We start from the raw sequence: 113,227 nt of genomic DNA, 5'->3' as shown, positions 1-113,227 counted from the left end.
GGATTCGGCTAATGTTACAATTAAAACGGCCTCCCCTCAAGGTCGGGCCGTGTGTTTGTGGTCGGTTTGTTGGGTTGTGGACTTTGTGTGTGTGTCTAAAGAGGCCTGGGGCAAGACTGGATGATAAAGACCAGCCTGGCAGTCCTGTCGCAACCCTTAGACAGACGGAGCGCGGCGCTAATTAGATGACCTGTTAGCATCCACACCCACAGCTGCGCTCCCACTGGCCAGACACCCACTTTGGAGAGTCAGACAGAAAATAGACACCTTGTGCACAAATAGCAGAAAGTAACTCATTGTTGTGGCTTGATGGACTGTACATAAAAAAAAATAATAATAATAAATAAATAAAAAAAATAATAAAAGAGCAGCATCTGGTTAGAAAACTATGTGGGCGCCTTGGGCATAATCTGCATCTTGGAAATTTACACTTATAATTTTAACAGCTATTTTTAAAACCCATGCCTTTGTTAGGATCGCAAGTTTCCATCCAGGCGCTTTTAGTGAGCTGCCAGATTGTACGCACACATCCAGGGTCTTCTCAGAGGATTTTCCACACAGACTTGAGAAATCCCTCATCTTGTACTTGATTCAAGGTCCACTGCAGGTTATGACAGTTGATGGCGGATATCTCCGGTGGCTCGAGCCAGTGCAGTAAAGTAGACAAAAACAAGGACTTCCCGGATGGTGTCAGGTGCCAGCGCCGGGGGCAAGTGAAGCATTTGTGCCCCCCCGAACTCTCGCTTTCTCTTCCTAGCTGGTTATAAGAAATCTATATGAGCCTTTATAGATATGTGGATAATAACAGGAATTCCTGAATATGTATTTTGGATTTAATTGCAGTTTTAAATTGCGACCCCCCCCCCCCACACACACACACACACACACACACACAAAAGAAATTACATCAGTTTTGTTTTGGTTCAAAGTGTTTATCCATTTTTTCAAACGGACTAAATCTTTCCGAACTTCATGGTCACTTCTAGCGCATGCATGAAACCAGGCGGAGGGAGTTTGCGCTTGTATTTGAACAGGGGTCGAGGGTCACATCTTGTGAAGATCTGCAAAGAGCTGGGTGAAGGTTGTGTTTTTGAATGAGGATGCGAGACTGAGAAGCTTCACTCAAACACTTTTTACAGTGCTCATGACACACCTATTCAGAGACTTTTTTTTTTTTTGCTCAAACAGACAAAATGACATGTTATCAGTAACACACTGGGGAGGAGGGGGGAGATTCTCCTTTTTAGAAGAAAATGAAAGTCCTTAAATGGGCTATCAAGCTACTGCTCTCTAATAGACTTTTCCCAAACAATCCTTTTTTTCCTGCTTCGATCAATAGCATTTGATTGTGAACTATATTCACCTCATTAAAATGCATTTTACTGTGACTAAAACGTCTTTTGGGCGGCTCTTTATAGGCTAAACTTTCTGCGAGTCAATAAATGGCTGGACAACCTCCAATCTACCAGAAATAATCTTCCACTTCAATAGTGAAAGCTTCTTAATAAGCTTAAATTTGTTTCAGTTCATTTCGGTTCACTTGTTGTTAACTCTCAATAATATTGTAACCAAAAGAGCTGAAATGAACATTAGACTTTCTTTTCCTATAGATTTATATTTGGAATTTGGTTTTGTGCTATATTCGTTCTCGGTGGAGTCCCCCACTGCGCAGCACTTCCCCCATATACAGGATGTGGAGTGTTTTCATCTCCTTGATGTTCCGCACACTCCAGCAATGTGAGGAAAAAAAGGCAGGCACGGAAGCAAAGACTTGCTTTGGGCCGTATAAATGACCTAGTTACCAATTTTGATTCATTTTCATTGGCTGCATCAAAGAGGGCCTTATTTTGATTGACTTGACTGGCGAGACAAGAAGAAAGTGAAAGTCGCCGCTCGGGCACATGGTTTGCTATTCGGCGCCATCTCCTTCCATGTAATGCGAATGTTATAGGTGTTAACCACAGCCGGTGGAACTATTGATGAATTGGAAAGGCACTTTGGCCAGCTTTCTTTGACCATAAAGTGGTTGATCAGAATTCCGCCGCGGCTACTTCCGAGAGTTTCTCGCTGGGCTCGGAGGAGAGGTGATGGAGCACGGCGTAGGGAGGAAGCCGAGGAGGAGGAGGAGGCGCTGTCGAGATAGTTGGCGGGGGGCGGAGATGTGACGCACGTGGGCTAAAGAACAGATGGGCGGGATGATGGAGTGTGGGAGAAAAGTCTGGCAGAAGATGGTAGAAAGAAGCCAGTGGGGAATGAGAGGCCAGAATCTCAATCCATCAATAAATGCTAGATTTGGGTATTGATAATCACGGTGCTGTCATTTTGACTCCTCCCCTTGCATTATCTGGATTAAGGTCAATGAGGTCATAGTGGCTCTCTGAATGCAGGCAGTTTGAGTCAGTCTCCCCACCAGTAGGGGGAGCTGCTCCATACCGGCTCTTTGCACCGCTCGCTCAAGTGAGGCGAGACAGACGTCTGCAATCTGCCAACGCCTCGGGTAAAAAAAAAAAAAAAAAAAAAAAAGTCTGTCCTTCACAAATAAGCTTTTTTTTTTTCCTATCCCTGAGTGGCAAGCCTCTCCTCACACTGCAAATTAATTTCAAATGGCTACAAGTATGTCTGGCTCCATCATAAGTCGATGCGCTGTGACCCGCATTACTCGTCCTCTCACGAGGAGGGCCACGTTTCAAGGTGTACTGAGCACGTTTGCTTTTCGAGAGCCGCCGCCACCGCCGCCGTGTACTGGAGCGGCACCAATCGGCACAGCAGGATCTCCTTTCTCCCCAGTAGGCAGGAAAATGTTATCGGGAAACACAATGCTGCTTATGCGGGTCAGCGTCCGTCCAGGTGCCTTGCCTTTTTCACAGAGAATATTCTTCTCTGTAGCGCTACGATCAAAAGAGGCGGGGCTTTGTTGTTTTAACCCCTGGCGCTTTAAGAGCATGGGCCTCGGCAAAGCAGATGGTACCTGTTGCGTACTGGGAGCAGTCGGTCAGTGTTATGGGTCCCACCTGCGGTTTTAATTACAGCGCATGTCAAAGCGGAAGGGTAACCCCCCCCCCCCCCCCCCCCCCCCCCCCCGTACCTTTTTTGGGGAGGGGCTGGTGGTTGTGTTGCGATCCACACGGGGGAAGGTTTGTTAAGACACCCTGCTCAATTACTTGTGCTCCAGCTGTCTTCTTTTCAAAGCGGCCATCTATATTCCGCTCACACGATGTTGAGGTTTTTCTTTCCTCCCTCTCGCCGGTGTTATTTGTGCACATCAGTGTTTCTGCGCTGCAAGGTGCTGCAGCTCCTCTGCATGAATGAACAGAAAACAAGAAGCGGAGGGGGGGCTACTAATGCTGGCCTCTGCTGGATGGCACCCTACACTGGGATCCCCCAGGGGAGGGGAGGAGGGTTGACCCCCACCTAAAAACACCCCCTCCATCATCCTCTCATCTTCTAGTCTTCACTTGACATTTCGAAGCCTTCTGTCATCTAAGACCGAATTTTGTTGTACAACTAAGGGTGTCTTCACACTTGGTCCCTTTCAGCCCTCTAAACGAACTCAGATCGATGACTCAGCATTTTTTGTGCATATGTGAACACGCCAACCGTACTCAGACCCCTTTAAAACGAACCGTACTGAGGTGGTCTCAGTACGGTTCGCTAAAAAGTCAACGGTACGGTTCACCTAATCTGTGCATTGTGAAAACAAAGCGCACTGGGTTCACTTCGCCTTTTTGCACTGTATTTTAACCTCCTTGGCTTGCCGTAGATTGGTCACGTGACTGCAAGCGCAAAAACAAAATTGTAGAGAACAGAGAATCCAAAGTATGGCAGCAGCAAGTCGTGGTCGTGACCGTGGTTCTGATAGTAAACGTAGAGAAGCATGTGCCGTTCAAAGTTCTGCCACGGCACCTGGACGCGGCATAGTTTGGGGAGAAGACGAAACGGAATGTCTTTTGGAAATTTGGAACGACGACAGCATTAAATCACAACTATCTACGACCCACAGTAATGCAAAAGTATTTCAAGAATTTTCTGAGAGAATGAAAGCAGCCGGTTTTGATAGAACTTCTATACAATGCAGTGAAAGTGAAAAAACTAAAGTATTTAGCTACTCGAGATATAATGCGAAGAAGTAGGGAGTCAGGGGATATCATAAACTACCCAGAATGCAGTGCAGTGGGAGTGTGAGAGCTCTAGAGCAGTGTTTCCCAACCTTTTTTGAACGAATCGTTCACTCACGAGCCAACACTAACAGCAACACACACATAAATTGAGTACATGAAATCTCAAAATTCTCCGATTTGCCACGCATGCACGATTAGCCTTGTGGAAACTGACCTGTGGTTTGGTAATCCTGTTTACAATTCGCTCGGTATTTAATGTTGGACAATTTCCCACGGAACATCTGTCACGTGACACCGGTGTGCCGCGGCACACTGGTTGGGAAACACTGCTCTAGAGGACCTAGTGCAGGTGTGGGCAAACTTTTTGACTTGCGGGCCGAATTGGGTTCTAAATTTTGACCGGGGGGCCGAACCAGTGTTTGTGTGAAGTAATATAAACGACCTGTAAAGGTCATTGCATAAAAGGTTTTGGCCTTTAGTAGGTAGTAAAGCATAGATATTCAAAAAAAGTTTTTTGAAAACAAATGCATTTATTAACAGCATTAAAAAAAAAACCATCCCTAAAAAACTGCTATCAGTGATTCTCATAAAATACTAAAATAAAACTGTATCCGAAAGCTCGGCGCGCAAATTACAAGAATGCTGTCGTCACAGCCCACGCTTTAAATTCGGCACTGATACAAATAGAGCGCGAGTGCGGCATTTCTGTACTACTGAGTACGTACACGCACTTGTGAGTGTGCATCGAGCTTTCTGACACGGCTTCCGGTAGTAAATGCGCAGGCGAGTGGTTCCCCGTCTATTGGGGAAACACAGTCATTGCAGGCAAAATGACCGAAAAAAAAAAGTTTAATAATACAATTTATTTAGGGTTGGCGGACCGGATTAAACGGTCCCGTGGGCCGGATGTGGCCCGCGGGCCGTAGTTTGCCCATACCTGACCTAGTGTGAACAGAAAGAGGACTGAGGCCCCATCAAGGCTGAACTGAACCAGAAAGAGAACTCGGTCCTCTTTGAAATACACTCACAATGTGAACACAAAAAGAACTGAGTTTGTTTCCTCTTGGTCCACTTTTTGGTCCACTTAAAGAGGCCTGACTTTGGTTCTTGGGTCCAGGTGTGAAAACACCCTTAGTTGTAAAATGACAATAAAGGGCATTCTATTCGATTCGATTTGATTCTATTCGAGTCTATTCTAAGACACCCCGCCGAGTGGAGCGTAGTAGCCACTTTTCTTAAAGACGCTCGCTACACACCGCCGCAACATTAGCCGCTCCAACTTTCGGCTCTTTTCCTCCTGAGTATATCCTAAGCATCCTTCATTATTTTGACCCGACCTCTCTGTCGGTAGAATGATGTTTATTTCTCACTAATGTATTCAGCCAAGATTCTTAGGGAGGTGATTTATTAATTTTTTTCTTGTGTGTTGTTTTTAATCCCGCTTCCTCTCTCTCATTCAGTGTCGAGCATGTGTGCGGAGCTGCGTGTCAGATCTGTGGGATGCCTGGAGGCTGCTCCCAAGAGAGGCACGGTGCGCTCATCCAACACAAACAGGGTCACAAAACAACGAGTCAGCCACTTGTGCTGAGTTCACTTCAAATTAGCCCCCCCCCCCCAAAAAAAAACACTTAGAAAAAGTGTGCGGCTGTCAATAAAAATAATCTTACGATGAACAAAATGTTTTTACAGTCGCGGTGTCTCGTCCAGTTCACACTTGTTTCAGTCATCACTGCGAACAGGCAACGTAAAAAAAAAAATTAAAAAAAAATCAGGACGTCTGAAGCATGACAAAAAGCTGCGATCAGCAGAATTCACAGTCTAATTAATATTCCAGAAGTAATTTCCGAGAATAGGAATCAGGTAGCAGGAAGCAGGCACAGCAGGTGCCCCCATTAGCGTAGCTTGCTGCTGCTGATGTGAAATATACGGCAACACGAAGCTACCTCTAAAGGTCATGTCAACTCTGTATTTAATATAAAATAAAATTCAAGAACACCACGCCACAGCGCCATCTCCTGTATCTGCCGCTAAATGACCTTTAATAACCATTCAAATACACAAAATGTTTTAATAGAGCAGCAGAAAGTTTTTGCCAAAACTTTTCTCCATCACGTAGTCACACCTGGGTGGCCGGCAGCACAGCGCGCAAGGCAAAGGAGGAGAATCTCCCACTAGTTTCCGTCATTGGTATGCCGAAGCACGGCTCACTTCCAGACATGGGGGCCGAAGCGAGGATTCCGCCAAACGCATACGAGGAGCATGTTCTTTTTTTTTTCCAAGCCGGGAGTTAATACAAGGAGTTCCAAGAGGATGGCGCTGGTGCTGAGGCCTTTTCAGGCCCAACAAGATGTCACATGCAAAGAATGTGTGACATCCTTCCTTCCTTCCTCCCACCACTAGCTTCTGTTACCACCGCTGAGCTGACATCAGACCACAGTCAGGATGTGACTGTCAATACTCAGCTTCACGTTCCTGTGTGAGCTGCATCACACTTGCAGTAATCAGCGGCCATAGAGCTAAAAAAAAATCCCTCCAACGGAGCATTAAAAGTTAAAGTTTACAATGGAAGGGAGTGTGTGATGGTGAATCCACAAGTAACACTTCTTAAGATAATACAAAAAAAAAAAAGAAAGGCTGTGAATCCCGCCGTGAACTTGCATCCAGTGGACTGACTTCAAAGATAAATATTTTCAAACTAACCAAAGGGGGTCAGAAGGAGATCAGTGAATATCCCAATTTACACATTGATGGCTTGATTTCTATTTAGTAACAATTTTAAGGTGCGAGAGTCGTTCCACAATTTCTGCGTCACCGAGTGCTTTTTAAATTTGCAGCCAGCTCTTGTGATTCAAAACAATTATTATAAACAGAACGTGTCAAGCATAGCAATTAGCTTTTTACTCGACTTTGTATTGTGTCATTGTATTATTTGTTCTCTACGCATTGTTTTATGGAAATCCGCCTTTTTATGGCGCAGCACCAAAAACACTTACCGAGGTAACTAAATAATATAGTTGCTTACCCAATTAAGAACTGGCATTAAGAGATTTGATGTCATGCCTTTGAAATGAAAGAAAACATTTTAAGGATTGGCATGGGGAAACGTCCGATAGTTTTGGTTCCAATTTTCCTGTTCACAAAAAAAACGCCACGATCTGCATTGTACAAATGGCCGAGCCGTCCGCTGTGTTACATTTTGCCAGTCCTTGCAAACTGGTTTCTGTCTGGTTTAAGAGAATTCTAAACAAATATTCTCTCTTCTGAGGGCTTAACCGTGGCGCCGCCTCAAACAGACTGTCAGAAGCTCACAGTGAGCGAGCGAGCGACTCGGGGGCTCCCAAATCTGGAGCGAGACGCAAGATTCTGCCGAGCGATGGCGGGGGGGGGGGGGGGGGGGGGGGGGTTAGTGCGGGGGGCTTCTGACGCCGGATCAAAGATGAGTGGGAGGTCAAAGTGTACAGCTGGGAGTTGGGAGGCACATTAGAGAAAAGCCGCATGTCAGTCACAAAGCCCGTCGATAGAGGCGGCTTGTCGAGATCTCTCTCCGGAACCGAGACTTATTCATTTACATATGCTCACCATGTCAGTGTCGACTCATTTGGCATTGTGCAACGGTTGTAATTTCGCACTCAGTGAGGGAGAAGAGTTTCTTCCTTTTTTTTTTTTTTTTTTTCTGTAGCTTCGGTGTCAGTCCGGCAAGCCAACAAATTAGCCCTCCAGGATGAGATGAGGAATCTTTCATATTACTGATAATAGTGACAAATGAGAGTGGCTGATAGGCGCCACTTTTTTTTTTTTTCTGAGTGAGGCTATTAGAATGTGACACACAGCCACGCTCATTCAAATCATCAACTCGTCTTTTTTTTTTTTTTTTTTTTTGCACTTACCTTAGCAGTGAATGATAAAATGAAAATAAATAAATTTGTCCTGTCACCACCACGGCGCCGCCACCACTTGTGTCATGCTAGCTGCTAATTTGCCGTCAAGCGTCAAGACGTGCTTGTCTTTCGTTCTTTCCATCAAAACATGCAAGACTTTATGAGTCCTTGTAAAAACAATTTTTTGTGTCCTCATTAATATATCTGCAGGGTCACGCCCTTCTTACTGATCATCATAGTTTTTACAACATGATAAACATTGCTAACTGTTAGCACTGTTTATGTAGCCGCGAGTGCATAATGAGCCCTCAATAGAGCTGCTTTCTTTTATTTATTTATTTATTTATTTCCTTCCTGACTTTTACCCGTGAATTGAGTTCAACGTTTTCCAACTAATGATTTGTTTGGAATGCTTGGTGAAGCCCCGACGGATCATCCCTCTGGCACGGCTTTGTCATTACTTTCAATTAGGCCCCGACTTGGGGGCATTTTGTGTAGTTAACAAAGAAATATGCAATACCGGTTGAATATTCTATTCTATTATTGGCTTGCATTAAAATACCTCCTCCTGTATCTCCTCCAGTTGAATTTTTACATAAATATGATAATACAAAAGCTTTGCATAACATTACATTACAAACGCCGGCGTCATGTGAAATGTCAACACGACGCGGAAAATACGGCTCTCCATAAAGGATTATTACGTGGAGTTCAAATATTACAAGGTGTAAAACAAGTGTGTGGAAAATAGAATTGCTAAAACCTGAGGGAGAGACGCGTTATTGTGATGCTGTTAAAATGACTGACAGAGCCCAGCGGATCCGTTGCGGAGGACATATCGCCCTCCTTGAGAAAATGTGTCATTTAGAGGCAAATATGTTTAATAATAACAACCCTTGGCTAGTTTATTTGAAGATTTGAAGAGAAATGTAAAATCTCAAGTTGACTTCCGTCACGGTAGTGCTCAAAGAATGATGCCAGTCTCACCCCCTCCCCTCCCTCCAAAAAAAACACATTTATCTGGTATACTACCCTAATGAGACCCTCTCCCCCGTTGCCATGGTAACTGTCACAAAAGTGTCAAGTTTCCACTGTTTCGGAAAAGAGAACAGCGTCATGTATCCGTGAAACATTTTCAAACGGGCATACGGTTACTCTCTGAGGTGATTTGATTTCGTTGTTTTTGGTGGCTTCACACACTTTTTTTTGCATTCACCATCAAAACACACACACACGCACGGCCTGTCATTGTCGAAGAGTGCAGACGCATCGACTGATAAATAAATGTAAGCAAATAAACTGCAGAGTGAGACTTGTTAACGTTGTGGTTGACTTTCAACTGTGATTCTTTTCACTTACGCAGCAGAATGACACTATTAAATGATTCACTTTGGAAGAGACAACACAGAGCGTGTCGTCTTTTTAAAAGCCAGCAAAAACAAAAAACCTTTTGTTAGTGCGGCAAAATTCGAAGTAACAGTGTTGGATGATTATTTTTCTCCGACTTCTTTCCAGGTAACTCTGCTTTCTAATCAGGCGTAAAATAACACTTTTTCATGATCTGGCACACCTCTGACTCACAAAACATGTGATGGAAAAAAGAAAAAAAAGAGATTACTGTGCCAACCTTGAGTGACATTGTACCTTAACACCGCTCAAAACAGGGTTGTTATACATATGTCAGCACAGTGGACACATGTTGATGCAGATGCACACTTCCCAAAGATGTGTTGCTGCCGAAAACATCGTGGACAAGGAAGGGGGGGGGGAGGGGGGCATACCTGCACGCTGCATTTATTTATGAAACAAGACAGGGACAAGCACAATGAGCGGGGGATCGCACCAACGTGGTGAGGGAATACAAACGTGGAGTGAGCGGCATATCCTGCCTAGCAAATAATGACCTGTTTATTGCTACAGCCGATCCCTGCACGTTAAACAACGTTGCACTGAAGACGGGGGGTGATGTTCAATTGTAGATGCGCAAAATAAAACCATCTGGCTCCAGATACAATTTTTAAGGATAAGTACAATTTACCAAAACATTTTTTTAATGAGATCCTATCTATTTATTTATTTATTTATTTATTTATTTATTTATTTATTTATTTATTTATTTATTTATTTCAACAGTTCTGCGATGTCATTTTCAGTTGACAGCAAGCGGTTACGCAAAATAGCCGGTGCCTGACATGGATCAAAATGGTGGATTTTTAAGCTTAATGCATAGTCCTTACTTGAAACATAATCTTTTCAGATTAGTTCTATGGATTTTTCAGACTTTTCACAATCCACAAACGTGTCAAGTCTGGCTCACTGCCTCTTGGGACATTAAAGGCATTTTTACGCAAAGAGTGGCCCCCTTAAGTGCCCCTGATGACCCCCACGGGTCACAGCAATCCACCAGGGCCACCGCGCGTTTAATTGAAAAGACAAGGTTTACCATCGACAACAACCCCCCCCCCCCCCCCCCCCACACACACACACACACACAGCAACGCTCTGTCCTCCATTTCAATGAGCCGCATCTCATCTGCGGTGCGAAAGGAGAGTGATGGAATTTCAAGTGGCAAGCATAATTACGGCGTGCTCGTCCCTCTGACAGAAAATCAGTAGCCCGCTCCTTCAGGTGGGACCAGCTGAGCCGACCGGAGCTGATTAGAGGCCATCGGGGGACGGAATACACTTTTAACAACATTGACGCTCATTATTAGCATAACCGCTGTCGGCCATTTACGTTTGCTGTCGGCTGGCGTTCGGTGGAAACACCTTTGAAAATATGGTTACATTATTTTCAGTCAAGCACAAGTTTTAGTGTAGGAGACAATTTCAAACAGTTCCCAGGTGTCAGTTCTATTTTCTGGTGGAGTTGACTTAACTTTACATTGCTTTAAAATGTTAAAAATTACAGTAAGTCTTTTGTTTATCTGCTTTATGTACTGATAAAACTCTGGCAATGCTGAAAACAAGAGCCCATCGCCCATCTTTTGTCATTTTTGTACCCAAACACAAACAAAAGGCCATCTCCAAACAAAGCCACTAATTAGTTACTCTTTTTCGAGCCCGTCACCCCACAGGGAGACGACGCAGAAGGCCTTGGATGCTCAAGACAAACACACACATGGTGCCGCCATTGTTTCTTTTAAACACACCGCACAAGGACAAACAGTGAGTTCTGTCCGCATCACTGACGAGCGTCAAGGCGATCGCTCGCTAGCTAACCCTTGACTCAAACTGGGACAAAGCACGTTACATACAAGTGCCATGATTGCTAATTACTCACCCAGAAGTGTCGACTGTTGAGCTTTGTAATTATAATAATAAAAAATTATAAAAATTATAAAAATTAATTAGATGAAAAAAATGCATCCCTTATTGTTAGCACGTAGCTTAAATGCTGAAGGCGCGCGGTTGCTAGGAACCACAAGCGGAAATGTCAGGCAACGCAGCAAGTGATGGGATTTGACAGATGGCATGAAAGCGTCATTAGAGCTGCACCTGCTGCAGATGAAGTTTGCTCTTTCGCGCTGAGGGAAACCCGCTGAGGGACACGCAGGAATTAAGTGACCCGTAACCCGGGCCTGACTTCCACACATGTTAAAAAATGACATTGAATTTGATGCCACTATTGTCCTTGCAGCTCTAACTTCATCCAGCTTGCAAAACACAAATTTCTTGCTACGGCCATGTATTCTTTTTTAGCATCCCCCCGTTAAGTCGTTACCGATCTCTCCGTCAAACTTGCAAGCCACGCTATATATTAGCTGTATTAAAAGCCGAGGGCAATTAAAATCACGCCAAAGCTGTTACTGGAAGTAAACAGTACATTATGCTACTTTAAGAAGCCCAAACCTCGTTAAACTAATATATTCCGGGACGGTGTTTCAATTAACATTTGATGTTTTATAGTATAATTTCTTTTATGGTATCTTCTGCAACTTTAGAGTTTTGCATCAAATCGTTTCACGCCCGACGACAAGCGCGGCTCACTGTTCAACGTGAATCTATTATAGTGTTCACCTTGAGGTTGTCGTTAAGTTTGATGGCACATCTGTAAGGATATAAAACACACCGATAACGAGAACGTTTTAGCGTGTCACCGCGGCCCCCTATGGCACGGACACTACTCACTCTGGGACAAAACGAGACGCGGGACAAAAACTTTAGTGTAGTTTGAGCAAAGGTTAAGGACAAAACAAAGCTAAGTCAGATAATTTTGATTTTTTTTTTTTTAATGAAACCTCCAAATATTCATCCAGTGTCCTTTCATATGTGCTAACTCATACGTCCCTGCAGCGTGGTCATGTGACTTGATGATATTCAGTTTAAAAATCCAATATCAATTTCATATAAAAAGTGATTATCCCCCCAACCCCCGAACCCCCCCCCCCCCCCCCCCCCCCCCGCCTAAGCGAAGTCACTTTTAGTCTCCATGTGAGCATTTATTACTGTCCTAATGTCGTTGTCACCCCAAGCTAGACCGTCTCATCTCAAACAAGAGGTGACAATTGAGCTTTAAAACGACGACAGGCGACATAGCGAGTTTTGAGAGATTAACAATGTGTCGCCGAGTGAGGAGGGGAGGGGCGAGCAATTTTTACTTTCCCACATTTCAGGAGCTTGTGAGTGACTGAAGATGTATTGATTGAAAATACAAATTCAGTATTTTATTTTTAATCTATAACATGAGATTAAGTATTTAATCCAAGCACTGAATAAAATATTCAAATTTGGCTTCATGAAATTGTGACTAAAAATGACAAAGCCTCCGGTCAAGGCAGTACTAGTCGATCGCAGCGCGGATGTGATTTAGCCTCGCCATAATCATTTTATCACCGCAGCCGATTTTGTAGTAACGAGGGGCTACATCACGGCTAGCATGTCGTCTTCCACGCGCAATAAGCCGGAAGTGTTGAACAGCCATGCGTGGCCTCTTTCAATTCACATGAAGGATGACTCGTCCCTCCGCCCCGCAAAAGAGCAAGAAAGAAAATTGCAACAAATATTTTTCGATTATATTTCAAAGAAAATCGAAGAAGTGCCACAACCTTGTTCAGCTCTGACGCAGCCAAAGGTTGAGTCATTTCTAATCAAACTCATTCTCAGCATCCCATCTTCATCCTTTTGTGCGTGTTTGTTTTCACTGTCTTTATCTCAAGACGCCAGCTTTCCAAATGGGAAAAAAACGAGGAGGGGTGGGGGGGCTTCATCTGCGAGATGGAGGCAAATATCAAGGGAAGGTAAAATAGAGTGAAAGTGTTTCACTGTGACTCTATTAAAAAAAGGGGAAGGAAAAAAAACTTCATCCATCACATTTCCCCGTTGAGGCCCTCAATGAATTTTGCTGAATGATGTTGGGAGCCGATTTGCCCCCACCCCACCCATCCTCCCGCTGTCAAAATAACCATAATAAGAGGGGCGGGATCTGTAAGCCATCAAATCCTCCGCAGCGCATTGATAGCCCTTACACATCGATAAATTGGTCAGCGCATATTTGCGGATATGTCACCGTGGCAACGCAATTTACATCAGTGACACCGACTAAGTGGGAACAGCATCGGGGACGAGATTTTCTTACTATTAGGTGGCGACGGAATTGAATTAGTGTCAACAGGAGAAAGCAATGAACATTTTGTTTACAAACAAAGCAGAGACGAGGAAAACCCCACCATCTGGGAATCCGGCCTAAATTACCGTTGAATATTATCTTCTTCCGTTATGATTACAGCCCAAAAATGATGCTGGGTTGTTTTTGGTGGATTTTTTTGTTTAGTTTTTTTTCTGTGTCCCTTCAGCCATTGTTAGAGAATCTCATCATTATTTGCGGCAACCCGATTGCCTCTATTCCCGCCGGCAAGGGCAGACGCAGATGAAATGCAAGATTATCTACAGTTTATCATTGGTGAGGGATTTTTTTTTTCAACCATTCAGACAATAAATGTATTGAAGCCAAAAAAAAGTTTAAAAAAAGTCATTCAATGCACACAAAAAATTCACCAAAAATATATTTGAATCTTTTATAGCTCTGAATCATATTCTCGTTCCCTCTACCATCTTTTTTTTTAACTTATTAGCATGATGTTTCAGGTTCAATGCCGCCTCACACTTCTCCCTCTGAAACCCGAGCAAGAAAAAGTGCCCCGTGAAGAAAAGCCTACCAAAAAAAAAAAAAAAAAATCTAAAAAGGTAGCGAACAAGTCAAAGGCTAATGAATACAAAAATGACAAATTAATGGTAGCAGCACTTTGTGGGCCATATTCTCCCGTGATCTTAAAACAGAAAAAATCCGAGCGCATTCGCTCATCCATTTAGGCATCTGGGTGGCGAAACCCTAAAATGGAGCCTGTTGCACATAACGTTTAAAAATAAATTTTATTTTAATTGGCCGATGTATTCAAACTCCACAACATAAATTAAGTCTTTTGGGGATTTTTAAACACTTAATAATTCAGAGGGCGCGGCAGTAGCATGTTCTGCTTTTCCTCCCATCGTCCATGTGGCCTCCTATTAAATACTAATATCTATTGAAACAAGCCTTTTCTCCCCCTGCACAACGTGCATTCGGCCGGCGTGTTTGTCTTTATGTTATAACCGATGACACCTTCCCTCCACGGACTGGAGGGATGCTATAGCGTAATGAGACCATTAACTTATGTTATCCATGTCAAAGATGCTCTCTGGTTCTCCGCCAGGAGAAAAATTAGAAGGCCCGGTGAATATCTAGCACATTTCATCTAATTGGCGTCACTTCTCCCCCTCCATTAGGGCGTTTTAATCGCCTGATCTGTCTCAATGTGGCTCGGAGGCGTTTAGGGTCAGCGGTCAGGCCTGAGTACTTTGGCTCCGATAAACAGCTTCAAGTTTGAATTTACAACTTAAATCCAAAGCTTGACTTTAGTAGTTGGATGTCTGTCTGTAAAAACTGGATTTGGTGTGTTGTCTACTTGTGAGGGCGGCTCTGTGGCACACTGGGTAGCACGTCCGCCTCACAGTTAGGAGGGTGCGGGTTCGATTCCACCTCCGGCCCTCCCTGTGCGGAGTTTGCATGTTCTCCCCGAGCCCGCGTGGGTTTTCTCCGGGCACTCCGGTTTCCTCCCACATCCCAAAAACATGCTTGGTAGGCCGATTGATCACTCCAAATTGTCCCTAGGTGTGAGTGCGAGTGCGAGTGCGAATGGTTGTTTGTCTCTGTGTGCCCTGCGATTGGCTGGCAACCGGTTCAGGGTGTCCCCCGCCTACTGCCCGATGACGGCTGGGATAGGCTCCAGCACGCCCGCGACCCCCGTGGGGACTAAGCAGAAAATGGATGGATGGATGGATGGATGTCTACTTGTGTTAACCATCATCAGTGGGTCATGCCCATCACAGATTATCCAAGATCAACATTGTCTGGCGCCTAAGCAATCAAACAAATGCCTTCTCTATCGTCTTGATAATTCACTGAGAGAAGAAGAAATATCAGAGTAGTCCCATCGAATAAACAAAAGATATACATATTTCATGGCATGCATAATTGATAGTTTTTGCTCGCAGGGTGTCCTTTGCAGTTTGCGCTGAGCACTGGAGATGTAAAAATAGTACATAAAGTGGGTAAAGTCATTAAAGCAGTGTTAAGGGAGTAGTGAGGAGACTCCGTCCAGTTGCGGTGTTAGGGGATAGTTGATCAGCGATTACATGCACAGAAACTTTATTTGTTTTCAATAACATTATGAAGTCATTCACTGCCAGCTAGCACTTGACGTCTTTATCCGTCAATGGTAGTGAATGAGTCATATGAGTCAAACTCACCAGAATAAATGTTTGAATGCAATAAGTGCTTTTGGAAGATTTTGCGTCAGGATTTTCATGGGACAGTGACAGCATGTTTTTTCTTTCATCGTCACACTTCATCACACACATCGTCACCAATTACACAGAGAGCATACATCACAAGCACCACGGGGCCATCTGCGGAACAAACTGACAAATGTTTCCCTCCTTTCTCATAAGGACATACGTCGCACACAGCTTGCGATGAATACCTCTTTGCCGACACCCTTATTTGTCACGCAGGTATTTATCCCCGCAGTGTCATGCTCCGTATTAGCAAGGCTGACAAGCCTGGCAGCCATTACCGCCATGGCCTTCCTCCTGCACAATTTGGATGCCTACCCCCTTCCTGTCGTGGCCCCTTTTGCGGTGCATGAAAAGACACCAAAAGCCTTGATTGACATTCATAAATGCCAAGAAGCAAGAAAGTGAATTTGTTGTTTCAAAATTCACTCCCAACTGCCGAAAAAATAAGTGCCGGTCACGACCTTGCCCCGACATGTATGGGTGGTGGTGATGCGATTCCCTCACGGTTACTCCATCCATCTCTTTTTTTCCAATCCGCCATTTTGTAAATACGACCAAGGGTCGAGGATGCAAAGCTCGTTATGTCATCACGTGGGCCGGCCGTTTTCAGTACAATACCCACTATGTCCGTGACCTCCTCGCCCACAAACAATCAGAAGTATTGCGACACCTGGTCAGTACATCATACATACTGTAATTTTTTTTTTTATAGAATATTCTAAATTTTTTAAATATTACTCAAATGAATCAGACATTGGAATTAAATCAGATTTTAGAATGATTTTTTGGTCTCCTACTCAGATAAAATTAATCAGTCAGTCGTCTTTATTTTGGTAGTTTTGTTCAATTTCAATTGCTGTATATGAGAGAAAGGTGACAGACGAGGAGCTAAAACTCGCACTCCAAAAGAACTTGGCCCTCTGAAGCTGAATCTGCTCGCACCGATAGTGAGTCACTTGTTGGTAATGAGGGCCCGGAATGAGAATCAATTATGAATGTTCCGTCAGGAGGCTCGGGGGCCATATCAAGGGAGCTAGGTAATGAGAAGTGGAACACAGAAAGAAAGCGCGGCCCTGCAGGCGATGATGTCTCCAGGCAACGTGTGATTGAGCGCTTTAAATACATTTGCATTCATTCACGTGGCGAGAAGGGCCATATTTTATTTAAGTCTCAAACAATACGTCTTTGATTGTTGGATAGATGAAACGCACAGCCTGACACAACTGAACCGCCGTTTGGTCCATCCGTGTGTGTGTGTGCGTGTCAAGTGAGCGGTGAGGGGACTAAGTGAGTTCGTTTTGACCGTACCGACCCCGGCAAATCATCACGTTCTATGTTTGACGCTGGCCACAGCTTCGTGTGCTGCAGCCCTCCATGATTGATTCTTGTTCGGGGCCATGCCTTTGGGCCTTATTAAATCAAAATGTAAACTCACCCTCAGAACAGATTGCAGGGAAAATGCCAGGAGTCACAAGCTCCCCACCACACACACGCACGCACGCACGCACGCACGCATGCACGCACGCATGCACCCTATGCTTCCCCCTGAAATTTGCTGTTAATCTCAATATAAAACAAATGCAATCACACCATATGTATTTAAAACAACCATAGTTTAGGCCAGGGGTCTCAAACTCCAGTCCTCGAGGGCCGCATTCCTACATGTTTTACAAGTTTCCCTCGTTAAACACACCTGATTCAAATGATCAGTTCATCCTCACGTTCTGCAGGAGCCTGATAATTGAATCAGGTGTGTTTAACGAGGGAAACTTGGAAAACATGTAGGAATGCGGCCTTCGAGGACTGGAGTTTGAGACCCCTGGTTTAGGCTTTTAGTCCTCTAGCTTAATGCTAATGCTAATTAGCGTCTTTTCCAGTGCTCTAATGCTTTATTGTTAATCTCACCAAAAAGCTAAAGAAAAAGTGAATCTGAATTAATTGAATGATTTGACTTAAAACTAAAAATGTCTGTGTGCTTTTAAATGTTGGGCAAATTCTGAACTGGAACCACAGAACGTTCTGATATGCCTTGTACGCAATTTACGTAATGCCTTCAACTGTTGGCGAACTTGGCGTGCATGATTAATGATGATTAATGGAAAGATCATATATTATATTTGCTGAGGAGGAACAATAATGTGTATCAGCGCACTCATTTCATAGCACCAACATGGATGAATAATCCAATTTGCCAACACATTGGAGCTAATTGCAGCATTCCTGCAGTATGACAGGCACGAAGCTGACACGAGCATATGTAACGAACGGACAGTACAGCCAAGTGCGGTGACGACACAGAGTTTATTGTCAAGGGGAAGGGGATCGATCGGTGGAGAGCTGGAGCGGTGTACGGGCGAAGCCGGGTTCGTCGGGCGTGGATGGCTGGATGGCGGACCAGGGACCGGAGTGATCGGCGGGACCTCTCACTGGCGAGAGCAGATCGCAGACAGGAGTGCTCTGAAGATGATAGCGGCTGACTGGGGAGTAGGTCGGACAAGACAAACAGGACAAGAATCGAGTCGGAATGAATCGGGGAGTCAAGCTTACTTGTACCAGTGCACACATGGACATCACGAGACAAGCTGATGGAAAGTGTTGCGCTAGCTGCGCTGATATAGCGCTCTCAATGAGCCCTTACCAGGTGGCGGTGATTTCGGTGATAAGTGGGCGTGGTCGAGTGGCCAGCAGCGCCTGCGCGTGACAGAACCCAAGGGACAGCTCCCGACGTCCCCAAGAGGAACCAACCCCCCACCAAACACCCGACGGGCGGGCAGAGGGATCAATACTCTGTAGATGCGGTGGACTCCACGGCGGGCGCCGAAGCAACAGGTGCAGAAGGCAAAAGCGCCAAGCCTGGGGAGCAAGGTCGCCTCGGGCCATCCCTTCCCTCTGACCGTCTCGGACGCCCTCGGCGAGGACCAGGCTGATCGGGATGCCGGCGGTGAAACTCCGTGACGAGCGAAGTGTCGAGAATCCAGCGGGCCGGCACCCAAGAGCGGTGCGTGTTGTCGTAACCCTCCCAGTCCACCAAGTACTGGAAGCCGCGGCCGCTCCGACGCAACCGGCGCAGAGAGCGCACGGTGTAGGCCGGTTCTCCCTCGATGAGCCCGGGTGGAGGCGGGACGGATGCTGAAGCCAAGGGACTTTCAAAGATAGGCTTCACACGCGAGACGTGAAAAGTAGGATGGACCTTCATGGAAATCGGAAGGCGCAGACAGACGTCGGATGGGCTGATTACCTTGCGAATCGGGAACGGGCCGACGAAGCGAGGCGCCAACTTGGGGACTCCGCTCGTAGCGGCAAATCCCGTGCCAAGAGCCACACTCGTTCACCCGCCTTGTACACCGGGGCTAGCATTCGGCACTTGTAACCTGGTGATCCTGAAAGGGGGATCCTTCTATGTGTGGTCCCTTCTCAAGGTTTCTCATTTTCCCCTGGCAGGTTTTTTTTGAGTTTTTCCTTGCCCTTTTGGGAGCGTAAGATCAGGGGATGCTTTGAGAATAATTGTAAATTTTGTGAAGTCCTTTGAGACTGTTTGTGATTTAGGGCTATAAAAATAAACTTGACTTGACTTGTTCGCCTGTTGTGTGTAGCCTGAAACTGAGCTCTTGCCCAGACCCGATGGCAGCGGCGGACACAGGCCAGGGCTGACGGACACGCCGCACTCCGCTCCTGGTGAGTGAATAAGGGCGGCTGGTATCCGAAGACGCAGTGGAACGGAGAAAGTCCTGTGGCCGAGCTGGGAAGAGTGTTGTGGGCGTACTCCACCCATGGCAGTTGCTTGGCCCACCCGCGCTGATCACTGGCGGTCATGCAGCGGAGAGCCTTGCCCAGCTCCTGGTTGAGTCGTTCCGCTTGTCCATTAGTCAGTGGGTGAAACCCCGAAGAAAGGCTCGCCGTGCACCCCATGAGCCGACAGAACTCCGCCCAGAACACGGCCGCGAATTGCGGACCGCAGTCTGAGACGATGACCAGCGGGATGCCATGATAACGGAAGATCTCGTGCAACAGGATTGATGCGGTCTGTTTTGCCGACGGAAGTTTGGGCAAGGGAATAAAACGAGCCATCTTACTGAAGCGGTCCACTACCGAAAGTACCGCCGTGTTCCCGTCCGAGGGTGGAAGCCCCGTGACGAAGTGAGTGGAGAGGTGGGACCAGGGCCACTGGGTAACGGGCAAGGGTTGGAGCAGCCCGGTTGGGGGACGATTAGAAGTCTTACTGCGGTTACAAATGGGACAGGCCCAGACATAATCGTGAACGTTCACACTCCAGGTGGGCCACCAGAAGCGCTGGGCCACCACGTACCTTGTGCGGGCAGCTCCAGGATGACAAGCAAGGCGGGAGTCGTGCGCCCACTGCAGGACTGATGACCGCAGATCCTTTGGGACAAACAGCCGATCCTCCGGACAGTTGCTGGGACCAGGTTGGTCACGTGAGGCCACCTCCACCTGGCGCTGGATCTCCCATGAGAGAGCCGCGACCCGAACTTAGCTCGGGAGGATAGTGGGAGCCGGGCCGTGCTCCTCCTCTCCTCCAGGAAACACACGAGAAAGGGCGTCTGCCTTCGCGTTGCGGGATGCCGGTCGTCTGTAAGAGAGCGAGAACTTGAAACGGCCCAAGAACAGGGCCCACCGAGCTTGTCTGGCATTTAGTCTCTTGGCTGATCTCAAATACTCCAGGTTACGGTGATCCATCCAAACAATGAACGGCAAGGTGGCGCCCTCTAGCCAATGTCTCCACTCCTCCAAAGCTTGACGGCGAGGATTTCCTGATTGCCGACATCGTAGTTGCGCTCTGCGGATTACAAGCAGCGAGAGAAGGCGCATGGATGGAGACGATTGTCCTGGCTGCTGCGCTGGGACAGCACCGCCCCGACGCCCACATTTTAGGCGTCCACCTCGACCACAAATTGTGTCTCAGGTTCGGGCACACGAAGGATCGGGGCGGACGTAAACCGCTTCTTTAACTCGTTGAATGATTGTTCCGCCTGTTCCGTCCATTTGTATGGAGAGGCGGGGCTGGTGAGGGCCATGAAAGGAGCAGCCACTGTACTGTAGCCACGAATGAAGCGGCGATAAAAGTTGGCGAAGCAAAAAATTGTTGCAGCTTTCTGCGGGTCTCAGGGATGGGCTAAGACGTGACTGCCCTCACTTTCTCGGGATCCATCTCGATGGACCCCGCTCGTATCACGTAGCCGAGGAACTTGACAGAGGCAACGTGAAACTCGCCTTTCTCCGCTTTCACGAACAGGGAGTTCTCGAGGAGACGGCGCAACACTGCCCTCACGTGACCGATGTATTCGGTGGGAGAGCGGGAGAAAATGAGGATATCGTCGAGGTACACAAAGACGAACTGATTTAGCATGTATCTCAGCACGTCATTGATGAGGGCCTGGAAGACGGCCGGGGCATTGGTGAGTCCGAAGGAGACCACCAAATACTCGTAGTGCCCGCTCGGGGTGTTGAATGCTGTCTTCCACTCGTCTCCTTCCCGGATGCGCACCAGGTGGTATGCATTACGGAGATCTAATTTAGTGAAGATGGTGGCGCCCTGGCTCTCAAAGGCCGACGAAAAGAGGGGCAGTGGATAACGGTTTTTAATAGTAACGTCATTGAGTACCCGGTAGTCTATGCACGGGCGGAGCGTGCTATCCTTTTTGTCCACGAAGAAAAATCCCGCTCCTGCAGGCAAGGAGGAGGGCCAGATGATCCTTGCCGCCAGAGAGTCCCGGATGTACTCGTCCATGGCCTTGCGCTCCGGAGCGGAAAGTGAGTATACGCGGCCCTTGGGTGGAGAGTTGCCGGGTAACAAGTCGATTGCACAATCGTAAGAGCGGTATGGAGGAAGCGCAGTTGCCTTGGTCTTGCAGAAGACACCTCCAAGTTCATGGTAGAGGGCCGGAACCTTGGAAAGTTCTGGCCTAGGACTGGGTGAGGACCCTCCAGGCGCGCTGATGGCTGCCTTCAGGCACTGATGGTGGCAGCGATCGCTCCACTGCCGCACAATCCCCACCTCCCAGTCCAGCACAGGGTTGTGCTGGCGCAGCCAGGGGTGCCCCAGAATGAGCCGCTGCCCTGGGAGTGGCAGAAGAAAAAAACGTTTCATGATGGTTACCAGAAATGAGTAACCCGACTGGTTCCGTGATGGACGTTACCTCGCCGATCAGCCGACCATCAATGGCAGTGGCAGGAATGGGAGGGCTCAGGGGCAGGAGTTTTACTCCCCATTGACGGGCAAGCCCGAGGTCCATCATATTGCCCTCCGCTCCGGAATCCACCAAGGCTGTCACGGGTACCCGCAGCAAACTGAATGCGAGCCCGCAACGTGAACGTGTTGGTACTGGGAGAATGGGTGCCGGTCGACCGCACACGGATCCCCCGACGCTGCGTGAGCCCTGGCCTTTTAACGGACGTCTGGCAGCTCGATGACCCTCCTTCCCACAAAACAGGCATGAGCCCTGCGTGAAGCGTCTAAGGCGTTCCTCCGCCGGAAGATGAGCCCTTCCCAGCTCCATCGGCTCGGTTGGTGGTGTGGTCGGTTGGCTCCTGCCCTGGGGAGGGGAAGTGGCGACGTGGTGTGCGCGGCGATCTCTGCTCACGTTCGCGCCACCGCGTTCGGATCCAGCGATCAACTCTGGCTGCGGGGTCCATCGCCTTCTCCAGGGCCCTGGGGCGATCGTACGCCACCATCCCGTCTTTCATATACTCGGAGAGGCCGTAGAGGAAGGTGCTTACCAGGGCCGCGGTGTTGCAATGGCTACTTCCAGCCAATGTTTGGAATTTGAGGGCATATTCGGCTACCGAGCGGCTTCCCTGGCGCAACGTCGCCAACTCCTCGGCTGCATCCTCGCCGGCAGAGCCCAAGTCAAACAGGCGGAGTAATTCCTCCACGAAGTCGTCAAAACTGTTACATGCCGGGGGCCCCCCTCCCGTACACGGCCAATCCCCACACTCGGGCCTCGCCCGTGAGGTGGCTCAACACGAACCCTACCTTGGCTGGTTCGGACGCAAAGGTAACTGGCTGGAGACCAAACATGATGCGGCAGTTGGTTACAAAAGCCGGGACGTACTTGGGATCGCCGCTGAACTTCTCAATGTTGCCAAGGCGGGGCTCCGGCACGTCCACGAGTCTCCTAGCCTCTGGGGTCGGCCGGGCCGTGTGCGTGGAACTGGGCATGGGCGGGGCCGGATGACGGGTTGCCTGCTGGGTTGCCAGCTCTTGGAGGGTGCCAAGTACCTGGGTCATCTCCCGCTGTTGCTGCTCGATCTGCCGCTGCTGTTGCTGCAGCTGTTGTTGCTGTTGTTGGCCCGTCTCGATGAGGGTCCGTAGATCGGCCGACAGGATGCTAACAGCTGTCTCTGCCTGCTCCAGTCAGGACAATGCGTCCGGGTCGCTCGCTGGGTGCATGGTGCTGGTCAGCTTGTACTGTAACGAATGGACAGTACAGCCAAGTGTGGTGACGACACAGAGTTTATTGTCAAGAGGAAGGAGATCGGTGGAGGGCTGGAGCGGTGTACGGGCGAAGCCGGGTTTGTCGGGCATGGATGGCTGGATGGCGGACCAGGGACCAGTGATCGGCGGGACCTCTCACTGGCGAGAGCAGATCGCAGACAGGAGTGCTCTGAAGAGGATAGCGGCTGATTGGGGAGCAGGTCGGACAAGACAAACAGGACAAGAATCGAGTCGGAATGAATCGGGGAGTCAAGCTTACTTGGACCAGTGCACATACGGACATCACGAGACAAGCTGACGGAGAGTGTTGCGCTGGCTGCGCTGATATAGTGCTCTCAATGAGCCCGTGCCAGGTGGCGGTGATTTCGGTGATAAGGGGGCGTGGTCGAGTGGCCAGTGGCGCCTGCGTGTGACAGAACCCCCCCTACCCAAGGGATGGCTCCCGACGTTCCCAAGAGGAACCAACCCCCCACCAAACACCCGACGGGTGGGCAGGGGGTATCAATCCTCTGTAGATGCGTCGGACTCCACAGCGTGCGCCGAAGCAACAGGTGCGGAAGGCAAAAGCGCCGAGCCTGGGCGCGTGACAGCATACACAAACATAAATAGAACTAAAAGAAGAAATACGACATTCCCAAGCTGATATATCTTTTTTAACCGAGACAAAGTATTAGGTTCGCTGCATTAAAAGTGTCCTGCTTGTTAGAGATTTGCTCACTCCAACTTATTTTGCAAGAACCACAAGAGACAAGGCAAGTTCTTTTAGACACCTGCAGGTGGAGAGTCCATTCGTCGCTGTCTGAACAGCGATTATCGAATGAAGTCTGAACTCTACTTCCTGCAAGGGCATATTTATTAGGAGGAACAGAGTGGGGGTGAGAGTGGGGGTCAGAGTAGACAAATGGCCGAAGCCCCTGGCTGATCAAAGCACAGCAGGGGGTCCTTCACGATGTTGTGTGAACTAAACAACTTTGATTGCTTCCTCTGCAGCTAGTCACTTTGTTCTACTACTTTTGTTAAGACAGGACAGGCGAGTTTAAGTATTGCAGGTTACATTCCAACATAATCATAGGATCAAGATAACCTGGAAAACCCTAACATCTCCCTCCTGTTTTATCATATGATTATGTCACCCCAAACAACAAAGACAAGTAAGAAAAAAACACATATATATGTATAATGAAGAAAGAAGAATAGGAAAAATAAAAACAACAAACAATGATAGCAACACTTTCCAGTGAAGATGAGGCATTACCTTAATACCCCAGATCAAACTTATTGTGTAAGCGAAAAACCTGCTGGCCAGATGTTATTAGCAGGAAAATTCTTACACGGTCCCTTTGCCTTAAGGCGACCAGAATGCTATCAATAAAAACAAAAAGAAAAACAAAGAAACAGTACATCAGCGTATCCATTACTTGCGAAGCATATTTGATGGTCAAATCATCAAGTTTCTGTAAAACATGCTCAACAGAACAGCACCTACGCAATCCACGTCTCATTATCATTATCACAACTGTCACGTCTAAGAAGTTGTATATGTGCCCGTGTTTTCGTCAGCTGATGATGTTCTAGTCTGTAGGTGAGGTCTGTCACACACACCGGCGCACACACTCGTGTCCAGTTGGCAGGCAGCATCGGACAACTCTCGTGACCACATAACCATGATCCGTACTGAACAGGCACGTGCACTCATAGGATGCAGGTGAGGCAGTGCCTCTGAACTTCTGGACGAAGTAGGTCCCGTCCGATGGTGCAGCCATGTTGGTAGTAGAGCCCTTACACCTTGAAAACGGCTCTCTCATCCTGGCACACAGCGGTGATGTCCAAAGCTCCCATCCAGTTTCCTCCTGGAGAGCAGTCGTCGTTAATGCATTTGTGGGTCCTGCAACCTTGGGTGCAACATGTGTAGTCAGCAAGACTTGGAATGGTCCCTCCCGTCGTGGCTGGCCCAGTTCCTTCCTTTGATGACCTCGATGTAGACCCAGTCTCCTGGATTGATGGGGTTGTCGACCTGTGAGGAGGAAAGATCAAGCGGCAGTAAATTTGTCTTTGACACAGTTTGAGCGTCCTGATCATATAATCTGCCAAGGACTGCTCTTCATCTGTTGTTTGCAACTCTCGTAGTCAATTGTAGTGCCCATTTAACTGGCAAATAGGAATGTTTGCGGGAAGAGTTTGAACACTTCCTAATGATTCCCTTTAACCAAAAACTATTTATGACAGGGGCGTTCCCATTTATTGCCTCCTGGTTTAAAAGAGATTGTCTTACCCATGCCTTCTTTCTCCTCACACGCTCGCATCCACACAGGGTGTGAACACACACACACACACACGCACACGCACCCACGCAGACAAAGAGATTCTAATCCATCTCTCATGCAGCTTCTCTTGATAGAATCTCCTATTGGTAACTGTATAGCAGACGTTTTAGCATATAATCCCATACTCTGCTCTCTCACTTCTACTTTTTCATGTCGGTGCAGTCGTAGGTGGCCCCTATTGCAGTCATTGTCTTGTTAACTGTCGCCTTGTGACTCCTATGCATGATTGTGTGAATGTCAAAAATTGAACGTACCTAACTTTCTGACCATCCAACCTCCACTGTGGTATAAAAAAACTTACTATTGTATTGAGTAGGTACATTGAGCAACCTAGCTTCCTCCTGACTGCCAAATGTCCTGTTCTAAAATTTATAGAACTCGACCTCTACGTCTTAAGCTTGATGAGCCAAAATATAAGATCTTGCTCTTGTTTCCTACCGTTTTAGCCTATTTGTTTTATCCAAATCCGTTCAATCTCTGATTATAATCTGTAGCCCTACGTATTTTTCAAATTTTTATTTATTTATTTATCAAATCTCCTCAGTTCTGTCAAACTCAGTGCACAATGAACCTCCCTTCCACTTTGAACCAAGCTTCACCAAATTTGGGAACGCCGTAGCAAGGAGTGCGATTTGGTTGTCAGACACTCCAAGTCCATATCTTTTTGCCGCACTTCACCCTATCAAGTTGGTGTTCTTTTGTTGTTGCTTCAGAGCGACCCCATCCATCACTCTTGAATGAGTCCATTGTTCAAATGAGTCAATTTTCATCATTGTGAGTTCCTCCGCTTTTCACTGTCTTTTCCGTCCCCGAGGATGTTGTATTTCCTCCGGAGTGTACTTGTCCTCCTCCAAGCACAACAGCAGTCTTTTCTTGTCCTTCGCCAAAGGTCAAAGGTGCTTCAGAGCCAGGCACCATTTTGTGGTTGTTCACGGCTGCAGGCGAAGTCTCGGATTGGGTTTCAGGGACTCTGACACTGAGAATGACAAGCTGGGACGTAAAAACTTGTAAGACTATTTCCAAATGTAGCTGCTTCCATCAATTTGCTGGTAATGTTTGTTTACCAAACTTCAAATTCTCCTAATAACAGCGGTCTCGTTTTTATATCGTAAATCCTGCAACTCATCCTATTTTTGAGCTACATTTTATCTATAGTTCCAATTTAATCAGACAGTATGTTGTCTTCTGTATCATTATTGAAGATCAACTCATCGAGGTCTGCTTTCCACATCAAGCCCTGATCTGTATGTCTTGACCTCTCACATGTTATTGTCATGCTTGCTCAAAAATGTGATTTAGAGTATGGTGCTGTGAATTCTCAATCTCCCCAATGAAATTGGATCCCACCTCGTAGTTCTTATCTTTCTCATGTTCCTGTTAGCCTGCAATTGTCCAAATCAAAAATGTTTTCTTTTAACTGTCTTTCTTTTGAACCTCTAAATCTCTCGTGTTGCTAAACTATCTACACCAGAACAAAAGATTTACCACAATATAACACCAAATGTATTCGAAAATTCATTGTCATAAAGTGTTGTATTATTACTATCTTCCACTATCTGTCCTAGTCCTACTCACTCCCCCCCTTCTGAGGCTTGGCAACGCCCATGCCTCACACCTTGACAAACTTTTTGGGAGAATGCGTTCTTTACTACATACGATTCCATCATTATTTAATTTGACTTTCTTTCCAAAACGCTTCTCAATTTCTCAGTTCACACATCTTCTACATGTGTTACTGGTTCTCCAGTTTTTTTTTTTTCTAGTTAATTATCAATCCAAAAGCTATGTGTTTCTTTCTAACATTCAACCTGCTCAAAATCACTCTTTCATCAAAGTCGCTCTACTAATTTTCTATAGTAGTCACCAACAACTTCAACCATTCAACCTGTAATTTCTTTTCATTCAGGCTATCATTCATCAATGTTCATTTGCATCTCACACGCAGTCTCCAAAAAGGAGTCTTTCTATCACATTGGTCCCAATTCATCCAAGCTCACCACACAACATTCATATATCATTTCCAACTCAGGTTTCCTGGTAGAACAATCCACCAATTCAAAAAAAAACTTAACTAAAACAAACAATTGGCAAATTAATCTGAATTTTTTTTTTCCTTTGTTTTTAAATTTGAAGAACTCAATCTCTCAGATTTAGCTTGCATTTAGAATTTTGTATAATCTTATAACACAACCAATCAATTATTCCTATTAAATGTAGCATTGCAAAATCTTAAATTCACAATTTAGCTTCTTCCAATTCTTGAAAGCATGTTCTGTCATTTTTTCTTCTTCGAATTTTTCATGTGGGCTCGACACTTAACATGCACTAGTGTGGATTAGTTTCTGCTCGCAAACAGATTTCTCTCTTTTTCCTCTCATTTTTATCTTTCAAAATCATTTCTGTTCTGCGGTGCAAATTGGATAGACCACAGTCTAGCAAAAAATTTTTTTTTATACTAAAACTTTAGCCAATGTTCATCATTTTAACATATACGCACACACATGCACAGCTCTCGCATGCAAAAGGTAGTTCCCAGCAACAATGATTCGTCACAGGCTGGCCATTTCCTGTGGTCGATCATGAGCTGGTCCCTCCCATGCACACGAGGACAGCACATTCTAATTTTATTTATTTATCTTCTAGAAGCAAGTTGCATTTCTTTACCACTTGATTTGCATATTTTAACTTCAGTGTAACACAATTTGAGCTCTAGTCATTTGTAATTTGGGCATACAAACAGCATTGTCATACTTCTTGGATGGACAGGACTTCTAATAATCTAAAAAAAATTCTAATAATCTGACAATGACATGTTTTGCTGTCATATGGGCATCTATTCTTTCTTTCTCTGTATGAGCATAAGCGGTCAAAGAGGAGGAAGCTTGTCATGCTAAACATTTGGCTTCTCCTCTGCTCTTTCCTCCACCCTTTGATTGATATTGTTTTGCAAAACGACACTCTCGTGTGAAGTGTCCTCGTCTCCCACAGTTCCAACAGTTGTCAGAATCTCGTGGGGGTTTTGAATTATATGGCGGCCTGCGACCTTGTTGGCCTCTACCTCTTCCTCTGCCTTGCTGGGACCTTTGGAAGAAGACTGTTGTATCTTCATCTAGTTCATCATCATCATTATCTAGATGAAAGCTTTCAACCACATTTTAGCACAATCCACTTCTTCCACATTTCAAATTTCCTTGTACTCCATACATTTTCTTCCACTTCAGCATGTATTGCATACAATTAAGAAATCTACTTGCCATGAACTTCTCGTTTTAAAGAAGAGCAGAGCAAGAGATTTACCGTTCTTATTTCCCATCTTAATTTTAGTAGCTTAAGGTTTTACAATTTTTTTTTAATTTTTTTTTTTTCTTTGAGGATCCTCAATGCAGGTTTAAATTGACCTTTCAACAAATCACTAGCCTGTATTATTGCCGTGGATCAATGCTAGAACTGCTTCTTAGTCAACTTATCCTACCAGTCACACCCAAGCTATCTCCCGTGCACCTCTATGTGTTACGCGTTTAACAACACAACACAATTTCAAGAACTTACTTGTCCCCTGGTTCGTTGCACTGCCGGGTCCCGTCAATCCACCTCTGTCAGACGAAGGCAGACCTAAGATGCTGGCCCAGCGAAGAATTTCCTTCCCAGGTCTTTCTTTACCAGGTCCGGCTAGTGGACGCTGGCCCGTCGACGGTGTACAGCGCGTCGTCCTCCGTCAGCCAGATGATGGGTATGAGGGTCCCGGGTTTCGGCACCAAAATGTTAGAGATTTGCTCACTCCAACTTATTTTGCAAGAACCACAAGAGACAAGGCAAGTTCTTTTAGACACCTGCAGGTGGAGAGTCCATTCGTCGCTGTCTGAACAGCGATTATCGAATGAAGTCTGAACTCTCCTTCCTGCAAGGGCATATTTATTAGGAGGAACAGAGTGGGGGTGAGAGTGGGGGTCAGAGTAGACAAATGGCCGAAGCCCCTGGCTGATCAAAGCACAGCAGGGGGTCCTTCACGATGTTGTGTGAACTAAACAACTTTGATTGCTTCCTCTGCAGCTAGTCACTTTGTTCTACTACTTTTGTTAAGACAGGACAGGCGAGTTTAAGTATTGCAGGTTACATTCCAACATAATCATAGGATCAAGATAACCTGGAAAACCCTAACACTGCTCATGCTAATTTATTCGCTTTTATACATACAGTAAATAAAACTGTGCTAGTTGCAGGAAAACTTCCGAAAAGTTATCTACTTCGGTCTTTAATTAGGCATCTTGTAATGAAGAAAAAAAAACAAACTTAGTCTTTTTTTTCCCCTCTCACTGTTATGTAGAGCACAAAGACATTTGGAACAAGGAGGCAGGTGGAACCGGCTTATGTCTCCTTGGTAGCACACTGAGATAAAAACAGGTGGCTGCCAAACACACACACACACACACGTACACACACTAAACACATTTGTGTGCACACAAACAGTGTCGATATTCCACCCCTTGTATTTGCCAATAATGAGCGAGATGCGTTTGCAGCTGAAAAAAAAGCATACACAAGTCTAAACTTAGCAGTGTTCCACATATACACGCACCGAGTCAGCGGAGGACCCCCCAGGTGAAATCCCAAAATATCGACGGCACGATTCTCCTCTTCACAAGCCTTCTCTATTCTTCCCCATGTCATGTAACTTTTGGAAACACAAAGAGGAAGAATGAAATGAAGTGTTCAGTCTGATATACTGCCTTCATCAGAAGAAATCATCGTCATCTTGACAGCACAAAGTCACCGGAGGAGTCCATTCAAAAAAAAAAAAGTTGATTTCTACCCTGAACTTGCTTGAGGGAGACAATCTTTACCTTACCCAAAAAAGGTCATTTACTTATTTTCTATCATTCATGCACAGACTTTTGTTTCCTCCTGTATAAATGTCATTCATCTCATTTCTCATCCTCTAATTTTTCCTTTTATTGAGATGATTTGAGGAGACATAAACATTTCCATGATCACATGAGTGTGAAAAGCTTGATAAGCAGGCAGAGCGATACAGTGAAAGGCTTGCAAAGTGTGACGGCAAAGAGGAGGGGAACAATAAGGGCGCAAACAAACGACAAACTGCTTTCATTAATTCCATTTGTTTTGTGTAAAAAAGTGTGACCTTTTAGCCGGCTTCCATTCTCTTGTCATTCTTACTCATTATGTAAGAAGAGCAAAGATCCAGGCTGACACTTGTCTCCTCAGGGGAGCAATTAAACAATAAATGAATCCTCTGAAACTTTGTAAACTTCTGTGACGAATAAAAAAATAAAACAAAAACCTCTAAAATGTTGACGGGGGAAAAATAACAGTTAAAAAATAAAGGTAGTAAGACTAGAGGACATTTCAAGAAGACATAAAAGAACCACATAAAAGCTGCCATTAGCTGTAATAGTCTGAACTTCCATTAAGGCAAATGCTGTATTTAGAATTTATTATCAATTCATTCAGGAATGATGCCAAATTGGCAAGTGAAGCTTTAATAAGACTGCTTGTATTTCACTGATTTATCCAACCAATCAAAAAGGGTGTTATTAGTTGCGTATAGTTATTTGAAGTTTAAGTTTCAACGTAAGCTAAATCCTAAAAATGTAGCATTTTTTTTTTACCCTTATTGCCAATTAAGTGACCCATGCGCTAATAAAAACGATGCTAGTTTTTATTTTAGCATTTGACTAAACATTGTTTTAATTTTTTATTACATAATTTTTATTACAAATAAAAGTGAACGTATTGTTATAATGCTGGCCAAATTCTAAACAAAACATAGTATTGACACTAGGGGGTGAAAGAAAAGGTTTTTAGTAAAAAAAACGTTTTTAGCATTTAGCTTACGACGACTTTTGAACGCCCCAAAATGTTTACTCCACATTGGCAGTTTCACGCTTCCGTATGAGTACTCAAAGCAAACTCAAGCACATTTTATTTTGTTTTTATTTTTTATTATTTATTTATTTTTATTTTATTTATTTTTGTTTTCGTTTGTTTTTTTAACAAAATAAGTTTGTAACAATAGATTTAATATGAGTTTTGGAACATTTTATTGATTATTTTCACCACCACCAAGCGCCCCTGCAATACAATCATAAAAGAGTATTGCCATAATCTGCCAGGTATGTCTTTAACTTGACAAACTGACAAAAACATAATAAATAAATAAATAAATAAATAATATTCACCTTTTACCATCTTTAATTAGTTCTTTATCACCACTGCCGGATGTGGACCACAGGCAGGCCTGACGAGTGCGTTAATAAGAAGGTGTCACGCGGCAAATCTGTGGGGTCTCTGTTGCACGCCTTATCTGCTCTCAGCGCTGTCATCAACACCAGATTGGGGGGAATAATGTCAGAGACAAGAACAAGTCCGGGAACTAAGCGGCACTATCCAAGCCTTCTATAAGGGTTAAGCAAATATTAGCCATGTGAGGTAGAGAATGCTGGTTCTTGTTTACAGCCTATTTGCGGGGATGTTTATTAGTGAGCATCCTGACAGCATATATGGATTCAAAGAACATCAGATTGACCCGACACGTTTTTAATTCGGCATTAACATCTCCCCCGATAGAGTCAAACGTGTTCGCTATTACGTGTCGGCTCTATTGATTTTGTTTTTTTTTCAGTTGTGCCTCGTAGGAAAATGAGGTTTCTCTCCTTTTGTCAGCTAATTATCGAGAACGAGATCTTTTCTCGATTAACGGAGCCGATGGTTGTCGCTTCTGACACATTGACGCGCATAAAACACCTGAGGTTAGGCGGAGCAAGTTAGATGGAGGGCAAAGGGACTCGAGCCTCCTTATTCGCTCTCGTAACATTTATTAAAGGCACCGTGTGGCAAAATAACATTCTCATATTTTTGTTCATCCACAATGTTCATGGTCTTGGTATTACACCTTCCAATTTCAACCCGAAAACAGTTAGCGCCTCCCAGAATGAAATATTAAACGCGCTGTGACATCTGAGGTCAGCGATACTTCAGGTTCATAACCGGCAAACAATACTTGGATACATCATGGAAAACATTACATGTCGACGAAGTTGTCTGGAGTCTCGTGATGGATGCTCACGGCTACGAGTAGAAGCGACAACAGGCTCATATCTTTTCAAGATGGCTATGATAAATCAGTAATGGAGCATATCTGATGTTAGTTTGCTTTTCGTCCCCTTTGACCCCTGCCCCGCCCCCAACCCCAAGAGGAAGAAAGTAATTGCCCTTTTTGTACATGCAGCGAGCGCCCTGGGACCAAATCACTACTTAATTATTTATAAACTTTCCTACTGCCCAAGTCCACTGACTTGTATATTGAATTTTATGATATTCTTTTTTACACTTGCAAAATATTACATGAGTATGACACCAATTATTGCCCTCAGAAAATACTTTGGACATTTTGACTTGCGTGGCGCAGAGAAATGTTTTACACTGTTGATTCCAAAGGGAGCTGAACTCAATATTGCTGAAGGTGTCAAGGTGATTGGACGGCGATGTAGTGAATATGTGCTTGGCGAGCCGCAAGTTAGTTGTAATTGATCCGCAATGCTGTCTCTTCTCGATTGGGACGTAATATTTCTGGCTCAGCCAGCGTGGCGCAAACACTTGATCAACTTGCCATTACACAGCCTTCTAACACTCACCCATAAATCATATTGGGGAGCAGTTTTTTTTCTCTTCTTTTCACTTTCAGTGCTATTCATTTTTTTTCTAAAATAAAAAGTGAATCCTCTCCTATTGTTATTCAAGTGCATCCTTTTGAAAGTAGGAAAACACGAGGTGGGCGTTTGCTGAATTGCTGCGCATAACTTATTCCGGAAAATGAAAAAAAATTCTGGGTATTGCGCACACATAAAAAGAGCTAAATCGATAAAATGGATAATAAATAGGTTTTTTTGTCTCCCGTACACAAGCAAGGCATCTCGGCTACACCTCGGCGTGGGAAAATGAATTATGTATTTTTCATTTACGTTCACCCTCGGCTCACAGTATTTTAAGGGCATTAAGAGACAGTGGGACGAACAGAAGCTCACAGGTTAAGAATTAGGCCGTTCCTGGAGGACTCTATATGAATGCACTGCATCTGTCTTGCCTGTCAGACACTTTTCTCCTTGTGGCACTAATCCAATCTCCATGAAAGGAGGAGAGATGAATTCAAATAAAAAGCAAATATTCTGCAGGGCCGAGGTAATGGGAGGAAAGAGGGTGGGGGTGCTGGGGGGGGGGGGGGGGGGGGCAACCATCCTCCCTCCCGAAATTGCTCTAATCAGGTTGTCATGTCTTCTCACGCCATTGAGTGATTGCCATTTATGAGCAAGTCCATCAGATAATAGTTAGCCTCCCTCGCCGATTATCAATCACAACAGTGGCACAAATGGAGAAGAATGTGTGTTTGCCCAATAAATACAGACGGGAAGATAAGGACACTAAGCCAGATGTTGTATTCTCAGGCTCGTTTTTGGAGTTTCCGAGCGAAGCCATCCATCCGCCAAGTGGCACGGGAACGCTCGCCTCAACTTGGCAGCAGACGAAAAGCAGGTGGTCAATGCACAAAAAAGGGAGGCGGCTCAGGCAAAACTTTTGTTCTGAACACAAATAAGCGTATTTTGGACCGCCGCCAAATTGTACACCATCAAAGATGTTCTCCTCCTGCTGATCGTCCATTTCTGATGCTTTCAGATAAGGCTGTCGGCCATGTTTGTTTTTTTTGTTCACTTTTGAGGGAAATGTTTTGCGGCCAGAACACAAAAGCTTCGAGTTGGCTATCTTTTCAAAATGCAGTATTTTCAACACATCTGTGGTGGAGGTAATAATCTTGCACAATAGGTGCTCTATTTCCCCCCCCGCCGTCATCGCTCACCTTATGTGCAGCCTTGGCAGAATTTCTCAACTGAATTATGTAGCAACCGGCTACAGCTTTGATGTGATAAATCTGCACCGCCGCTCAAGTGTACACAGACTCGAGGGTCCGCCGAGCAAAGCCCGTCAACGGCCTCGTGTATCTCCTCGTAAAAACGGACGCTATTGTTTTTTTGTTTTTTTTTAGCAATGCTTCACTCAAGAGTCAGGGGGCTTCACGATACGACGGCCATCCAAGAGTGGAGAAGAACGCTGACTCGTAGCATTTTCAGAAAATGGACAGCTGGGGGTCTGCTATTTAATAATAACTAATTACCTCCACCAGGGAGACAATCAAATCTCTTGTTATTTATTTAGTTATTTTACTGGTTCTTTTATCACAAACAAATTACTTAGGTTTCATTACTCTGATGTGACAGCCGAAACATGTCAGGAAATGAAACCTAAATAATTTGTTTGTGATAAAAGAACCAGTAAAATAATTGACAATTGAAAACAAGATGAACGTAGTACAACTATTACGAGGAAGTTATGGAGAAATCAACACTCTGATGAAGGCAGAAGTGATAGCCGAAACATGTCAGGTAATGAAACCTAAATAATTTGTTTTGTGATAAAAGAACCAGTAAAATAACCAACTCTTGAAACTCTTGTTATTATTGTGCAACAGCCATTTTTTTTTTTTTACCTTGCTCTCATATTGTGCAAATTTTTTTTGTTTGTTTGTTTTTTTTACACCCACGCACTCTGTTAATTAAATTAATAGTGGGGGTGCAAGGTGTTTGTGGATCAATAGTGTTGCAGGGTTCCTCACTCTGGGTGGACAGAGCTTCCCACTTATTTGGAATTGAATAAGGGCGGCAAGGGAGGGAGGTCAAGATGATGAAGAGTATCAATCATTCTGTCTCCTGTGTGGAGTTATTTGGGGGTCGACACAATGTGCAATAATGAAAGTTCACTTGCTCACCTCTGAGGGAGGTCGTGGGTGAATTTACTTCTCCAGCGGCAATACAATCAAGATCTCCGACGATACACGCGAGCCTTTCCCTGTTCCCTGTGGCGCATTCCCAAAGTCATTACCGAGCATTTAAGAGAGGGATCGCTGTGAGTTTTCTGCCCATCTAACCGATATCTGACATTGTATTCCCCCTTTTGTCTCCACATTATAAGTACTAAACACCCCGTATAATTTCTCTTCCTCTTTTATTCCATAACAGAGAGATCAGCGGACTTCTGATAACATTATTGTGGAGCTGCCCACTCGGCTGTCTCGTATTAGCGTGCGTGGTTGCGACGGAGGATTCGTAAAGTGAGATTGATTGAACCCAGCAGATGTGGAACTCTGCTATGTCACAGTCATTTATGCCGAGGCCGCCTCACAAGCTGTCAATCGAATGGATGGATGGATGGATGGATGGATGGATGGATGGATGGATGGATGGATGGATGGATGGATGGATGGATGGATGGATGGATGGATGGATGGATGGATGGATGGATGGATGGATGGATGGATGGATGGATGGATGGATGGGCACGGTGGAGTGTAGGAAGGCAGGTGTGAGGAAGCAGAGGGTGTCACCTCAAAGCTGTAGTCAAACTTATTTTTTTCATAGTTTGCTTCAAAGGGCCATTAAAATTGTCAACCCAAATTAACGTCTCATATTGTATGTATAGTATAGGCTACACAACAAACTGATGAATAACTAGTTTTGAAAACAGAGACTAATAAAAACCGTTCAAATATTTAAAAATGAAATATTGAAATCAAATCAAATATTTAAAAATAAAAATTATCTTAAAAAATGATATTTTTTAAAAGTGAAAACAATTTGAAATTTTGGAATTGACATGAATTCGATGCACAATTTTTCTTCGCGGGCCACCTACAATGATGTGGCGGGCCGTATCTGGCCCCCGAGCCTTGACTTTGACACCTGTGCTGTAGAAGAGGTTTTGGCGCCGTTGCATCCTTGAGCCTGCAGTGACGTAGATCTGGGGATAAATAATATATTATAAGGTGCGGGTGAAGGAGTGAGTGATGTCTTGATGCTACAAGTTGCCGTGGTTCATTTGTGCAGCGTACAGTATTTCACCCCTCCCCCCCAGAAAGACAGATTTCTGTCCTCTACACTCTCAAGAGGTAAAAAATATTAACAGGATGGTTAATACATGTACGTTTGATTTGCTTACTGATGGAGTTCACTTCACACAGCTAGCGCCAGTGATGTGCATTCCAGTTCTTTTAGGTAAACTGAATCTTTAGAATCAGTTCACTCAAAAGATTTTTTTAAACGATTCGTTCAATGGGGCGGCTCGGTGGCGCACTGGGTAGCACGTCCGCCTCACAGTTAGGAGGGTGCGGGTTCGATTCCACCTCCGGCCCTCCCTGTGTGGAGTTTGCATGTTCTCCCCGGGCCCGCGTGGGTTTTCTCCGGGTACTCCGGTTTCCTCCCACATTCCAAAAACATGCTTGGTAGGCCGATTGAAGACTCCAAATTGTCCCTAGGTGTGAGTGTGTGTGCGATTGGTTGTCTGTCTCTGTGTGCCCTGCGATTGGCTGGCAACCAGTTCAGGGTGTCCCCCGCCTACTGCCCGATGACGGCTGGGATAGGCTCCAGCACGCCCGCGACCCCCGTGGGGACTAAGCGGTTCAGAAAATGGATGGATGGATGGATTCATTCAATGAAAAAAAACCACCCACACACCCCTTTTTTTTAAATAACATCCAGTGGAAATAACCCATACACATCAAACAATACATCTACCCCCCCCCCCCCCCCCCCCCAATTATTATATATAATAATAATTCGCTCGGGTAATTAACACATTTCTTTCTATAATACAACACTTACACACTGATCCGTTGGACACCATCTCTCACCCGGTCGTGTCGTGAACGGGAAGTCGCATCACTGACTCGTTCGTGAACGGGAAATTACGTCACTGACTGTAAAGTCTCTCTTCCATCTAACGCTCGCTGGCGCTACTGGTTGGTCGTTCGCGAAGATTCACGAGTGAGTGACAGACAGCATTGCCGCTATGCCATTGCCAGCTGACACACTTTATGCCGACATTGATGTTTTAATTTTGTATTTGTTGGATTGTAGTTGATGGTGTTATTACATCGAATGTGTTTGTGTTTGAATAAAAGGTTGAAAAAAAAAAACTTTATGCTGACATTTGTTAATTTTGGGGACACAAACTCATATTACAACGTAAAACACACTACATATTGTCATATAAAGCAGTTAACCAAATGTCTGATTTTTATGTTTTGATTGGCGAATGTAAAAACAAGGAATAAAACACCAAACAAGTTATAACATAAATGTTTATTAAAATAATAATAATAATAATAATAATAATAATAATAATAATAATAATAATAATAATAATAATAAAAGTACATCTCAAACCAGCAATCTAATGTGAAACTGCGGTCGATATATTGAATAACAACATTAAGGCATATATATGCATACACGTTATTTAAAACCTACTATAAGTAAATCGTAAATCTACATTCTGGCTTACATACTTCACGCCAGGAGATGCAACATATTCACTGACTGATCCGTTGATGCACAGGAAGGCAGTTCACTCATTGTATCGTTCGCAAACGGGAAAGCCAGGATTCGTTCCCTCACTGATCCGTTCTCGAGGTGAACTGGAAATGCGAATCACCAACGAACGAATCTGTGAGTGAACGAATCACTCAGTGAGTGAATCACTCAGTGAGTGATTCACTCACTGAGTGATTCACTCAGTGAGTGATTCGTTCACTCACAGATTCGTTCGTTGGTGAACGAGAAATGCAATTCACGACTCGTTCGTGAACGGGAAGTTACGTCATTTTCTTCTTCGTTTTGTTTTACGGCGAGGTGGCACCAGCTTCAATGGGCATTACCGACACCTACTGGTTGAAGTCATATGGCGGCTGTGGCTCAGGCAGTAGAGTGGGTTGTTTAGTAACCGGAGGGTTGGCAGTTCGATCCCAGCTCTCTCACAGTCACATCTCGTTGTGTCTTTGGGCAAGACACTTCACACGCCTTGCCTCCAGGTCAGCATTGTAAATGAGAAAGTGTTCTCAAATGGCTTACCTGGTAAAACATTGAATTTAAAAAAACTAATAATAATAAACGAATCACTTTAGGAAGTGATTCGTTCATTCTCGTTCACTGAAAAGATTTGTTCTTTTGGAACAAATCGTTCACTCACTTGCCAACACTAGCCGAGCGCGAACACTAGACGGTGATGTAAGTGTCAAAATCAGTGAGTTGAAAATCAAGAGAGCTGAAAAAGCAGCTTATTTGTGAAATTTGAATAATCAAGCTGATAATTAAAACAGGCCTCTGTGGATCGTGTTGTACAATGATGATGATTTTGTTGATATGACATCCATGCACGACTGAGCCGAAAACTGACCTCTGTGGGACTCCTTTGGTGCAAATGACAATAGCATCACCGAAAATGTAATTTTTAGACAATTCATAGACGTTACTTGTTGTTTTGATATTATCCCTGTGATATTTTTATTAATTATATAAGGGATTAGTGGCCATCTAATGATTCCCTGTGCAAATCCTTTTAAGTAGAACCTGATAAGTCTTGCTGTCTGGCTCTGGGTGTTATCTTGGTGTTGCTGCTGTGTACATTCGGATGCTGTGTAGGTGGCAAAGGCAGGTGGCAAGAGTAAAAGGAGGTGAATAAAGCAAAAGTGAATTGGGAGGAGAGAAAGGTTTTTGGCAATGTGACAGTCGCAGTGACACCAGGAGGGAGGAGGACATGAAAAAAAAATCCAACGCAAAGGAAGCCAATGGGTGCTGGCTGGGTCTGTCAGCCATGCGATGTGTTACAGTGAATTATTTTTTATTTTTTTTAACACCAGAGCAGATTATAGTGAGGGCAATATTGTGTGTGGGGACCACTGGTGTCATGCGGGATCTCAGCTGGGTTTGACGTTAATTAGGTGAACTTTGCACCTCACTGAAGTGATATAAGATTCTTTGAAGGGAGAGTGAAGGTAAAAGAATGAACAGATGGGTGCCAGAATTTCAAACACTGGACTTGAGATGATGCATAGACAGCCAGGAAATGTTGTTTTTAAAAACAATTATGGACCTCGGGTTGAGCCATGAGGGACACCACAGTTCCGGCATCATTATCAGGTGATTTAAATTCATTTGCATTTACAAGAAACACACAATTGCAGCGTTGACTTGTGCTCGCTACACACGTAGCAACTGTTTGGTACTCTCGCTAGGCTCGGTAATTTGCTACTGCTTAGTCAGCACCGTCGCCCACAGTCTTTGCTGGAGCGTTACCTGCCTGCTGGCCTATAGGTGGTGACTGGTGAGGCACTAATATTCTAATCAGGTGTACAAATTCATGAGACAGTGATGTTGTTTTTCATTCGATTAAAAAATATGATCTACCGTATTTTTTAGACTATAAGGTTTTTTTCATAGTTTGAGTGGGGGCGTGATTTGTACTCAGGAGCGACTTATATGTGAAATTATTCACAGATTTTTACTTGATCATTAACACATTACTTACTAGTATAGTTGATCACTTCACATGTTATTTTTACTTTAAACCGCATGAGGGCGCACTATGGCTGTGGAATAATTGGAGCCTCACTGACAATAAGTTCTATTCATGGACTTCCAGAGTCAGGAGAATTAATGATTTGAAATGGTATCTGAAAACGGCCTTCAAAATAAAGCACCCTACCTCAAATCAAAGCACGGCTGAATAACATAAATAACATGGAGAATTCTTAACACATGGTGTAAATATCTTTTTAGAGCAGCTTTTATTATTATAACAATTTTAACAACAAGGTACAATTTTACATACTGTAAATATGTTTTTAGAACTGTTTTATTATTATAACGATTTTTCTATATCAAGTTATAACACTCTTAAATGTGTTTTTAGAACTCTTATTAATATAATTTTTTTTATAAAAATGTACAAGTGTATGTACTGCAATTGTGTGGGCACTCCCCGCCTTCTGCTGACGCGTGGGCAACATTTGTGCCATAATTCTGAAATTTAAAAGTTTTATTTTGAATCTTGTTTTCTTTTCATTTGAAAAAACAAATCTGTGATGTAGTGAAACCGTGATAAACGAACCGCGATGTAGCAAGGGATTACTGTAATTTGAACTGCAACTGACGCCTAGTCCGACGTCAGCGGCGTGGCACACACGCAGTGTTGCTTACATAAAGGACGAAGGATTCGATCGATGGATTTAATGACATGGAGTTACAGAGATAGTTTGATAAAATTATTATATTATATGGGCCTGTGGAATAATTTGAACTGCAACTGTTGACGAGTCCAACGTCAGTGGCGCGGTGCACACGCGGCGTTGTTTACATAAAGGACGAGGAATTCAATCGTTGGATTTAATGATTTGGAGTGACACAGATGGTTTGATAGTATTGTTGTTTGTATGATAGTTTTTTGGTATATACTTTATATATCAATATATGGGCCAGTGGAATAATTTGAACTGCAACTGACGACGAGCCCGACGTCTGCGGCGCGCCGCACACGCGGCGTTGTTTACAGAAAGGAGGATGAATTTGATCGATGGATTTAATGATTTGGAGTGACACAGATGGTTTGATAAACGTATTATTTATGTTATAGTTATTTGAATAACTGTTAATGTTACATCAGGCCTGTTCTCAGCTCCTCATTTGTGTTTATGTCACGTTAGCATACCGTATCATTTAGCCTGTTGTTGCTGGTTCATGTGTGTTCTTTGTGTTAGATTTTGTCAAATAAATTTCCCCCAAAATGCGACTTAAACTCCAGTGCGACTACTTTATTTTTTCCTATTTATTGTGCATTTTATGGCTGGTGCGACTTGTACTCCGGAGCGACTTTTAGTCCGAAAAATATGGTATATCATTTTTTTTTTTTTTACACAACCACTGGGTGAAGAAGGGGTATATTCCAATAGCCTATGAATGGCAGAGTAAGAGAAGTCGAGAAATATTTTTGCGATTTATGTATTGTGCCGTTTCTTTTCACTTCTCTCCAATGCTCCTTGAGTAAATGTCAGACAGTGTGTCAAATGGATATGGCAAGAAAAGGAGAGTGGTAGGCGCGCATGAAAAGACGTAAAGATGAAAAATGAATAGTTGTCAAGTAAAAGACGATGGGAGGGATCTGAGTTTATAAAGCACAAGTAGGAAAGCAGCACTACCAACACGGCAAACTGATACTGAAATAGCGGTAATTGAGCACAGTGTAAAACTACCTCCAGAGTTCTTTGTGTTTGACGAGGTTCTATTACCTTTGCTCTGTACATTTACATTTATAGTAGCTGTGTAGGCAGTGTGAGGCGATGGAAGACGATGCAGGGAATGGTGGCGTTCTAAGAAAGCGAGAGAGAGAGAGAGCAGCGTGATTCCAGGGCACGCCTAATGTGAGCGCTGGGGTCGATGACGAGGGCTCAGCTCACAGATGGGCCCAGCGGGAGGCAGAAAGAGCCTCAAAGGTAGAAGGCCCACTTACTGGGTAATCAGTGCGCAAAGGGGTGCAGGAGCTAAAGCAAGCAGGTGATAAGGAGAACTTGCTTTTACAAAATTCCAACCCCCTTTTCTGTCTCGTTCATATCCCTTTAGGGCAGCCTGATTCGGAAAATCCGTGTGAGGGTTTTAAACCGCGGAACCTACCGCCTACCCTTGACCACGTTATTCAGGATGTTCCTGGTGGATAATCCCATTGCCAACCGCCGGCCGTCCCTCTACGGCTGCCATCATTAAAATCACACCTGAAGGGATTCATGTTGTGGTGACACTACCATATCAAAATTTGGCTTGATTCAATCATGGCTACTCTTCATTTGTAGTCAAACAGTCTTTTTTTCTAATATAATATTATATATATATATATATATATATATATATATATATACTCAAAGAGGAAAAAACATCTCAGGTGGATTTGCTGTAAGAACAGTGACATCTGTCCATGTTTTTTTTATTTTTTTTTATTTTGTGGGAGACCCGAACAAAATCCTCCTGGCCAGGGCTGCATCTTTTCTACTGGTAATTGCAGAAGACAGCATAGGTAAGATCAACACAATGCCTTATACATGCAATGGCTCAAGTAAATAAATAGGAAAAAAAGAAAGCCAAGAGTGGAGAGCTTAGATGGTAGCTTTTATGGGTCAAGCTCTTTCTGATGCACTCATTGGGAAGAAAAACTGTGTCCTTGACTTCCTGCTTCTTCAGAGTCAGTCTGCATATTTTGAGTTTTTCCCTTCCATCTCCAAAAAATAAAAATGGTGTTTCATTTTCAACAGGGAATGGTTTAGAGTGTTAAACCCCAACCTGGCTTGAGCTTCCACTCTGTGGTGTTTAGCCAGACATGAATAATGTAGCGTGACATCACAGCAGCATGGTACGGTGGAACCAAAAATTAATTCAACAGGCGTTTTTTGATACATTTCCATTTCTTTGCTAGTGTGGCAAAAGAACATTGATCACTGGTGGAGCTGGGGGGGGCACAGAGGCACTGCCCGCCCCCCAGAATATGCAGATAATTTCATTTCAACATTTCCACCCATTTACCGAAGAAAACATGAATATTCATCAGCAGATATATAAAAATATGTTTGGGGTTTGTAAAAAAAAATATTTTAATGGATTTGGGAGCAAGGCAGAAAAATTGAATTTATGCCCATACTTGCCCCTCCACAAATAACAGCAAACCTAGAAAACACCTCTTCAGCATGATGGCAACAATCAAACGGCAGCGCCGCATGAGATACGAGGTGACAAAGCTAATTGAAAGCCAAAGACTCCACCGGTCCTCGGGGACTGTCACTTTTGCGCACGCTACGTGCCGAGTGTTGGGTATTTACGGAAAAGGAAAGTGGATCGGGCAAACGACACGGCGTGTCTCTCCAAGCGAGCTGGAGCCTGGCCTCCTGCAGCAGGAACAGCTTGGCGCTTCCCAAAGGAACGGACCTGACGACGGTCTGCAGCTGTGCTGAGAATTGTCAGCATTAAATATTCACATATTTAATCCGTTAAAACAGTGGCCCCAATGCTCTTGCGCACATGCTCGCTATCCTGATGAATCAGTTCTTTTTGAAGACAGCCCGAGCTGCACTGTGTGGATTTTAGCACTTGCTAGAACAAGCAATGACAATGTCATGAATTATTAGAAAGGATTCAAAATCCAGTCTGTGTAGATCTGCTTTTCATTTCTAATCTGTTTTTAGGAATTTGTCAGCTGGCTATTATTAGAACTCTAGAGGATTTAGCTCTTAGGTAACCAAATAATTCCTGAAGGCTTGACGACTAAACATAACATCTTTTATTGCTAATACCAGGAAAACAATATTACGACACATTCATTCTTTTGTGTGTAAAACAAAAAATTGCATACAATGACACGGAGATTTTAGAGGCAGCATCAATTAGCCGCGTGCAAAGCTTCGACCCGTCACACAGATATCTTAACACCTTTTATCATCGTACATCTCCGTGTGAAAGGTATCATGCGCCGCCGTTGTTGTTTCCTTTTTTTATCCGCAGAGGTAAAAATATGTCTCGGCACCACACACGCACGACTCCCCAGACAGCCATGTTGTTTACTGCTGGTTAACAAAGGGAAGGCAAGTCAAGACTGTGACACAGACTAATGTGAAGGGGTGGTGCCACAATAATACCACAGCAGGGAAGGAATTCTAAAGCAAAAGTCTGGAAAAAGAGGAGGCAAACAACAGAGACGCACGTGAGTGAGAGACGATAGACAGCCATTTAAGCTCTCCGTCAGTCTTTTTCCAAATTTAACAAAACGCAACAACCTGCCAGCTTCTTTGCTAACTTTATGCTAACGACAATAACACAGATCGATTTCATCATTGAGCTCAGGATATTTATATTGGCCACCAAACACTGTCAGACAAACTCACGAGAAGCGACATGACACATCCCACTCGACATTTCCTCACATCGCAGTGTTCTAATACCCTAAAAATAATCTTAAAACAGATTGAGGAGTCTGCTAAAGGATCAAAGTAGCACAAGTACTGCACCAGCTGGTGCGATGAAGAAGACTTTGGATGTCAATGCTAATCCCTCCGCAACTTCCACAGGTCAAAGGGCAATTTTTGGACTACTAATGGATGTCACGCTTAATAACAAGCTACATCAAAAAAAAAAAAAAAAAAGATTGGCTTTGTTGAGGAGACTGTAGTTAACACATTTGAGCATCAGGTGCCATTAGCGCTCGTCTTCATTGGCACTAGTTGCACATTCCCACTGAGACACGCTGAAAGGATTGAGATGATATTTATAATACATGCTTATCTCCAACCTGCTGGAGTGTATACTTTGGGCCTGGTTCTTCTCTCATCCGCTCCCGTAAGTGCTGCCATTCAGCACTGCACTTTCTGCTCAGGTTATTCATTTTAGAAGAAAAAGAAAAAAAGGGCCATGTGAAAGGCGCACAATGAACAATTTAAAAAGGCTTTTCGCAAACCAGGTTCGGATGGACAGTATATAATAAGAAACAATACAAAAGCAAAAAACATGTCCTGCGATTGGCTGGCAACCAATCCAGGTAGTGATTTCGTGTTACTATGTGTCAATATACTGAATATTTTGATCATGTTTTTTGTATCGGCACCATTTTTGGAACACATGGTGAGATGAGTCACCTGAAAGCGCACTCATTGTGGTGATATTTCTACCTGGAGAGGGGAGGAAAAAAAACACGTAAACATCTTTGGAATAAAAATAAATCAGCGCTGAGGATAAGAACACATTGTTTCAAGGATACAAGCAAGGAATTAAGCAGAGGCCGCCACACTGCTTCCGCTCTATTTAGATTCACGCAGCACAAGATAGCTATCAGCCTTGTGATTTAGGGAGGAATTATTTCTTTATTTAGCTTTCCTCCATCTATTTATTTCCACGCTTTTTTGAATACCTCCCACGTCTGCTTCACATTGCTCTCGTCTCCCCACTAGTTGAAGATCTAGGCGGCGGGGATGACAGTCTTTTACCTTCGTGTTTCATCCAATGCTGCTCTAATTGTGGTTTCAGAGACTCCCCAAGAGACTTTATATTAAAAAAAAATTTAAAAGTGCATACGTGTTTGTGTTTTTGGCATGAAAGTCGCAAGTCTGACTACTTTTCATAGCTCCTTTAAAAAAGAAAAACAATAATACAATAATAAATCCATGATGTTTTAACACTGTCCAGAAAGTGGAAATTAAAAACAGCAATCTGTTTGGCATTTGTGAAGGAAATAATGATGCCAGACGATCGTACCAGCATGTTAAATTAATTACAGGCGGTGTGTGTTGATTCATTAAAAAATTGAGGAGCGCGGGAATAGGATGAAAGGTTTTTGTTTGTGAAACACACGCATCAGAGGCTTGTTGGGTAAAATTGCTACGGGAACCTCTTCTGAGTCAACAAAGACGAGACTGCGTAAAAAGTATCCCCTGTGCTCTGGTGGCTACCTCACAATTGAAGCGTTTCAGAAAAGTGGATTATCTCCATTCAATTTAGCTGAAACTTTGTAACGTGCGAAACAACGTCACTTATAGGCCGTCGAGGGTATTACATTCGTTAGATATTCCCTGACGACGGAGCGGTTCAATGAATTGAATAGATATTTAATATTGTCGGTGTTTTATGGCAGAAGAAACCCAAAATGCTACTTCTGATTTTGTTGTGTGCATTATTAAACTCCTAAAAGCTTTGCCACTAAGTCTGTTTTAGTTTACTAGGTAAGTGGACCAAACATGAAGCACTTGATTGATCGTAACACTTCTAAAAGGAATTAGGAATGTGCAACATGATTATTTTTTTTTTCTGCTGACAAATTACATCCCACTCTGCCAAGACACCTTTGACCTCTCTCTGCTCTCATGTAACCAGGAAACACCAAATCGCCCTTTTCGGAAAAACTCAATTTCATCATCGTGGGTGCTTTTCCGGATGATTACTTTGACCTTTAACCATCTGTTGAGAAGGACAGACGGCTTTACCATTTTAACGTTACACATTTAAGCATAAATCAAGCATTAATTAATTAGTCACTTTTACAGTAGACAAACAACCATTCACTTTTTTTTATCCCACAGTCAACCTAATTGCACGCTTGAACTATTTCATTGTCAGAGGACCTGCCATTTTGTGAGATGAATAAATGAAGGAAACTATTCTTAATTCTTCACAAATCCCATCAGCAACTCCTAATGACAGCTGTGGAAATGTAACCGTCCTCCTCAAACGGAATTATTTCTCCAACACGCTCCCAGTCGTCATTACTATTGTATGGCCTGTGGCTATATTTACGCATGAAGACTACATTATTTACCAAATGGAAACAATTGGGTTGCATTAAACGCCGGCGAGTCAGCCACTAAAACCTGAATAAATACTATTGTGTGCTGAACTTGTATTTATAGAATAAGTTGTAACAAATGATTAGGACAGATTTAGGACAGGAATTCTTTTGATTTGTTATAGGTGGACGTTGGACAAAATACAAGAAGATCTCAAAGGCTAGGAGTGAAGGATTTCAAGAAGCGCCTATGGCTGCAGTGAACTCAAAGAAGAAAGGACAGGCTTGACAGATGGATCATGGACTCCACAAATGGCCGTCTGGAGACCACGTCAGTCAGATTAACTGATTCAAACAGTGAGGGGATCCACTTTGCCCCAAAGCACGCAGATCAGCCCTTTTATTTTGCTATTGGATTTTATGTATCGGATATTATGGATGCATGGCGAAACAGCTAAAATGTCAGTCAGGCGCTAAACACAATGATTTGTGCTTCCCTCCATATTTTTTTTTTTTTTTTAGCAGCAACACACACATTCATGCATTAGTTATCCTCAGGAAACAACCAAGCTCTAAATATTTATTTGTCTTGTGATCAGTCAGCAGCATAATTAGCATACATCTCAGCCATTGGATCAAATGCCACCACCCCTCAAGCTGCAACCAAGGGGATGAGATCCACGCGCCCCTGTCATATCAAGTGAACATGATGGATCCCCCTACTTCAGATGCGTAAAGAAAAATTACAACTCTGGATTAATTGTCTGGTAAATGTTATCTAATAAAAGGACAACTGGCAGTAAACAATAGGCAGCTGCCGCTCGGTGTAAGATAAAGAGCTTGTCTCTGCAGTTTGAATGTGGCAGATGTGAGATAAAGACAACAGTGTAGAAAATAAAATTACAAAATCACTATCACATTGAAAATATGTATTATGGAGGAAGAAGAAAATAGCTTCTACTAAACCATCCAATGTATGCTGTCGCTACTCACTCCTGACAGAGCGAGGAAGGAGAACGAGAGCTACTATCAGCGGGGTAGGAATCACAATTTCAAAGACTGGCTCGTCTTGTTCTGGTGTCTGATGTAAAGAGTCCATTGGTGGTTCAGCCACAAACTGCCACCTGCTCGCTACTTCATCTCACTTCAGCCTCATGAACCGGCCTTTCCCCCTCAGTATCTACACGGAGAAAAGGAGGCTGCTCTCCAAAATCAAAATGATCCCCTGTCCGTTTCCTGATGACCGCCACCTGTTCGACTGAAGTGAAGGATGGACGGACACACCACTGAGGCATGCTGCCGCATTGTCACTGTCACATTATTATTTTTAGACCCCAGCCCCGAAAGTCCACTTACACATTTTGGTGTGTTTCTTAATTGTGACTAAGTGAAAAAAAAAAAAAAAAGCATATTTTCAAGGATGTATATATATTATAATTAAACAGAGCCTAATATCTCATAATAGGCATCAATTTATTTTCACCCCCCAAATATTTAATATGATGAATTTTATGGGTTGGTATATTTACATCCATATTTCCCCAAGGTAATTTCTCTATCCTCGTTCAAGTATTCTTTGCCTGATGGTACTTTATCATGAAAATGAAAGAGGCTTTGATTGCATTCCAGGCTTTCTAGCGCGACTTTGCAAATTTACATCCAAACAAATTATTTGAGTTTAAGATCAAAATTGGATTATGTAAACCTGATGTCCTTCTAAATTACTGACCTTGCTCGACTCAAGAACTAACTTGACAGGTTAGCAATCACGTCAAACGGACCTTTTTATTTTTTTTTTTACAGATCTGATAACCTGTGGCTGCGACCATCTGGAACGGCCATTTTGGGGTAATTACACACGTGGCAATTGCTCTTACTCACCAGTCAATTATCTGGTCTGGCGCATATTTAAAGGGGGGATTCAGTGCCCCCTGCGGCCTCCCCTCCTCTAGCTCCGCCCCTGCTTAGCTGAGCTAAAATCTAGCCAATACATTAAGTTAGTTAAAACAGAAATAAACATATGCTCATATTAAAAGCAAGGTGCTACTATCATTGAAACTCCTAATGTCATTACATTTTTGGAGCTGTAAAGTGTGAACCATGTTTGAAATGAAACCATTACCTGTGTTGAGGGAAAAGCGCGTAGCCTACTATAAATTCGATGCACCCCATAGGGATACAATAATCTCCAAGATTCTGGGCTGTTCCAGTAGAGAGCTGATGCCGAAGAAGGCGGCCCCGTTGTCTAACAAGGCTAATTGGGCTTTAGAGGCTCCTAATGCATGACAAATAGAGAAGGAGAGCGTCTAAGCACTGCGTGTGTGAGCAGCTCAAGGATTAATAAAGCCACACCTTTCAAAGACATCTGTTGCCAGCAGGCAACGCTGCCTCCATCATTACGGGCCGAGCCCTCCCGTGTTTGCCTGGCGTGACCATTTAAAGCAATACGTATATATGTTTCCCGGCTAATTCAAGCTGTCGACATCATCCCGGTTTGGAGGTGAAAAATGGGCGCGCCACGCGGCGCACCAGATGGCGGAGTCGGATCATTAATCTCAGCCGGCAGACATGCGATGGATGGATTCCCTAGCGTGAACTGTTTCAAAAGTGAGAAGCATCCCCAGGGATGGGAATTTGCTCACAAATGACTCATTTTGTGTCTACTAATAGTTGTGAAACAAAAGTCATGTTTGTCTTTACCAAAGAATTGGAATTGAACTTGGCTGTACCATGACACGAAGACAACTTGAGAAACCCTCACCCGTGCTTTTGTTTTAAATTTGAAAATTAAAAACGCCAAGAAGGGTGTTTTCATGGAAGGGAGGGGCGACGGCATCTCTATATGACATACGACTACCAGTGCGCAATGAATAAATCATTGCAAGGCAGGCAGAGGGAGAGTAAACAGTTGTGTATCTTCACCTCAGATGCATAGAGAGCCCTGTCAGACACTGCAGTTAACAAAGGCTGCCGCCTCATCGCCATGCAGATGGTGTTCGCCGCCGCAGAAACCTGACATGATCTGGGGGGCGCTACCCCGTGAACCCCAGAGTTTGTTCAAGATGGCCTCCATTTTGTCTGCAGACAAAAAATGGGGTAGGAAAAAAGTACTGGAAACCAAAACAATCCTTTTTAGAATATATATATTTTTTATTTATAATTTATAATTGGCAGATACAAAAACTCTTACTGTATCCAAAATGTGCAATAAATCACTGCTGATTAACAAAAGAAATTACAAAAGTCTGTCTACTCTTCAAAGTTGACAACCAATGTAAACTGGTTTGAACTAGTAATCCTAGAGAGTGTTTACTAATGACTAGTGAACTACAGTTTTTAACAAATTGCAAATCGCCTGTGCTCTCCCAAGTACGTTGATATCGGCGCCCCCCCGTTATTAAATACAAGAAAGGCAATCATTTTCCGTAAGCAGCACAAAATGTGTAGAACACATGACAAAGTCTTGTACCAATATATTTGCGAAACAGGGGACGGCGTTAAAAAAAAATGTAAACAATTACCTTCATCAAACATCTGTGACACTTAACATAATCATACAAAATGTGTCATTTCTTAATCAACTACAAGTATTTGGGAGGGGGGGGCGGAGCAGCAACACTTCCCGCTCATCAATAAATTGTAAATCAAAAACAGAAACAAACACTGTATCAAGCGCATCTGTCATTCACATTTCAATAAAAAAAAAAAAATACATCCACAGTCATGATCAGCCTATCTGGACAGAATGTCGTTGCTTTCATGTTCCGCACATGACACCAAACTAAAAACAGAATCTAGTGAAGCAAACGCATACGGACGATTCTTGGCAGTTCTGTAACAAAAAAAAAAAATTTCCAAGTGCAAAAGAATTCTTCAATGTACCAGTTTGTTCTCTTAATTTTACTCCAAACGAGCACACATTCCTTTTCGTGTAGCATAATGCCCCCAAGATGGCAAAAATAAAACTACAAAACAACATCCCACTCGTGTTTGATAGAAAGCAAACATCCCCGGTGCGACTCCGACTTTTAACATGCAACACCATTACACCGAGGTCCTAATTTCTCCGACATTGAACGTTTCCAGCTACATAAAAACCAAGGCCGTATTATCGTCGAGCAATAACGTCAAAAGTCACATCATCAGAATTCCCTCTCTGGAAATCCGTCTCAAAGCACTTGCGTAATGAAGTCTGTGCTTTTCCCTTTTTCTGTATTTGAGCCGAGACATCACGTACAGATTCGGGGCAAGTGACGACAGGTCTGCTTTTAGGGTTCTAGAGGACAATTTATAAACCGCAGCAAGGTTTTATTGGGTTCATGTGACATCTTTTTTTTCGTTGAGGTCAACCGTTGAAGCCTTTGCGACATGCAAATAACCAAAGAGCAGCAACGTTCTTCACTCGAGTTGCTGTCTACTATTTCTGACACAAAAAAAATATTTTAAAAAAGGGACCTACTATGCTCAACTCGATTTTTAACAACCAAAATGGTCAAGAAAAGTAAGAATAGAAACACTAATTTAGCATACATGTAGTGGTGGGAAAATGAATCGGTTAATCGGCAACAAACCGATAAATCGCCTCGTATTTTAAGAATCTAGTAATCGTTTAAAGACATTAAGGATTGTCCAAATATTCTGATTCCTTTAATCACTAAATAATCCCAAATAAACACAAATAATTGGTAAATAAACAGTAATCGGGGGTGAAAGAAAATCAATACATTAATGCAAATAAAATTGTATCCGATTATTTGATGGAATATCGATTCTAAAAATATTCGAAGGTGATATCCCTTCATATTGTTACAAACATTGTATCTCAAATCATTAATAAGCATAATAGGCCCATCTTATTTGTAGAGCACAAGATTAACAAAATGCTGCACAACAAACGGCATAACATGAAAAAAAAAAAAAGATCCAGCATCATCAGTACCGTGAGACTTGCATAACATCGGATGGCTCTACATAGCCAGAGTTTCACTTCAAGCTCCATGCTCATGACCAAACTATTCCGAATGTCGCAATTTTGGGCAGCCGTAAATCGTGGCTACTAGCACGTCACGCATAAAATTTTATACATACAAAAATTATGATTTCATATTCACATGGCATTTGTTTTTTCAATTAATTGTCGAATCACTTGAGTCTAGTCTTGATTCGCTTTGTGCTTTCTCAGGTTCCACCAAACGTGTACTGTGATGAACTCAGCCTTAAGAGGATTTGCAGTTTTTTTTTGAAGGCCCAAAAATGGTCATTGTGAAGTTCATTTGATAGCAATGTACTGGTAGCCTTTCATTTAGAATTTGGGGTTTGATTGCGCAAGTGGGATAACTGCTTTGTGTGTGGTTGACCTCCAGCGCTCATCTGGATGGATTAGCGTAGACCTTGACTGAACATAAAAAGTGCAAAAGACTCCCGTGCGTGTGTTTGTGTGTGTGTGTGTGTGTCAGTAGTGCTTCTCCTGTAGATAATCTTTCATCTTGTTAGGTAAGGGCAGTTTCTGGATGAGGTCTATCCTGGTGTATTGTCGAATGACAAAGCGACAAAGGTACTGCAGGGAGCGCACTTGCATAAAGCGAGAAACGGGATTGGTGAGTCTGACCGGGTAGGTGGCAGAGCCCGGTAAGCGGGACCTGGAATAACAAAAAGCGCCATTCTCAGAGTCTTTGATGGAGTGCTCGATGAGGTCCACGATGGACGTGTGTCCTTCCACGTCGGGCTGCTCATAAAAGCTGAAGCGCCCGTTGGAGTGTTCGATACGGGTGTGGAGAGTTTTGCTCTGCGACCTGAAGCTCAGGCTAAGCAGGTACCTGTCGTCCGAGCTGTCTCGGACCAAAAAGGAGCCGTCGGCCAGGTTGACCAATTTCTCCTCCGCCTCCCAGCGTGTGATGGGGCCCCAGTACCAGCCCTGCCTAGCCAGCTTCTTCAGCTCCTCCGTCAGGCTGGTCACCACTATGGGCCCGCTGCTTTGGACCGAGTCGTAAACCCGACCCACTCCGGGAGCCGAATTGGGATCGAAGTTAAGGTGATGCCGGACTCGATCGGCGACCTGGCTGTCTGAGGAGCCAAAGCTGGAGAACGTCCTGGGAAAGCGAGCGTTGCTGCTCATGGGAGGCAGGAGAGGAGAGAGGGGAGGTGGGCCCTCGCCTCTGGAGCTTTGGAGCATGACGCCGGTGGAAGCCATCGGAAGACTATTCATGGAAGTGTCCATGAAGAGATCCGGAGGCAAGCCGCCAACCATTTGGTGCTCCTCCTGTCCCGGATCCATCAGCGGGGACCCGTTGTCCGCCTCTGCCGCCACCTCCATGGGAGGCGCGCTGTCCAGGCAGAAGGAGTGGGACCCTTCGGGGTACATTCCCTCATCTAAAGGCATCGTGTACTGAATGTAGTCTTGGGGCGTCAACCCCAGCACCACAGGCACGTCACTATCGTCAATATTGAAATGCAGCTCGCCGTTTTGCGGCCGCTGGAGGTTTTTGAAGGATTCGGGTTGGTCCTGAAAGAGCCCACTCATCTGAAAATCGCTGAATTCCTTTCGGATGCCGTTCAAGTTGGGGCTGGGGCCGGGAGAGTGGACCATGGCTTTCACTTTGACCTCCATCTTAATGCAAGCGTCATCTGAGTTGACCGGCCGCAGAGGCCAAGGCGAGGGGCTGTAGTGGTGACTCCGGAGCGACGCGGACCTTAGAGGTCGCTGGGCCTTAACCTCGTTGAAGCCGATGGGCGCCGAAGAGGAGGAGAAGGTGTCCTCGTCGTCCGTCGAGCCGATGGCGGAGGACCCCGCTTTGCTCTTCGCCTTTTGCTTGGCCGACAGCCTTCTCTTAAGCGATCCCATCAGGCCTTCGCTCTTTGACCGGCTCTTATTCTGCCCACCTTTGTCTTCCTCGCCACCCAGGTCGCACACGGAAAGGTCTTTGGTGTAGCAGCCTCCGAAAAGTGACTCGTCCTTGGAGAACTCTGCGGCCACTGGGGCCTGCTGGAGCATGACAAAGTCGCCGTCCTCTTTGCCCTTTATGCTCAGCGACTTCCGAATGGTCTTAAGGCTGATCTTCTTCATTCTGACTGGCCCTCCGCCAAGGTGGGGGGCATGAGATGACTCTCCTCGTATCCTGATGAAAGAACTAGCCACAGTATCCTCCCATCAGGTTGCACATAAGTCATGCATACAGCGGAGCCCACAAACTCTTCAAAAGGGGGTGGAGGGGTGGGGAGGAAACACAATGTTCTTAGAAACAATCATATCCATCTTTAATTACCTCATACATTCATCCATGTAGACGGATTAGTTTGGGCAGCTGGTGTAATATTTATTTTACAGATCATTTGCTGACTCAAGTTTTGGAAACTTCTGTGGCACTGCTGAAACGGGTTTATGACAGGGTGTGGATATTAATGACGGTTGTTTCCATTTATACTCTCTACAACAATGGCATTGAGTGCTGACATGTTTAAAGACTCAGATTTAAATATTTTGACTTGCATTAAGTAAAAGCTGCAAGTATTTAGCAATTCAACATTATCTAAATGCCCTCGCTTAAGTGATGAGTCAATCAACGATGCCACAAAATCACAGGTGTCAAACTCGAGGCCCGGGGGCCAGATACGGCCCGTCACATCATTTTATGTGGCCCGCGAAGACAAATTGTGCATCAAATTTGTGTGTCATTACTCGAATTGCAAATTGTCTTTACTTTTAAAAATATCTTTTTTTTAATATTTGACCAGTTTTTACTCGTCTGACTTGAAAATGAGTTATTTGTCAGTTTGTTTTGTAGCTTTTACTGTATATAATATGAGGTGCTCATACATTTATTTGGGTTGACAGTCACAATGGCCCTCGGAAAGAAGCTATGACTACAATGCGGCCCGCGAAAAAATGGGTTTGACACCCCTGCACTAGATTCACATGGCATAAGTAAGGTTAAAAACGCAGCAAATTGACATTAAGATACATTGATAGCATTTTTTGTGTGCATTCGTGGTGGTGAAAGATTAAATTAAAGCACACACATGCACCCACAAGATAAAAACAAACCCAAGATCGATTACTCACCATTATGCGCAGAGAAAATGTGACTCGACTTGATTGAATGGGTCAAGTTCCACATCCAGCACCTTTCATTTGATGCTGTGAAAAAAATAAAACTTGTTATCATATTTCAAACACTTTCCATGTTCGCTAGCATGTTATTACCATCGTAATAAATAACTTAGATTATTTAACCTGCTACTTGTCAGATCTTATTAAAGAAATAGAATCAAGGTTTTGTCCTAGCACGGCCTACACATTTAAAGGCATTCTTTAGCTTAGCCTCGAAAGTTAGCATTTTATAATGTCCCAGTGTAAAATAACAATATCTAACATTCGAAAAAGCTTCAATACGCACTCGATAACAGTTGACGATTGTTTCTTGAACATCGAGTGTCAATAGAACAGCTATAAACAGCCAGATATGTTACTACTACGAGCTATAGTGTTAGTTAGCAAATTCGCTCTTCACAGTGGAAATAAATCTTAACCGATCGCATTTTAAAATCATCCCCGTGTTGAATAAACCTTTATCTCGTCACTTGCGCTCAAGAGAACAACAAATAAATCCCGATTTTAAATAAAAGCTCGCTCTTCCACCTTTGTTAGCTACCTTGGCTAACGTTAGCATACGACCAACCTAAGCCAATCAGCTTGTTTCCTGAACGCTTGTTGTCGAAAACATACAAGATAACATTACCTTGCAGTTATTCTGCTTTCCAATCCGCAGCAAAAGATCAGCGTTTACATGTCCAGGGCTTGGTACATCTAAGGAAAAAAAGGTGCGATGATATAATCTGGAATACGACACAATAAAGTGATACCTTTCTTTCTGACTGACTAGGTTAGCACACTTGAGGAGCTCCCGGCCTCTTCCTTTGTTGCCTGTTAAGTTGAGTTAAGGCAGCTCGGCAAGCAGACTTGGATGGATGGATAGAGCGAGCACACAGTTTGACAAATAATTATTACATTCCACTTCTGAAATGAAAAAAAAAATGCAGACATTCCACTGTATTAAAAATACCGAGTCTTGAGTGACAAATTTAATTGCTGTATAACTGAACCAAAACAAATTTAATAGCCTGGCTGACTCATGCACTGTATAATATTGTGCACATTTTGACAAGTTATTATTATTATTATTCTCACTGTGCAATAGAAAATGTCTGTTTTTCCTACTTTAATTATATCTATAAGTATGACGATAGTATTGATAGGAAGATGGATGGATGATTTATATTTTATTTGTAATTTATAAAGTATGTAGAATGAGGACATGTATTTATGTTATTTTTTTATGCTGCATATCCTCTGTTATATGTAATAAAAACTAAAGGATCAATTATTGATACTATAGCTACTGTTAATCTGTAATCATTTCTGTTGGCAAAGGTTATTTGTGGTGTCATTTATCAACAGTTTAGTCAACGTTATACTTTTCTAATTTGAGTTTCGAGCTGGAAAAGTTTGGGGAAACGTATGTACCAAAGACTGCAAGTCATTTCTTGTTCAAACAAACGTTGACCACAGTGGTTTAGCGCAGATTACATCATGACAGGACAGTGTATCAGTGTAGCAAGCTGTCTGAGCAAAATAATTGCTCTAAAATATCCAATGTCGAAATATTCACTAATGAGTAAACTTTCTTATTGCGGTTTATGAGGCTTATCCAGTGTGGTGACTTGTGCTTACAGGTCTTTTTAATTTGTATTTTGAAGAAGATCAAATTGACTCTCCAAACTACAAGTTGATAGAGCAAACTAAATGTTGGTTGCCTAATTAGCGTCAGTATTGTTTTTAAAGGGGATGATATTTACCACTGCCAGACTAATTTGGTTTCTGCAGAACGTCACATTGTTGTTTTTCTTTTTTCACACTGTCAAGTGTATGGCAGTCCTTCCCCACCCTGCTTGAAGCTGCTATAGGCAGACAGGCCCTCTGCGAGCACTCTAATTACTGGGCCTTATTAGGCTTCATCAGGCTACCTTTTCTTGATATGCTGGCACACGAGGGAAAGTGGTGGTGGAGCAAAGCGGGAAGAAGGATGACAGCTGATGCACTGAGGACACCATAACACGAGTCTGTTTTTACAAGCCAAATTAGACCTGACAAACAAAGTTCACTCCACTTGATATCGGAAGGCAAACAGTAAAAATGAATGCAGGCACAATTTGACACATTACTGTACCTCGAAAAACAGAATTCAACGCAATGTAGCTTCTCAAGTTAAACACAATCTGTTGCGTGATGTTGATTGATATCCTCGTTGCTCTTTTTCAAAACAAATTTTCAACTTGCTGTAGTTTGACTCTTTTCACCAGCTGTCACGTTTTTTTCCCCTTAGAGGCTGCTCTTACCCTTGGCAATGTAGTGGAGGACAGTAACAGAAGAAATGTCAACACTGTGGGTCCGTGACAGGACCACTGGGACTCCTTTTCCACCAGGAAGGTCTGTGGAATGACAACACCTAAGCCTTATTTTATGTCAAATTCAACCATTCATTATTCATAATCAGCTGTTTTAATGTGACTGTATGCAGTCTAAAAAAATTTTGACAACAGATAATCTTTAATAATAAAAGAAAGTATCATGCATTTTGAATCCCCACTAAAAAATTCAAGTTGACCATCAAACTTAATACTGCTGAAACTGTTAATTATCACCATGCCAAATTCTAAAATACACACCTCATCATCATCAACATCATTAAAATAGGCCTAACGCGTCTGTAGCGTCTGTGGAGCAGCTTTTTCTCTCTCGAATTGGATCTCATTTGATCCTCCAGTTGTACCTAAAACCATACATCGAAAAGGAGGTCTGACAGGATCAAAACGTCTTTTTGTCCTACGCATATGAAGGCTTTGAACGCATCTCCGCTCGATACCGGAAGTGGAGTGGAGCTGGCGCGGATGTTGAAAACAAACCGAGATAGTTGGCTTTTATGTGACCCTAGCAGAAGCGATCGGCCCTCTAAACTGACACATTTGTCCCTAATCTGGTTTTGAATAACATTCAATTGAAACAAGTAGAAAAGCAGTGTCACCGGAATATGGAATTATCTGCCATTATCAAGAAAATAGGTAAGCCAAGTGTTAGCTGGAGAAAGGGTGCACAGTGGGCTGTTTTTTTCTGCAAAACTGAATGATCGTTGACTTCTATGCATTCTACCGAAATATATTTTCTCTTGATTCATAGCGGCTCTCATGTTAAATATTACGTCGCACTTGTCTGTGTACTTAAACGCTTTTGTTTAGCTAATCCAGCAAAGTTATCAAAGTCACTAAAACTCATCAATGCAGAACTTTTATCTGCTACTGAGATCAGAATTCTACTACGAGAGCTTGATGTTTCTTTTCAAATGGAACGTTTCCTTTCTGTGACCAACAGGCCACTCTTTGGTCGAGATACGAGTTCGAGCGTTGAAGAGCATCCTGTGTAAACTGAAGCACTCCCTGATTTCCATCCCTGACATTGTTCAAGAAAAGATGCTCTTTGTGTACCTCTTGGAATGGTTCAATCTCCCAGAGGTGCCCATGCAAGAGGAAGTTTTGGATTTACTCTTGACTTTATCCAAGGTAGATGAAATAAATTCACAACCTCTATGATGTCATTCCGTCATTATTTCTTTCATTATTTTGCCAATTATTTATTTAAGCATCCAAGTGCAGCCCAGATGCTGAGAGATGTCGAGGCGGAGGATTTCCTCTCCCAACTGTCTGCTAACGTGGAACCGAGACTTCGAGCTGTCATTGACGCAACCCTGGACCAGCTGTTTCAGCAACCTCAGCTAATCCCCTGTCGCAACGCCGTCGACACGCATGAACTCCTCAATACACCTCCAACAGGTGCTGCAAGCTGAGACAAATAGTTTAGGAAATCTTAAAATGAATAAAAATTGTTTCTCATTCATCTTCTATTTTTTTACAGTGCATGAGGATGTGAAATGCTTGGAATTTTCCGTGTTTCCGTGGCTGACATTGACGAACGCTGACAGACACATTCTATCTTCCAAAGAAAGGTAAGGAGAGGCTTGAGTTAAACATTTTGGATGGATGATTTGCCTTTTTTTTTTTTTTTTTAAATCATTTCTGTAAAAGTTCTTTAAGAAGCAGCAACCCCAATTTGGTGCGGACCACGTGTGAGCTATTATGTGACGTCATCATGCAGGACTTCCCTGCTGAGATCTTCCTGCAGAGGCCCAATATTGCAAAGGTGTGCATTCTTAAACTATAATTTTACATTTATTTTTAAAGCAGTACCCATACAAGTGAACTTTCATGTTCAAGTGTAATCATTGAAAGGACAGTTTATATACTAACTAACTAACTAACTAACTAACTAACTAACTAACTAACTAACTAACTAACTAACTAACTAACTAACTAACTAATTAACTAGCTAGCTAGCTAGCTAGCTAGCTAGCCAGCCAGCCAGCCAGCCAGCCAGCCAGCCAGCCAGCCAGCCAGCCAGCCAGCCAGCCAGCCAACCAACCAACCAACCAACCAACTAACTAACTAACTTTATTGGACTAAATTGCATCATCAATAATGTCTCATGTCGTTATTTATTGCCTTTCTCTGACAAAGTCTTTTCCCGTCTTCAGACTCTTCTGTCCCTTCTGAGGCCAGGGTCGGGTAAAGGTGAGACATGTTACCTCCACTTGCAGGCGTTCTCCTGCCTGAGGCAGCTTTGCGTGGGGCTAAGGCAGAGGCTGCGCTTTCATCGAGATCCGGGCTTCCACTCTGCCAAGCAAGGAGGTTCTGCCTGTGAGTTCACGTCACAGCGTCTTTTGCATAAATCCACTTCAAATCTACAAATTGAAAAAATATGCTGACTCAGCGTTCACTTCATCAAATTACAAAGTGCATTCAAATCGTTTCCTCTTTGTTTTGGTGATTTAGATACAGTGTCCCTGAACTCCTCCTACTCCCAAGCATCACAGGTTTTTTCCCCAGCAGCAGAGTGCTCTCCTCGGCCGTCTGTAGTCGGGGGAACGGCTCAGAGAGTCCGAGGTGATGGGCAAGATGGAGACGTGGGTTCCCCCAGGTATGCGTATTGATATTCAATTATGTTCTGGCTTTCATCATCTCCAAACATTGAGTGGCTCCTGTTTTTCTTTCCTATCTAGTAGCAGCTCAAACAGAAGTGCAGTGGCATCCCAGACAGCCAGACAGACACCTCCAGCAGATGTGGGCCGCTTGGCGCTGCCCGACCAAGGTCTGGAAGATGAGCCAGAGACGGTGTTGGAGCAGCTCACGTTAGCTCAGTTCACCGTTGCCACCCTGGAGCATGTCATACCGCTGCTGAAGACAGGTAAGTTCATTTGAGCTTAGCATTTCATTCCCATGTTCTACAAATGCTACCCTCCATCTTTTTGTATTCCTCAGATGCTTCACATGTGTTCTGTTGTGTTCTGGAGCTGCTGTTCGACACCGTCCTCCTGCTCGGGGACAGCGTTTCCGAACTGGTCTGGGATGATGGCAGCCTGATGGGGATGGAGCTGGCAAGTCAAAACAAAGCATGTGACAGCTTCCTATGCAGATGAATGAATGCGCCGTGTTAGAGATTTGCTCACTCCAACTTATTTTGCAAGAACCACACGGGAGACAAGTAAGTCCTTTTGGACACCTGCAGGTGGAGAGTCCATTCGTCGCTGTCTGAACAGCGATGATCGAATGAAGTCTGACTCAGGCCTCTTGCAGGAGCATTTTTATTGAGAGAAACAGAGTGGGGGTTGAGAGTGGGGGTCAGAGTAGACAAATGGCCGAAGCCCCTGGCTGATCAAAGCACAGCAGGGGGTCCTTCACGATGTTGTGTGAACAAAACAACTTTGATTGCTTCCTCTGCAGCTAGTCAATCAGTTCAAAAGATCTTAGCACTTTGTTCTACTACTTTTGTTAAGACAGGACAAGCGAGTTTAATTATTCCAGGTTACATTCCAACATAATCATAGGATCAAACTAACCTGAAAACCCTAACACGCCGTACTTGCATTGGGGAGGGGCCGAGCCGCTGCACTGAGTTTTGTCTCTGGGCGATTTGCCACAAATATGTAGGCATACGCTACTGGTATACATCAGGTAAAATGGGAGTTATCCCAAGTGTCAGCAAAAAACAAAACAAAAACAAAAAGCAAGAAAAGTCATATGCACGTTTTTTTTATTTTTTTTTGTACCTCAGAAGACATTTTCATACTCCATTTAACATTATACGCCTCTGCTATTGGGCTCATACTGTACACTTGTCAAGAAGGAGGGCCCGAGGGCTCTTTGATGTTTAATACATGCCATTCAACGTCTCATGGCCTGTTTTGTCATATTTATGTGAAGAGCAGTTTTGTGTGGCAGACCTTTTTTTTTTTTTTTTTATCCGATTGGAATGCGCTTGTCTGACTGCGTTAACCAGCCAAACAATAAACAAGACACTTACTGCCCTCTAGTGGTAGTAATCAATCACTATTGCTAACCGAACAAAGTGTCAGAGAATAGACTGTTCCAGTTTCTTCATTGTGAGATGGATTCAAGTGTATTTTGTCCAAAAATAACACTCAAATCCTCCCTCATATTCAATTTCCCCACGTCTGCTTTGAGCAAGTATTTCCCTTGGCCGTCAGCCGCTTTCTCTCTGTGTATTCTGTGTGAAGTCAACATTGATGTGATGGAACGACATTCTTGTCTCTCTGCATTATAGAAGGAGAAGCTGCAAACATGCATGGACCTACTCGCAGATGTTCTGAGTTACCATCAGGACTATAGCGGCAGTTCTAAAGTTCACCACACAGTTACATACACAGGCTCGGCAGTCTTTCTCATTAAATTCCTGCAGACCATACTCCCACTTGAAAAAGTATGTGTGCTCATCTTATCATGTAATTGATTTTTCGAATGATAATAAAACACTTTTTCTCACAGGCGGGCGGGAATGTTCCGGAGAATGCGGTAACAGCTATTTTTCATCTGTGCCTGGACAAGTCATTTGGGATGGCGCTCCCCATCATGCAAGAAACCGCAGCGGCCTACTTGGAGCAGTTAAACTCGGGCAGCCATGAGCTCTACGGGAGGGTGACCCGGGCCGCTTTGTGGATGGAATCCACTTGCGGCTTCCTCAAGAAGGTACAGGCCGAGGTATGATATGCATGTCACACACCTGAAATCAGTTCCTGTTAATAGACGTTAAATACCTTTATAATAGTAAAATACAGTAACAGTATGTACTCGTGTTGACGACTGGAAGGTGTTTGAAGCATAACACTGCCACCTAGTGGCTCAACTTGGAAACACAAATAAGATTAATAATAGATTATCCTTTTTATCCAGATTTGTTTTGTAGTATAAGTGAAGTCACTTTGGATTGACATTGTTTCTCCATTAAGGGAGAGAAGAACTGGCCGGAGCTCCTGGAAATGGCGGAGCAGGCGATAGAAGGCCTTCCCTTTCATCAACACGTGCCTGTCGTCAAGGAATGCGTTCAATTCTGTTCCTATTTGTGAGTTAAAGATTGTTATGTTAATGATCCCATGTGTTTCATGGCTTTATAGTCTTACTGTGGTTTGCCATCAGGTGGAAGTTTGATCAGTCCAGTCCACTCCTCCAGACGGAGAGTCAGAAGCTGCTCCTTAAGTTGCTGTCGCATCCATTGCAGCCTATCAGGATAGAAACGTACACGTGCGTGTTGAGTGTCGTCAAGGTCAGAGCGTGGTACTTGGTGTTTCAATGAGAGTTAACTTTTAGAGTGATTTGAAATTTTATATCTGTTTACCTACAGGAGTGCCTCGGCATCCACAATACGTCCCGACAAGAATCGGGACTCTGCAGCAGAGTCAACTTCCTCCTCCACCACAAGGTGTTGTATGAAATAAGCACCTTTGGCCTGCAGGATTCTGCAGAGAAGGTGAGAAAATATTTCTGGCTGTCTTTTAAAAGGGTTCAGTGGCTGGAGTCAGTTTTTCAAACTCGTTCACAATTTCACAGAAGCACAGGAAAATGATTTACCTTTCATAATTCTTTCGATTAATCGAATAATCTGCCAACAATTTATTTTGCGTTTTTTCTTCTAAATTTCAGTTTAAATTACATCGCAGGCGTTTTAATTCAAGACGCTCCATGCATTTTATTCGAAGGGCATGCGAGTCAACGATAGCTGCTATTAAATTGTGGGAGTGACCTTGAAGATGACTTAACTCTGTCGAATTATCTGCCATACCACCCCACTGTGTCCTCTTAAAATGTTAATTCCATCCATTTTAAGCATCCTGGGGCAAGGTCGTCGACGCAAACGGACTCTGGTCGGCCATCGTTTTTTAGCAATGTTAGTTTAGGTCCTGGTTGTGAGCAGAGCTAGCAATTAAACAAAAGGCCCACGTCGCTGTTATAGGCATCACGGGCCCAGTAAAGCTCTCCAACATTTTATTAAGGCCGTTAAAATGCCAGCGTCACGTCGCGTTAGACATTGTAAAAGTCTGTCACTTGCATTACCTGCTGTCTTTACCCACGGTGCTAAATGTCACTCGGCCACTTAACCTGTGATCTATAGGTGAATGTCGCCGCCAAGGATATCCTGCTATTCCTGCTCAAAGGACGATTGATGATGACAACATCAACCTGGGACAGATTTATAGCAGCGCTTTCCCGGGTCATCGCCATATTACAGGTTTTGTGCTCTTGGTGGAGAATTGCGTTTGTACTGCACAGCTCACGAAGCACTGTAATGCTCATGATTTATCATCTGATATTTATTAGGAGAGGGGAGGGGATGTTGGCTCATAATCAAAATATCTGTGATCAAAAGTGCAAATGTAGCATTTGTGGACCAACAAAGGCTGTTTATTGGGCTGCCAGAGAGTAATATTTAGTTATTGTCTCATTTACATAGTCCTGTTTTATTGTTTCTTTTTTGGGTGGTGGTCGAGCGCATGGGGGGGGGGGGAGGGGCGTCAAGCTTTTATTAATTGTTCCATTTCAGGCAGCAGAAAGCCTGAAAATCCCTCATAAATATGCATTCAGTTGTGACGAGGCTGTCGAGCATGATTTCATTTCACGGGGGCCATTCACAATTGTGCCCATCCTACCAACAAGTGACAAAATGAAAACCGCATGTAATCAAAGTGATGCATATTTTACTTGCTCTTGTGCTGCTTAGCGGGAATTCCCCATCGTTCATTGTCTGCCAAGACTGTTTGGAAATGTGTGTGTGTGTGTGTGTGTGTGTGTGTGTGTGTGTGTGTGTGTGTGTGTGTGTGTGTGTGTGTGTGTGTGTGTGTGTGTGTGTGTGCGTGCGTGCGTGCGTGCGTGCGTGCGTGCGTGCGTGCGTGCGTGCGTGCGTGCGTGCGTGCGTGCGTGCGTGCGTGCGTGCGTGCGTGCGTGCGTGCGTGCGTGCGTGCGTGCGTGCGTGCGTGTGTGTGTGATGCAGGGTTATGCCAGCACCGAGGAGCCACTGGGAAGCTGCATCCTGCTGCTAAGTGACACGTCGGGAGGAGACGGCTTTCTGAGCACGACCAAGTTAAAAGCAGCTCTCAGACTTCTTTTCACCAGACAGCCCACGTGAGTCAACATTTCAAATCACGTCTGCCCGTGTGTGTCCTGCCCGCAATGTGTTTGTGGTTACTAATGGTATGGTTCTTCTGTTCCTCAATTTAGATAAAATGATTAGTTGGCTCTCAGCATCTTTTTTTTTTTTTTTTTTTTAATTTGCTAAGCAGACAAGCTCTTGAGACTTTTTGCGACGGATATATTATCACAGTCTGTTGCCATCGGCTCATCAAGTAATCTAAATGCTTTGCGAGGTCTGTTTAAAACAGCTACTCGGTCCCAGTCTATGAATATTGATGAAAATGGAAATTCACAGCCGGCCAGTCGATGAGCTTGGGTAGATTTTGGAGCCCCGTAACAGATTTGTCGGCGCTGTTTGACGCTTTTGTTAGTGATTACGCCAGGAGTATTTTGCCATAATGAAGATCCAAAGCCTTTTCCTTGACAACACTAAAGTTGATTTATACGCTCGTGCTGAGAGAAGATGATTATTTTCTTGGGTGGGCTTTTTTCAATTAAGTGTTTTTTTGTTTTTTTTTGTCAACAGAGTGAGAATAGCAGCGGTTCCGCACATCCTGGCCCATCTAACCGGAGCAGACAATGCGAAAATAAGCAGGCCGCAGCTGGACCGGGTGGTGACCTCCTCACTTCCCGATCTCTATTGCATCCTATACCCGCTGGATGTCACGCTTGACACCAGCCACAAGTCTGTACTGAAGGTATAAATAGACATGGACATTTTAGTTTTGTACTCACAAATCCAACTGTTTCAGCATGTTTACAATGAGACGTTTGCTAATAAGGTGGAGGCGGTGGAGAAGCTCTTCCACATGCTGTCTTCCGACACTCTCGATGTGGCTCTGAGAAGATCTGCAGCCGAGCAGCTGTCCGTGGTTCTGCAGGGTGATAAAAAAAACTCTTCAGAAATTCTCATCAACTCTTTTAGTTTACATCGGCGTTTCCTCCCTCATGTCGGAGCGCTGACAAACCGGAGGAGTCATTTATGTTTCTCCGGGAAAAACCGCTGACTGCTAACTTTTACTTCTCTGCTTTCTAAATTGATTTCACAACACACTTTGTCCCGTTCTCATCACGGCGTTAAAGTTTTCGAATGGACCGCAACACCGCTCTGACTTTCCGCAATTTCTTTGAACTGATGTTTGTTTTATTGTATGAAATCTTAAAGCCCTGACAAATGAACCATCTATTTGTGAAAAGCCCTTTTAAGTATGCGTAGCCAGTCGTGCTCTCAAATATTAGCATGGCATTGCCAACTGACTGTTATGTCAAGCCCCGCCCACAAACGACTCAATAACCAAATTTCCACCTTCTCCGTAGCGACAACAATGCATCCGGTCCTGAAGAAGCTCGGAATAACTGACAGAGTTATTTCTTTCCTCACTGACAGTGTCAACGGTAATAAGGTAAAGCCAAACCCGCTCTAACAAAACAATAAAGCATCACTCCAGTGATTCAAGACATGGAAATAGACATGGAAATAGCCCTGGTTGTTCATTTTGTAAATATTTGTTGTCCTTCTGTGCAGAGCTTGGACTGCATACTGGAGCCTTGCATATCTATCCTGAGGAAACTGGCGTACGCTGATCCAGCTTTGCGGAACAGCCTGGCGCAACACAACCTGCTGCTCATCACTCTGCTCCGAGGTGCGTTGATTTAAAAAAAAAAAAAAAAGACATCTCAACGTTTGAACACACAGCACATAGAAAATTGGTTTGCATGCTCTGTGTTGTGCATAGCATCTCTAATCATGAAGGCAAACAAAAACAACGGGGGCGAGGCTGCCGTTCTAATGAGTTTGCTGCTCTTTGATGAAATAAGCAGCATGGCAATATGGTGAGTTTGATTTCTCACTGTCATATGCAGAATGTTGGCTATACGTGTCACGTTTTTTTCTGTTTGTTTTTTGCTGGGGGCTTATTAGGTCGGACAAATCAGCCACCGATGGCCCTCTCCCGACATTCTCTCTCCCGGTGTCAGTAGTTCGCAGGTAAACTTTAAATGGCTGTATTAATTTGATCGCTGTCTCACTCAACTTTCTGTTTTAAGATACAAGATGCCTTTCCAGGCCGTGATCCATCACGGCGTCAGCCCATATCGTTGCGTCCTGATGCCCACCTCAGATCTTCTGCCCTTAGCGCCTGCCTGTCAAACCTTGCAGTTAGCGTGGAATGTCGCATGGCACTGCAGCGTCGACAACCTGCTTGAGGAATTCCACGGCTTGACCGGCAACGCTGAGTAATTCGCTTTGCTGTTTCTGTCATCATACTGACTTTACTAATCTATTTAATTTAATATGTAGATCCTTTCTTGAAAAAAAAATAAAATAAAAAAATTTAAGCTGCTACACCGAGAAGTTGAAGTTCTCTGGCGCCCCCTCGAGGTGCCTCTTAGTTTTACAATCACACATTGTTCATTCCTCAGATTCCATGGTGACCTGAAGCTTTCAGAGGCCCAGGTGGCGTGTCTGCGGGCAACCCACCTCCCCCGCGCCCTTCAGGACTGCATTCAGGCCGTGGTCACGGCGGCGGGACACAATTCGGTGATCGCCGCCCTCTCCAGGCTCAACATCTACTTGTTGATCGAAAGAATGGCCGTCCCTTATGCGGCCAGCTACAGGTGTAGAGAAACACTACAGTCGCTCAGCTGGCAGGCCGCCGTCACCAGGTACAAACGCACATCGCAACCAAGTCAAGACAATCTCTTAAATGTCATCAACTGTCAGCCACGTTGCTCTTTCTCCCCCGCAGGTTTCTCCAGGTGCGTCCGGCGTCTGTGGAAGACGAGAGGCTGCTGGCATACGTTGTTGCATTTCTGAACGCATACTTCAAAGATGCGCGCGTGCGCTGCACCGACCCCGAGGACAAGGACCTGCGCTGGATGTTGGAGCTGCTTCTCAATGAGGTAGACAGCATCTACAATAGATTTGATTTTTTTAGAAAAGCCCAGTTAAGAAGCACTATGCACATATCTGTTAACCTCTTCACCCCTCTAGGAAAGCGTTTCCCTCCTTAATTTGCTGCCTGGTGCGGAGCCTGGCACCCCAGATCAAGACTCAGAAGAACCAGAGGACGTGAAGAACTACGTTAGCCAGAAATTACAGCGAGAGCTCACCGGTCTCTTTAAAAACGTGCTCAGCCAGCTGACGTGCACGTCAGACAGGTAAGACAAGGTTGAGGCCATCCATCACATTGAGGCATTTTCCATTGCCTGTCCTCTCTGCGGTTGCAGGCTATGTTTGGCACGAGCCGGTCCGTTCAAGAGCCAGCTGGCACTCGGCTTGCTTCAGAGCTTGCGGCTGTCTGATGCCCCACACTACTATGGCCTCCCCAACCTGGAGAGAAGTCTGCAGGGTATCGTCAGCCTGACAGCCCAGTCTGGCTGGAGTTTGCACTGCCTTGACTTTTTGCCCGCCACCCTCTGCGCCAAGTTTCTCAGCGGCTTGCTCGAGGTCTGCGCCTCTAACATGATTTCATATATTTATCATCGAGCTCAGTTCACAGAGCTGAATGTCTAAGGATCAGCGTGCTTTACAAGGAATTTTATTTAATTAATCACAAAGCATGTGAATACGTCATGTACCTTTTTGTGCATGTTCCTCGTGGCTCTGAAGGGCCCTAAAGCTCCGCCGGCTACCTGAGCTATTCGCCCTTCATCTGCTCTCCCATTCTGATGGCACATCAAAACAGCTTAATTAGTCTCGGCTGTATTAAACCTGATGAGCATATGTTAGCTTCCAACTGAGTGTGTTCTTTCTTGTATCATGTCACATTGGGGCTCACCTTAGGACCTCTCTCTTTTCTTCACAGGTGATCTCGTCTTTTTACGTGAAGTGGGGTGGCAACTCCATGTCATTCATGGGCAAAGGCGTGACCAAGAATGCCGTCGTCTGCTTGCTTCACTTGTCTCACGAGATGATCGCCGAGAGCGAGGACAAGGTGAGCTGCAACGTTTTATTTCTAATGTCTAGTTACCTTAAATATTTATGTGAAAAAGTTTTAAAAATAATCTTGAAGTTGACCTTGCGCTGTCTGTTATTGCCATTCTGCAAGCACCAGTCTGCACATTATTAAAACATTTACTTCAAGCAAGCCAATGTTTTCCTTATGTCTGGAGCAGGACATCATTTCCATGTGGTCTTTGGGGAATGAGAGCAGCGCCGAGGAACCAAACGACTCTCAAATGGGTTTGGCCTGGCTGGTTCCTCTCTGGGTGGACAGGGATCAGGAGGTACGGCTGTCCCGTGGCTCTCGTCACCTCGGAGGCATTTTATGAAAACATACAGGCAAGCCGGGGCTTTTTAGTATTCAGCTTGTTCACCATCGCTCCCAGCTCTGTCACAAAGTGATCATTTGTAGATTCTCGGCTTTCGGGGACAAGCTGAAAACCCCAAAAGAACATCACAAGAAGTTAGACTTTAAAGATAAAGGAGTGGGTGACAGCGACGTCACGTTACTCGTTACCAAAAATAAGCTCCCACACAACATGGGTTCAGTCTCGATGGGTTACCAACACATAAAGATTTTTTTCTGTGATTCCATCTAATTAGAATTTCTCTCGACATTTTTCCCGAAGGTGAGATTTGCCAGTTTGGGTTTAGGCGCCGCTCTGTCGTCGGTGGAGAGCGGGTGCCAGGCTCTGAGCACCAGCTGCCAGAACATCAGCGAAGGCCTGTGGGGCACCTTGCTCAACATCCTCCTTGATCAGCATGAGAGCAGCATGGTCCGCAGAGAGGTAGATGAATAACAAAAAAAAAAAAAAAAAAAAAAAAAAAAAAAAAAAACATTATTGTGAATGTTGGGCTGAAAAGTATAAACATGTACTAGCAGCACACGGCCGGCAGATAGCGCTGTTGTGGAGACATTCCAACTTCAAAGTAAGTTTTTTGTTTTCTCGCTGTGGTTGTGTGTCCAGGCTGCGTTTATCCTGCAGAACCTGCTAGTGATGCCCATGCCTGCCAATGTAGAAGAAGCCAAGTACTCCCACTGGCAGGTCAGCAGGTCTGCCAGCGTCCCTCCTCCCCTCCCCTCTCTTCTTTGTCCCCTCAAAGCTTTTTATTCTTAACTTCCATTTGGTGTCTTGTTGAGCCCCACAGGGTTCAGAGCAAGGGGGTAGTTGCTTGAATTGAAGCACAACCGGGTTCTCAGGCCCTCCAGCACTCTCACTCAAGTTCGAAGATCTATAGGAACAGCAAAAGCATCTTTTTGGGACACTTCTCTTAGAAGGAAACTAATAAATGAATAAAGCATGACCAGTGAAAACATTGAGAATTGATCTGACTCACAAATTCCAAAGTCCAGGGTTCAAATCACTTTGCATATTTCTCTCCATGCCCAAATAACATCCTGTGCTTATCTTTGTGTTTGTCACTCCGCCAGCATCCTTGCGTCCCCAATGAGGTGTCTGGTGTGTCTTTGGTGGGTCTTCCCGCGCTCCAGGCTCTGCTTTACCACTCTCAGTATTTCCAGCACGTCGCGCTGTCTGCCTCTGCCTGTTACAAAGGCAGGTACACTTTTCACCTCCAAAAACCTGTCGCTGGGCCCGCCAGTCAACTCGGGACACGGGACGGTGCTTCATTTGGTAGGTTTCGCTCACTCATGATGTCACATGTTAGACTTGGCACTTTTTCCACCCAGCTCCTTAAGAAAAAAAAAATAACTGAACAACTGTGCATTTAAAAGTTTAAAATATGCGTATGACTCTTTTGCGCATGTCCAGTTTCAGACGATTCTCTGCTGTTTTGGAGAAGTGCCGCGGCGGCAGCACAGGCTGCCAACTCCAGCAGACCTCCCAGCTCCTTGTCCACGTCCAGTACCTCGGTTGGCTTAATTATTTTTTTTAACCCACTGCCCACTGACACACAAATGAACATTGAAATTTAAATGTGTGTCTTTTATTCCAGGTAAGGGGTTCAGAGTCTGAGACCTCCGGTGCTGCGTCCCCCACCAGCTTCACGGCAGATGCTCCTGCTAACAGGCTAATGGCGCGAGGTAACCCACTCTTGAAATTCCTTAAAATGCTTTTACCAATTTTAACTCTTTCCCAATTTTTGCGGATCTATGACATCTCTTAGGCCAAAGTAACATCGACACAAGGGACTCTGTCGCTTTGCAAGACCTCCAACGGCGCCAGTCCTCGTCTATGCAGCCGGTCATCATGGTTACCCCTGACCTCCTGGCGGCCCACTGTGGACTGCTGACAAATTTACTGGCCATCATGCCAGATTATACCCTGATGGCGATTCGACAGAAGCGGCTCCTGCGCGTATTGGCGGGGTAAGAAGCTAAATTAATAATAAATTCAATTCTTTGAGCACATTTTAATGTATTTTCTCTTAGCTTGGTGGCTGTGGAGCCAATTGAGAAATGTCTGAGTGAAATGAAGGCACCCAACGTTCTTCCTGGAGAGAGAGAAGACATCAAGAGTCAGGTGACAGTCAAGAAATGTTTTTTTTTAACTCAAACTGTTTGGGGATTTAATTGTCTCTTATTCTTGTCTATGATCAGCTTGTTACGCTTCTTCACTTCCTGTCTGGCTTTTCCAAGCTGCTGCAATCGTGCGTCTCGCTCAGCCAAGACTTGATCAGCCAGTGGGACTTTGTGAAACAATTGTTGTCCAACCTCGCAGCAGCGCTCACCCTCAGTGCGGAAGGATTAGGTATGACCTTTTGGATCATCGCAAAAGTTATTATCAGTCCTTTTATTGGCGACATGTTTAAAACCCAGATGCGGACGCGCGGGACGCCGTCCTGTCGTGCTGGGCGGATGTGTTTACGCTCATGGCTACTCTGGTGAAGAGGGACAGTTTTACCGTGTATCCATCTGTTTCAGCCGCGTTGGGGAGACACTGGCGGATGTTCACAGGTATTGTTTGTGATATTGATGAATGAGGAATAGCAGGAATCATCAATCACGACCTCTACTTTTTATTCATCTCAGGAACGCTCTCAGTGTGTGTGCACGAGAAGTTTGTGGACTCTCACCTGCACGGAGCAGCTTTGCATTTTCTTTGCACGATTTTGGCGCAGGAGACTAAAAGGCGAGGAGTCGTCAGGCCTTTGAGTTCAGACCAAGGCGTCACTTTGGTTGACGTGCTTGGCGGTCCGTCAGCGGGCCAGCTTTGTGATGTGCTGCTGCAGGTGAGGACAGAGGTGTGCGGTCATCCTTGAAAAAAAAAATATCCACCTATCTTTGTGGGGTTCGTTTTTTTTTTATTTTATTTTTTTTAGAGCTTTGAAAGGAGGTGCCTTCATGATCCACTTAAAAAATTGACGGCCAAAGCTCTGATGGCTCTACTGGCCAGCAGCGTTGCTGCCCAGAACCACGCTGCTACAGGTAGCTTAACATTTTCACAAAAGCACACTATTTTATTAGCGCTATGTGAAATTCCTTCGTATGCGGCTGTGCTTGTGCTCCAGCTGGAATAATTGACAGCTGCGTGGATCAGATGAAACAGACTCACTCTCAGCTCAATCTGGAGTCACTCCGAGGCGACAAGACTTCCCACCGCAAAAAGGTGAGTCTGAGAATGTGACCACTGCAAATGCTTGCGTAATTTGACTTGTCTTTTTTTCTCATCAGGAAGAAGGCTACTTGAAGGAGCTTAAGCTGACTGTGGAGATCCTGCGGAGTGCTCTCTACTGCAACCGGGAATGCAAAGTGAGCCTCTGTGTCTTGCCTTTTAATTCCCCGCTGCTAATTGGTTTGAAATGGTTCATCTGAGTACCCAACGCTGTGCTTGTAAATGAGGCTCTCCCCCTCCCAAAATGTGGATGGAATGCCTTAACATCAATCTCAACTTCATGCTGGTTGTGGCTTTCACATCATTTTGTGGACTTTTGTCTTTTCCATTTGTGTAGGAGTTAGCCAGAGATACAAGCCTCACAGCAGTGTTGCATGCCCTTTGGCCTTGGCTCCTATTGGACAACTCCATCATGGAGGCGGTGCTGGAGCTCCTCTGTGTTTACACGGCCGACTGCCCCGCAGGTTTTTATATATCTCACTTGTTTTCTGTGCCTCGCTCCATGTTTATCCATTGTCCGCCGCTGTCACCGCCGAGCATTGTGTGTCCCGGTGCTCCACAATGGCCGCAGTGTGACGAGGAAAAGGCCGTCTAGCGACAGCAGCTTTCACGACACAGGGAGATGATTTTCAGAGCCTTGCCGTTTCTACCTTCAGTAATTAGTATTCTAGTTTAATTGGAAGTCTGAACGCCGAGAGGCTCGTAGCAAAAAAATGAGTTTTTCGAGGCGAGATTCACAGGGAAGAAACTGGGAAGTGTTACTTTGATAAATAGCTGGTGGTGGCTTTGATGCGCACGCGCCAAGCACACGGCTTTTCTGGCAGTGTTTGGTGTCTGGATTTCCATTTGATTGGCATGTGCTTTCTCAGCGGGGGCCGGCACTGTATAAGCACAGAGCTCAGAGGCGTCACGAAGCAATGAAGTCAGCCACTGGTATTTCCCTACGGGTAAAGCCAACAGCAGGTCGTATTGAGGCTGCGCACGCTTCGGCTTAATGTTACACCAGCCGCCCTCCGGCTATCATTTTGTCTCCAGAGACAAAAAGTGAATGTTTCATCTCAAGCCTTTCATCTAAGGCCCTTGTTTGCAGTCAGTTGGTTTTAATCTGTGCATACTTTGACACATTATTTTAGGCAAGCAATTTCAAAGATGAGAATCCATACCAGATGTGTGAAGGGGAAAAAAAAATCATCCTTGTTGCGTGGCTGCAAATTATTTATCTGACCACGGGAAATAGATTCATAATAAAGAAGATCTCCCTCGACTAGTGTTCAGAGTGCCCGAGGCTAACATTAGCATACATATGTTACTCTGCCAGAATTAACATCAAGACACCAATCAGCAGCATCATTCAACAAGTGTTTAAAAAATTATTTTAAGTTGCGCAATTTTTTTTTTCTCATGTTACTTTTGCAAAAAAAAACAAAAAAAACCTGTTGGAATTACAAGCACTATTACAAGCTCTCTAACGACGACAATCAGCTAACATGTATGACCTACATAATTGCCTCCAAACTCCCTGGCGTTATGTTTTTAATGAGCTTCACTCAGGGTCTTTGACTTCCCCGCAAAGGCTGAATAAATGTTTTGTCTTCTCTTGTTCTTTATTTATGACACACGTTCAGACACCGTGCAGCCATGGAAAGATGTTTTGTTGTGGATGAATGGATGAATTAATTAATTTCTCCCTTTATTTGAACTCCCTTCCTGAAAAGACTTTTTTTTTTTTTTTTTTAAATGTCCCAGCATGCAGTTCTGTGTGTAGCGGGGGGCTGCCAGGACCAAAAAGCACAACGAGTGGCTCGCTAATGCACTCCATCATGAGGTTGGCCTCGGGCATCGCCCCCGACAACAGCATTACCCAGAAGCTTGCCTTTTCCTTGCTGGCTAACTTGGTTATGTCCCGTGACTGCCGTGGCGTCTTGCAAAAGGTGAGCTTTGGTACCAATAGTGACAAAAATTCTCATCTCTCTGTGCTTCTAATTGAGTTTTCTCGCCCAGAACAACTTCCTGCAAGCCTTCACCTCAATGGTGAAGCCCAAGGTTGGCGGCTCCAGGGCCGCTGGCGTCGGTAGCGGCTCGGCTCGCCTGATTGGTCTGTGGCTCAGGCTTCTGGTCAACCTGTCCTTCTCAGACGACGGCCAACAGAGTATCCTCAGGGTGACTCGAGCGCTGGAAGTGCTGGTGGATTTGGCGCCGCATCGGCGCGCTGCGTTGCTCACCCTTCACAACCTTTGCTTTTGTCCCGCCAACAAGCCTCAGGTTATCGCCAACGGTATTGAAAGGAGTCCAAAATCCTATTTGCTTGCTTCTGGTTCTTTGTCCATTTTGTATCTTTTTACCCCTTTTGCTATTTTGTCCCTCCGTCCAGACAAAGCTATAACAGTCCTCTTCTGCTGTCTGGAAAGTAAAGAGATGGAGATGTGCTGCATGGGAGCGTCTGCGCTTTGGGCATTGCTTCATAATAACCAACGGGTACACACACACACTCCTACACACATATTTGTGCGTGCACTGGATGAGTTTGGGCTTTATCTGCAAGTGTAAATAAAAGCCGGAGCTGCATCTGTTGACCTCTCTCCCTGTAAGTCAGATAAATTTGGGTAAGGCTTTATAATTCAGCTGACCAGCTTTTTTTAGTATATCTGCGTTATCAAGCCTTCATTATAGAAACTTTTCTCGTCTTGGATTTAGCACAAAATGTCTTAATCCCCTCCAAGGCCAAGACTACCCTGAAGTGCCCTGCGGTTCGATTGAGGATCGAGGAAGCCCACCGCATGTCCAAGAAAGGTATGCGTTGGCTTTGAATATTTTTATGAATCATTTAAACCCCTATTTTTTTGAATATGTATTTTATTTTATTTGTGCAACACAGATGCTGAGAACAAAGAGGAGCCTTTACGTGCCTACTTGTTGAAGTGCCTCGAAAGTCTCTCCCAGCTGCTGAACACATGATTTCCGTTTTGTATATTAATTCTTAGAAAATATTTTCTTACTGAAATGCCAATGGGCAATGATTTCGTCTTAAATATGATGATGAATTTTTTGTTCGTAGTGCAAATTTGAATTCCTAATAAAGTTTTAATTTAAAAAGAAGTTGCAATCACCCAGCATGCCTCATTGTGCCCACCGCTTCTTTCTACCCTGCAAGATAAATTTGTGTGTGTGCGCGGCGTGTCTCTGCCACCCCGAGCGAGCAGGAGGTTGCAGCTCGGGTGCCGTTGCCTTTCGTTTCATCAATGCAGCTTTCATTCTCTTCAGCCGGGCCAAGATGGAAGTCGTACAAAAGGAACGCTGGTACTTCATGGCACTTGTCTTATTCCCTTTTCTTCAAGGTATGGAGCAAAAATATTCAGATTTTTTTATTTTATTACAAGAATACTTTATTGATTTGAACATAATTTAATTCTGGTGGTTTTCATCCAATTATTGCAAGTCAATAGAAATGGTCGAAAATTAATTCTGACAGTTGTCATTGGGCTTGGATCAAACTGTTTCCAAGTGATATTCTCACTTTTGTTAATTTGGCCACTTGTTTGCATTTATCCAGGTTTGTGCTTCTCGTTCTTTTTGAGGCGAAAAAAATACACAAAAATCACCATACCATTTATTCACATTATAAACGTATTTGTGGATTTTTAGGCAACCAAGTTTTGACCCTAACTAACTAAAATTGTCATGTTAAACCAAATCAAGGCGCGTGTGCAGATACCGCCCCCCCGGAGATCGAGACGGTCACGATCCATTTGCAGGAGGGGATGATTCTCGACTGCTTGTGCCCCTGGGACGGGAACCTCACCATGGTGTCATGGACCAAAGACCCGGACACCAATTCCATCGCCGTTTTCCACCCGGACTACGGAGTAGCCACGACTTACCATTACCGTGAGCGGATTGAGTTCTTGAGGAGCACGCCTATGGACGGAAGTATCACCATGAAGAACGTCACCCACCAGGACATTGGGCTTTATCACTGTTCTGTCCAGACATTCCCTCAAGGCCCCTGGATCAGAAACATCCAGGTGGAGGATTTAGGTAACTGCAGAAAACATTCCTGACTTGCCCTCACGGAGATAAATTTGAATTTCCCTTCATAAGATTCTTGTTGTGAATGCAGATGGGCCTCCGGTAGAGGATAATGAAGACAACGGCGAGGTCATGGAGGCAGGCGCGCACATGACTGCAGAAACCAGCGGCAACCTGTCGGTGGAGTGCAACCAGCAGCGCAACGGCACCATTGTCCACCAGGCCATGGTGGAGCACATGGCGTTCGGGCAACCCTGGGTCATCATCGGCATATGCAAGCGGGTGGAGGGCGGCGTGCTGAGCGAAGACTACAGCGAGCGCGGTCAGGTCACCTGCCAGCAGAATCTGGATGTCAGTCTGCAACTGACCGCCGTCGCCCAGGAAGATGGCGGATTGTACCGCTGCAGCTTCAGCACCGACACCGGCTTGCAGACCAACACTGTCATGGTTACGGTGTTGCCGTCAGGTAGAAGGTCACACTCTGACTCTTGTTGCCGGGCGAATTTCATGGGGCTCTGTTAACCGTCATTAGATTTCTTCACCCTGTCCGTTTTCATGATGTATCTGTACTTGGCCATTGCAACCGCCGGATTGATTTTACTGACCGTCCTCCTCATCGTCTTGTTGAGGCGCAGGTAAGCGAAAGCATTTCTCGCAAAATGTATTGCATCATACGCTCATCTGAGTCCAATGACCACTACAGGAAGAAGAGCAGACGAGAAGAAAGCAGAGATAAGCTGCACCCGGCCGACCCACATGTAAGACCTCCAAAGCGGACATTTCAACCAGATTGGCTAATTTAATTCAAATCCAAAGACGTATTTATGTCATTTCAGACTCCAGACAGTCAAACCAGTCAGGTACTTATTCACATACATATATATATATTTTTCAAGCGTTAGGGGAATGGAAAATGAGTGAAGTGGGTAATCAAAGTGCTACCCCTTAAAACTTGTATTTTTATATTAAATAGAATAAAAGAGTAACACCTGTGATAGGTGACAATTCTAGATATGGAGAAGCTATATCAAATTAAATTTAATTGTATACCTTCCAGATAATACACTTCAACTGTATTATTTGTATCTTCCTAGTTTTGGCGGCGGTGGTGGGCGAGGGAGCTTTGCGGACAAGTCTATTAAGATGTGGACCACGTGGAATGACAGAGTCATCTTTCCCCACCCATCATCAACTCTGTCATTATTAAAATGCACCATGGCACATTCAGTGACTACAAAAAAAGACGAGCGAGACTACTGCTATATGAGAGAACATTCAAGTTTATTACCTCTGTCATAAAAAAAAAAACACATTTACATTTAGTGAAAACTGCAACATAATTAAAGTGCTATTGATGTAATCTGACAACACATTTAATAAACAAACATGGTGTCTATAGATTTTCTTAAATAGAACGCACAAAAATAAAGTGACACGTGGAACTTTGAAGTGCTTGTACATTTCTATCCAGTCCTACGGGCTTTGTTTCAACACAAACTAAATAACATTCAAATAAATTACCACCAAAGGATATTCAAAATGCTGATATAATGTCATCTTTTTCTGGATTTTGCACAAAAGATAAAAATGTGCCAGCAGGTGTGTTACAAGCAAGACAGTGCTAACAAGAAGCTTAAAGGAGGTTTCAGTGGGTCTGAAGGCACTTCTTACATGAGGCCAGATAATGGAAAGATAAAATACCGTTCATGTGAACTGGGTTAGAACATTTTATCATATATTTTGATTTTACTAGGTTTCACAGCGGATTAAGTTTTCATTATTGTGTTGCATTTCTACTTACTATTTGCAATGAGTCTTTCCTGAAGAAAAATACAATCACAATAATAAACAAATACCTAGCAAACAGTGTCAATTAAAATTATCCAGTCATCAATTATGTATCTTAAATACAGTGTAATGAGACTGCGATGTCAGCTTTAATAAGGTGTTCGATTGGACATTTCAGTGACGTCACACGTTCTTTAACATAAAAAGGTCATTTATTTAAACAAGTCTGGTGCCATTGAGGCTACGTCTGCTGTCACATTACAAAACAAGGTGGAGCAACTCTTGAAATGACGTCATATACTACATATAGGTTGATATTGCGTTTTACAGTGTCCGCTGTTGTCATTGCAGCGGGCTCAAGCTGCAAGTGGCCTCTCGGCCGCTAGAGGACGACAGCGCCTCTTTCTGGCGCCTCCTCCCCTCTTCAACTTTTCCGTCTTCTGCTTTCCTTTCGGGCTCGTTGGACAGAAAGTTTGGGAAAGTTTGAGCTCGAGGGATGAACGTCATCGACATGCTGCTCGCTGCAAGAAAAAGATGAGGCTCCTTGGAAACAGCGCAGCAAATGATGGAAACATTTCAAGCACGGATTGATGCAACCACACCTGTGTCATCAGACAGGTGACGATACCAGTGATTATCCATCCATCCATTTTCTGAACCGCTTAGTCCCCACGGGGGTCGCGGGCGTGCTGGAGCCTATCCCAGCCGTCATCGGGCAGTAGGCAAGGGACACCCTGAACTGGTTGCCAGCCAATCGCAGGGCACACAGAGACGAACAACCATTCGCACTCACACTCACGCCTAGGGACAATTTGGAGTGCCCAATAGGCCTACCAAGTATGTTTTTGGGATGTGGGAGGAAACCAGAGTGCCCGGAGAAAACCCACCCGGACATGGGGAGAACATGCAAACTCCACACAGGGAGGGCCGGAGGTGGAATCGAACCCGCACCCTCCTAACTGTGAGGCGGACGTGCCACCCAGTGCTGCACCGAGCCGCCCACCAGTGATTATTTCCATGACAAATGTTTAGAAATGCCCCGGTCTTCCATTGCATTGCGTACTAAAGGAAAATGTGCTTTCGGCAGTTTGCAAACATATGTTTTAAGGTTGTGTTAAACTTATAATCATATTAATATCTAGTATTAGAGTGCTCGTGTGGATTGGTGGGGGGCGAGGAATGTGCAGGCAAACTGCATGAACTTGTTTTCTTCGAAGTGTTGTGGAATAGGCCCGGATAGGGCGTACCGGAGGAGACCATCTCAAGGTCGGTTAGGAACAAGAACAACAGCACGTCTATGAGACCGGCCTTCGAGGGAAAAACCCAACCGTCTGACCTCAGCGACACCTGGACCGGGGAGGAGATGGCCATCGACCAATCATCTCACAATATTTTGCATGCTTTAATATTCATATTGTGTTTCTTTAAAACTGGGCAACCCGGAAGAATGTGTCGTCTTTTGGTGGTCACAAAAACGCACGAGTTTTAGTGTGAGGGACCCGGGACCCAGGCCTGTATTAGTGCGCTTTGTCAGGAATAAACAATTGGTAAATTTGCTCTGATTGATCTACTGGTCTTCTCTTTGACAGAACGAACTCGCAAAATTGTTAGGTGCGCCAGTGTGTGGATTAGGACATAGCAATTTATGTGTTAAGTGTTGATCGCAATTTGGAGTCAGATCAATAACTAGAATCCGTAACCTAACAATTTCTTGGTGACCGCGGACGTGATGTCAAGAGAAGGGTAATTGACAACTCGTGGTCTTTAGCCAAGACACCGGACAGTGTCAGGGACACTGTCTCCCGGTCGGCGAACCGTTTGGAATAAGCGCACAACGTTGAGCTGGTACAACGTCTCCTAAACCCTGAGCTCATCATACCTGTTACTATAAGTCGAAATGCTGCAAATTGAAAGAGGAAATTTAAGAGGAGACTGTCGTTCAGATCACATAAGGTGTGCATGAAGTTAAGATACATACGGTGAATAAGTTTGGAACTTACGTGTGTAACGTGTACGGTAAAGTCAGGGACTTACGCGTACTAAGGATAGGTCAGGGACCTAGTGCTTCGTCGTGGCGGACAAGGGTGCGGTGACGATCGTATTCAAATAGCTGGGGTTAATAAAGAGATCCCCGAGGGGAAGTGAGGCCTCCTCAAAAAATATCCGGTGGTAACAGTTCCTCCTGTGAGAGATCAGACCGCTAAAACATCCAAAATGAACCAAATTGGGGGGAGAGAGAGTGTGTGCGCGCAGAGGATCCTCATGAGTGGGTGTGTATATGAGTGTGTGTGAGTGATGTGTGTTCTATGGAAGAATGGTGTGTTTAAGTTAAGTTGGTTAGAGAAACTAAGATGAGCAAGGTGTGGCAGTAGAGAAAATAAGGTGTGTGACAGAAAGTTACTAGAACGGTGGCTTGATAGGATGAGAATAAGAGACAACAAATGTTGTGTAGAAGACATTGAAAGATGTCGAATGTGAACATGATGAAGGGCGCAACAGCAAAGTTGGCCTGCCCTTTGAGAGGTTGAGACTGATGACCGTGCCTGCACTCGCGCGTAGTCGCGGGTCTGGGCTGTGCGCGTGGGCCTGTGCTATGCTCGTGCGGGCGGTGGGCCGGCATCATGATTGTTGCAGGAAATGGCCAGCCTGTAACCAGTCAACATTGATGCCGCGACCCCCCTCGCACGGGGGGTGCTATAGCCCGGGCGGGGCAGGGACAGTGTGAGTTTCTCAGTGAATGTTTGAAGCAGTGAGATTTAGCGGTTGTGTGCGCGCTCGGTGTGCGCGTTTATGTGCACACCCTATGTGGGTGCAGGCGTGTGAGGAGGAAGACGGCATGGATCAGAGAATGTTCAAGAAAGGGGGGCTAACTCGTAAATAATGAGGAGCTATTGGGAGTAACCTGTTTGTCCTTTCTTTAAGGTTAGGTTAGGTTAGCAACACGAGCGATTTAGAGGTTCAAAAGAAAGACAGTTAAAAGAAAATAACATTTTTGATTTGGACAATTGCAGGCTAACAAGAGCATGAGAAAGAAGGGTAGAGAAAGCGGTGAAAATAGACAAGGAAAGAAATGAATACAAGGGCATTTATCCATCTTTGCATGATGTGACACACCCGAGTGCCCCAAAACTCGGAGTGAGCTATGTTGGACCGCCGCCGTACGGCGACCCCGGAGTAATGGTTCCGGTGGTGACGCTGGGTGGCAGGATGGTAGTGGATGTCGAGGGCGAAGGCGAAAGGGCGGATCAGAGTATTGTACAATTGATTGAACAAGCAGTAAATAAAGAGAGGCGACGGGCCCGGGAGAGGGACACATCCCGCGTGGACACATCCCGCGTGGACACCTCCACCCCCGGTCTGAGCCCTCAACCGTCCAATGTAACGAAAGGAGAAAGCTGGCATAGACTTACTGCCGAGAATGAGGAGCTAAAAAAGAAAATTGATCAAGCCGATGAGCAGCGTAGACAGGAAGCGCAGATGTTAAAATGGGCAACAGAGAGAGAGAGAGAGAGAGAGAGAGAGAGACACGGAGAAAATATAATTTGCGGAGTGGTCAGGGACAGATGACACAGGCCGAGGTGCAGAAAAATGAATTGATGTGTCCGCTGGTGACCACATCGGGCGGTCAGCACTACGAGCCCATGGTGCTCCGTGATGTGACCGCGATAATGCACTTCACAGAGGAGGCAAGGTGTGGCTGAACAAATTTTTGGCTCTGATGAGTGGGCAGTTGTTGAAATTACAGTTGGCAAAAATGCATGGTGAAGCTAAACAGTCTAAATCCCAGAAAAAGGAAATGCAAATGTCACAGGCTCTTCAGGTGGTGGGGCGCGGAAGGGGCCAGTTCCGGGGCGGATACAGAGGCCGGGGAGGGAGTGCACCTGCTTACCCGGGGAGGGCAGCATACAAACCCCATTCGCCCAACGCATGTTTCATCTGCGGCGAAACCGACCACTGGGCAAAAGAATGCCCACAGTATCGACCGCGCGGAGCCACCCGCCCACAAACGCACGGAGGTCAGTACTACCAACATGATGATCTCTGGTGTGGACCATTTGAATAGGGCTGCCCGGGGAGCCAGGAAAGCAGTGGCCCGGCGGAGCCAATGCTTCATGTGACAGTGGAAGGAAAAACCTGTGAAGATGCTGGTGGACACAGGAGCAACTTATTCATCAATAAACACTGCCCTTCCTGTATCCTCACTGACAAAGAAAACAACAACTTTAGTCGGCTTCTCGGGACAACCACGTACTCTGCCTTTTACCAAACCACTTGAAACTGTGATCACCCGGACAGGGTGTAGACTGTGGTACAAATACATCCATTCCACAGACACTCCGATCAATTTGATGGGAAGGGACTTGCTGTCAGCAGTTCAAGCCAGAATTCTGTGTGGGCCAGAGGGAGTGATTATTCAATTTCCAGATGGCGTCAGCATCCAGTGCTCACAGCAGCTACAACAACATGGTCAGTGGCTGATGGCGCCCCTACCGGCAGAAGCAGAAACTGCAACCATCTACTGGACCAGGCTGGAGCCAGAGACCCCTGCTGGTGGCGGTGTGTTCTCGACCTACCTACTGTGGAAGCCCTGGATCTGCTCACTGGTGCCATACCACCCACCTGTTGATCCTTTCCATTGCACTCTATATTATGACCGAGAAAGTGATGATGTATATCGGGATTTGTTTGAAGAAATTGAAGGGCCCATGTGGGATTTAACTTCATCGCGCATTTTGATTGGTAAAGAGGGAGTCGCAGCGGCAACTGAATTGACATATGAACGAAAACAGTGGTTCAAAATGACAGAGAAAGGGGTGCCACACATTTCGCTGGCTCTTGCCCCAGGACACGAGGCCAGACAATTGGGCTCAATGGCCAAGCAGTTGTTGCAACAGACCGATTGGCGGAAAACTCACATTCCTAATTTGTACTGGTCTGAGTCTCAGAATGCATACCAAATTAAACAACCCATGGCAGACACAGGATTGCTGGAGATGATGTTGGTGTCCCGCACACACGGTAGGGAGTTAACTGATCATGAGGACGCTGAAGTAATGCTGGCGGCCTTGCCCGACACACTGTGGTCCCAGAGTCCATTTGATGTCGGGTTTTGTCATTAGGTGGCCCCTATTGATCTCCAAATGGATGAGACGCAGTCTATCAAACGGCCTCAATATCGTTGGCCGAAAGAGGCGGACCAAGGCATGGAAGACACTCTGTGTGGCCTCTGGGACGCAGGGGTGTTGGAAGTGTCCGACGGCCAAATCGCACTCCTTGCTGTGGCGTTACCAAACTGGGTGAAGCTTGGGTCAAGGTGGACAGGAGCTTCATTGTGCACTAAGTTTGACAGAACTGAGGAGATTTGATAAAAATTGAAGAATGCGTAGAGCTACAGAGAAAAGCATCATAGTCAGAGATTGAACAGATTTGGATAAAACAAATAGGCTAAAACGGTAAGAAACAAGAGCGAGATCTGATATTTTGGCTCGTCAGGCTTAAGAAGTAGAAGTCGAGTTAGATACATTTTAGAATAGGACATTTGGACTAAAGTGGATTCGGTCAAGAGGAACAGGGGCATTTTGGCATTTTAACAGGGATTGACAGCAAGGGAGATTGAGGATAGAAGATCTGGACAGCAATGACGTAAATTACATTAAAAACTGCCCATTCTAGGGAGAGGTGCTGAATGGTGTGACAGGCAGGATTTTTAGGAAGAGAAAAAGGGGCGAGTTAGACTCGCCAAGAGGGGCAATAAAGAGAAGCAGACTGAGAAACATATTTGAGCTAGACAACAGGAAAAAGGGGGAGAGCCAAATGATGATGTAAAAATCCAGAGGGAATAGTCGGACCCATCTTTATTGAATTTAATTAGGATAATTAATAGAGATCGAGTTTGTAGGAGCAATCTGAGGTTATGGAGGCTCCCCTGACACGCGGGTCCCACAGTCGTCTCCCCCCAGATAGACATATATGACAATTTGAGATGAATCTGATGGGCGAGTTTATGGAAAATTGAATTGGAGATTTTACAATAGGTCATGTTGACAAGTATGTCCAAATGTGAAGAGTTACTATTAGGAGTCAATGTTTGCCTGCACACTAACATACTAACTTTGCTTAGTGTGGGAGGAGAGCTGAGTGATAGAGACGGATGTGTGTGTCTGCGAGTGTGTGGATGGGTGGGTGCGCATGTGATCATCTATGACTGTGTGTGCGCAATATGATTGGCCAGAGAGGTCTGAAGTTGGGGTGATGTGTTTGCAATTGAGGATAAAATTCCTCTCACCTGAAGGGGTGGTACAGACTGGAGGGTCTGGAACTGGTAAGTGATGAGTTCTGACCGGAACCATGGCTCAATGATCAAATCAGGGGCACCATCGACAACAAAACGATGTGATGGGGAAGGCCCATTTCAGTGATATGGTCAGACAAGACAGAACTAGTATCGAACAGCAAGACTTTGGACGATTTGACGTGTGACGACTTTGAGCTCACCCGACGGGGTGACGGACTAGGTGGACAGTGACCAATTGTTTGACGCTTGAACGTGTTTGCGACAATAGCACGCTCTGCTTTGTTTTTCTGTGTGACTTGATTTTTTTATTTTTTTTTTGCAGCATCAGCCACCAGCCAAGGAGCGGATTGCGCGTTGCTTGCGTAACTTGTTTTCATTCTTGCAGGTTGTCGATTGTATTCGTGGAAAGTTTGTGTTGAATTTACAAGAATATGTTAACCCTTGCCCTTTTGGTTTTTATGATGAACTTGTTGATGACGTGGTTTTCAGGACATGATCCGCGGGCGCCAGGATTCATTTTATGACTGTTTTAATTTTGATACTTGATGTCTGTTTTTGTGTGTACAAATGTCCGCTGTCAGCCGGGCTATAAGCTCACTGACAGGAGTGCGATGATTTTTGTTTGTGTTGCCGAGTGTGTGTGGTGGACAGTCAAGTTTCAAGGACTTGGGGTGATGGTCCCGGGGCCCAGATGGTAACTAGAGGTTCCGCGGGCCTGGCTACAATGAGTGTGGTGATGAGAGGGGACGCTTTGCAGGTTCCTTTTGATACGTAATGACACATTGGGTGAATGTGTCAAAGGGGGAGAGTGGTAAAATAGAAATGGGTGAGTAGGTTTCAATTTGTAATTGTGATATACACATTTTTTTTCCAAATTCACTTGCTTTCAAGCTTTAACAGGACATGCCAGAATTCACCCAGCAATGATGGAAGGAGCAGAGGAAGACCAGTGACATCTGGTTGTGGTGTGGAGATGACAAATTATAGGATCGCTTGCCGAAGAATGCATCAGGTATCTGTGCCCTCGTGTCGTTGATAATGCCTGTGGTGGTTGTCCCCATTGAAATACAGAATCTCAATTGGAACCTGGAGTCCCCACTGGCGGGGCTCCTGAAGCAAGCCAAAAGAGACATTTTGCCCCCGTGGTTGAGCGACGACCATCCAACATATATTGACACTATAGGAGTGCCCCGGGGTGTGCCAGATAAGTATAAACTCGTTAATCAAGTGTCCTCGGGATTCGAAAGTATCTTCCTATGGATCACCCCCAGTAAAAATGTAGACCGTATTAATTACGTTCATTACAATGTCCAACGACTGGGTAATTATACAGCTGAATCATTTGCCGCAGTTCATGAACAATTGGCTGCAACGTCGTTAATGGCGTTCCAAAATAGAATTGCGTTGGACATGCTATTGGCTAAGGAACATGGTGTGTGTGGAATGTTTGGTGATGCATGTTGTACTTTCATCCCAAACAACACGGCACCAGGAGGCCGACTGACCAGGGCGTTGGAAGGACTAAGGACACTGAACAAAAAGATGAAAGATCATTCAGGCGTACACACCGATATTTGGTCTGATTGGATGAAAACGTTCGGAAGCTGGAAAGGCCTCATCATGTCTGTGCTTGTTGCTGTAGCTATTTTTATTACAAGTATGATTTTACGCGATTGTTGTTGTATTCCATGTATTAGGTCACTCACTGTCCGGTTGATCAAGAAAACCGTCGGCCCGTTGCCACCGATGGGCCAATATGCCCTGGTGACTCAACATGAGCAGCGGGGGGAAGGAAGGATCGACAGCGCGCTGGTAGCTGTTTGCTAAAGTAACGGGTGATGACCTCATAAATGAGGTCATGAGAGGGAATAAAGGAAAATGTGCTTTCGGCAGTTTGCAAACATATGTTTTAAGGTTGTGTTAAACTTATAATCATATTAATATCTAGTATTAGAGTGCTCGTGTGGATTGGTGGGGGGCGAGGAATGTGCAGGCAAACTGCATGAACTTGTTTTCTTCTAAGTGTTGTGGAATAGGCCCGGATAGGGAGTACCGGAGGAGACCATCTCAAGGTCGGTTAGGAACAAGAACAACAGCACGTCTATGAGACCGGCCTTCGAGGGAAAAACCCAACCGTCTGACCTCAGCGACACCTGGACCGGGGAGGAGATGGCCATCGACCAATCATCTCACAATATTTTGCATGCTTTAATATTCATATTGTGTTTCTTTAAAACTGGGCAACCCGGAAGAATGTGTCGTCTTTTGGTGGTCACAAAAACGCACGAGTTTTAGTGTGAGGGACCCGGGACCCAGGCCTGTATTAGTGCGCTTTGTCAGGAATAAACAATTGGTAAATTTGCTCTGATTGATCTACTGGTCTTCTCTTTGACAGAACGAACTCGCAAAATTGTTAGGTGCGCCAGTGTGTGGATTAGGACATAGCAATTTATGTGTTAAGTGTTGATCGCAATTTGGAGTCAGATCAATAACTAGAATCCGTAACCTAACAGTACAATTATTTATTTTAAAATTAATTACCTTTACATTCAAATAAATATATAAAATAATAAAAATACATTATAGTATAATTAACTGCACAATTTTGCAACAAATACTGCACTAAAATGCATGACACATTCACTCGTTTAAATTCTTAACCTCATCCATGATACCCATTTGACAATTTGCATAATCAAGCACAACTGTTTGCCCAGCCTGCCCCTTGGAATATATTCAATGACCAACAGAGCAAACAGGAAGTAGTGATCTATATTATCTATTTCTCAATAAAACATTGTTGTTGCTGTTCAATGCAAAGCACGTACAGTACATCCTAATATTGATCGTATATATTTACATACATTGTGTCCTAAAAGTTGCATAAACGGTTTCCTTTTAATTGCAGGAGCATTCAGCCAGACATGACGCCATTTCTATTTGACAGCTTTGCAATTTGGAGCAACCTAAAGTCATTACAGGTAAGTCTTTATCATTCTCTGAAGCATTTGCTCAATCAATCAAAAATTCAAACTGCGAAGCATGATGCCAAACCCTTTAAACTAATTTTTTAGTGTAGTCTTGACATTTTCTCTTTACATTTTTGCAAGATAAACATATTTAAAAAAGTCACATTTTCCTTTCAATGGTTCAGTGAATATCGATTTAAATACAAAACAAGCAATGTGTTGGTAATTGAAATACTAACTTGATGAATACAAATGATGTGAATATAGAAAATTAATTTTCAAGGTATTTGGTTAAAATAATGAAAACATCAACACATATCACAAGTGGATCAAACCTTTTTAGTTATTTCGTTCTGTTTGCTGGTCTCTTTTTGTGTTCCCTTTCAATTACAAAAAAAAAAAAAAAAATGGGAATAAATCCCCAGATATTTTCCTTTCGCTATGATCCATGTCGCCGGTGGCAGGCAAGTTTTATCATGCTCCTTTGAGATTGACTTCCTCGCTGTGAAAATCTCCCTGTTATTAGTCCCGTGTGATCAAACTAAGTGCTCCATTTCAATGCCAAGCACAAGCCAAGAGAAAGCAGGAAATATTTGTATAATGTATAATAGACATGTCTTTTTTTTTTTCCATCTACTGCATCTCTAACAATGGTGTGTAGTGGTGGGCAGCGCAATTCATTTTTCTGCCACTAGATGGCAGAAAGCACCTAACATGTAGTTCATATGCATTCTTTTACTTATTTTTTTGCTGTGAAATATTTTGGGGAACGTATCTTATATCTACCTTGGCTTAAAAAATATCTTACTACGCCAATGCAAGAACTCGATTCAAGCTCGCTTACCTTGGTAACTGAAGAGATCTCCCACGCTGTTCTGCCGCGTGATGTGTTGCCAATAGGCGCTGCGGGGCAGGGAAATGGACTTACTGAGCGTCTCCGACGAGCGCACCTGCAAGGAGACGACGGGCCTCAGATGCTTTTGTACAACTGGGTGAAATATAAAATATGCACCACCGTATGAAATTACCTGGGAGCTTTTCTCCATCTCCTCCATCATTCTCTCATGCTGCTGGGCAATGGCCAGAGTAGCCGAATGAACGCGCTGGTATATCATTTCCCCCTCTCGTGTCTGGAACGTGAACAAGCCCTCGCCTGTGTCGCACATCCTGCGCCCCGGATCAAACAACGCGCGCAGACACAAAAGGGGGAAGTAAAGTCAAGACACTTTGACGGCGCTCGCTGTTGGGAGCGCACGCTTGACTGCGTGCTGATGTAAGAGCACGCACTCACACGAATGAGTACATTGAGTCGACCCAGCGCCCCGAGGCCCCTGCGCATATCTGGGAACTTTAGTTTCTGACACTTTCAAAGAACGTTTTGGACTATATTTAAAATCCTTAAATGTTCTCAAGAAAATCGTCACGCACCTTCCGGACTCAAACGTGAACCAGGTGGAGTCTCGACCGTATCTGCGGAGCGAACTGAGAGGCCACATGACGAGTTTGAGACGGGCGTTGTGGATGTCCCACAGGTAGATGTTCTCATGGGTGATCTGCATAGTGCACTCCCCATAGATGTCCAAGTTCGGGGTGGGCATTAGGTACACATTGAAACGCTCTAAAATTCAGTTAGAGGATAAATGCAATTGGTAAAAAAATAAAAAATAAATCTCCCTCAAAACATACACAGCTCCCCTCATAGACATCCCACAGCAGCTGAAGAATTTCAATTTTCAGGGCAAATTTACTCTCGCCAAACACCCAGATATTCTCTTCTTCAAAGATTTACTATCAGACGTAAATAATTCAAGTCACAAGAGCGGCATCAAAATGCCTCTGCAGGAACCACAATCGTAAACAAACAGATCACATTTTCATTCACTCCTGAAAAGAAAGCAGACGCGTATTTGTAAATATCAAATCTGGTATTAAAGCTAAAAGCTCTTTGGGATGAGGCTTTGTTCCACCCATGCAAAACGTTAGCATGAGAGCCAGAAGGATTAAGACAGAGTGATGGATTATTTGTCAGAGTGAGTTGTGTGGCACACCATGCTCCAATTTAGCTACGGATTTTGGATTACGTCGACACCGAGGACCCCAAATATTTGTCTCTAATAGAAAGTACAGCCAAAAAATGTGACTGTCACTATGCTTGCAACTTCAACATTATCCGATTATGAGAAATATCTTGTTGCAGATTTGGGAGCAAGTTGAGCATGTCCCTGCTCCCTCTTCCACTCCATTTAACCGCCAGAGGCAGCGAGCAGGGGGGCTAAATGGGTTCTCACTAATTACACTCAATGACTCCAAAATAAGCCATGTCTCTGCAGTGGATAGAAAATAGCCATGTCATAGTTCGCTGTCTCTTTAGGCTACTTGGATCTAATGATGGCCTTAGCTTGTTAGGGTTTGGGGGGAAGTTAGGGTTTGGGTGCTTACTGCCCTTGCTCATAACTAGAAAGCAGTCAAAAATGCAACCATGTTGGTATTTAGTGTCCGCACACTTCTCATGATTGCCTGTTGCCTTTCCCCTCTGTCAAACTGCATTGGCGAGTAAGCTCCATTTCCTGCAAGCGGAATATGTGGGGGGAGCAGCACATTTATTTCGCACAGCTTTGGGAGCGTAATGTCATCCATCTCTGTGACAAGCCTCATTATGAGAGAGGCCAGTGATGCACAGCACTTCGAATCAGGGCCTGAAACGGAGCCCTGACCGCCGCCGCCACCGCCGCCGCCACCGCCGCCACCGCCGCCACCGCCGCCACCGCCGCCACCGCCGCCACCGCCTGTGACCTATGCATCCACGGGCGCTCATGTTTCCCATAGTATAACTTTGGAAGTTAAACTAACAGGGCAGGCATTGACAATTAAAGAGTGGCGGCAGCTCCCCTATTCTCTAAGGTATTTGGGCACTCACCGTTCTGCTCTCGCTGCACCCCCGCCGCTAGCAAGTCTGGTTCGCCCAGGCTGATGTCGTTGAGACGGCTACCCAGGCACTCGGCGCTCAGCAGCTTGCACCATTCCTCCGCATCCAGCTCTGCGTTTGACCACACAACAGCAGCATCTAATGAATCATCACTGGACCAATCAATAAGTTATTTCCCAAATTCGATTTGATACAAAATCATCTCCGTTAAAAAAGAAAAATATCTGTGAGTGTTTTGGTTGGGAACATCAATTTTCCTTCCTGATGAGTCAGAACAGATCATGTTCTCCTCGGGGAAGAAAAGTAGGAGTTGTTTCTCTTTGCCAGTTCCTTTCTGGGATGCGTAATTGTCGTCGGTGACACACGAAAGCGCAGTGGCGTCATGTTTCCGTGTCTCTTTATTTGTGTGTATTAGTGGCAATATCTTCCGTTTCATTCATCCCGCAGTCCCTTGCGTTCCGCCTTAGCTTAGCGGGGTGAGCCGATCGTCTGTTGGTGCCTGAAGCGCTTCGTTCACAGACATCAGAGCAAAACTACATTTACACACAGGAGGCTGCTACTTAATGCCTCCCCTGATTCATACTCTCTCTTACCCAGATACTGTGGCCTGTAAATGCCTCATACACTTTTAAGGCCCGAGTGGAATGGAGCTAAACAAACAGAAGCGGTGCTCAGGCTTATGCATGAGAAAAGTACGTTTGGTGTGGCCAAGCTCATTGCTCAGATTTGAAAATTGTGAAAAATCAAAACCCTCTCAAATGCTGGCATCGGCGGAGCTACTAGCTGCTAGAGGAACCGCCGCAGGGGCACTGGCCCCCCTCATCTGGAATATGCTTGGACAGCACCACCAGGTGCCTCGGCAGATAATTGACTATAGGGTATTATCCCATTGCCTAGGAAATTATTTCCCACATTTTCACAATAGGGAACATATCCTAGGCCCTGCCCCCTCATGGGCCCTTTTAGCAAATAAATGTCTGTCAGTGTTTGTTAAATGTGTAACACCAAGTCTGAAAATCAATGCTACCGCGTCTAGCTTCTTTGCCTCCAAACTATATTCGCTTAAAGCCTCCAATAGCTTGAATATACCCAACGAGGGAATTCCAGGCCCCATGGAGAGACGCTAGCTGCCAGCTAGCTAGTAAGCTAACAGACTTCTGGGGCCCCCCTCTCAGCTGGCGTCCATGTTGTAGCATCACTAACTCGCTTGAGAATTTAAATAATCACAGGGTAGATAAATTTTGGGGCTTTTGCATATAAGTCATAGAAATGGACTCTGTTTACATATACAAGTTAGAGAAATAAATAATCACAATTGTTTCAGTATTCTTGTAACAAAAAAATTCCCCTGACCTGATTCGCAGGCAAACGTTTTGGAAGTGTCGTCACAGAAGATAATGGCCACAGCGTGTCTCTTGGTCTCTCTGGGTATCCTGCTAATGTTCTTGATATTATGGAGCTCAGTGATCTGAAGAGGACAAAATTGGCAGCGGCACATTAACTCGGTTGAACGCCGTCGATGGCAGCGGTGACGCTTCATTGAACCTCTTGTGCCGCTCTGTTGAAAGGTTTCGAGGCTTTTTGCACACAAAGTCTCTCTTTCTAATCCAAGACAAGCTCGTTGCATAGTGGTGAAAGGCCCCATTTGACTACCTGCATCCATTTCAAATAGCAAAGAAAATACAGCCCAATCCCTTAAACCAGAAATCAATGCAGAGTGGCAAAATTTTATTGAATTGAATATCAGGCTATTTTGTTGGACTTGACTCAGCCTACCCTACATGAGTGTTAACTACCTACGGTGTGTTAACTGCAGGCCTTTTGCTAAGAAGGCTGGGAATGAATTAGCCGGGCTCCAATGTAAAAAGCGGCGAGATTAAAAGCCTGGACTTCAGACAAGATATGTAGACCACACATTCCTACTGATCCCATAAAATCTGAAAAGATACGCTACGATTGTAATTCGTTGGAGATTACGAGAGAATAATAAAAATGTGAAAAGATGCAATTTGGGTGTTTTTATCTCCCTACGAGATGGTATCAAAATATTTTATGTGCGTGTAGATACAATGTCGTGTCCTCAGATAAGCAAGCACAAAGTCGTGTCAACTGAGGGAATTTCGGAGCTGTGAAATGAATTCCGGCATGCATCCACTCTTGTGTTGTGTGTCGCCGTATATGAAAGGAAAATATTTGGTTGCCTTCCCAGCCTCGGGCAAAAAAAGGGATGAGTCCTATTTCACATCCCGGCCGCCTTTTTCTTTTATTTACACTGAAAAATATTGACTTTAATCTCATATTAGCACCAATATGTTTTCCTTCCGCCGCTTCGATTACAACACATAATTGTCAGAAAGACTAGAGATGTCACGGAACAGAGACAGGACGACCAAGCGCGCACGATCCTTTATTGAAAAGGGGGAAAGGGGAAGTGGAATGCTGGACTTGCGGTCTGGCGTGGCTGAGTAGCAGAGCACAGCGCGTAGTCGTAGTTGGAGGCAGGCAGGTTGTCGAGACAGGCGGCGATCAGGAGCGTGGTCAAAAGACGAGCAAGTAGTCAGGGCAGGCGGCGATCAGGCGTGGTCGGTCAGTTTACGGAAGCAGTTGGCAACAGAGATCATTCAGGGGACAAAAAGGCAGTGGTGTCACGGGCAGGGTAAGGAGACGAACTGACAACCACTGGCAGAATGCACAGAGGTTAAGTAGTGGACCTAACGAGCTGTAGCAGGTGCTGGCAATTCCTTGATTGGGGCTTGGCTGGGAGTCTGGTGACGCAGGAACGTGACAAGAGAGGCACAAAAACTCCCAAATGTCCTTTTGGCTAAATATATCCTGGATTTCTGTTTTTTGTGCGTAGCGACTCAGGCAAAAAAAAAAAAAGACGGCCAATCCTCTTTGTGTTGAGTGTGTATATGGGCAACGGGCGAGTGCAGCCTATTCTCTCCCAAATCACAGCGGCGTCCAATGAAGCCCTCAGACGGGACCTTTCTTGATCTTTGCGGCGACGCATTACCAAGTGCACTGGTGCATGTGTGTGCCCATTGCTCACTTCGGCATCGCTTGCATGAGAAGCCCCGTGGAGCGGCGGCGTCTGGTTTGTGTGTAAGCGCACGGGACGGCCCATGTGACAATATGATGCAGTGGACGGCGAACGCGCATCGTCATCGCTACTAAATCATGCTTTGTTGGGGACCAGAGACACCAGCAGTCAGTTCGAGATGTCTTACTGATTACGGTTCTTATAAATAAAATTTAACTGATGATTATTTTGATATATACAGTGGGGGAAATAAGTATTTGACCCCTTGCTGATTTTGCAGGTTTCCCCACTTGCAAAGAATGCAACGATCTATAATTTTAATCATATGTACATTCTAACAGTGAAAGACGGAATTCCAAAGAAAATTCCAGAAATTCACATCATATGAATTTATAAAAATTGATAACCGTCGGATGAGGAAAAACAAGTATTTGAACCCCTGGACAAACAGCATGTTAATATTTTTCTGGAATTTTCTTTGGGATTCTGTCTCTCACTGTTAGAATGTACATATGATTAAAATAGTAGATCGTTGCATTCTTTGTAAGTGGGCAAACCTGCAAAATCAGCAAGGGGTCAAATACTTATTTCCCCCACTGTATATTGGATTGGAGATCCCGGTCCAATATGGCGGACTCGTATTTTTTTACCTTGTTGAAACTCCTAAAATAAGCGGCCTTCTCATCTGGATACTTCTCCAAGCGTCGTGGTCCTTTACTGGACGCCTTTTTCAATACCAGCCAACATCTTCGGAAGATCTGCCAACAGAGAGAGGTTGGAATTAACTTTCTGAAATCAAGCCAAATGCTTTTATCATATGGATACTTGGATGAAATTGTGTGCAAAGCTTTTTGGTGTGTGGATTTATTGGGGAAAGGTTATTTGGCTCAAGTGGTCTAACACAAGGAATGGAACTTGGTGATGTATACTTCAGTATGTTACCTCAGTTTCCTTTGTTTGTTTTGTTTAAATTATTTTTTTAAATCTATATTTATGAATAAAATTGGCCACAAGATTGATTCATTCATTTGAAAATAATACGACTCATTGAGTTTACTCGCTTAAATTCCACTTTTAATAAGGAATTCATGAATGGATCTAATGTGTTTCACTGCATCAAGATCTTCTTAACTAGAGAGTTATGGAAGTTATGCTTCGTTTCATAACGCAGTGGTCTAAGTATCGCGCAAAGCACATTACGCGCGCACAGTCACAGTAGGCCTGCAGATTATCGTACAGCGTATCGATTACCTGATCAGTCTGCCCACTCGCCGAAGATGAGACAAATACCGAGCACAGTTTCTTGGGCTTCAAGGTCGAACATACAGCTAAGCACGAGCGGATATGTTTCTCTCCATCTTCCACTTGAATTTTTTTTAACTCATTCGCTACCACTGACGGCTAATGACGTCAAAATTGCATTTTTTTTTTTAACCGGGCTAGTAGCGAACGCAGATAGAGATCCAACAGTGCAGTAGAGTGAGCGATGGAAAATGGAGTCCATGGTAGTTTTCAACGTTGAAGAACATGATCCTTGTATATCCTGCTGGAGACAGCTGCTATCAATCTACCAGATGTATGATTGCCTCGGGCCATGCGGTTGAGTTGGGAAAGCGTCGACGCACAATTAATTTGTTTACTCTGCCGCAGTACTTCATAAAAGGCCTGCCGAGTTCAAATCGGTACTTTAATAGTAATTGACTGGAGTGGATCCCTGGGTCCTTATCGGTCTGTCTTGATGGGCCTCCATTCCAATTAAGTGTTGCCCAAGCCCATTATCAACAGCGGACAACAGAAAAACACTCTGTAATGCACTCAGTCCCTGCGTAGCCTATAAAATTCTTTCAATCGGCGAGGAAACAAAAAAACATTTCAAATCTTCATCCCTGGCTCATACCACCAAAAAAAAAAACTTTTTTGAGAAATCCGAGAAGAATATCGGCACTGACAATGAACAATAACACGTGTGTGCTTTTTTAAAGCAGTAAACGCAATCCCACGCGGCTCCTAGGAGCTGGAATCAGAGGAGCCCAGTGTGCCTCGCAAAGTAATTCGCCCTAGGAGCGGCGAGATTAAGTAATTATGCCGGCACAAAAGGAAGCTCAATAAAATAGCTTGTGCATAATAGGAACTGGGGGGTATGAATGGTGTGTCTTGAATTTTCTCTGTTCTACAGTTGTCAATGCTTCGTGAAGGCAGAACTACTCTCAGACTGCCGCTGCCGCCAATTCAGACACTCTTACACTGATTGTAATTACAGAGATGTGAATGAGGCTCTGCCACTTTGATGTGACTCATTTAATGCCAGAACATTGTTGGGCATACTGAAAAAACAATTCACACACAAAAAAACAAAGTCATGATAGAAGAACAGGAATGCTCAAAATAAAACGCTCCTCAGCTCCCGACTCACAAAAATTCGTCTTGACAAATAGGTGCAAAAATTGAGGTGATAATTTCAGTGAACGGCAAAAATCAGGAGGATCATCATCAGAGAGTCAAAACCATCAACAATAATGAGGAGATTTACATTCTGAGCAATGGGATGTACCCACACAACAGTGGAATACAAATTGAGTCATTAAAATTTAACACTTCATTATCACAATCTTGGAATGATTTATTAAAGAAATATTTTTTCAACATTCTAGTTTAATGACTTTCAATGTATGGAAGAAGCCAGATTAAAAACCAGATTTTTTTGTGGGGGAGGTTAAAAAAACAACTTTTTTTTATTCATATCAGGCAGGAAAATATAAATCCACGTCAGGTGACTTCACAAAAAAACCCCATTTAAATCGAACAAAGTTGGCGTTTTGAAAGATTGGATACATTATGATGAAAAGCGTGTGTTGTATAAATAGTAAGAGAGTCACTTTACAGCTCCGAGCCGCATCTGCAGATGAATTTTCACTGTTGGAAAAACAACAACATCAGCACGCTGAGCTTGCCAGCGTGTAAAATGGGCATCAGTGAAAGTAGCCAGCTGCACAGAACCTTTCAAGGGCAATCTTTTCACTTTCAGGGCAGCTCCATCTTGAAGGAAACACCTTGGAAAAGTACGACAGGTTCACAAAAACCAGGTCGACCATTGTGCTTCAGTTCTTTCAACAATCAATTTTGCGGGATCCATACGATTCTTGCTTCTCCTACGTTTTGAACAACGTTGCCTATCGCTGATGGTAATTGCAACGATAGATCATGGAAATCTTAATTTAGCCCCCCCTATAGACTAAGTCATATTATCGGAATCTAACACATGGAAGAGGGCGTGGCTTGTCTAATTTAAAAGCCGTTTGGTGCCTTTAATTATCTTTTAAGTAGTCTCAAAAGCGCAAAGTCTCACTCACTTGTGCAATTATTGAGAAACTGTCTCTAACCCCCTCTCAATAATTTATGGTCGGTATTCATCCCAAACAGACAAATCACTCATCATTTGGACCATGTGAGGAGCTGTCGAAAGAGATGAAAATGATTTCCAATGACAGCCCTCTTCAAGTGAATGACTAATCACACCGGAGAATAAATATAGCGCTCTATCGGACTCTCCAGTGTACGAGTGAATATTGAAACGCAAATGGGCCTGCCGCCTCTTCTTTGGCTCGTTCAAAGAAAATCGGACAAATGGGGGAAGGGCTTTTACCCTCCTGATGATTTTCCTGCGCCCCGCAAAGTATAATTTCAAGATGATTGTCAGTGAAAATACCTTACACAAGAGCACTTTAATCATAGTCTGTACCTCTTAGGCATGATGGGGACCGACTCATTAGCATGTTGACTACGGAGATTTTTGTTTTTTTTTTAACTTCAGTCGTTCCGATAGAATCGGAAAATCGGAAATAAGTGAAGGTTTGTGTCTGTAATGAACGCTGCATGTCAAATGTTTGAACATCCCGTAATTTTGTAATTCGTCCTCGACTACAGCTGTTGGCAGCATGGTGAGCCAGCCGTGCTCCAGTGAATCATAGATTAGTTTATCTGGGCCATTCCAAATCCTCGTGTGTGTGTGCGTGTGTGTGTGTGTCTGTGTGTGTGTGTTTTTTGTAATGCGGTGCTACCTCAGCAGCAAGTAATCATTGCCCCCCCCCTCCCTCATTCCTTCCTGAAGACACATACAACCCCACCCCTCTTTCCAGCCAAATATAATTTCAAAATCCTTATTTCATTTGTTAAGGCCTTGGTGTGACTATGGGACACAAGTCAAAGGCAAACTAAGGTTCCCTGTCATAATATGGTGACAGAATAATGAAGGAAAAAGGTCTAGTATGACAAGGACTACAAGGGCAGACTTCCTTTTTTTTTTCCCAACCACGAGACAGGTCATCAATTCAGCAAAAAAAAAAAAAAGTCTAAAAGAGGACATGAAATAAATATGACCAAGAGGAAACAGATTGCTTGAAAGATAATTGCCACCAGTGAATCTCCAAATCGTTGTCCTACGTTAATGTGACCCAGAGAGCCACAATGAGGATATCATTGAAAAATGGGCCAGGTTCAAATGAAGCGAAATTATTAATTCAAAAGAAAACGGTGCACAAGTGCAGAGTGCAGCTTTTTAGTGTTGGAATTCCAATTGACCGTATCTCCATATGTGAATTCATAATGGATGAATGAATAGCCGGAGCATTTCGGACAACGCTGGATTCAACGTTTTTGTCGACTACTTGTGGTACATTTAAAAAACAGAAAATAAATGATATCCTCAAATGACAACTCACTTACTAAAATACATTTATATCAAATACAAGTTGAGCTCTCCATGGCAGTTCTAGATATTCTCGTGAACAAGATATCATTTATTGGATTAATTTATTTGATTATTATGTTGGTGTTGACACAAGTTATTCATTATTGATTACAGCCCAGCTACCATCGACTTTTTTTTTTGTTTTTTTTTTTGCTTACATTTACAACAGGCCACTGTGTGCTCGCATGCATGTATAAAACATTATTACAGAGGAATAATTTCCCTTTAAGTCATCGCCATGACAACCGGCTGCTCTTTCGCCATCCCTCATCCAAACCTTTTTATGTAGTACTGCTTTCGCTGCAATCCTCCCCACACACAAACAAGCAAACACACAGCAATTTCAATTTAAACCACGCACAAGTCTGACAATAACACGCAGACGAAGACGGATTTGAGAGAGCAACAATTCGGTGTTATTTTCTTAAAAGGGACTGGGATGAGCAGTCCGACGAAATATTTGACTGAACCCAATGCATAAAAGATGGAATCGTTGCTAAAAAGCGCAAAACATCCTTTTACGTTTGGAAGCGGCAAGGGCAAAGGCTTATTCATTAGGGTGTTACTCCCATCGGCAGGCCAGATTTGTATTTCAAGCAACAAGTGAGCAAATCCAGTGCAGCCTTCACAAAACATGGTGCAAATCACATTAGTGGGCATTTTAGCATATCACGTCATAGCCTTTCTTGCTAACCATGAGGTGACGTGTAGCGTGATTAGCATTAGCCGACCACTTGATTATCATATAAATCAAGTTTTTGACGCTCCACAAAATATGTAGCAGGACATGACGAAGCCCCTTTTTTTTTACCGAGCCGTTCAGTACTGAACATTTGCAGCGCAATCTCTTTCGCTGTGAAGGCTACGAAAAAAGTCCATCTGTGAGAGATAATCAGAAAGCTTCAGATTAGCATAAACTCCCAATTTACAAATAAGCATATTATGACCTTTTCACATCGCCCACCAACTTTTCCCACTGACCTTCTGTTTTCAATTGTTTACGACTCTCACGAGCCATTTTTTTCCCCCTCCTTCATGACCTTTGAATGATCCGCTGGCAGCGCCACAGCCAACGCCACAATTGTGCGCTCCATTTCCCCTGGCAAGACCTTGCTCAAAATTCCCCTCCCCGAACCATCATCCCTTTGCAGAAATATCAAAAAGCTGTCGCCTCGGCTGACACTACACTCGAGGTCATTTCTGCTCATTAAGACGACGCCGTAGGAACAAACCGAGAAGGCGGTCAGCTGCAAATTTAATACCATATGCCCGAGCAGACGGAGAAACTGTCACCTCCTTACTATTAAAAGTTCTCCCATGAGAAAGAAAGAGGGAGGAAGGGAAGCTGCTGTGAACTAATCTCAAAACAAAACAAAACAAAACAAAACAAAACAAAACAAAACAAAACAAAACAAAGCTCCCACGTGGACAGGTGACTTTCACCGACACAAACTCGAGCTCCGGGTATTGCCAGCACAGCCTAACATAAAAATAAACACTTTGGATAAATTTATCTGACACAACAAGAATATTTACTTTCATGTAAAGCAGCTCAGCTTTTCTATTTACAGTATTTGCCTGCGACTTGTTTCGTGGATTGAAGGCAGGGAGACAGAGGTAACTGAGGTTATATTTGGCTACGCATGAATATGCTTGGCAAGCAGGTTGATGAAAGGTAACAGCAGGAGTGGATCTCAATATATAGTCCAAAGGTGATTTAAAAATAAGGGGAGGGCGGGTATTTTGGTTCTTATACACCGTCAACAAATGTCATTCAGTTCATTAGATGATGGACTCCAATAGTGTACAAAAGGAAAAGAAAGCAAACATGCACTGACACACAAACGCCAACATGAGCTAAACCGCAAAGTAAATCTCGGGGGACTGGCGTGTTGATTGAGTGGCGGATGGCCAGCAAAGGAGGAAGTGTTAATGGAAGAGTGTTAGATTCCTCTCTGCCCTGGTCGTTTATAGTTTAGCTGCTCGATGCTTGAAAGAGAACGGTGAAAATATGTAAAAGTCGTAATCACTCAGCTTATATGATTCATCATTCATTAAACACCTGAGTGACTGTTACTGAGCCAAGAACTATTAAGAAGACGTAGAGGGAGGAAATGTAATAAACAAGAAATGCACTCTCCTTTCGGATGACATGTTCATCAAGTGTGTTCAAAGATGAAATGCTCCTTGGATATTTTATGGCAAACCATTTGAAGCATCCATCTTTAATCATATGGAGTCCCCCAGGGCTCCGTTCTAGGTCCACTGTTATTTCATTTCTTCCACTAAATTTGTCCAAACCTACTTTCAAATGAACACTTTAGGGCTCGGGGATATGATTAGATCTGTCAGCCTACGCCCTGCCAACAGCGTGAAAACAATGCCAGACAGGCTGTAATATCATTTAATATCAAAAAAAATTTCCACTGCAATCTGCAGCCAAGAAATTCCTAGATCGAGGTAGGGAGTGTTAAGTTTTAAAATACAGTGGAGCCTTGGTTTTCGAACGTCCTGGTTCTCGAACAAATCCGTATTCGAACAAAAAATTCGAGATTATTTTGCTTCGGATGTCGGACGAAATTAGGTTGTCGAACCTCGCGAGATGAGCCTAGAGGACCCGCATGCCAACTCACTCCGTTCGTTATTCCGTTCTCGTTACTCTGAGGATTGCATCAACTCTAATCATGCCTCCAAAGGAAGCAAGTGGGCGCAGTAAAGCCATCCTAAAACACAAAGACGTTCCTAAAGCAATGCGACAGAGCGCCCGGCGCGCTGCGGTTGCGCGGTCGGGCCAAATTAAACTCCCTGCGCACTGAGGTCCATTTAAATTTGGGAAAGTACATTAGGACTTTAAAAATATTTTCTAAATTTTAGCGACCGCTCTGTCACAATAATGCGACCAGCGCGGTGCAGTTGCGCGGTCGGCGGCGCGCAACGGTTGCGCGTTCGGCGGTGCGCTGCAGTTGCGCGATCGGACAAAATTAAGCTCCCTACGCACTGATGTCCACTTAAATTTTGGAAAGTACAGCAGGACTTTAAACATATTTTTTAAATTTCAGCGATGGCTCTGTCACATTAATTGTAATGGGAAAATCCATCCATCTATCCATCCATCCATTTTCTGAACCGCTTAGTCCCCACGGGGGTCGCGGACGTGCTGGAGCCTATCCCAGCCGTCATCGGGCAGTAGGCGGGGGACACCCTGAATTGGTTGCCAGCCAATCGCAGGGCACACAGAGACAGACAACCAATCACACTCACACCTAGGGACAATTTGGAGTCTTCAATCGGCCTACCAAGCATGTTTTTGGAATGTGGGAGGAAACCGGAGTGCCCGGAGAAAACCCACACGGGCCCGGGGAGAACATGCAAACTCCACACAGGGAGGGCCGGAGGTGGAATCGAACCCTCACCCCCTTAACTGTGAGGCGGACGTGCTACCCAGTGTTCCACCGAGCCGCCTAATGGGAAAATATGATTCGGAATTCAAACGATTCACTTCTCGCACAGCCTTCTGGAACGGATTGTGTTCGAGAACCGAGGCTCCACTGTACAGTTTTCCGTGTGAAAGATTAGTTTTGAGGTGTCCCTGTGGCATTTCTCCAACAGCGTTAAAGCACATATCACTTCACAGAGCAGCTCATTGGAAAACATTGCAACAAAACTGTTATGGATGGCGGTGACGAGCTGGTGCGATGCGCTTGCGAGGGGATTCAAACCTGGGAGATAGAAACAGCATGATAGAGGAGACGGCAAAAGCATGCCTGAAAGCTAAATCCAGTCCAGTTATTTCCAGAACATGACATATGCTGGTGAACAAACACCATTTGTTCCAATCAACCTAGGTTTTCAATTACAAAAGCAACACCGCAGCGGGATGGATTTATTCACTGTGAAGAATAACAAAAATTCCTTGTTAATGGTGGAGTGCTCTGTGGTGGCAAGAAACGTCTCTGCCATGTCCCACGATAGACGCATTATCCTCTATTTCTTTGCTCTTTGTATTTGGCGTGCCAACAAAGGGGGAGCATACACACACGGTGGTGACAATATGCACTGTCCATGTCCAGGCCACAGTTCGTTGACCACGAATTGCCACTTGTTAGGCTAAAAAGAGTGATAAAAGAGCTGATAGCTACTAATACAGAGAGCGCGATAGTAATGAAGCAACAGGGGGAACGGACGCACAGGAAAAAAAAAAAAGCACTTCAAAAATAATAACAGCCATGTTTTTATCAGCCACACAGTCGTATAAGCTCTGATGTGAGTCATAAAAAATAATAATGTGGTTTTGTTTGCACACAAAAAATGAATATCTGCAAGTGACAAGCACGCCCGGACTGACTTTTTTTTCCCTCTCTCTCTCTCTTTAAGTCTGCCGGTGCGGCGGCGAGCCGATCAGAGGGATCGGCCAGGCCACTCAGGCCAGGAGCATGTGAGGAGTGAGAGACGATTGGTTTATATCAATTAACACCCGCCCCCACAGTCCGTATCAACCACACAGAGCTCGTGTGGAGGACTGGGTGTGTTACTATGTCAGGTGCCGTCTGCCGTAGCTAGCGAGCGGTGCAAGTGAGGATAATGGACTTCGAACGTGGTAAAATGAAGAGGAAAGGCGGTGCGGAGGGGGACAAAAAAAAAGAAAGGCGCTGGAGGAGGACGCGCCCAAATGCATAAAAGTTACGGATTTGTTCAGCCCCCCCACACACACTCACGGTGCCATTAAAAATTGTGTGTGCCCGTGCGTGCATGCATGCCAGTTTGCATGTGTTGTGTGCATATGTGCCGCAGCAATAAGGCTGTCCCTCTGCTAATTTATTGTTAGATTTAATTCTAGTTGATTTTGTAAGTTGAAGAGTCATTTGTTATTCTTTCTTACTTGCACATTCCTCTAAACTTTGTAACTGGCTCTGGCTAAATTAATATTAAAATATATGTATATGTTTCCTATGCAAAGGTGGAAATATTGCCAGTTTTGGTGCTTCAAACAGGAGGCCCAGAACTAGATCAGAGCAGCTGACAGGTAAAGAACAGACAGTCATCTATCAATGCATGGGATTGAATAGACTATGACTATGTATGAAACATTTTGGAAAAAAAGCATATATTTACCCATATCATTCTTTTGATATTGATTAAATGTGTTCTTGTCGATAATATAATTATTATGCTGGTTGTTCTCACACTCCCAGCAGATGCAGCGTATACTAGCAAGACAAGTCCAGGGAGCAGTGCAAGGGAAAGGCCAACTCAGGACAGAGACAGACAGTCAGACTCAGAGAGACATTGATTATTTTCCTCGCCCTCATTCTAGAGATCTTGATTTGTTTTTCTGGTACCACCAACAACCAAACCCAAAGAATGATTGTATGCGCACAAATGTGTTTCGCTTGTGCCCATGAATTAAGTGTGGGTGTGAGCATGCACCTATGGGCAAGTGCAGGGTGGCCTGGTTACATAACTGACTCCTGGCCTGAAAAAATCTCCCAGTCCGGTCCTGGTGACTAGGTATATTATAAAATGTACAGTGGCCCAAAAGGGACAAAATTTGTCTTATTTGTGATTATTAATGATAAGATGTCATGAATTTGCATTTCTTGGTATGCTCAGTTGGAGTGAGGAATTGTGTGGGAGAAATAAGTGCAATGTGATGCAGATGTAAACGATGATAAATCCATTAATAATCAATTCAATTTTAATTTTCAAACCTATCTTCCTTTGGTTGTCTTTGTGAAATATGAAAACTGGCTTATGGGCTAATCATCTGTTGAAATGTGATTAAAAAAAAAAAAAAACATATTGGACCAAATTGCGAGGAGATATTCAACAGATGACCTTTTTGCAATCCAGCCCGATGAAGCTAAACCCAGCAAACGAGTACCTGGACTGCAAGTCAAACAACTCAAAGGTCATTGGCACGTTTGCAACGCTGATAGCATCACTTGTTTGCGAGTTCTGCTGTGTCATTGCCAAATTAAATGTTTAGTGGGGTGAGGGGGGTCCCATTTACTTGTTTTTGTATCTGGTGGCCAAGATATGATGCAAAGGAAAAAGTACACACTACAGAGCCAGGCGATTAAGATTAATTGAGAATCTATACACTGTCCTCTAGCAGTAGGTTGTTTTCTTGTTTGCTGGATGCATGCGTGTGCCAATTCTTCACTGTTGAGCGGTGCCAAATTGCCTGTGTGTGTGTGTGTGTGTGTGTGTGTGTGTGTGTGTGTGGGTGGGTGTGCAGTGTATCAGGGGAGGGGGGGAGCCCGTTGGGGTTCTGGAAGGTGCAGTGTGAGGTGATGAATCGGATGCTTTTGTGCTGTCTGTAAAGCAGTGAAGGACAGAAAGGTGAGGGGGGAAAGAAAGGGGAAGGAAAGAGCAGGACAGATAAAATAGCAGAGATCAGAGGCTGTGAAAAGTGGGGTGTACGGCAGGTGAGATGAGGGAGGGAGGGGGAGGAAGAACCAGCATGTGTGAGACCGACGGTGTGTTGGAGAACACTGCACTATTGTCTCCTCCGCTCGCGAAGAGACAAAGAATGTCGCCAATCAAGTTGGTGAAAAGAAATGGCGGGTGTAATACGGCGCTGACCTCGTGACCTCCACCTTCACACGTGAGCCAATCAATAAGCTCAGCCAAAACTGCTGCTGTGGCAACTTCCCTGCCCGCGCAAATTTGTAGCGTGAAACTCGAGCAAAGTCATGGAACTCAAGTGGAACTTGTAAAAAATTCACTCTCATCCTTTTATTCAAAACTGGACATTAATTTATTATTTTCATCATTTCAGTCTGTCCAAATGCTCAAGTTTTTCTCATTCACGAAAATTTTGTAAAAAAAAAAAAGTTATAATTTTCCTTAAAAATGCAAAGCATGAAAATCGTCTTTTTTCTAAGGCTGCAAATCTCATTTGCGTTCCAAATTACAGCCTTAACAAGCTAGCGCCGCCGCAGAGCCTTAATCACTGCTCGTAGGCCGTAGATGGATGGATGCAACTGCATCATGCAACAAAACAGCTGCCTGGATAAATAAAAGAATAAATACAGGGCGGGAAAAACGACCCGTCATCAGGAGAGAATTCCCAAGTTGGCGGAAAAAGTAGCAGAAAGTCGAGCGTTGCAATCTCAGCAGCAGCGGTGGGGACTGATTAAGAATCAAGTGCATTTTTATGCGTATGCTAATTAAAGATTTATCAAGATTAATTAAGCCATCATGGCAACGGTGATGGAGACGTCGGCATGCCTGACACATTTTCATTTCACATGGCCGTGCACGACTTTGCTCTGCAAATAGCTGACGTGAATGCAATGTCGCGACTTTGAAAGGCGATATGCTAATGATCCCATGTATTTTCATTCATCGTCGTGACACCTCATGGGTTGTTTCTGATGAGAGAATAAATAAATAAAAAATTTTTTAACACATTTTGAATGGCACAGCATTACATTAGAGACCAGGTGGGAGGATAAGATGGTCAACTGCCTTGAAATGTGATATTTAAGAGACCTTTAAAACGAAAACACCCGGGACCTTTCTGGGATTTTATTCTCATTTTCTCCAAACGTGGCGAGGAATATTTACAATTATTTGCCCAAAATAGTAAATCAATTTTTTTTGCAATGTTTCAATAATAAATGTATAAATACATAAATAATATACAAATACATGAATCATTATTGTTCAACAATCTAGGAAGAAATATTCATTTTTATTTTGTTTATTAATTAAGCTGTCTGCTTTCAATTCACGTGTATTATTGTCACAGACAAACAGTCAGAAAATAATAGATTAATTGAAAACGATCAAAATTAATCGATTAATATTTGATAAGTAAATTAATCGATTTTTAACTATTTTAGAGCCATTTTTTTAAGCTTAAAATTGTCCAAACCCTCTGTTAACCCCTCAACAAAATGATTTTGCAGGATCTCCGTCAACAAAATAATTTTGCAGGATCTCTGTGTAAACTAGCTCTCCTACGCATTCGCATGTAAATATGCCAGGGGTCCTCCGAGGCCATCTCAACAAAGCTTCATCTCCATCGTGCTACACGCTAAGCAGCCAAGAGAGTGGGAAGCATGGTGGCGTCCTCACCTGCTCCCTCCAAATGCATTCAGCTCATTGCCCATACAAAAAAAAAATCAAATCCCCTAAAACTTTATACGCACCAATTTGCATGTTAACAGCCAACGCCGTCTGCTCCTAAACAGCTCTGCATTCACTCCATGCAGAAAAAGGTTCAAACTATCCCCGTGGCATCAAAGCCTGAGAAGGAGGGATGAAGCTGTGTGCTTCCATCATCACACCTCAACAGAGGGAAGGTGCACCTCTTTGTTATCATAATGAGCAAAAGCAGATGGCTCCACGCAAGGCCCACAATATGGCCGCTCTAATCCAATACTTTTCATTCATTTTCATTGATGTAATCAAACCATTGGAGTCCATCATATCTACTTTGCTAATACATGGATGGATGGAGCTTTATGGTGACAATGAAGACGGGTCGGTAATTACGACCTTAGACCTCGCTAATGAGACCTGTAGCCCGTGGTGCAAAATGGAACATGAGCAGACTTTAAATGTTACGCTTATTAGCAAGCGCAGGAGGTTGTCTGGCCATGCGGGGAAATACTGTAGCTGCCTTCACAAAGACAATATCGAGTGACTAATAAACAAGATGCAGAATTTGTAATATTTTATACTGTAGTGTTAAGTCCCCCATTCTCACCTCGAAGCAATTTATTTAATATGGATAAATTAAAAAAAAAAAAAAAAAAAAAGGATGGAGCTGGAGTTTTTGTGAAAAACAACAGATTTGAACCTTATACATGAGAACGTTGAGACGGACGTATTAAACACGAGGTCACCGTGCTGCCATTCAAACACATTGAGACTTCTGCACTTGATTTTAATTGCCCTTCACTTGTACGAGCTGAATATACAAAACTTCCACTTTAAAATGCAACAGCGATAATATCATATTTTATGGCTGAAAATTTAATCAGGCTCGCCATTTATGTCTACAAACAAATAAAACCTCAGAGGAAGTGTGGAGGAATAAAAGAATCTTAAAAACATCAACATGCTCTTAATTCTTGGCAAGATCATTTTTTAATGCAGTGTGGCCCGTCGAGGACTCAAACTGGAATGGCCCCTGACAGGGAAAACTGATGTATACATTATAAGATCTTCTAAAATATCCTCATACCTGACACATGCAATCGGTAAACTTCCTGAATTGTAAAATTTCCGCTGTCGACATTCTACAGTTAATCATCCTAAATACATCGACATAAGGGATATTTGCTCCAATCTCCTCTAGAAGACCTCACAGCAGGAAGCCCTCCAGAGGAGCAATTAAAGCCCAATTTCCAATTCAGATGCCCCTAATGCTTGAGCACATCTTCATCCTCCTCCTCCTCCTCCTCCTGGTCAGCAAGTGCAACAGTACTCACCCCCAGTTTCTTACTCCGTATCCTCACGTATCCCTGTTTGACTATGTCGTTGAAGTTGGAAGCCATGGTGGAGGGATTCCCAGCGCATGCGAGTAGGAAGGGTGGGAAAATAAATGAAAGGAAGAAACCTTTGTCTTTTTGTCGCTTGCCTGCGTGATGCCAAATGTCTCACTCGAGGTTCTGTCCGTGAAACATCCGGTAGGAGGAGAAGCGAGCAGCGTGCAACCTGCTCCTGTGTCAGCGCTTTCACGCTGCCCAGCTTCAGCGGTGCTGTCCATTTGGGGAGGGGAGGGAGGAGAGAGAGATGGGGAGAGGTTGAGAAGGAGGGAGGGAGGGAGTGAGTGAGGCAGGGAGATACCATTTGTCAGCTGATTCATTCGAGCAGGGGCGCCCGTGTGAATACTGGACTGCACCATCTGGGACACAGAAGTGGATGGGGGGAGGGGGGCAACAGTTTAATTGTGTACCGTATTTGCCGGTGTACAGGTCGACTCGGTGTATAAGTCGACCCCCTAAAATTCGACGGAAATTTACGATTTTATGATATATCCTTTGTATAAGTCGAGCTCAATTGTTGCATTATATTAAACTTCAAAATTCAATATGCGAAATTTATTGACGAAATGTGTTCAAATTCCGGGAGGCCGTGCGCATGCGGCTGTTTATAAGCACCGCGGAGGAGATCGCGGAGCCTCATTCGACTTCCAGCGGCCGGCGAGCTCGCGCACGCCGCCCGGCACCAACGGGAGGCCGGAAATAGCTCCAAGCCGAGCGGATCGGCACTTTATAAGCACCGCGGAGGAGATCGCGGAGCCTCATTCGACTTCCAGCGGCCAGCGCACTCGCGCACGCCGCCCGGCACCACCGGGAGGCCGTGCACACGCGCCAAGTGGCCGGAAATAGCTCCCGCCGAGCGGACCGGCTCTTTATAAGCACCGCGGAGGAGATCGCAGAGCCTCATTCGACTTCCAGCAGCCGGCGAGCTCGCGCACGCCGCCCGGCACATCCGGGAGGCCATGCGCACGCGCCAAGTGGCCGGGAATACCTCCCGCGGAGCGGATCGGCTGTTTATAAGCACCGCGGAGGAGATCGCGAAGCCTCATTCGACTTCCAGCAGCCGGCGAGCTCGCGCACGCCGCCCGGCACAGCCGGGAGGCCGTGCACACGCGCCGGGTGGCCGAAAATAGCTCCGGCCGAGCGGATCGGCACTTTATAAGCACCGCGGATGAAATCGCGGAGCCTCATTCGACTTCCAGCGGGCCGCGCACTCGCTCACACCGCCCGGTTCAAATTTTCTAAGTGCCAACGGCTCTTGCGCCATAAAGAGTCCGCCTCGGCTGGTTCCCCATGTCGGCCAGAACAAGTGAAAATTCGGCCTCTTCCCCTCTAAGTCCGGCCAAGTTTGGCGAATATTTTCTAAGTGCCAACGACTCAACCGCCGTAAAGTGTCCGCCTCGGCTGGTTCCCCATGTCGGCCACCACAAGTGAAAATTCTGCCTCTTCCCCTGGAAGTCTGGTCAAGTTTGGCAAATATTTTCAAAGTGCGAACGACTCAACCCCCGTAAAGTGTCCGCCTCGGCTGGTTCCCCGTGTCGGCCACCACAAGTGAAAATTCGGCCTCTTCCCCTGGAAGTCCGGCCAAGTTTGGCGAATATATTCTAAGTGCCAACGACTCAACCGCCGTAAAGTGTCCGCCTCGGCTGGTTCCCCATGTCGGCCACCACAAGTGAAAATTCGGCCTCTTCCCCTGGAAGTCTGGCCAAGTTTGGCGAATATTTTATATTTTCTAAGTGCCAACGACATTCATTTAGACATGGCGATTGAATGCTTACGTACCGGTAGTTATTGTCGTTGCTTGACGCGCGATGACTCGCACATTCGCTAAATACCCAGTACTTCCCCCTAGCAGTCATCGTCACTGCCTGGCTTTCGATGTCCGTTATTGAGGTGAGAATATTTGAAATTGTTGCTGAGGATGCGTGTTAATGCGACGAACGCTTTATAATGATTCAGTTTCTCGCTGTTTGATGAGCCTGACGGACGCACACCAACGCACAATGAGATGCATGAGAAACAGCCTTGGTTACCATCACATTTGAAGCGATGAATACGAAGTTAAATTTTATGACTCGGTGTATAAGTCGAGGTCGATTTTTTTCGGTCGATTTTGGATCGAAAAAGGTTGACCAATACACCGGCAAATACGGTATATATATATATATATATATATATATATATATATATATATATATATATATATATATACAGTGGGGGAAATAAGTATTTGACCCCTTGCTGATTTTGCAGGTTTGCCCACTTACAAAGAATGCAACGATCTACTATTTTAATCATATGTACATTCTAACAGTGAGAGACAGAATCCCCCCAAAAATTCCAGAAATTCACGTCATATGAATTTATAAAAATTGATAACCGTCTGATGAGGAAAAACAAGTATTTGAACCCCTGGACAAACAGCATGTAAAAGCCATTATTGGCTAGCACAGATGTCAAACGGTTTTTATAGTTGGTGACAAGCTTTGTGCACATTTCGGCAGGGATGTTGGCCCACTCCTCCCTGCAGACAGCCTCCAAATCATTCAGGTTCCGAGGTTGTTGCCTGGCAACTCGAATTTTAAGCTCCCTCCAAAGATTTTCAATTGGATTCAGGTCTGGAGACTGGATTGTTGATCTGCACAAGGCTGGGATGGGCTACAAGAGAATCGGAAAGCAACTTGGAGAGAAAAGATCAACTGTCGGTGCAGTAATCAAGAAATGGAAGAAGCACCACACCACCGCCAACCTCCCTCGGTCTGGGCCTCCACACAAGATCTCACCTCGTGGGGTCTCCCTGATCATGCGAATGGTGAGGAATCATCCCAAAACCATAAGGGGGGAACTGATGAATCAACTGAAGGCAGCTGGGACCACAGTTGCAAAAGAAACGGTTGGTAACACACTACGCCGTCATGGATTGAAATCCTGCCGCGCACGCAAGGTCCCCCTGCTCAAGAAGAAACATGTACAGGCCCGCATGAAGTTTGCCATTCAGCACCTGGACGACTCAGAAGAGGCCTGGAATAAGGTGATGTGGTCAGATGAGACCAAAATAGAACTTTTTGGCCTCAACTCAACTTGTCGTGTTTGGAGGGCAAAGAACACCGAGTACAACCCAAAGAACACCATCCCCACCGTCAAGCATGGTGGTGGCAACATCATGCTTTGGGGGTGCTTTTCACCCAAGGGGACGGGACAACTCCATCATATAGCTGGGCCTCAGTACCTCCCTCTGCAACTGGATACTGGACTTCCTCTGTCAGAGGCCTCAGGTGGTGCGTGTTGGCGACAAAATCTCCGCCAGCATCACGCTGAGCACGGGAGCCCCCCAGGGCTGCGTGCTCAGTCCATTGCTCTTCACCCTGCTGACGCATGACTGCACTGCGACCTACAGCGACAACCGCATAGTGAAGTTTGCTGACGACACGACTCTGGTGGGTCTCATCACGAAGGGCGACGAGACTCGGTACAGGTCGGAAGTTGACCTTCTGACCACGTGGTGCAGGGACAACAACCTCCTGCTGAACGTCAATAAGACCAAGGAAATGATTGTTGACTTCCGGAAGGGTCACACAACACACCTGCCGCTGATCATCGACGGTGCTGTGGTGGAGAGGGTGAGCTGCACCAAGTTCCTGGGGGTGCACATCAGTGAGGACCTCTCCTGGTCCGAAAACACCTCGTCACTGGCAAAGAAAGCTCAGCGCCGCTTGTACTTCCTGCGGAAGCTCAGGCGTGCATGTGCTCCTCAGGCAGTCCTGTCTACATTTTACCGTGGCACCATTGAGAGCGTCCTCACCAGTTGCATCGCTGTCTGGGGTGGTAACTGCACTGAACAGAACTTGAAGGCCCTGCAGCGCATAGTGAATACGGCTGGTAAGATTATTGGTGCTTCGCTACCCTCCCTGAAGGACATTTACACCTCCCATGTCGCCCGCAAGGCAACCTCGATTGCCAGAGATGTGAGTCACCCGGCTCACTCTTTGTTTGACCTTCTGCCCTCTGGGAAGAGGTACAGGAGCCTGCGCTCCCGCACCACCAGACTCGCCAACAGCTTCTTTCTCCAGGCTGTTAGGGCCCTGAACTCGCTACCCCCTTCTGCGTAGCGTGCGGCACTGTTGCGCTATTTTCGGGAATGTCTGCTGTACGCGCACTTGCTCCTTGTTTTTCTGCTCCTCCTATTTATTTATTTATTTATTTATTTATTTATTTATTTATTTATTGTTGTGTTAGTTATTCATTATTTATTCAGCACGCTTTTGTTATACTTGTTTACTTGTTTGTCTGTTGTGAGCCATGTCTTGTCACCGTGGGATAGGGGGGAACGAAATTTCGGTTTCTTTGTGTGTCTTTGGCATGTGGAGAAATTGACAATAAAGCTGACTTTGACTTTGACTTTGATATTGAGGGGAGGATGGACGGGGCCATGTATCGTAGAATTCTGGACCAACATCTCCTTCCCTCAGTGAGAAAGCTGAAGATGGGTCGAGGATGGGTGTTTCAGCACGACAACGATCCTAAGCACACCGCCAAAGCAACAAAAGAGTGGCTGAAGAAGAAGCACATCAAGGTTCTGGAGTGGCCTAGCCAGTCTCCAGACCTGAATCCAATTGAAAATCTTTGGAGGGAGCTTAAAATTCGAGTTGCCAGGCGACAACCTCGGAACCTGAATGATTTGGAGGCTGTCTGCAGGGAGGAGTGGGCCAACATCCCTGCCGAAATGTGCACAAAGCTTGTCACCAACTATAAAAACCGTTTGACATCTGTGCTGGCCAATAATGGCTTTTCTACAAAATATTAACATGCTGTTTGTCCAGGGGTTCAAATACTTGTTTTTCCTCATCAGACGGTTATCAATTTTTATAAATTCATATGATGTGATTTTCTGGTATTTTCTTTGGGATTCCGTCTTTTACTGTTAGAATGTACATATGATTAAAATTATAGATTGTTGCATTCTTTGCAAGTGGGCAAACCTGCAAAATCAGCAAGGGGTCAAATACTTATTTCCCCCACTGTATATATATATATATATATATATATATATACACACACACACACACACACACACCGTAATTTCCGGACTATAAGCCGTGACTTTTTTCCAAAATTTTGAACCCTGCGGCTTATAGTCTCATGTGCGGCTTATATAAGATTTTTTTCGTGATTTTTGTGATGACTCGATCACTTTTATACACTCATCAAAAGGCTGTGGACCACTGTTGTGCGGTATCTTGAAGAAAAAAACAACAACAAAAATACTATTTTGAAACACTACTATGACTGCTGCTTATTCTGGCTGTCTTGCTTGTGACTATTATGAGCTTTAGTAGGAATGCACGCTCGGTGACCTGCGTCAAAGGGCTCTAAACCAGGGGTGTCAAACTCATTTCTTTCGCGGGCCGCATTGTAGTCATAGCTTCTTTCGGAGGGCCATTATGACTGTCAACCCAAATAAATGTATGAACACCTCATATTATATACAGTAAAAGCTACAAAACAAACTGACAAATAACTCGTTTTCAAATCAGACCAGTAAAAGCTGGTCAAAAAAGTAAAAAAAGATATTAAAAGTGAAGACAATTTCCAATTCTAGTAATGACACACGAATTTGATGCACAATTTGTCTTCGCGGGCCACATAGAATGATGTGGCGGGCCGTATCTGGCCCCCGGGCCTTGAGTTTGACACCTGTGCTCTAAACCCTTTCTCTTAGTCTGCCATGTGACTCAGAGATTACACAAAGCAGTGGCGCTGTTTGGACCATCTGCATTGTATAAAAACCCAATCAATCAGCATTTAAATTCAATTCTTCTGACATCTTGCTCACCAAAACCAAGTTGTAATGAATGTGAACTTTTAATGCATTTTATTCAGAAGGTTACTTTGAACCCTGAGGCTTAAATGGTGGCGCGGTGTATTTATGGATTTTTACAGCCTCCAGGGGGCGCTCTAGCAGGAAGCAAGAGCGAGACAGACGAAGAAGAGATAATGCGCCGAAGAAGACGTGCTAGTTTGT

General features: G+C 44.5%; 4 protein-coding genes and 1 long non-coding RNA gene across 8 annotated transcripts; 3 read left to right on the top strand and 2 right to left on the bottom strand.

The window, feature by feature from the left end:
- The first annotated feature begins 3,630 nt into the window (after positions 1-3,630).
- Positions 3,631-6,116, top strand: LOC125986015 (uncharacterized). Its single transcript, XR_007487526.1, has 2 exons — positions 3,631-3,999; positions 5,579-6,116. It is a non-coding gene; the product is annotated as an uncharacterized lncRNA (long non-coding RNA).
- A 43,823-nt stretch (positions 6,117-49,939) lies between these two features.
- On the bottom strand, positions 49,940-55,789 carry LOC125985844 (suppressor of cytokine signaling 6). The gene is made up of 4 exons (XM_049749046.2): positions 55,690-55,789; positions 55,549-55,616; positions 54,873-54,947; positions 49,940-54,003 (listed from the first exon to the last, which is right to left on the bottom strand). The coding sequence occupies exon 4, from the start codon at positions 53,874-53,876 to the stop codon at positions 52,266-52,268; it is 1,611 nt and encodes a 536-aa protein (XP_049605003.1). The 5' UTR covers positions 53,877-54,003; positions 54,873-54,947; positions 55,549-55,616; positions 55,690-55,789; the 3' UTR covers positions 49,940-52,265.
- A 1,931-nt stretch (positions 55,790-57,720) lies between these two features.
- Positions 57,721-75,010, top strand: rttn (rotatin). Its single transcript, XM_049748723.2, has 48 exons — positions 57,721-57,928; positions 58,236-58,423; positions 58,504-58,693; positions 58,776-58,866; positions 58,946-59,060; positions 59,452-59,614; positions 59,750-59,894; positions 59,977-60,161; positions 60,236-60,351; positions 61,539-61,694; positions 61,760-61,972; positions 62,221-62,333; positions 62,408-62,534; positions 62,613-62,738; positions 63,381-63,497; positions 64,257-64,387; positions 64,923-65,094; positions 65,179-65,278; positions 65,714-65,799; positions 65,922-66,039; positions 66,133-66,229; positions 66,318-66,383; positions 66,443-66,631; positions 66,818-67,060; positions 67,144-67,297; positions 67,389-67,555; positions 67,625-67,844; positions 68,203-68,331; positions 68,513-68,623; positions 68,969-69,127; positions 69,308-69,385; positions 69,772-69,973; positions 70,112-70,212; positions 70,296-70,383; positions 70,467-70,668; positions 70,732-70,822; positions 70,900-71,050; positions 71,119-71,256; positions 71,332-71,531; positions 71,622-71,727; positions 71,811-71,908; positions 71,974-72,051; positions 72,252-72,378; positions 73,661-73,845; positions 73,916-74,189; positions 74,286-74,389; positions 74,635-74,704; positions 74,790-75,010. The coding sequence occupies exons 1-48, from the start codon at positions 57,898-57,900 to the stop codon at positions 74,867-74,869; spliced, it is 6,591 nt and encodes a 2,196-aa protein (XP_049604680.1). The 5' UTR covers positions 57,721-57,897; the 3' UTR covers positions 74,870-75,010.
- An 8-nt stretch (positions 75,011-75,018) lies between these two features.
- cd226 (CD226 molecule) lies at positions 75,019-77,389 on the top strand. 4 transcript variants are annotated; one of them, XM_049748727.1, is made up of 7 exons: positions 75,019-75,249; positions 75,611-75,949; positions 76,032-76,406; positions 76,473-76,575; positions 76,644-76,698; positions 76,777-76,800; positions 77,035-77,336. In XM_049748727.1, exons 1-7 carry the CDS (start codon positions 75,027-75,029, stop codon positions 77,080-77,082), a joined length of 1,167 nt encoding a protein of 388 aa, XP_049604684.1. In that variant the 5' UTR covers positions 75,019-75,026; the 3' UTR covers positions 77,083-77,336. The 4 variants fall into 4 exon arrangements, with proteins under 4 accessions (XP_049604684.1, XP_049604681.1, XP_049604685.1 ...); XM_049748724.1 differs by lacking the exon at positions 76,473-76,575 and having other exon boundaries at positions 77,035-77,389; XM_049748728.1 differs by lacking the exon at positions 76,777-76,800.
- On the bottom strand, positions 77,203-107,450 carry dok6 (docking protein 6). The gene is made up of 9 exons (XM_049748729.2): positions 107,324-107,450; positions 107,152-107,192; positions 93,609-93,716; positions 91,272-91,386; positions 89,910-90,029; positions 88,421-88,610; positions 88,021-88,159; positions 87,837-87,942; positions 77,203-78,249 (listed from the first exon to the last, which is right to left on the bottom strand). Exons 1-9 carry the CDS (start codon positions 107,427-107,429, stop codon positions 78,071-78,073), a joined length of 1,104 nt encoding a protein of 367 aa, XP_049604686.1. The 5' UTR covers positions 107,430-107,450; the 3' UTR covers positions 77,203-78,070.
- Positions 107,451-113,227: the final 5,777 nt, after the last annotated feature.

This window comes from Syngnathus scovelli, chromosome 18 (genome assembly GCF_024217435.2).
Source record: "Syngnathus scovelli strain Florida chromosome 18, RoL_Ssco_1.2, whole genome shotgun sequence".
NCBI classification, from domain to species: Eukaryota; Metazoa; Chordata; class Actinopteri; order Syngnathiformes; family Syngnathidae; genus Syngnathus; species Syngnathus scovelli.
Note: the sequence above shows the minus strand (reverse complement) of the source record. Positions and strands in the feature narration are given on the sequence as shown.

What these genes read in the sequence shown, in the direction of transcription:
- LOC125985844 (XM_049749046.2), bottom strand. Translation starts at nt 53,876, where the DNA reads ATGAAGAAGATCAGCCTTAAGACCATTCGGAAGTCGCTGAGCATAAAG.
- rttn (XM_049748723.2), top strand. Translation starts at nt 57,898, where the DNA reads ATGGAATTATCTGCCATTATCAAGAAAATAG. An exon ending in TGCCATTATCAAGAAAATAG is followed by an intron (nt 57,929 to 58,235) that starts GTAAGCCAAGTG and finishes TGTGACCAACAG; the next exon opens with GCCACTCTTTGGTCGAGATA. An exon ending in CAAGCAAGGAGGTTCTGCCT is followed by an intron (nt 59,615 to 59,749) that starts GTGAGTTCACGT and finishes TTGGTGATTTAG; the next exon opens with ATACAGTGTCCCTGAACTCC.
- cd226 (XM_049748724.1), top strand. Translation starts at nt 75,027, where the DNA reads ATGCCTCATTGTGCCCACCGCTTCTTTCTACCCTGCAAGATAAATTTG. An exon ending in CTTATTCCCTTTTCTTCAAG is followed by an intron (nt 75,250 to 75,610) that starts GTATGGAGCAAA and finishes AACCAAATCAAG; the next exon opens with GCGCGTGTGCAGATACCGCC. An exon ending in CATCCAGGTGGAGGATTTAG is followed by an intron (nt 75,950 to 76,031) that starts GTAACTGCAGAA and finishes TTGTGAATGCAG; the next exon opens with ATGGGCCTCCGGTAGAGGAT.
- dok6 (XM_049748729.2), bottom strand. Translation starts at nt 107,429, where the DNA reads ATGGACAGCACCGCTGAAGCTGGGCAGCGTGAAAGCGCTGACACAGGA. An exon ending in AACGTTTGCCTGCGAATCAG is followed by an intron (nt 90,030 to 91,271) that starts GTCAGGGGAATT and finishes GGTCAAACGCAG; the next exon opens with AGCTGGATGCGGAGGAATGG. An exon ending in GGTGCAGCGAGAGCAGAACG is followed by an intron (nt 88,611 to 89,909) that starts GTGAGTGCCCAA and finishes ACTGAATTTTAG; the next exon opens with AGCGTTTCAATGTGTACCTA.